This window comes from Epinephelus lanceolatus, chromosome 3 (genome assembly GCF_041903045.1).
Source record: "Epinephelus lanceolatus isolate andai-2023 chromosome 3, ASM4190304v1, whole genome shotgun sequence".
Lineage (NCBI taxonomy): Eukaryota > Metazoa > Chordata > Actinopteri > Perciformes > Serranidae > Epinephelus > Epinephelus lanceolatus.
The window spans coordinates 47,360,074-47,504,252 of NC_135736.1; the positions used below are offsets into that span (position 1 = coordinate 47,360,074).

At 41.9% G+C, this 144,179-nt stretch overlaps 4 protein-coding genes and 3 long non-coding RNA genes across 14 annotated transcripts; 6 read left to right on the forward strand and 1 right to left on the reverse strand.

The window, feature by feature from the left end:
* Positions 1-2,571: 2,571 nt before the first annotated feature.
* LOC144462522 (uncharacterized) lies at positions 2,572-6,942 on the forward strand. The gene is made up of 4 exons (XR_013490798.1): positions 2,572-2,711; positions 3,040-3,085; positions 4,724-4,833; positions 5,503-6,942. It is a non-coding gene; the product is annotated as an uncharacterized LOC144462522 (long non-coding RNA).
* A 2,890-nt stretch (positions 6,943-9,832) lies between these two features.
* Positions 9,833-15,174, forward strand: LOC117255086 (uncharacterized). Its single transcript, XR_004501536.2, has 4 exons — positions 9,833-9,978; positions 10,307-10,352; positions 11,991-12,100; positions 13,750-15,174. It is a non-coding gene; the product is annotated as an uncharacterized LOC117255086 (long non-coding RNA).
* Positions 15,175-26,106: 10,932 nt separating this feature from the next.
* On the forward strand, positions 26,107-33,899 carry LOC117255076 (uncharacterized). Of its 3 annotated transcripts, XM_078166509.1 has the most exons (5): positions 26,107-26,207; positions 26,804-26,846; positions 27,071-27,186; positions 29,301-31,012; positions 31,082-33,899. In XM_078166509.1, the coding sequence occupies exons 3-5, from the start codon at positions 27,071-27,073 to the stop codon at positions 32,299-32,301; spliced, it is 3,048 nt and encodes a 1,015-aa protein (XP_078022635.1). In that variant the 5' UTR covers positions 26,107-26,207; positions 26,804-26,846; the 3' UTR covers positions 32,302-33,899. The 3 variants fall into 3 exon arrangements, with proteins under 3 accessions (XP_078022635.1, XP_078022634.1, XP_033479526.2); XM_078166508.1 differs by having other exon boundaries at positions 29,301-33,899; XM_033623635.2 differs by lacking the exon at positions 26,804-26,846 and having other exon boundaries at positions 26,114-26,207; positions 29,301-33,899.
* A 2,541-nt stretch (positions 33,900-36,440) lies between these two features.
* Positions 36,441-39,713, reverse strand: LOC144462593 (uncharacterized). The gene is made up of 3 exons (XR_013490847.1): positions 39,603-39,713; positions 37,902-38,037; positions 36,441-37,009 (listed from the first exon to the last, which is right to left on the reverse strand). It is a non-coding gene; the product is annotated as an uncharacterized LOC144462593 (long non-coding RNA).
* Positions 39,714-41,261: 1,548 nt separating this feature from the next.
* Positions 41,262-56,284, forward strand: commd1 (copper metabolism (Murr1) domain containing 1). The gene is made up of 3 exons (XM_033623232.2): positions 41,262-41,459; positions 43,158-43,448; positions 55,056-56,284. The coding sequence occupies exons 1-3, from the start codon at positions 41,286-41,288 to the stop codon at positions 55,161-55,163; spliced, it is 573 nt and encodes a 190-aa protein (XP_033479123.1). The 5' UTR covers positions 41,262-41,285; the 3' UTR covers positions 55,164-56,284.
* Positions 56,285-59,094: 2,810 nt separating this feature from the next.
* b3gnt2a (UDP-GlcNAc:betaGal beta-1,3-N-acetylglucosaminyltransferase 2a) lies at positions 59,095-68,072 on the forward strand. Of its 4 annotated transcripts, none has more exons than XM_033623627.2 (3): positions 59,095-59,405; positions 61,770-61,887; positions 63,423-68,072. In XM_033623627.2, the coding sequence occupies exon 3, from the start codon at positions 63,441-63,443 to the stop codon at positions 64,641-64,643; it is 1,203 nt and encodes a 400-aa protein (XP_033479518.1). In that variant the 5' UTR covers positions 59,095-59,405; positions 61,770-61,887; positions 63,423-63,440; the 3' UTR covers positions 64,644-68,072. The 4 variants fall into 4 exon arrangements, with proteins under 4 accessions (XP_033479518.1, XP_033479517.1, XP_033479519.1 ...); XM_033623626.2 differs by having other exon boundaries at positions 61,812-61,887; XM_033623628.2 differs by having other exon boundaries at positions 59,095-59,330.
* Positions 68,073-68,755: 683 nt separating this feature from the next.
* On the forward strand, positions 68,756-80,694 carry LOC117255855 (uncharacterized). Of its 3 annotated transcripts, none has more exons than XR_013490848.1 (10): positions 68,756-68,945; positions 69,078-69,108; positions 72,922-73,529; positions 73,704-74,175; positions 76,557-76,598; positions 76,889-76,989; positions 77,116-77,177; positions 77,585-77,751; positions 79,949-80,165; positions 80,263-80,391. XR_013490848.1 is itself a non-coding variant. In XM_033625075.2 (10 exons), the coding sequence occupies exons 1-10, from the start codon at positions 68,856-68,858 to the stop codon at positions 80,585-80,587; spliced, it is 2,115 nt and encodes a 704-aa protein (XP_033480966.2). In that variant the 5' UTR covers positions 68,756-68,855; the 3' UTR covers positions 80,588-80,694. The 3 variants fall into 3 exon arrangements, 2 of the variants coding, with proteins under 2 accessions (XP_033480966.2, XP_078022881.1); XM_033625075.2 differs by having other exon boundaries at positions 79,949-80,104; positions 80,202-80,694; XM_078166755.1 differs by having other exon boundaries at positions 79,949-80,104; positions 80,263-80,428.
* Positions 80,695-144,179: the final 63,485 nt, after the last annotated feature.

Sequence of the window (144,179 nt, forward strand, 5' to 3'; positions counted from 1 at the left end):
TTTTTAGAAACAAACACATTTCCTTCTTACATTTCTACTGCACTGACATTTGATAAATACCTTTTAAAAAGGTGTTTGTCTGTTCTTCTTCACAGGCAATGAAAACCACACTGCCCTTTGTTCTCCATTTTGTCAAAAATTACCATCTTCAATCTGCAAGTCACGATGAAGCAACAGACTTGGTTTTAATCTCTAACATGCAGGACACTTCCTGACAAAGGCAGCACAAGCTCTCTAAGGGCCTTTTTTCAAATGTTCCTACTCAATGCCAGGGCATTATTAGTTACACGCAGGGCATTATTAGTTACACAACCTACTGTATCTGCAGCCTTTTATCCTTCCATACCAGCAACTATTGCACTCATTCTACAAAACAGGTTCATTTAACTGTCCCCTGTGTACGCACAGATATAAAACTGCTTTCTCTTCTCATCCACCCTGGGCATGAAATGAGCTCCAAAATGTTGTCACCTTACAAGCACTCCCAGCCTTAAGCACTTTTTGAAGCTTTTTAAAAACTGTCCTGACAGAAACATGTTGCCGCTTTATATAGTCCTTGACCTAGGTGGTTTGTGTATGAACGTCACTGGCATGACCTGTTTACCTCTCTTCTCTCATTATTTCCCCTTGTTTTGCTTTTCTGTAGTGTGTGTGTTTTACTGTGTAACATAGTTAATGTTTTTAAATGAAACTGATTATTCTGATTGTGCTGCCGTCTTGACTAGGACCCCCTGGAAGAAGAGATCTTGTGTATCAATGGGACTTCCCTTCAAAAAGACATTTACTAAAATAGTCAAAATAAATAACGACAAAATACATTTTAAAGTAAATGTGTGCCTTTAAAAATGTCTTTCTCAGTCAGTGGTAAGACCTACTTGTCAGTTGGGGTCGACAACTATTGGGCAGATAACCATCAATTTTGCTGTGTGTAACACGTCTGAAGAGGATGATCCTTCTGATTTTGATTTCTCTTCTAGCGCCACCTTCAGGGCAAAAGTCTCCTTGTGTACAAGAAAGGAGAAATTACACACTCAAACATCTCATGGTGGTTCTCAAAGTCGAGGATGCTTCGTGTCATACGGGGGGGTCATTCGCCATTCCGGAGGGTCGACATTCTGAAAATTCATTTCCATTATTCGGAGTGGCGGCCCTTCCTCTTTTTTTTTCAAAGGGTCTGCCATTCCGAATTCTGTTCCTTGAGTCCGGACAGTAGCCGTATTTCCCATGCATTTCAGCGATTTTCACTGGGGACGCACGCCAGTAATTCAGGCTGACATTAGACTACTTGTTTTTCAGCAAACTCCGGGGACGCTCGTGAGTAATTCAGGCAGACAATCATGAAAAGGAATAGGCACTCGACTGTGTAGACATGTGCCAAATGAAATGGACACTCCAAAATCATATATAGCCTACCGTTGCACGTCTGACCACTGTATATCTATATAATATATCTAGTGTGTGTAAATATTAACTCATTCATCAAACCTTTGCATTGACTGAATTCATCTAGTTAAAGGCTATCAGAACTGTTGTGAAAGCTACATCTGTTCCACATCAAATATATATATATAATATATATATAATATATAAGTGTGTAAAGCGCGCACAATTGCGTGTCCTCTCACCGCGGATGCTGTGATTTGATGGTCCAGTACTCATTGTTGCCCACTCTTATAAGACCCAATAATAATAATAATAACAATAATAACTTACTGTGGGCATATATGCTATATGCTTTTTAATAAAATTACCAGAGGAGTTCGCTGAAAAACAGGTAATGTCAGCCTGAATTACTCGCGTGCGTCCCCGGTGAAAATCGCTGACATGCATGGGAAATACGGCTTCTACAGGCTCGCCATAGCTTACTGTCAGGAATCAGGGACCAGAATTCAGAATGGCGGACCGTCGTAATGGCGACATTTCGGAGTGACGGCCTGTAACCGTCATACAGAGGTTATGCCAGACTCTTTCCCTGCATTCAATGCACACATTAAAACTGGCTAGCGAGTTTTAAAGAAAAGAATTGCGGGTACTTCATGCGGAGGATACACACATGCATCCTTGAAAATTCTCTGAAGGAAGGACTCTGTTCTTGGTAGAATTTGAAAGATCCTTGACATTAGAACAGTTCTTCAGTGGATTCAATGATGTAGCCACCTTGAAATTCAGCCGTTTAAAGATCCTTCCTTGACTTTGAGAAGCACCATCAGAATCCACAGGGGAGAAGAAAGATTTAAGGTACGATTGCAGCCACACTGTTGACAAGACACACAGCAGGTGTACACGACTAGGTAAGTATGTTTTTATAGTTTTGGTAATAAGAGGCATAAACACATTCTTTTTACACTGCCTGGTGTGCCTATAGTGAAGAAAGAAGCTGGAAGCAAAATGAATATATGAATACAGTTATACAAGATCAACAGGTGGAGTTTGGTTACACCTCAGTCATTTTGAAATGTCTTTTGTCATACACATTCTCAGATTTTACTGATAACCTCTTAACCTTCCTCATTTCTAACAGGATGCAAAAAGGGAAATATTTGTGTCGAAATAAGGTAACAGTACGTTTCTGAGGGCGCTGCAACGTTGTTATGCTCCACTATATAAAAGTTCATCCCTTCTGACTGTATTCCCTGCAGCAACAGCTTGCATCCTGAAACAGGAGAAGACGTCAGCTACAGAGGTTCAATCAAACATCTCCACCAAGAGAGGTAAAAGTTACACCATAAAGGACACCAGAGATTTTTGTTAAATGTATGCAATCTTTATATGAGATATGATTTTATCAGATATGTTTCAATGTGCATACTGTAGTGCAAAGAATGGCAAACAATAAAATACTATTAATCCTAGATTTGTTAAATCTGCAAAGCATCTATGAACATATACAGTATACATTCAGTACATGAATGTTATATTAGGGGTTGAAATTAGTCAGTGGTGCTCATTAATAAAAAATATATTTTCCTCTGTAACTTCCACGTGATGTAAATAAGGTGTATATTTATTTTTGCTCTTTTTGTGTCTTTTCTGTTGAAGTTTTTTTTTATCAGGCAGTCCGACCCTGTGAGCAACAAGAGTGAAGGTAAGAACTCTGCAACTTTTGTCTGCCATAAAACTCTTCAATAAGCAGAACCTCAACTTCTAATTGTCTGTCCCCTCCTTAACAGTGGAGTCAAGGCTTTGTAGAGTTACTCTAATAGTTTCTGTAGCCTATACAGGCTTGACAAAAGAGGATCATCAGGCAGTAGATGGCCCACAAATACACTAAGGTCGTGAATGTATGGTTAAAGTTCTCTAAATACTGTTGTTGTATCAGGAAAATAAACTTGTTGATCCAAAAATTAATTATTGTCCTTTTGACATTTTTGCATTTGTAAGATTAATAATATAGGTTATCGTTAGAGTTGTACCGATACTGCCTAAAATGCAGTATCAGCCTATGACCAATCCGATACCACGTCATGCCTCACGTCATTACGCATACGCACGCTACAGGCAAACGAAACGGAAATAGAGCAGAGTTTAAAAAGCATTCTACTGTAGCCTTTAAAGTGACTTTATTACCAAATTGTGTGGCTGCACTTTAACCAGTGTCTTGATCTGTGTCAACACTGGATAATAATAATTAAAAAAAAGTTTTATGGCATTCGTTCTACTATTATGTATTTATTTCTTAATATTTTAGTTTTTAGTTTTAGGAGTTGAGACATACAACAATTCATATCCCATCCATGTTTTTTTTTACGCGCTGGTATCGGATCGGTACTTGGTATCAGGAAGGAAAAAGTGGTATCGGTACATCTCTAGTTATCGTGTTGGTATCGGTGAAAACACACAGATCATTTTCAGCTATTGTTATCTGACCTGAAATTCTATATCCATTAGAGATGCACGGATGGCGTTGAGTGCTCCCGAATCCTCGTGCACTCACCAATCATCCACCCTCCACCCACCCGACGTAATTATCTTCTGAAATTTAGAGACCTGTACCCAAACATTAAGTTATTGTATTTACATTTCCTGATTTTAATTTCTCTCTCACTGTTTTGGCATCCATGGCAAGGAGGTCTGGTGCTGGTTTGATTCAGGATTCAGCACGTGGGGCGTTGCCATGGAGGTATTATACAGGGCGTTGCCGACAGTCTGACATCTACAGTAGTTGGTCATTTTGTGCCTGACGGAAAAAACATATAAATACTTTTTTTTTTTGGAAAAGTGCTATATCAATATAGGTTATTAAATACGAATATAACTGACAAATCCACCCGCAATCCACCTGACATTAATTACAATGTTTTATTGGCCCACCCATCCGCGGATTGTGGATATCCGCAAGATTTGCATCTCTAATATTCATGCAGATCTACATAGAACTGCAGCTTTTTCTGTTGTTTCATGATTGTTGATAATTTAAGGTTCAGACAGACATGCTTATAAGAGGCAGGCAGGATTGGGTGTTATCGTGAACTCTTATCAGACTGCTTTTCAGTGAGCAACAATTTTATGTTTTGCAGGTAATAAAAATATCCAAATGAAAATAAAGTCACAGTTTCAACAGCATTGCGGGGACTTCCACAACGTCCCCATTCTCATTTCATTTCATGCGCTATGAACTTTATATGATATTTATTAAAGGGAATGATGTGTCAAGGACAAGAATTTAGGGACAAATGTTTTCCCTTTTATGTTAAAATCTCTTAATAACTTGATTTGTGTGCAGATGGCTGGTCTGTGTGGGATGGCTGTGATGCTGGCCTTCAGCATGTCCATTGGAAACAGCTTGGCTGTGGATGTGACTTGGGTTCAAAATCATGCACACATCCTGGACAAGTGAGTCAATATGCTGCTAGTTGTTGGAGGTACAAAAGAAAGTTCAGCATTCCTTAACTTTTGTGTGAATATAGATGATGAGACTGTTGTTCTTAGCAACAACCATTCAGTTTTTGCATGCAGTAAATGTGTTATTTTCACCTCGTCTAAAAATGGTGTATGTGAATATTACTGTGGTCCCAGACAGTCTTGGAATTGCATAAAGTGGGTATGTCTGGAAAACTGAGTCTCCAGAGGATCCAGTGAGCCCAACTGTATTCATGTATGATGATGTTCAGATATGTCTAGGATAATCAAAGCTTCATAAAACTTTACAACCATAAACTACAGACCTAGTTTAGGGCATTCAGAGGATGTTTGGCTTCAGGTAAACACTGTTCCTATACCACACCCTCTGCAAAGCACTTGTGCATTTTTTTGGTCACTCAATAGTCATGAGCTAAGACCACAGCAGCGGCCAACACCCGACACCGAGCGTCTTAACAGTCCTAACAAACTCAAACAGACACAGAAACACCTCGACTGTGTTAAACATGTTTATAACCCTAAGTTAACATAAGCCATTCCATGCTAACAGTTATCTCCATCCATCATCTCCATCCATCAAACTCGGTAACTATAATTATACTCTGACACAAAGTAACACTGTGTGTGTGTTTTCTTTGGCAGGCTCCTCACAGAAAACAAGCAGGTCTGTTTGGCTGTAAACTTCCCAGTGGACGACAACAAGCTCGAGGAGGAAATGAAAGAGACTCCCAAGGTGATAACAGAGTATATGAAAAATGGTATCTACAAAGGGACCAATGTGATTGCAGCAATACCTCAGGAAAAAACATCACTATCTGGAAAGACATACACTGAACATGCAGAGGCACGTGTTCTGAACAATATACAACCTTTAGTTGACAACAGTAAGGATCATATTCTGGTCCTCTATTCTTACCTTTCTCCATGTGGTCAAAAGTGTACCAGCACAGATCGTAAACACAAACACACCAATATCTTGGACAAGATTAATAACACCTTTCAGAATTCTATATGGGCAGACCATGCCTTTGTGTTTACTAAAGTATTCGATGGGTACGGTAGAACTCAATTTTCCGTAGATGATATTAAAGAGACCTTTAATAGGCTCGCAGGGACTCAAATTGGTCAGAACATATTCCGTTGTTACTTCTCACATAAAGGTCCCAGTTGCATCAACTGCTTCAACAATGGAGTACTTTCAGACGAGTGTGTTCATAACTAGGCCTAGATGTGTCAAAGCCACAACAGGGACTGTGGTAGAGTTTCCATGGAGGAGAGGAGATCTGGGGACCACAGTGATTCAGGTTCAAGTGGAATTTTAAACAAGTTATTTGCTTAAAAATGCACTTTCCTCTATAAAACTACAAGCTATGTCACTGCTGCTGAGGACCCACACACACTTCAGATGTGTTCTTTGGTCCAAACCATTCACCAGCAGAGCTTACATTTCCTTGCACACATACTGTTGAGGTGTATGGTCATTGTTTACCTGAGTGTTGACTGATCTGGGGTTGTTTCATGGAACTGATGTGAATCATGTTCTGTACTCATGGCAGTTTGGTCTGAAGAGGACAGAGACTCATATTTTCAGGAGTCTCAGTGTGGTTTTAGGTTCAGAGGCATTTTCTGCCCTGTCCAAATTAATCGAAACTGAACTAACTGAAATACAGTAGACTGTGCTTCAGAGTTTAAACAGCCACACAATAAAATGACTAACTGTATTCAATTTAAGTTTTGCTGATATAAACAAAACAACTTGACAAGATAAAAAGGGAAAATTGAGATTTGGTAGAAAAGTAGTCTGACTCCATGAAACCTTAACAGTTACTGTAACTCTGAGAATAAAGCAAAAACATATTGTACCCTATTTCAAAAGTCAAAAGTAATATTTTGCGTTGACTTGATTACATGTTAAATAATAATAACAATAATAATAATAATAATAATAGTGAATATGGATGTTTAATGTATATCAACCTCAGGATTTTCAGGACGCATGTCATTGTACTCAATACTTGTGTAAAGCATTACCAAACCCTCTGATGTTCTGCTCTTTCTGATTAAAGCCTGGCTCAGCATTGATCTGTCTGTGTGTCAGTCATTTAGAAACTCCTGCATCACAAAACTGTTTCTGATAACAGTACTAGTTTATAGCTTATGTGCTCACACCTAAAGGGAGGTGTGCTACTACAGTATGAGACTTTTCAGGGGTAAAAAGAAGCAACAAAGAAACAGGTGTAGTTGATTTAACAAGATTATTTTGAAGGTTGTAGGTTGTGGTGCTGTTGTTTCACTGCATTATACAGAGAGCTGTCTCTGTTATTTATGCTACCCTCACTGTATAATTATAGAGAGTAGTGATCAGCTTTCACAGTCATGCATTTTATAATGAAGATAACTTGATGAATTTTTAGAAACAAACACATTTCCTTCTTACATTTCTACTGCACTGACATTTGATAAATACCTTTTAAAAAGGTGTTTGTCTGTTCTTCTTCACAGGCAATGAAAACCACACTGCCCTTTGTTCTCCATTTTGTCAAAAATTACCATCTTCAATCTGCAAGTCACGATGAAGCAACAGACTTGGTTTTAATCTCTAACATGCAGGACACTTCCTGACAAAGGCAGCACAAGCTCTCTAAGGGCCTTTTTTCAAATGTTCCTACTCAATGCCAGGGCATTATTAGTTACACGCAGGGCATTATTAGTTACACAACCTACTGTATCTGCAGCCTTTTATCCTTCCATACCAGCAACTATTGCACTCATTCTACAAAACAGGTTCATTTAACTGTCCCCTGTGTACGCACAGATATAAAACTGCTTTCTCTTCTCATCCACCCTGGGCATGAAATGAGCTCCAAAATGTTGTCACCTTACAAGCACTCCCAGCCTTAAGCACTTTTTGAAGCTTTTTAAAAACTGTCCTGACAGAAACATGTTGCCGCTTTATATAGTCCTTGACCTAGGTGGTTTGTGTATGAACGTCACTGGCATGACCTGTTTACCTCTCTTCTCTCATTATTTCCCCTTGTTTTGCTTTTCTGTAGTGTGTGTGTTTTACTGTGTAACATAGTTAATGTTTTTAAATGAAACTGATTATTCTGATTGTGCTGCCGTCTTGACTAGGACCCCCTGGAAGAAGAGATCTTGTGTATCAATGGGACTTCCCTTCAAAAAGACATTTACTAAAATAGTCAAAATAAATAACGACAAAATACATTTTAAAGTAAATGTGTGCCTTTAAAAATGTCTTTCTCAGTCAGTGGTAAGACCTACTTGTCAGTTGGGGTCGACAACTATTGGGCAGATAACCATCAATTTTGCTGTGTGTAACACGTCTGAAGAGGATGATCCTTCTGATTTTGATTTCTCTTCTAGCGCCACCTTCAGGGCAAAAGTCTCCTTGTGTACAAGAAAGGAGAAATTACACACTCAAACATCTCATGGTGGTTCTCAAAGTCGAGGATGCTTCGTGTCATACGGGGGGGTCATTCGCCATTCCGGAGGGTCGACATTCTGAAAATTCATTTCCATTATTCGGAGTGGCGGCCCTTCCTCTTTTTTTTTCAAAGGGTCTGCCATTCCGAATTCTGTTCCTTGAGTCCGGACAGTAGCCGTATTTCCCATGCATTTCAGCGATTTTCACTGGGGACGCACGCCAGTAATTCAGGCTGACATTAGACTACTTGTTTTTCAGCAAACTCCGGGGACGCTCGTGAGTAATTCAGGCAGACAATCATGAAAAGGAATAGGCACTCGACTGTGTAGACATGTGCCAAATGAAATGGACACTCCAAAATCATATATAGCCTACCGTTGCACGTCTGACCACTGTATATCTATATAATATATCTAGTGTGTGTAAATATTAACTCATTCATCAAACCTTTGCATTGACTGAATTCATCTAGTTAAAGGCTATCAGAACTGTTGTGAAAGCTACATCTGTTCCACATCAAATATATATATATAATATATATATAATATATAAGTGTGTAAAGCGCGCACAATTGCGTGTCCTCTCACCGCGGATGCTGTGATTTGATGGTCCAGTACTCATTGTTGCCCACTCTTATAAGACCCAATAATAATAATAATAACAATAATAACTTACTGTGGGCATATATGCTATATGCTTTTTAATAAAATTACCAGAGGAGTTCGCTGAAAAACAGGTAATGTCAGCCTGAATTACTCGCGTGCGTCCCCGGTGAAAATCGCTGACATGCATGGGAAATACGGCTTCTACAGGCTCGCCATAGCTTACTGTCAGGAATCAGGGACCAGAATTCAGAATGGTGGACCGTCGTAATGGCGACATTTCGGAGTGACGGCCTGTAACCGTCATACAGAGGTTATGCCAGACTCTTTCCTTGCATTCAATGCACACATTAAAACTGGCTAGCGAGTTTTAAAGAAAAGAATTGTGGGTACTTCATGCGGAGGATACACACATGCATCCTTGAAAATTCTCTGAAGGAAGGACTCTGTTCTTGGTAGAATTTGAAAGATCCTTGACATTAGAACAGTTCTTCAGTGGATTCAATGATGTAGCCACCTTGAAATTCAGCCGTTTAAAGATCCTTCCTTGACTTTGAGAAGCACCATCAGAATCCACAGGGGAGAAGAAAGATTTAAGGTACGATTGCAGCCACACTGTTGACAAGACACACAGCAGGTGTACACGACTAGGTAAGTATGTTTTTATAGTTTTGGTAATAAGAGGCATAAACACATTCTTTTTACACTGCCTGGTGTGCCTATAGTGAAGAAAGAAGCTGGAAGCAAAATGAATATATGAATACAGTTATACAAGATCAACAGGTGGAGTTTGGTTACACCTCAGTCATTTTGAAATGTCTTTTGTCATACACATTCTCAGATTTTACTGATAACCTCTTAACCTTCCTCATTTCTAACAGGATGCAAAAAGGGAAATATTTGTGTTGAAATAAGGTAACAGTACGTTTCTGAGGGCGCTGCAACGTTGTTATGCTCCACTATAAAAAAGTTCATCCCTTCTGACTGTATTCCCTGCAGCAACAGCTTGCATCCTGAAACAGGAGAAGACGTCAGCTACAGAGGTTCAATCAAACATCTCCACCAAGAGAGGTAAAAGTTACACCATAAAGGACACCAGAGATTTTTGTTAAATGTATGCAATCTTTATATGAGATATGATTTTATCAGATATGTTTCAATGTGCATACTGTAGTGCAAAGAATGGCAAACAATAAAATACTATTAATCCTAGATTTGTTAAATCTGCAAAGCATCTATGAACATATACAGTATACATTCAGTACATGAATGTTATATTAGGGGTTGAAATTAGTCAGTGGTGCTCATTAATAAAAAATATATTTTCCTCTGTAACTTCCACGTGATGTAAATAAGGTGTATATTTATTTTTGCTCTTTTTGTGTCTTTTCTGTTGAAGTTTTTTTTTATCAGGCAGTCCGACCCTGTGAGCAACAAGAGTGAAGGTAAGAACTCTGCAACTTTTGTCTGCCATAAAACTCTTCAATAAGCAGAACCTCAACTTCTAATTGTCTGTCCCCTCCTTAACAGTGGAGTCAAGGCTTTGTAGAGTTACTCTAATAGTTTCTGTAGCCTATACAGGCTTGACAAAAGAGGATCATCAGGCAGTAGATGGCCCACAAATACACTACGGTCGTGAATGTATGGTTAAAGTTCTCTGAATACTGTTGTTGTATCAGGAAAATAAACTTGTTGATCCAAAAATTAATTATTGTCCTTTTGACATTTTTGCATTTGTAAGATTAATAATATAGGTTATCGTTAGAGTTGTACCGATACTGCCTAAAATGCAGTATCAGCCTATGACCAATCCGATACCACGTCATGCCTCACGTCATTACGCATACGCACGCTACAGGCAAACGAAACGGAAATAGAGCAGAGTTTAAAAAGCATTCTACTGTAGCCTTTAAAGTGACTTTATTACCAAATTGTGTGGCTGCACTTTAACCAGTGTCTTGATCTGTGTCAACACTGGATAATAATAATTAAAAAAAAGTTTTATGGCATTCGTTCTACTATTATGTATTTATTTCTTAATATTTTAGTTTTTAGTTTTAGGAGTTGAGACATACAACAATTCATATCCCATCCATGTTTTTTTTTACGCGCTGGTATCGGATCGGTACTTGGTATCAGGAAGGAAAAAGTGGTATCGGTACATCTCTAGTTATCGTGTTGGTATCGGTGAAAACACACAGATCATTTTCAGCTATTGTTATCTGACCTGAAATTCTATATCCATTAGAGATGCACGGATGGCGTTGAGTGCTCCCGAATCCTCGTGCACTCACCAATCATCCACCCTCCACCCACCCGACGTAATTATCTTCTGAAATTTAGAGACCTGTACCCAAACATTAAGTTATTGTATTTACATTTCCTGATTTTAATTTCTCTCTCACTGTTTTGGCATCCATGGCAAGGAGGTCTGGTGCTGGTTTGATTCAGGATTCAGCACGTGGGGCGTTGCCATGGAGGTATTATACAGGGCGTTGCCGACAGTCTGACATCTACAGTAGTTGGTCATTTTGTGCCTGACGGAAAAAACATATAAATACTTTTTTTTTTTGGAAAAGTGCTATATCAATATAGGTTATTAAATACGAATATAACTGACAAATCCACCCGCAATCCACCTGACATTAATTACAATGTTTTATTGGCCCACCCATCCGCGGATTGTGGATATCCGCAAGATTTGCATCTCTAATATTCATGCAGATCTACATAGAACTGCAGCTTTTTCTGTTGTTTCATGATTGTTGATAATTTAAGGTTCAGACAGACATGCTTATAAGAGGCAGGCAGGATTGGGTGTTATCGTGAACTCTTATCAGACTGCTTTTCAGTGAGCAACAATTTTATGTTTTGCAGGTAATAAAAATATCCAAATGAAAATAAAGTCACAGTTTCAACAGCATTGCGGGGACTTCCACAACGTCCCCATTCTCATTTCATTTCATGCGCTATGAACTTTATATGGTATTTATTAAAGGGAATGATGTGTCAAGGACAAGAATTTAGGGACAAATGTTTTCCCTTTTATGTTAAAATCTCTTAATAACTTGATCTGTGTGCAGATGGCTGGTCTGTGTGGGATGGCTGTGATGCTGGCCTTCAGCATGTCCATTGGAAACAGCTTGGCTGTGGATGTGACTTGGGTCACAAATCATGCAGGCATCCTGAACCAGTGAGTCAATATGCTGCTAGTTGTTGGAGGTACAAAAGAAAGTTCAGCATTCCTTAACTTTTGTGTGAATATAAATGATGAGACTGTTGTTCTTAGCAACAACCATTCAGTTTTTGCATGCAGTAAATGTGTTATTTTCACCTCATCTAAAAATGGTGTATGTGAATATTACTGTGGTCCCAGACAGTCTTGGAATTACATAAAGTGGGTATGTCTGGAAAACTGAGTCTCCCGAGGATCCAGTGAGCCCAACTGTATTCATGTATGATGATGTTCAGATATGTCTAGGATAATCAAAGCTTCATAAAACTTTACAACCATAAACTACAGACCTAGTTTAGGGCATTCAGAGGATGTTTGGCTTCAGGTAACACTGTTCCTATACCACACCCTCTGCAAAGCACTTCTGCATTTTTTTTGGTCACTCAATAGTCACTGACTGTTGAGTCACGAGCTAAGACCACAGCAGCAGCTAACACCCGACACCGAGCGTCTTAACAGTCCTAACAAACTCAAACAGACACAGAAACAGCTCGACTGTGTTAAACATGTTTATTACCCTAAGTTAACATAAGCCATTCCATGCTAACAGTTAGCCCCGTCACTGTGTGTTTATTTGCGTGCAGGCAGACTCTCACCAACTGTTGCCGGCCGCTGTGGAGCTCACACGACCGCAGCAGTAGTCTCATGATAAACACAGAGAGAGAGAAAAGAAAGAAAGAGCAACAGCAGGGCAAGGGAGCACTAATATGCTACATGCAGCCCTGACATAAGATAAGATTTTACCAATTCATATATAGTACACAGATGCATGCAAAAGTTTGGGTACTCCTGGTCAAAATTGTGTGTACTGTGAACAGCTAAGCAAGTAAAAGATGATTTCAAGAAGGCAAAATGTTAAAGATGACACATTTGTTCAATATTTTAAGCAACATTAAAAAAAATCAATTTTTTACAGTTTCAAAATAACAAAAAATGAAAAGGGCCTGAAGCAAAAGCTTGGGCACCTTGTATGGTCAGTAATTAATTAATCTTCACTTAACTCTTCACAATACAGAAATTTTGACCAGGGGTGCCCAAACATTTGCATACCACTATATATATGAACAGTGATTAAAAAAAAATAATAATAATGATATTCACATGTGGGATGGGCGGTGGCAAATTCTCTATAAACTGAATGTCAAAATGAGTACTCAAGTACTCATACCCATCCCTCACATAAAGTGCATTGATGTATCTACTTTGGGTCAATTTTTAAGGTTCTTAACTCTTATAGTAAATGTTTTACATATTTTAATATGGATATTTTTTAATAATGGTCCGTGTTTGAGGGTTCCTTGTATAATTCACAACAATGGTCTCTCAGAATCTTTTTCATATCTTGTATCCCTGCTGTACACGAGTGTTTTATCTAAGTCTGCTGACTTTAGTGAAGTCTCTGCTATCTTTGATTCTACATCTCTTTGGCTGACTGAGAGATAAAGCAGTTGCTACTCATAATTCTGAATTTTTAAAATCAACCACATCCATTCATCCATTTATTTATTCTTTTACTATCCATATGAACCCATCTCCATCCATCAAACTTTGTATCTATAATCATACTCTGACACAAGGTAACACTGTGTGTGTGTTTTCTTTGGCAGGATCCGCATGGAAAACGTGCAGGTCTGTTTGGCTGTAAACTTCCCAGTGGACGACAAAAAGCTCGAGGAGGTCACGAGAGAGACTCCCTATGTGATAACAGGGTATGGAGGAGGGGATGTGTACAAAGGGACCAATGTGGTTGCAGCAATGCCTCAAGAAAATACATCACCATCTGGAAACCCATACACTGATCATGCAGAGGCACGTGTTCTGGACAATATAAAACCTTTAGTTGACAACAGTAAGGATCATATTCTGGTCCTCTATTCTTACCTTTCTCCATGTGGTCAAAAGTGTACCAGCACAGATCCTAAACACAAACGCACCAATATCTTGGACAAGATTAATAACGCCTTTCGGAATTCCAAATGGACAGACCGTGCCTTTGTGTTTACTAAAGTATTCGATGGGTACGGTAGAACTCAATTTTCCATAGATGATATTAGAGGGACCTTTAATAGGCTCGCAGGGACTCAAATTGGTCAGAACATATTCCGTTGTTACTTCTCACATAAAGGTCTCAGTTGCATCAAGTGCTTCAACAATGGAGTACTTTCAGACGAGTGTGTTCATAACTAGGCCTAGATGTGTCAAAGCCACAACAGGGACTGTGGTAGAGTTTCCATGGAGGAGAGGAGATCTGGGGACCACAGTGATTCAGGTTCAAGTGGAATTTTAAACAAGTTATTTGCTTAAAAATGCACTTTCCTCTATAAAACTACAAGCTATGTCACTGCTGCTGAGGACCCACACACACTTCAGATGTGTTCTTTGGTCCAAACCAGTAACCAGCAGAGCTCACATTTCCTTGCACACATACTGTTGAGGTGTATGGTCATTGTTTACCTGAGTGTTGACTGATCTGGGGGTTGTTTCATGGAACTGATGGGAATCATGTTATGTACTCATGGCAGTTTGGTCTGAAGAGGACAGAGACTCATATTTTCAGGAGTCTCAGTGTGGTTTTAGGTTCAGAGGCATTTTCTGCCCTGTCCAAATTAATCGAAACTGAACTAACTGAAATACAGTAGACTGTGCTTCAGAGTTTAAACAGCCACACAATAAAATGACTAACTGTATTCAGTTTGAGTTTTGCTGATATAAACAAAACAACTTGACAAGATAAAAAGGGAAAATTGAGATTTGGTAGAAAAGTAGTCTGACTCCATGAAACCTTAACAGTTACTGTAACTCTGAGAATAAAGCAAAAACATATTGTACCCTATTTCAAAAGTCAAAAGTAATATTTTGCGTACTTGATTACATGTTAAATAATAATAATAATAATAATAATAGTGAATGTGGATGTTTAATGTATATCAACCTCAGGATTTTCAGGACGCATGTCATTGTACTCAAGACTTGGGTAAAGCATTACCAAACTCTCTGATGTTCTGCTCTTTCTGATTAAAGCCTGGCTCAGCATTGATCTGTCTGTGTGTCAGTCATTTGGGAACTCCTGCATCACAAAACTGTTTCTGATAACAGTACTAGTTTATAGCTTATGTGCTCACACCTGTAAGTAAAGTTTATCAGTTTGAACTGAATTTGACTGAATATAGGTAAAAAACTTGATGATTTTATTTACCATCTACACAGTGTCCCACCTTTTTTGGTATTGGGGTTGTACCAGATTGCATTAGTTTTACCTATGTATGCCTATAAATAAAATAAATGTAATAAGAGTGTCGTTCAACTTACAACTTACATTAATATATTTTAAAATGAAGAAAACTTCAATTCAATTGTTTTTCTTTTAAAACACATTTTAGTAACAAACACATCTCATTTGTGTATTGCCACTGCACTAATATTTGAAAGTAAAGTAAGTAAGTAAGTAAAAAGGTGTCTTTGCATTTAGCCAATGTTTCTATGCTCTAGAAAATTCTTCCTCTTTTACACAGACAGTAGAAAGCACACTGCCCTTTCTTCCTTATTTTGGCCAAAACCAAAATCTTGAATGTGCAAGTCACAATGAAGCAGCAAACTTGGCTTTACACCTTCTGAAAGAGGCAGCACAAGCTGTCTGAGGGTCTCTTTACAAGGTTTAAAGAAAAGCTATTTTAACTGCAAATTTACAGTTTCAGAGAAAAGTCAAAATGAATAATTACAAAATACTTTCTTTTTTAAAAAAGAAATGAGACGAATTTTGGTGTACAGAGATGAATCTGTGCTTCTTTTGGGCTCACTGGTATGATCTACTTGTCAGTTGGTCTCGATAAATTCTGGGCAGATTACCATAAACTCTGCTGTAAAAAAAAAAATGGTCTGATGAATCCTAATGATTTCCATGACCACCAACCTCTCCTCTAGCACCACTATCAGGACAAAAGTTTCCTTGTGCACAAGAAAAGAGAAATGACAAGCTCAGGCATCTCAGTGTCTGCAGCAGAGCAGGTAGACTGAGGGTACAATTGCAGCCACATTGGTAATCTGGTTAAAAGACTGTAGCTGTAGCTGGTGTAGACAACTAGGGGGCACAGAGACTAAATACAAATCCAGGGTGAAAGCACACATATAGTCCTGAAGCCACAGCTTGTGGGAAGTGCACCAAGCACAATAATACTGACCTCACCAGCCAGGGAGATGTGCAGGTACACAGTGATTCTAAAGTTTGTAATCTCCTGTCACAAAAGCTTGACTAGGTCCAGTCAGATGTGGTGGGAGGACTACTCTGTCTATGTTTGAATGGTCTTTGATGCTTTTAGGTTGGAAAAAGTCCTCTTTAAGCTGCTTTCACACCACCAGTCATTTCAGTGAGGGGATGGCGGCAGAGGGGAAGTGGTTTCCAACATGGCAGTAGGGGTATAAAGTGGCTGCCGCCCACGTGCACATTCACTGAGTTTGCTCTGAGTTCACTGTGTTGAACTTGGGCTGCTGCCTGGCTTTGGCCAATCAAATAGTGGGCATCATGATAGCAGAAAAAAGACAAGATGGAGGAGCTGATAACATTGGTGTCTGAATACCCGGAGTTACGCTGCTGGCAACTCATAAAGACAACCAGAAGAAAAACTGGGCCTGTGATGACATTTCCAGATGACTGGGAAATTGTCCAAATATCTAGAAATCTTTGGTAATAGGGGTGTGCCACAATATCTCGGTCATGGACCTTTATATGATGACATGAAATGATCTGAAAAATTCCTATCGTGATACTCGCAATATTTCGACTTGTTGATATAGTGACGTCATACTGTTACCCCCGGCGACAACAAGCATGGCTGAAAGTGAAATTATTACCGACTCTGCGGTGGTTTTAGAAAGAGGAGCAGCTTCAGTAGTGTGGAATAAACTGTGGCATCCTGAATGTTTTACTTCTCACTCTTTTAGCAACTTACCGCTCAGAGGGAACTCATTCAGCGGGTCCTCAGGCAGCAGCACAGCATCTCTCCCTCTCCTCTCTCACCATGGGTACACGGGAGTCGGTGTCATCGAGAAATTTTGTCATAAACCTTTGGTAATGTAAACCTACGTGTGGGCACTGGAATGACCTATTTCACATTTTATACCACTTCCTGTGTCCACTATGTGGCGCTGGAGAAGACGCTAATTATACGTCATGTTGCTGTGAATCAATTGTAGACCCCACCACATAAATTTCAGTTAAACTGAAAGAGAAGCATCTGAACAGACGTACTTCATGTTGCCAGAAGGCAGCACAATCACTATGACACCTAATGTGCATGTAGTTGGCTGCAGGCCTGGAGCGTCACAAAACAGGTGAAGTTTGGTGCAGAATGAACAAGGTACACAGAAGTCACAACAACTTCCTGTCTGGTGGCGACACATGGAAATTTGACGGCTAGCCACGGTCACTTGGTTCGACAAAAACTCAAGCTTTAAGCAACTTTTGATGTTCAGTGTCTTAAGATGGTACAGACAAAATTTGAAGTCAATCAGATTAAATCTGTAGGATGAGTTAGTTAAAGTACAACCTTATAAAGTTACACATAACATTCAAAATGGCTGACTTCCTGTTGGGTTTACGGTATTGCCCCAAAGAGACATTTTTGCGCGTCTTGGGATGTTACATGTGCCTACCAAGTTTCGTACATGTAGGTGAAGCCAGCTTTGGTGGCTGCTTTGTAGAAATTTTGTAGGGGGCACTACTGAGCCATTTTTTGGAACCCAGGTGCAAGACCCCTAAAATATCATTTTTTTTACTAGATGTGATATGTTTGCAAAGTTTCTTGAGTTTTTCAGTATGTTAAGCCTCTCAAAAATTAGATTAATTTGGAGGAACAATAAAAATCCCTTGGATTTCAATATGGGCCTTGCACTGCGTGGTGCTCAGGCCCTAAAAATCAAGGTAATTTTTTCTGGCATTTCTACTTTTTTGCAGTATTAAAAACGTACTGAACCTTAACACCACTGTATCATACTGAACTGTAAATTTCCTGAACAGTAACACCCCTAGTAGATGGGTAGGAAAACACTATGTTTACTCCATTGTGAATATTGATTACATCTTTTACAATGTGGTACAACAATTGCATGCCTACAATGTAGAAGTGAAACATCAGCCTTCAGCTCCTGCATCACGCAGTAACAGAGACAGTCATTTCCCTCCTTTGATATAACCTCTGCCCTTTCACAGAGAACATTACATGATCCCATGAATGCAAATGACTACCTGAGAACTTTCTAAAGCTATGGCGAGAGTTGAACACTCCCACTGGTAGATTTCATTACTGAAAATGGAGACATGACTTGAGTTTGAGTAAATTGAATGAATCATTCTCAGAGTTCCCCTTTACCTTTTCTAAACGTTTATCTCCAAGGTAATCAAGTCTAATATGTTCTTTAAAAAAATCGCTCCTACTCAAAACTTCTGCTTCGAGGGTGACTGTTGTTCCTGCTGTCTTTGTGCTGAAATCTTCATTACACAAGTCAGAACCAAGAGTTACAAATTCTTTCATACTGTACAACAGCTTTCTCTGACTGGCCTCAAGAAGCTAACAAAATACGATATAAAACAACACTGCATATTGTACAAAAGGTATTTAGGTTTTCTGCTGAAATGTGAGCTAGAGTCAGAGAAACGGGCCAGTGCAAGTAACAACTGAGTGAAGTTTACAAAAATTTAGGTCCAAATAACTGCTAACCATGTAGTGTCAGTGTGTCACTGTTTGTGCTGTGTGTACAAACAACTGATCAAATACATTTTTCAGTCATAAGATATTAAAGGTCAACAGAAGACAAATGGGAGACAGCCCTAGAACAGATTCATAAAGTGTGTGCAAGACATGGCCTTCTGCAGTTCAAGGTAATACATCGCTTACACTGGTCTAAACAAATACTCAGTCGGACATTTCCTGAAGTAGATCCTTCATGTGTAAGCCGTGGGTTTGCACCAGCATCATTGGCTCGTGTCTCCTTGTGTTGCCCGAGGAAGTAAAAATGCTGGAGCCATATTTCAATGACTTCATCGAGAATTATAAAAAGACCTACGGACTTAGATCCTTTGATGGCGGTTTTAGGAGTTTCAGACTCAAACATAGTTAAGAACAGTGTGGAACACATCATGGTGTCATTTGTCAGCCTTCTAGCATGCAGACTGATTTCACTCAACTGGACACAGAGAACTGCACCAACACATTCTACGAAGGAGGATGAGGGCCACGCTAAAGACAAAAAAAAAAAAGAAAAAATTGATTTTGAGAATAAAGTCTTAGATCTACAAGTGTGGATGAATGAAAAATGAAAACAATAAACATTATTTCGGGTGATTGGCTGCCTGGGGTTCCTTCTCTTTAAAAAAGTTCTGTTGGGTCCCACCTTCTGCCACCGGTCGTGGGGAAGGTGGGAAGTTTGGGAGAAATGCAGCCGCCTTCCTCTCTCTAGGGAGCAAGACCCAGGCGAAGCAGGAGTTGGCCTCTTCTAGATGACAAAGACCCAGGTAGAGGAAGCACAACTCGGGGGCATCTGACGGGGGCATGGGCACAGTACAGGTGAGGCCCAGCTTGTTGTCAGTCATATTCTTGAGATAAGTCACATAGAGAGAAAAATATGCGACACCAGAGGGTAACAAAACTCACGGAAGATCCGCTTCAAGGTGGCTGAATGAAAAAGAGTCGAGCTGCGGAGGTGAGGGGTTTACATAGAGGGAAGATGCTCATCGCCCACTACCTCCTAATTGGATGGTGCGATAAAAAGATTCTTCTTCAGGGCCCGTTAGAGGACTACACACATACTCATTGAACTGGAGTTTCATCCAGGTAACTACTATTTTTCTACTATTTTTTTTTTTTTTTTTGCTGTGGTGTCCATTTGTCCATAACGTTATCAAAGCATCATACATTCAAAAGTATTGCTGCTTGACATAGTGGGAAAATGACACAGTTTGCAACCAATGCCTTGGACCTTGGCACATAAAGTAGAGTACCACATGTCACTGTACACAAAGCACACTAATGTGTGGGTATTTTCCACTGCATTAGCAAATGCCCAGACACTACAAAATATATCACTACATGGTGTCAGTGTGAGTCACATATGGTCCGATACAGACTGATTTGCAGTTTGGTCTGGATCCTGTCCCTGGTCTGGGCTTTGAGGAGTTCTGTTTTGTTTAAGCTACAGTCTGTTGCAAAAATAAATCTTGTGAGAATTTTGTGAGAACTGTAACGGCTTTCGCCCTGTGACATAAGGCTTTCTTATCTTTGTTTCAAGTTTCTCATGAACAGATGAAGAGGCAAGATGAAAAGAGGAAGATCTTGGTTTAGGGTTGAGCCTTCTAGTCATCCACCAAGCAGAAGTCTTCATCTTATCTAAACCTCTTCATGACTAAGCTATCAGCGAGCTCACACAACAGCGTGGGATCGCTGCTACAGTTTGTTCCCACTGAAGGAGTTGTGGGCTGTTGCTCAAAGGCACATCTAGGCAAAACTCACAGAAAAACTCGTCTGCCAGACTTTATACTAATTAAAAAAGATAAAACCATGAAACTCCCATCCTTGCAACACTACACTGGCTACCTGTGAAGTGTTGAATTGATTTGAAACTTTTACTTATAACTTTTGAAGCTCTACATGGCCTTGCTCTAACATACATTATGAGCCTGGGTGCTGCCTGCACTCCTCAGGTAGCACCCTGGAAATTTTCCGTTAGAGCCCCACAGCTGTGGAACTCCTTACGTGAGGAACTTAGGTTGGCACATTCAGTGTCTTCATTTAAAACACTTGTCAAAACATACTTTTACAGGAAGGCTTTTTTTGTGTGTCTAGTTTCTATCCTTCATCCTGTGGGGGGTGCTCCGGGATTATGGGGTTGGTGGCCCCTTGCTAAGGGCCATCCAGTCCCTGTACCGAAGGAGCGTGAGTCTGGTTCGCGTGGCCGGCAGTAAGTCGGACCTGTTCCCGGTGAGGGTTGGACTCCGCCAGGGCTGCCCTTTGTCACCGGTTCTGTTCATAACTTTCATGGACAGAATTTCTAGGCGCAGCCGAGTGGTGGAGGGTGTCAGGTTCAGTGACGGGAGGATCTCGTCCCTGCTTTTTGCGGATGACGTGGTCCTCCTAGCCCCATTGAACAGTGACCTCCAGCTTTTGCTAGGATGGTTCGCAACCGAGTGTGAAGCGGCTGGGATGAGAATCAGCACCTCCAAGCCTGAGGCCATGGTCCTCAGCTGGAAAAGGGTTGATTTCCCACTCCAGGTTGGGGGGGGGGGGGTCCTGCCTCAGGTGGAGGAGTTTAAGTATCTCAGGATCTTGTTCACGAGTGAGGGTAGGATGGAGTGGGAGATTGACAGGTGGATTGGGGTGGCGCTTAACCGATGCATTGTGGTGAAAAGGGAGCTTAGCCAGAAAGTGAAGCTCTCGATTTACTGGTCGATCTACCTTCCAACCCTCACCTATGGTCACGAGCTCTGGGTAGTGACCGAAAGAATGAGATTGCGAGCACAAGCGGCCGAAATAAGTTTCCTCCGCAGGGTGGCTGGGCTCAGCCTTAGAGATAGGGTGAGGTGCTCGGACATCCGGGAGGGACTCAGAGTAGAGCCGCTACTCCTCCATATAGAGAGGAGCCAGTTGAGGTGGTTCGGGCATCTGGTAAGGATGCCTTCCGGATGCCTCCCTTGGGAGGTGTTTCGTGTATGTCCAACCGGGAGGAGACCTCGGGGCCGCCGCAGGACACGCTGGAGGGATTACATCGCCCGGCTGGCCTGGGAACACCTTAGGGTTCCCTGGAAGAGCTGACGGAAGTGGCTGGGGAGAGGACTGTCTGGGCTTCTTTGCTGAGGCTGCTGCCGCGACCTGGACCCGGATAAGCAGAGGACGACGAGTACGAGTAGTTTTTATCCTTCTTTTATCAATTGTATCATTTATTTATTTTTTTTAATTACACTGATTTATCTGGTCTTAGCCTATAATGTTCTTATTTCTGTTTTTATCTTGATGGTGTGTACTATTTTATTCGTCTCATAAAGCACTTTGTAACTGTGTTTCAAAAGATGCCATACAAATAAAGTTTATCATTATTATTATTATCTTCTTTGGCATAAAGGTCACATCCAGTTTAATAACCATTTACATCTTAATGAACGTCTCCGGGGATAGATGACAACACATAAAGCACTGTTTTGTACATACCATCCTCTCTGGATATTGAGCTACAGCATGACTGTGCTCACACACTGAGGTCACGTAAAGTGCTGTGAGTTTTGCTTTTTGTGCTGAATCACAGGGAAGAAAAAATATAGCGTCAAAAATGTCAATCTCAATATCCCAGAGCAACAGGTGACGTCCTGCTTGTTTTGTCAGACCTACAGTCACAAAGCCAAAGGCATTCAGTTTGCTTTCACATAACACAAAGAAATGCAGCAATATTTAGCATTTTTGTTTGAAAAATTATAAATAAACGTATTCATAAGTGTTTGCTTGATTAATTAAATGTAACAGATTTTCTGTCAATCAAGAAATAGTTTGATGTTTTTTTACATGAACTCTCAGGAGAGGAGTTTTCCTGCATTTTGTTTTGCTTCCAGCACTGATGTCTAAAATCTGACCTGCATATAGATAGTTTGTTGTTTGGCTCACTCATCCTCAGTTTACTGTAGGGCTGCACAATTATGGTTAAAAATTAAAATCACGATTATTTCTGATAAATACTGAGATCACCATTATTTATCACATTAATTCTTTATTTTTAGTGACAAAATATTTTACTACACTGTCACATTTGAATTAACAAAGCACTGCTTTTACCTCCATGTTGTACTGCATTCCTGTCAATGTACAAATCTTGGCATCAAAATAAGACTAGTTTTTATTAATAGTTAATAGTGCATCTTCTAGAAACTGAATATGAATAAAATTGTACCAAAACAATTTACCCAAGATATAACCAACAGAGGACTGCTTTTACTTTATATTGTGCTACATTCCTGCTAAATAACAAATCTTGGCATCAAAATAAAGACTTACAATAAGATTCTTCTTCACCTGGAGTCAGTGCATCTTCCAGAGATATGTATCCGCTGCATACATTTTTTACAGTGGTCACAGCACTGTGACACACCGCAGTGTTGCTGTTATGACTGTCTGAGTTGACACTGGGCAAGGTCGGGGTTTAATGGTTATGGCACAGCAACATTAGTGACGTTATTCTACTTTGCCTTCATGCGTTCTTCATGCTATAGCAGATTGTGGTGTTTTATCAGGTGGTTTAACAAGTGAGTTGTGTTGCTTTGCGGCACAGACAAATCTCATTCACTCTTTGCGCATGATTTGTTTTCTCCTGTGTCCAAACAACAGATGATAACGGTTGATAGCAAATGATTTTTGCTCATCTACTGTTGAAACATTCAGAAAAGTTTCTCACAAGCTGCAGGGTGCGTGTGCAGCAGACAGCTCTTAAAAAGTGGAGACTGCTGTTAGTTAAGGAAGTGCTTGATTTGACATGCAGCAGAGTTTTCTGTGAACCAAGCTTGCATTTTTAACATCAATATCACAGTCAATCACGTTCATTTAACTGTGGGAAGACAAAATTGTGATCGTGATTATTATTTGACTAATTGTGCAGCCTAAGCTAACTTTGTATCTTTATCTCCAAAGTCCAAGCAGCAACCTCCGAGGTTGAAAGATGAAGCCAATGCTGACTGCTGAAAATTGCAGTTCTCTTGATGGCCACTTGAGGCTGGCTCCAGAAGCAAGTCAATTAAAAATTAACATGTTTATAGCCTGGAACAAAAAACAGGTTTGGACTCTATAGCTAATTTCACCCCTTCATGACAACTGTACAGGGCTGAATTTTTATAGCCAAATACGGTCTCTTCTGGTTTAAAAAAAAAAAAAAAAAAATCTATACAGGTTTTAGAACATGGCACTCTTAAATACTTGATTGTGATTGGTCAATCAACAAAATTCTGTGGTGTTTATTTCTTGAGGTATCACCGCTGCTCTGCTACTCCGTTGCTAAGGACGCCATAGCAACAGCCTTAGGGCTCATTTATGCTCAACGTCAAATACGGATCCGGATACGGACGGAGCCTTCTGTCCGTGCTCCGCGTTCATTTCGTCCATATTTCTGCACGTTTCCATAAAGCTTACGGATACGGGCCAAACGGAGCAGTACCACCGGGAACCATGGGGGCAGTGTTGCTGTCACTACCCGATACGTAGCTCTAGTGAGACACGAAGAAGAAATAACAATTCAATTTCTCTCATCGGCAGTACTAGAGAAAAGAATTCTCTGTCCTCCAGTCGCGATGTATTTAACGGCCTCACCAACCACCACCTCCTACAACGCTGCCTCTGTTTTTGTCTTTTATGCAAGAGGTACATTATCAATATCTCCTCCACAGTCGCCATGTTTGTTTTTGAGTTTGTTGTTGTCATAAACTTTTGACGGTGGGCTGCCTCCTGGTGGATATATTGGTTAACATCCATGCCAACGTAAAGGGCGCATGGAAGTATGTGGGCAGTGACGGTAACATCGTTTGAAACGGACGTATACATTTTCGTACGTAAAGGGAGCATAAATGAGCCCTAAGACTGAGGAGCATCAAAATCAGTTAACGTTCATCCACACAGGCCAAATAGGATCGAAGTGAAAACGGAAATGTCCAATTGACCCTTCGCTATGTCCCGTCCCGGGATGCAGACTGGCCAATCATAACGTAGCATCGGGTCGGCTCAGACCACGGTCTGACAACAACACATGTGCTCCATTGACTCTAATGCAGTCGTTTCAGATTTCCTTCATTTTCAGGCTGGTTTCGTGGATTTGGAGTTAAGTATTGTGCCTGGGGCACGTCGTGTATTAATGATACTCGTTACCTGGAGAGGTTGGAAAAAGATATACGTTTCTTCCCTGTTCCAAAACCAAAATCAAACCCTGTAAAGTGTAGGGTTAGCTAGCTAGCTACTGAAGATATAGCCTACTGAATGTATACACATGCTGCTTTTGCTTTTTAATGATTATAATAGTGAAACAAAGGGTGACCCTGCTGTACAGGAACCAGTGAAGGGGGGCAGGGAAACTTTGCTCATATTCAACCAGCTGTGTGTTAACGCCTTGTGCGCAGATGAACATTGTTTGATTTCTTCTGCAGCCCCCTGACAGTCCAGCTGCCAGTCTGGGTGCTGGGAGCGGCACGGGGGTGAAGCTAAACACTGTTCATCTGCACACACTGTGTTACCTTGATTTCGTTGCTGTGTCAGTCTGACATCCTGAATATATCCTTCAAACGCATATTGTAGAAATTTGAAAGTATTTCTCCAGGGAGTGCAGTTAGCGACAGTGGGAGCGGCATGCCAGCCTAGCTCCGAAACCGAAAGTTTGTCGGACTTAGCAACCGTAACTAAGGGGGGCGGGCCTTAGCGAAGGGTGAATTCAATATTAATTATCATTAGGCTGCCGTTGCCATGGATACAGAGTACAGACACATTTCTTTTTGCAAATTTTAAATCAATAAAACATGCTTTTATCATTATTTTGTGTCACATCACTGGATGTTTTAGTAGTAAGCCATGTTCTAAGTGGGATAATGTATAGTGAGCCGGTGACAGTTTAAATAACTCCCTTCAGGGGAATGGAACCCCTCCGCTGCGCAGTCATCGGCTCACTATACATTATCCCTTACATGTTGTGGTCCTGTAAATTTGTTCTCTGCACTGTGTTATGTATGTTGAAAGCAACTGAGAAGAGCCTGACAGTTAATTCTTGAACAGAGGAACTGTAGTCAGACAACAGACGAATCTTGATGCAAAGTTGAATTATCTCATCCTCTTTTAAACCTCTCAAACCACATTGTAGTCATACCATACCCCTTTCTCTGATCTTCCTCTTCCTACATTTTGACAGACATGTATAAATTAGGATATAATAAGGGGTGTGGGGTTTGGCTATGTTCTCTATAAAGAAAATATGCATTCCCTCTGACTTCACTGCAGCAGCACCTTCCCTTCCAACACAGGAAAACTTCAGAACATCTGTCAGACATCTCTCTCCACCAAAGAAGGTACATGCAAAAAAGGGTGTACATTTTCATTCTGTCTGCAACTGATGATTATGTTCATTATTGATTAATCTCCTGATATTTTTTTATGATTTTTAATTCAATTTATATTGAAAATATCAGAGAATAGTGGACAAAGACCAAACACTATTTCCTACAGCACCAGGTTACAGCTTCAACATGATTTTTTTGCTGACTAACAGTCAGAGACTTAATAAGACGGTTTAATGTAAGAAAACAAAAAGTATCAAGTCCTCAAATTTGAGAAGAACTGGGTAGCATATGGGGGCAGACTAGAGAGGCGTACAGGTGAGCTCACCAGGACAGGTGGCAGGTGACTGGGAGGGACTGGAGACCAAGATGAGCACAAAGTTTTGATCATGCACATGCTATTGTTTGTTGTATTGTTGGTCGTAGAATAAACTGTCTTGCAAGCTAGAAGTTGTCTGTATTGAGTTCATACGTTCAAACTAGTTTTACCCTACCTAGCAATGAGATGCACAAGTCACCAGGATTCAGTAGGATTTCCAAAAAGCTTGTTAACAGATTATCGACATTTCTAGAAATACACATATCAATGCCTATTCGTGTAATTTCAGTGGGTGTTAGAACCAGCACATCCTGCTGGCAACAGCGATAAAGGTGAGTTATTTATGTTTATATGAGCTAGTTCTCTTAATATAATTGAACACTGTGTTCAATGGGCTAAGAAGAGCAGCAGCGGACTCGTCTGCCCGACTGCTGGCTGTAAATTATTTCTTTAGAATCCACATTTTAAGTTTGTTGGTTTAGTTCTTTCTATTGTCATTGCTTATAATCAGCTACGTGACAAACCCGCTCTGCTATTTAACCTGACGTGTGTGCAGATGGCTGGCCTGTGCTGGACGGCCATGGTGCTGGCCTTGTTTCTGTCTACTGGACGAAGTTCGGCTGCTGTGGACCAGAACTGGCTCACCAGTGTCATAGAAGGCATCAAGAATGAGTGAGTCCACAAAGACTGTCACTCTCTGCCTTTAGTGATGACTTTTCTACTACTACTTCTGCTACCACTGGTAGTAATTGGTGCTAAACGATAAGTCATATTTTCATCATCACAATAGGAACATGCACAATCGACACATCGCAAAAGATTGAAATGCAATGAATAAGAAAAATAATAATAGTAAATAGTAAATCTCACGACAATGTTCGTACCAAAATAGCTGTGTAATAAAAACTATACAGAGTATATGACGTTTTGGTGTCATTTACGGACACACTGCGTCTGTCCTCTGCTGCCCTCACACAGGAACAGGGACTTCATGGTGCATTCAGGTGCACCTTGCACACTCGGTGATCTATACTGAAATGGCCACGAAGGTTGATTAAAACAGGAATATTTCTATTTGTTTTCTTGTTTTCCCTGTTGAAATACATGGGTCTGCTTCAGTTAATACTTTCTAATTCTTTCATTGGATCATTTTGAATAATTATATGCAAAAATCATTACAGTATCCCATTCATGTCTACACAGGCAAATTTTAAAAAATTATGTTAAAAAAATCAAACTGTTATTGGCAAACTCCACACTGTTCTTGTACAGCAGGTCCCCAAGTGTCTCTGTGAACATTTTCAAGTTGTTTTACAGCAGTATTTTCAATAATTTAAAACTAAAGTCATACCCAGTGTGACTATAAGCCCCTCAATGGTATCCCGGATTCTGTGTGCAGTCACTAAACTTCCTCTCTGACCATGTGAACGTTCTGTGAGACAAAAATGTTGAGGACTACATCAGATCAGTTTTTTAAATTTCATCAATGTACGAGAACTCTGAATTCATCATCATTTTTCCTGTGTATTAGCACTTCAACTATTGAAACTTTCCATCTATACTGCCATCTACAGTATTTTCTTTTTATCACATGAACCATTATATGGTCACTTCACCGTTATGCGCTTTTATTACAGTTTTACTACTTGTTGCTTTCATCACCGCAGAACTTCTCATTACCGATATGCATCATCAGATTTCTTGATTTCATACAGTTTATTTCGTTTGCAATTACCTCTCTTAACAGTGTACTATTTTATATCTTGAATTCTATTTTTATTTACTTGCCTGATTTTCTGTCTTACACTTACTTAATGAGCATTGTTAAAGGGAGCCTGAGACTTAAAGGGATAGTTTGGATATTTTGAAGTGGGGTTGTTTAAGGCACTTATCCATAGTCAAGTGTACAACCTAAAGTACTGTAGATGACAGTCAGCATGCCCCCAGTTTAGAGAAGCGGGCATGTAAGACACGGAAGTTAAGCAATGTATTGCTGTGAATGGGGGCAGCGCCAAAATATTTTTTAGCCACCTAAAGGAAAATCAACATAAGTTTAAGTGTATGCTATATTGAGAGTATTTTCCCAGCTTCACCTTTCCGCTAGACAGCTCTTTTCAAGGGGTAAGCCGTGAATGACTTTATTTCTCCATCTATGCTCTCTTCAGAAAAACAGTCATTTTAGCTTGCTGAACACAGGAGCTGCTGGTCTACTGCTGCTTCAATCAGTTAGTTTGTATTATTGTGTGACTTTGGTGAATCTGAACTAACCATTTTAAACACCAAAGTCACACAACAGTACAAACAAGCTTACTGATCGAGGCAGCAGTAGACCAGCAGCTCCTGTGTTCAGCAATATAAAATCACTGTTTTTCTCAATGGAGTCTGGCTTTGAAGAGAGCAACAGAACGGCTTCATATTCCCGTTAGAAATCACAGTCTGACATTACACATAGCATACACTTAAACTGATAATGATTATTTCAGATGGGACTTTTTTAGGTGGTTAAAATACGTTTTGTTGCTGACCCCACCACAGCAGTAGATTGCTTAACTTCAGTTTGGGTCCCCAGCCTGCTCCTCCATACTGCGGAGGTGCCGACTGACATCTACTGTTTATAATATACTGTCTGTGGAGTACCCAGTACAACCCTACTGTCAGATCCAAACTATCCCTTTAAGATTTTTACTGCCAACAATTGCTTCTCTGTAATTGTTGTGAATATTATATAAATATTTTGACACATTAACTTGAAAGTGCAATATTCATTCAATGTTTTCCCTTGGCAGGTATGACCTAGGTGACACCTTCAGTCTGGCAGTGAACATCCCACAGGACCAAGACATAAATAATCTTCAGCAGGTCTTTCAGGGTGACCCTGCAAACACAGTGAAACAAACTGTTTCAAAGGGTGAAGTGTACCAAGGCACCAGGGTATTGGCAGCAGCAGATTCAAAGGCACTATCACGTGTTCTAGAAAACATGCAACCCCTCATTAAGAGCAGTCAGGGTAATTTCCTCGTCATCTACTCTGAAGAGTCCCCAAGTGCCAATGAGGACAACATCACTGGCAAGATAAACGACGTCATTCAGAACTGGAAAGGTTATGCATTTGTGTTTTCTAAAGTAGTTGATGTTCCTACCGTAGACAAGTCTCAACTGGCTGAATCCTTTAAACAACTTGGGATAGCTAAACTTGGGCTTGACAACATCTTCCGTTGTTATAAACCTGGAAATGATCCTTTTCAGTGCACAAGCTGCTCCTCAGGTGGAGATGTTACGCCCTCATGTGTTGCAAACGATGCCCCATCAAATCAAGAACAGGGCGTAGGTGAGGAACAAACTACGACCCCACCAACAGGCACAGATGTGGGCAAAGAAATAGCACCAGGTGAAGGAACAGCACCAGGTGAAGGAACAGCCCCAGGTGAAGGTATAGCACCAGGTGAAGGAACAGCCCCAGGTGAAGGTATAGCACCAGGTGAAGGAACAGCCCCAGGTGAAGGTATAGCACCAGGTGAAGGAACAGCACCAGGTGAAGGTATAGCACCAGGTGAAGGAACAGCACCAGGTGAAGGCACAGCACCAGGTGAAGGAACAGCACCAGGTGAAGGAACAGCACCAGGTGAAGGTATAGCACCAGGCGAAGGAACAGCACCAGGTGAAGGTATAGCACCAGGTGAAGGAACAGCCCCAGGTGAAGGTATAGCACCAGGTGAAGGAACAGCCCCAGGTGAAGGTATAGCACCAGGTGAAGGAACAGCACCAGGTGAAGGAACAGCACCAGGTGAAGGTATAGCACCAGGTGAAGGAACAGCACCAGGTGAAGGCACAGCACCAGGTGAAGGAACAGCCCCAGGTAAAGGAACAGCCCCAGGTGAAGGTATAGCACCAGGTGAAGGAACAGCACCAGGTGAAGGAACAGCACCAGGTGAAGGTATAGCACCAGGCGAAGGAACAGCACCAGGTGAAGGTATAGCACCAGGTGAAGGAACAGCACCAGGTGAAGGTATAGCACCAGGTGAAGGAACAGCCCCAGGTGAAGGTATAGCACCAGGTGAAGGTATAGCACCAGGTGAAGGAACAGCACCAGGTGAAGGAACAGCACCAGGTGAAGGAACAGCACCAGGTGAAGGTACAGCACCAGGTGAAGGTATAGCACCAGGTGAAGGAACAGCACCAGGTGAAGGTATAGCACCAGGTGAAAGAACAGCACCAGGTGAACAGCACCAGGTGAGACAATGCAAGCGTGCAGGAGGCTGCAAACGCAGAGGAGGTGGCAGGCGTGGCAAAGGTGGCAAGATTAGGAGACAACGCAAGCGTAAAGGCGGCAAGCGCAGAGGAGTCAGAAGGCGTGGAAGAGGTGGCAAGGTTAGGAGACAACGCAAGCGTAAAGGCGGCAAGCGCAGAGGAGTCAGAAGGCGTGGAAGAGGTGGCAAGGTTAGGAGACAACGCAAGCGTAAAGGCGGCAAGCGCAGAGGAGTCAGAAGGCGTGGAAGAGGTGGCAAGGTTAGGAGACAACGCAAGCGTAAAGGCGGCAAGCGCAGAGGAGTCAGAAAGCGTGGAAGAGGTGGCAAGGTTAGGAGACAACGCAAGCGTAAAGGCGGCAAGCGCAGAGGAGTCAGAAGGCGTGGAAGAGGTGGCAAGGTTAGGAGACAACGCAAGCGTAAAGGCGGCAAGCGCAGAGGAGTCAGAAGGCGTGGAAGAGGTGGCAAGGTTAGGAGACAACGCAAGCGTAAAGGCGGCAAGCGCAGAGGAGTCAGAAGGCGTGGAAGAGGTGGCAAGGTTAGGAGACAACGCAAGCGTAAAGGCGGCAAGCGCAGAGGAGTCAGAAGGCGTGGAAGAGGTGGCAAGGTTAGGAGACAACGCAAGCGTAAAGGCGGCAAGCGCAGAGGAGTCAGAAGGCGTGGAAGAGGTGGCAAGGTTAGGAGACAACGCAAGCGTAAAGGCGGCAAGCGCAGAGGAGTCAGAAGGCGTGGAAGAGGTGGCAAGGTTAGGAGACAACGCAAGCGTAAAGGCGGCAAGCGCAGAGGAGTCAGAAAGCGTGGAAGAGGTGGCAAGGTTAGGAGACAACGCAAGCGTAAAGGCGGCAAGCGCAGAGGAGTCAGAAGGCGTGGAAGAGGTGGCAAGGTTAGGAGACAACGCAAGCGTAAAGGCGGCAAGCGCAGAGGAGTCAGAAGGCGTGGAAGAGGTGGCAAGGTTAGGAGACAACGCAAGCGTAAAGGCGGCAAGCGCAGAGGAGTCAGAAGGCGTGGAAGAGGTGGCAAGGTTAGGAGACAACGCAAGCGTAAAGGCGGCAAGCGCAGAGGAGTCAGAAGGCGTGGAAGAGGTGGCAAGGTTAGGAGACAACGCAAGCGTAAAGGCGGCAAGCGCAGAGGAGTCAGAAGGCGTGGAAGAGGTGGCAAGGTTAGGAGACAACGCAAGCGTAAAGGCGGCAAGCGCAGAGGAGTCAGAAGGCGTGGAAGAGGTGGCAAGATTAGGAGACAACGCAAGCGTAAAGGTGGCAAGCACAGAGGAGTCAGAAGGCGTGGAAAAGCTGGCAAGGTTAGGAGACGAAGTATGCTTAAAAGAGGCAAGCGCAGGCGAGGCGGCAGGCGTGGAAAAGCTGGCAGGGTTAGGACAGGGCGCAAACAAAAAAGAGGAGGCAGAGGTAGAGGATGGGGTAAGCCTAGAGGAGGACGCAGAAGCAAAGGTAAAGGATGGGGAATGGGTAGAAGCCGCGGTAAACGCAGAGGAGGTGGTAGAAGCTGGAGTAAGCGTCGAGGCAGGCGTAGTTGGGGACTGCAATGATACAGGTAACATAACTTTGTAAGAACCTGAGAATCTAAGCAGCAGCCCAATGAAGCTGACTGAGACAAAACAATACATTACACTCAATAAAATTTTGCTTCTTTTTTTTTTTTTTTTATCTCTCATAGATTTCATGACTCCGTTCTGATATTTTATACTGCCTATGCATCTATATTACACCTGAGTTTTGGCACCGATACTGAAGAGGGTCCTTTTTTTTTCTAACTTTAAAAAAGATTAACCTGGTCGTATCCAATATTTTTCTTATTGTCAGACCAAAAGAAGCAATGTATGAATCTACTAACAAGTGTGCTAGATCTTCTTTCTCTGTGCCACAGCGGAGCTCCATTGTTGCTAAAAACACATCAGTGAGCCACACTGTTGCACTGGGGGACATGCTCCTCAATTACCATGAACACACACACTGTTGCTTATTTTGACTAAATCCCACAAAAACCATCAAGCTGCCACAAATACTAACGAGAGCACCAAATGTAGATTTAAAGCACCAGGGCTGCGGCCAGAGTCAGGTTAAGGAAGTCAGAAAATATTTAGAGTAGGGATGGGCATTTTCAGTAATGTCAATGTTAAAGAATTTGTACTTGAGTATTTGCAAAAAAATAAAATAAATAAATTTTAAAAAGCCATTTATTTAACTAACCATGGATTCAACGATAACATAAACAAATGAGTTTACTGATACTGTCATGCTGACCTTTATTTCATCAAAATTCAACATGGATCTTTTTTTTTCACTAGATGCTTCTGCCACTAGTGTACATGATTGCCAAAACATTGTTTAGATTTTTTTTTGGGCTTCTGAAGGGGGGCATGACAGAAACAATTTACAAACTACTTGGTTAGATGCAGCACTGAAGGACCATCTCCGAGCCACTCTCCTCCTGGTCAGTTCAAAGACTGTCCGGTTAGCATGAGATAACACTGCAGCAGCAGCTGCTAACATCTGTAACCAAGCCATTTAACACTCCCAACAAACTCATACCAACACCGAACAGTTGGATTAGAACAAGTCGTTTTCAAAAATATTCATCCACTGATTTAAAGATGTCTTTTTTACAATGTAAGTAATTCCACTTTTGACCACTATGTAAAATTGGCTTCAATTCCCAGGTTGACATTAATCCAAGTAAGTCCCAGCCCATTTGCTGGTACTATGGAGTTATTTGAAATAGTTAAACATGTAAAACAAAAGTAGCTCATTCGCAGTGTCACAATCAAGAAAAAAAAATGCAAAGTGTATTTCTTTGGTTTGTTTTATCTGCAAAGTAGGCCCTTGGTCTCAATGTGTTAAAGCCTGAGTTGCAACCAGTTCACCTGACCAACCACAGAGAATATGTGACCTCAGTGTCTTTATATTAGTGACACAGAGCATTGACCGCTTACGCCATTTAGCTGATGAGGAAACATTCACTGAAGGTGAATGGGAGTAATGACTGAGACAAAGAAGAAGAAAGGGAGGGTAAATGTAAATTAAGCTCAGTATCTTTAGTACTTACAAACTTGTACTTTGTACTTCTGTAAAACCAAGCCTGCTGATGTTCTGTTCTTTCTGATTAAAGCTTGGCTCAGCATCCGTCTGCTCTGTCTGTGTGTCAGTCATTTGGGAATATTACAGTACTGTGTGCCCTTAAGCCTAGTAGTAAGTTAACTGGTATTGTAGAGTTAAGTACCAGTATTATTGCTATGGTTACCTGCAGTTTAACATACTTTAAGAATGCTGGTTGAACTGTTTGACACATCCTGTTCTGTGGCTGGAATCAACACTTCATGTGCAGCGCACTACTGCAGACAATATTACAAACTATAAATTTAAGCTGTAGTGGGTAATAGTAGTAATTTCAAGTAGTGAATGAGTATTGGGTGTGAGAGATGTTGGTGCTTTGGATCCACAGTGAAACCCACACACAAAGCAGGTGCAGATTTTATAGGTGTATTCCACTCCTACAATCAGGAGTCTTCTCCTCTTCCCTCAAGCATGTCATTATTGCACCGTTACTGAAAAAGAACAATTTAGACTCATCTCCAAAATCCCTTTTTTGGTAAAATGCTTGAAAAGGTTTTCTACAAACAGCTGAATAGTTACCTATCACTGCATAATTTGTGTGATGCTCATCAGTCTGGCTTCAGAACAAAATGCAGCACTAAAACAGCTCTAATAAAAGTAGTTAATCATCTAAAGACCAACAGTGCTGCTAACAAACCTTCCATCCTATTATTACTAGACCTAACAGCAGCATCTGACTCCGTCAACCACAACATTTTACTCAGCAGACTGACAGATTTAGTTGGCTTACCCGGCCATGTCCTCTGTTCTCCATTTTCTGTATCTCTGGACAACTTCCAATCTAGCAATGTTAACAATTGCTGTGGGGTCCCACAAGGCTCAGTTTTAGGCCCATTATTATTTAACCTACATATGTAGGGCTGTACCCAAATATTTGGGTATTCGAATATTCGTTTCTATGGGTAGGTATTCCTTATGAAAATTTGGTATTCCAATATTCGTTTTTTTTATTTACTTATTTTTTTTATTATTATTTTTTACATTTTTTTGGTGCTAAATGTAGTCTTTTTGTTGTTGGTAAATGTAGGTTATCAATAAAAATCAAAACTTTTAAATTGCATTGTTAAAAATGTGAAAATATAGTATCGCCTACCAACGGAGCTTGTGCGCACGGCACGCTTGAGCGCATCCGTCTGAGGCTGTGGATCAGTGCCAAGTTTTACCATTTCATCACTATTCCCTCTAACTTGTAGCTGTTTTTTTAAACGTTATCTTTTGAATTTAATATGAATTATGGAGCCATTTTTGTCAACATTTGTTTCCCCCGTTTTGTACAATAAATTATTGTTTAAAGTTTCAACAAGTTTCTTTTGGAGTGTGTGACACAAGTGTGTTTTGAAAACGACCGCGGACTGTCACCTGCTCAACGCATCAGTACCTTCGGATGCCATGACAGTAATAGCCAATAATGTCAAAATATCATTTACAGACCGATTTAACAGACGATCACTGCTGCCCGACCCGCAGGTCCATTTGCGGGTCCCGTGGGTTACAGGTCGACCCGCGCATCACTACTCAGCTCAGTCTATAAGGCTGTACACAACAGTAAGGCTATAGACATTATATTCTATTCAGGCCGGCAGCACTGCTGATTAACCATTTTATTGCAGCACAGAGTGTCTACCAGCAACCAATTACTTGCAGAGGCTTCCTACAACTTGTTTCAACGGTTCCAATTTAATCAGAAGACAAATTAAACAGGATGACTAGCCAATGTGAAAATCAAAAGAAAGCATAGAATAATGTACTGAAGGAGACTGTTGTGCCATCACATTTTTTTGTGGTTTGAGAGCAAAGATCAGGTCGCCGTTGTGCAAAACTCCGCAATACAATTAGGTCCGAAAAAACCCCGGAGTCCCCCAGCTTTCTGTCTAATGAACGCCAATGGCGCATTTCTAATTTCTTTCTCCGGTGCCTCCATCTTTGTCTTGATGAACTTCTTGCCAAACGCTGCTGACTGAGACCACTCCTGACTTCACCAGAAAAAAACCCATCAGCACCATCTAGTGGACTGAAAAAACAATTTATTTTATTATTCTAGTACCAAAAGTTGTATTAAAATGTGTATTTGCCAAAATTAATAATGTTATGTATAATAAACAATCGACACTTGGCGTCCGTGTATTGACACAATATTACCACGCAAAATGTCGCAATGCTATGCTGCACTGATTTTTTCCCCTACCCCTACTATCTGTACCCATGATAAGTTGTGCGAAAGTTAAGGCAACAGAGTTATAACTTGAAGGGAAAAAATATATCAGAATAAGTCTGGGAGAATTAATTATTGTACAGATTTATACTGATGGGGAGCTACATAATTGACTATTATCATTTACGGAGAAGGGGTGGGAATAAATAAGTTTGTACTTCCTCCCACTGCTTTTTGGACATGTAAGCCAAATCCTTATGCTGTCTCCAGTTTTCATGCTTCTTTTAGTAAACTGTTTCTTTATGTCTGTCTACCACTGTATGATTATTTTGTTTATTTGCTACTTACATGTTTGAAAAAAAAACTGCTACTAACTAACTAACTAGCTGTAAATCAGGTGGAGGTGCATTCAGTTATTATGGGCCCGCTCTCTGGGACAAAGTATCATGATTGATGATGTCCCACAACTGTGTTGTCTTTTAAAAGCAAGCTTAAGACCTACCTGTTCTCTCAGGCCTGTTGTTAGCTAGTGCTTTAATTTCTCTGTCTGTGTCTTGTTCCTTCTCTCTTTCTTGGTATGTGTGGGTGGGTATGTTACGTTGGTGAGTGGGCAGGGATTGAGCAATTAATATTTGAGTCTTCTAATTATTTTTTATTTTTTCTCTTTTTAAAATGTGTATTCATGCCTTATTTTATTTTGTTCATATTTGCTGTATGTGAAGCACATTGGGCTTAAATTGTAAGAAATGTGCTATACAAATAAAGATGATTTCACCTGATTTGCAGAGTGAGTGAATACAAACTAAAACTAAGTAAAACATTTAGTCAGACACTCACAGTGCAGCTCTCCTTTGTCTGCTCAGTCACTGCTTCAAGCAGAGATCCCTCAGTTGAACCCCATGACCTCACAGCAAACACCAATTCGTCAACAGGCTGAAGACAAGGCAAACAGTCCAGTGGAAGATCTTCATCTACATAAAAGACAAAAAAATAAGTGAAATATGTACATATCTATACTTTGGAAATCCAGGAACATAATTGCATTTTCTAAAGGTTGCAGTGTAACAAAAGAATTACGTGATAAAATCCTATATATATTAGGCAAAATAGTAGTAATAATCATACACACGTAAACTACTGGATTAGAACAATAAGTCTCTCTGCCGAAAAATGAACATTACCTTCAAATGCTTTTACAATGAGCATTAATCATTCAGTTCTGAACTAGCTTAAACCTTTCATTATGTTTGAAAAACACTTCATATGTTAGCTAGTTTCTGCCATAATGATAAAAGTATGTTTAAAAGTTCAGAGTGTAGGACTTAAGGGGATATATTGGCAGAAATTAAATACAACACAGTTTGCCTTCCCAAATACAAAAAAATGATCTATATATGTGAAGAGCGTCACGTAGGTTTACATTTCCAAAGGTTTATGACAAAATCACTCGACGACGACTCCCATGTGCACGTGCCGAGACAGTAGAGGGAGAGACACTGTGCTGCTGCCAGAGGAGCCGCTGAATGAGTTCCCTCTGAGCAGTAAGTCTCTAAAAGAGTCTGAGAAGTAAAACATTCAGGACGGCACAGTTTACTCCACACTACTGAAGCTGCTCCTCTTTTGGTAATAATTTCGCTTTCAGCCATGCTTGTAATCACTGCGCGTAACAGTATGAAGTCAATATGTTAACAAGTCCAAATATTGCAGGTAATATCAGGGATTTCCCTGCCTATCTAAGACAAAAGCGGGCCGCCTGGGTGATTTTGGCCGCCACCTTGGTTAAAACGTGTGTGTGTGCATAGGGGGCGTTCAGGTGTAGCGTCTTTTGCGTGCACAAACCCATTACTTGCAATGCGCACTCACAACCCAAAGCGATGCTGTAGCGGCGCATTCGGTGCGGTGCACAGCTCCACGGACCTGCTTCTCCCTCTGGTGTTGCGTCAGATCCAGGTTCCCCCTCGGGCTGTGTCTCTCCTACTGTTTCCCATGGAGCTCTGTCCTGTTTCAAAGGTGAAGGAAGCCCATACGTGAAAAGACGTTGCCTCCAAGATTTAGAATGTGTATTATAGAAGAGAAACACACATTTTAGGACCGCTGACTTGTATCATCAGAACAGACATGTCCTGTGATTTTCAGCCTCCTTTCATATTTAATAGAGAGGGGACAATACCTGACAGTAATATTCTCAGCTGTCAGGATGTGCCTGCTGTAAAGGGTAAATATAATCATAGAAGGCTGAAAATCACAGGACATGTCTGTTGTGATTATACAAGTCAGCAGTGTGAAGCTCAAGCATGTCGGGGCCTCCTTTCGTATTTAATTAGACCATATCTAAAAGTGCAGCTGTCAAGATGCCCCCCGTAAAGTAACTATTAGCAGCAAAATGTACTTGATAGGGATGCATGATATTGGATTTTCTGACGATATCTGATATGCTGTTATACAACAACTTATCTGGCTGATAACTAGGGGTGTTAATCACCAGAGGCTGCGCGATACAATATTATCACAATACTTAAGTCATGATACAATATTATTGTGATTTTAAGCATATTGCAAGCTGAGTATTATGAGAAAATATATTGTGATATATTGTGATATATTGCGACTTATTACTACTTCTTTTAACTGCATATTATGTCCCCAAAGGAATACTCTACCAACATCTGTATCATTAAATACAATTAAGATTTCAGTCTGTTCATCTCACTTCAGTCACTTTTATTGCAGCAAAATGTATCCAGTGGACTGAAAAGGCAATCGATTATCAAATATTATTCTAGTAGGCTACCACATTTTATTTGTAACGTGAATCATTTACATAATAAAAACCTCTACACTTGGCGGCCATCCGTGTAACAATACGATATTGCCACACAAAAATATCGTGATACTATGCTGTATCAATTATTTACCCCACCCTTACATCATCGAGTCTCTTCTGCAGTGGGATTAACATATTATGCATGGTACTGTTATCGTAATGGCCCACCAGCAGATGGAGGCATGAAATAAAACGCTTTGTGAATGCATGTAATATTCATTTTTTTGTGCAAAATAAAAAGGATGTTTTCTGATTCTGATGGTTCATTTTAAAGCCAACATCAGCCGATGTTGATGACATGCCAATATTACAGTGCATCCCTGGTACTTAACATACGAAAATAAAAGTATTAACTGTGCAGCAAAGTGTTCCCTGTCCTTTTTTAAAAAAATATTTTTCTATCTGATGTTTTTTGGATTAATATTTCTGCTGTAGATGTGCTAGCTGTGCTGATTTTAGCTACTTTATATACTGTTGGGTAGTTTGATGTACCTCAAATATGTGTTTACGTGGTATTTGAGTAAGCTAACTAGCAACATACCACCACTGGTGATGATAAACGGTCCTAACTTTGACCTGAGGCCAGCAGACACAGGTGCCTCTCTCTTGGTGTTAGCTGACGTCGTTTAAAAAATGAGCTCAAAGTTAAGCTACTTTAAACATCACAATAAACCAGCACTTCTCTTAAATACAAAAACAAGACAAACAAAAACAGTCGCAGGTCGCTTGAGAACACTCACCGCTGTTTTGACAAACTCCTTGTTCCCCACAAAAACCGTTATCCACCGGGAACAAAGATAAAACGCAGAGGGCTTCCTGTCACCGTCTCCACCGTCACGTTCCAAACAAACATGGCAGCCGGAAGTGTTCACCTAAAGTCCGTCTTCTTCGTCGTTTTGTTCTATGCAAGCAAACAGGAATACGTTATTATTTATTACATGAAAATAACATTGAAACATTAGATAAATTAGAGTTTCTAGCTTTTAAATGTAATATAATAATATATAAATAAATTAAACTGGATGTTAATTAAATTTTGGTGGAAAATAGTTTAAAAAAATAAAATAAAATAAGAAAGGTAATTAAATTTGGAAATATCTTCAAAAGAGAAGTATTGTCAAATAGGTTATTTTTTTTTAATTTGTCTTCATAAAAGACAGATGCTATGAATAATTATGAACAAATTCTTGAATAAAAGAACAGATTTCCCGTTATTAAGCAATATGATTTTTTTAAAATTGACATATTAGATTAATAAATAACAAATCTGGACTTGTCTTTAAAAAACAGACCGTATGATATTGTATCTGACTGCAATACTACACAAATGATGAAATTATTTAATAGAATAGTGAATATTACATAATATGAGTTTGTTTGTTTTTAATTGACATATTAGATTAATATAAACAAATTAACCTAGCTGTAAATTAAATCTTGATGGACATTTAGTGAAACTTCATAAAAACAGTATTAAAAAAAAATCAAGCTTTTAAAAAAAAGTTAATTAAATTTGGAAATATCTGCAAAACAGAGGTACGCGTTGTCAAAGGATCTGTGAAGGTTTTTTTTTAGGTTAAATTTGGATTTGTCTTTTAAAAAAAAAACAGACACGATGATACTGTATCTGACTGCAGTAAAATACTAATTATCAAATTCCTAAATAAAGAAGCAGATTTTACATTATAATATACTTTTCTATTGAAATATTAGAGTAACATAAATAGATTAACCATGATGTGAAATCAATTTTGATGGGCATTTAGGGGAACTTGTTAAAAACAGGTTGGAAAATCTAGCTTGTCAAAAAGCTTACATTTGGAAATATCTTTAAAACAGAAGAAAGTGTTGTCAGATGAAAGTTTACGTTTAAATTTGGATTTGTCTATTGAAACATCGCATACTATGGTACTTTATCTGAGTACAATACAATACTAATAATTGAATTCTAAATAAAATAGCGGACATTACATTATTATATAACATACCAGGCCTATATAATTGTTATTGTTAATTATAATAATACTGATACTACTACTACTAATAATAATAATAATTTATTTACTTGTTATGTTTTAAAAGCTTGGCTTGGCTTTGTCTTTCGGAAAAAAGCAGTAATTAAATTCTTAAATAAAATTGCTGATCACATGAGAGTAGACGTATGAGAGTAGATTTTACAAACCCTATGAAATAATAAATTATTAAAGTTTCGATTACAACACAGCCTCGCCTTACTGAACCCAACCATTAACTAATAACTCATCTTCGGTTTTAATAAAGTGACATTTGTTGGGAAAAAATCCGATCAACGAAAGAATAAACGCGCCTGGCTTTATACAACTACAACTCCCACAATGCCGTGTCGGGCCGGACTTCACGTGATTAGCTCCATCCGCTTCATGTGACCGTGCTGAGAGGAAAACATGGCGGACGTAGATGTAGCGAAGTCTCTGAGCGGACTGTTGAATGGAATAGCTCAGAAAGTGTATTATAACAAGAGTGAGATCACAGAGGAGCTGCTGAAGAACGAGCTGTACCCGGATGTGTCTCAGGAGGAGTTCAAGGCTCTGCATGAGAAGATGAAAGGACTCCTAAAGGTAATGAAGCACCTTCATCCTGGAAGTAACACAGCAGAAATACTAGCCACAATAAAGTATTTAAAATGTAATTGATAGTGTTTTCTCTGCAGTTTTACAGAAGCTGTAAAGTGTAGTTGAGAAATGTAAGTGCAGCACTTGGAGCAGTATACCTCTACTCTTTTTACTGCACTACATGGGCCTGGCAGCTTTAGTTACTTTACAGCCACGTTACAAACATTTGATGATCTTATAGAACATGATGCATCGCTGTAGATTAAACTACCCAACAGGATATAAAGTATTTAAATGAGCACGACCTGAAACATCTGCAGCAGGAAAATGACACATTAATGCAGCAGTGATATTAATCCAAAAACATCAGATAGAATTAAACACTGACTCTGTGTGTGTGTGTGTGTGTGTGTGTGTGTGAGACCTGTGGTCAGCAGGGGGCAGCACTGCCATTCATACCTGTCAGCGCTGCTCACATTTTAGGTGCACTATAATGTCAACAACAGAATATCAATTATTTTTCTCTTAAAAATAATAAAAATAATAGTGTGTTTATTTTTATCGCACAGTTCATAGAGCAAGTGCAACTCAAGTGCTTTACATTAATCAAATGAGAAAATACAGATAAAAGACAATAAGATAAAGTAGATAAGATACAAATACACAATCACACAAATACACACACACACACACACACACACACAGACATAAAAAATAAAAATCACTTTGGTGCCAATTAATTAATTAAAAGCTACATGCAGGTCTTATGTTATGTGTTGCTGAAGTCTATATAAGCAATGCATGTTTAGTGTTCCTTTATTCATCTGAGTAAAAGTATCATTTATACTCAATAAAATAAATAAAACGAAATACATTTTTTGTTAATTTTTGATTTTTAACAAAACAACTTTCACAATTCCCTGTCTAAACATTGTTTGACTGATAGATCTTCCCCTCCTCCCACCCATGATAACATTCAGAGGCTGTAAAACAAACTATGAAAGTAAAATATATAAACATGAATATTCACATTTAGTTAAAGAAAATAAATTGAAAAAATAATGCAAAAATGTAGTTAAATATTAGATAAATTGAATCAAAAAGGAGAACACCTGCACACTGTTTGCACTTGCAGAAAAAGGTTAAATTTATTAGACTACAACGTTTCGGTCTCGGACCTTCATCTACCTGCCGAAATGTTGTAATCTAATAAATTTAACCTTTTTCTGCAAGGGCAAACAGTGTGTGGGTGTTCTCCTTTTTGATTTATTGTTTGCCCCACCTACGCATGAATAATAGATAAATTACAAATAGTGACTTGTTGGGGGTCTGAAGCGGTACAGCGTGTCCTCTGAGGCACTGATATGCATAAAAACAGGCACAAGTGGGAGACAGAAAAATGTGACGACCAAGACATGTCAGGAATCTGTCCAACACCTCATTTGCAGAGCTCCTAGTTACATACCTAAATACTGTAGGTCAAAAAGAATTTGCAAATCTCACACAGCGTCCCAACTTTTTTGGGAATTTGAGGTTAATTATTTCTGTGGGATTTGGTCAGAATGGTTGTGTCTGACACTGATGTAGTTGATGGACAACTGTGACAAACCTGTGTTTATTTCTAAGGATAAATGCTGACAGTGGTGTCTGATAGGGCTGCTGGTCTTTGTGGTGCACCTAAGCTGATCCTCCTCCGTCTCTCAGTCTATCGCCACAGCAGACATGGACCATGCCCAGCTGGAGGCCTTCCTCACAGCGCAGACCAAGAGGCAGGGCAGCGGTGGGGTGACCGCCGAGCAGGCCGCTGCCCTCTCTCGCTTCTGGAAGAGCCAGCGAGTGCGGGTGAGGGAGAGCTTGCTGGCTCAGAGCCGCTGGGAGCCCGGACTCAGGGGCCTCTCCTGGAGGGTGGACCTCCAGACTGCAGCCAGCCGGGGGGATGCAGCCCACAGCGGCCCGGTCGCCCTGATGGAGCTGGAGCTGGGCAGAGCCGGACAGGTGAGACTGACATCCAGTGTTTCTACCAGTGCTCATTCACTCTCACATTTACACTGGGAACAGACCAGTACAACCTCTACTGCTGCCGTGTTTTCAGGGATCAGTGCCTTGCTCGAGAGAACAATGACCATATGTTAATCAGTCAGTCATGCTGTGTTACCTTGAATTCATGAAGACAACATTTTCTTCTCTCATGCCTCCATGGAAAACTGCAAAGATATTGATTTTTTTGATTGATTGAGGATCGTGTTTAACAACAGCAAAACTATATCACAACATCAGTTTATCCATTGAGCTCTCTCTAACACAACTCATGTCTGGCAACATGCCATTTCTACAGTTCAGTAAGTGCTGCACAAATTAGAAAGTAGTGCAGTAAACTTTATATTCAGTGTTAGTAGATCGTATGCAGTAGGGACACATCTTCAGTCTACACACGATAAACCTTTTATTGTTGCATCAAATAAAATATTTATAATGTACACATGAATTAAAACCATATAAACTTTAACAGTTAATGGACTCGCTGTAATGTAGATGCAACTGCATCAACTTAACATTAACCTTACGTCCCTGTTTATGAGTGTGTTGACATTTGTACGGCTGTGACCAACTGTAGAGCCTGTGGGGTGAGAGGAGGGGAACGTTCTTGAACAAACATGTACTTTCATGCTGTTTAAATACCAGTAAACACTGCCGACAGCGCAGGCGTGAGCTGGTTTGGGTCTAGAAGCCTGGCTGTGGATGCAGCCGGATTATTGGTGTGTTTTAATAAGCCTCGGTCCCATGGGAAGGCTAAATTTACTCAATCTGGGTCCTGGACTGAAAACAGTATTAGAGCCCCTCCCGGGGGCAACACTGCTGAGATGTTGCAACTCTCGATGTGGTGACCTGCATTTCAAAACAAAATCCATTTTGGTGGGAAAAATGTTGGAAGGTGTGTCACTGGCATCTTAAAGTCGTTATTGAATTGACACAGTTGGCAAACAGAGTAGAAAAACTTGTTAGCCACAAACAAGCCCAACCATTGTGTCTGTGCAGCTCCGCCCCTTTTAGTTTGTCTGAGTTGATGATACTGGAAGCGCCTGTTCTGAATGAGTGTGCTGGAAATGATACCAGGTAAAAAGAATTATAGGTAAAATATACCTTGTAGTGTAATCACATCTGTAGATAAGTCAGGGAATGTGTCATACAACATCGATGCAACATCACCGGAGACATATTTGAAGGCAGTGGTTCCAAACCGGTGCAGTCACAGGGTCCAGATTTCTCCTCAGTGATTCAGAGGTCCACACAGTTTTATACATTAAGCATTACACTTGAGTTTGAACATGTCGTCAACCTAGTTTGCAGTCCCTGTCAGGTAGCCATCTGTTAGTCACTCACTCTACAGCAGGAAACAGGACTTCAAAATAAAAGCCCGGTGCTGAAAATTCACTGAACATAAAAATAAAGTGTTTTTTTTTTACAAACTTTTGGAGAGTCTCTGGCGGTGGACCTGCAACCCACCTTTGGACCATGACCCACCAGTTGGGAACCACTGCTTTAAAGGACAGTTCAGTCAAAGATACTGTATTTCCTCTTACTTTTACTGCTGTTTATCAGTCTGTGTTGTCTTGGTGTGAGTTGCAGAATGTTGGAGATATCGGCCGTAGAGATGTCTGTCTTCTATCCAGTATAATGGAACTAGATGACACTCGCCTTGTGGAGCTCAAAGTGCCAAAAAAATACATTTGAAAAACTCAATGTCTCTTTCCAGAAATCATGACCTGGTTACTCAAGATAATCCACAGACTTTGTTGTGAGCAGTTTCATGTAGGAACTATTTTCCCTTTACCAAGCTACACCTTCCAACTGTATCACCGCGCAGACAGAAGTGTGCATCTACTGCCAGCTCACCTAGCACCACTGGGCTAGCTAAAGTTACAGCTCAACCGAGGAGGAAGCCATTAATGTTTACATCTCACGATGTCATGAGCACAAGCCTCTTATCCATGAGTAGACGTACGCTTCCTTCTGCGCAATGAAACGGTCGTTGGGTGAAGTTTGGTAGAAGGAAAATAGTTCCTGCATGAAACTGCTCACAACAAGGTCTGTGGATTATCTTGAGTAACCAGGTCATGATTTCTGGAAAGAGACATTGATGTTGAGTTTTTAAAATGTATTTTGGTGCTTTGAGCTCCAAAGTGGTGAGTGTCATCTAGTTCCATTATACTGGAGAGAAGGCAGACATCTCTATGGCTGATATCTCCAACACTCTGCAACTCACACCAAAACAACACAGACTGATAAATAACTCTACAGGCGGGAGGAAAAATATGTTGTTTTTGATTTTGATGTGAAGTGTCCCTTTACAAAAAGAACCAAAGCAGCAGAGGCAGAGATATCCTGACTTTCAGTCCCTTATGTGGCCCCAAAAAGCTTCCTACGTTTCCCACAGTGCAACTCACTGGCATCTTATATTACTTTTATCAAACCTTCCTCTTACTTGATGTGCAGCGTTCCACATCCACTGTAATTTTTGGGCTTCTGTTGACCATTTGTTGCTGCATTAATCCTGTTTAGAAGAAAATACCCAAATCCATACTGAAGCCTTTACCTGCTACAGTCCTGCTGCTGCACTCTGACGCCATAAACAGTTTAAGACCTGGATTATGCTGATGGATTTTATTATCCAACTACACTGTGGATGATTGATAGGTCTAAGAATGGTTTACCTTGTGTGCTCCTGTTTCAGTGTTTATGATTGAGCTGAATGTTGCAGTTTCATTGGCCAGGAAAAATCAGGGAAAATTACATTTTATTGTTTGGTTTGTTAGATGGGATAGACGCTACAGTGTGTGCCCAGATGTCCACAGTAGATTATCCATTGTTGTTCGAGGGAACGTAAGCGCGTGTGTGGCCACCAGCAGACCTCCACCACAGGGCTCAGTCCAGTGCAGGTCAGGAATCAGCTTTCCTCTCTCCTGCTGTCGATTTAATCAGCAACGCCCAAATCACCAGGCTGTCTGGAGGCTTTCCTGTCTGCATCCTGTTTGTCACTGGACTGATTTTTACATCTTCCACTGTGGCCACAATTCTTCTACCTGTAGCAATATCAAGACCACCTGAAGCAATGACACAAAAATGTGCCTCTACCTGCTGCCATGACCTTTCTTCTCGTGGCAGTGATGCTTCTGTCCAGAGGGTCGACCCTATAAAGATATGAAACGTAGCCATCATGACGTCACACATTGGTTTGTAGACTCCTGTTTTTGGAGCGTTTAAGCTGGCAGCTTCAAAACAGACTGTAATGTAATCAGATTACATCCGTTAAGATCCGAAAAGTTGTGGATGATACCAATGGAGCTGTCCCGTACCGTCCCCATGTTTGGTCCCCCCTCTGTTGGGGTACCTAGCACACAGATCTGGTACTAAAAGGTGGAGCTGTGAACACTGCAGTCTGATTGGTCAGTAGAGGACGGTCACTCTGCTCAGGGCTGAGTTGTGTCTGGTTTTGAGGCTCATGTAACCACTGTTCATACTGTGGAGAGTTTTATTAGTAAACTGTAACTACAAAATGAAAGGATGTTTTGCTGCCTCTCACAGCAGCTGGAGTCTGAGAAAAAATAACTTCATTCACTGGGCCGACTGCCGGCAACTTTTAAGGTGGAACGTTAACTTGTAATGTTACTCAATGCATGAGTTGATGACGTGAATCCATCAGCACACCTTAAATTTCACTGTGACAACTTTGACCATCACTTTAGTTTTTATATGACACACACTTTTAGTAATGACTTTAAAAATATATATTAATTTGGAGCGGATTATGTGAAGGTCATATATTCTAATCCTCACTTCCTGTGGGCTACAGCAACACTAAACCCCTGAGCTTGCCTGAGAAGGACTAAATGCACAAAGCTGCTATTTTTAAATATCCCATGGAGAGAGACTCTCACTGCAGCCTGTTCTATTTTGTTCTGAAAATGTGGGCGTGCAGCCTCGTTCTGTGGACGATAAACCAGGTGCAGACTTCCATCTGTGTCACCGCTGATGAGGAAATACAGCGAGTGCTGGAGCCCGCCCACATTTAAGAGGACTGTTTGTGATGGAAATGCTAAGCGGACCGAGGGTCTAGGTACCATGTCTGAAGGGTCACTGCTGGTTCCAAAGGTACTGGACTGAAAGAGTTTGGTGGGAACAGGGCTTTAGTGTTATCTCTAAGGTTTCTAATATCATGGCTGTATATTTAGCAGATTTCAACAATGTGGAAAAGTTTGCAAGATTTCAGAACGAGACTTCTCCTTGAGCGTGACCTGGTCACAGTGACAAACAGACGAGATCAGTGAAGGGAAGGAGGAAGTAAAAATGCTTCCTTTCTCTGTAGGGTCTTTTCCATAATGTTGGCAGACACTTGAGTATTTTAACATGCAGGTTTTGGCACTTTGGCATTGGCTTCTTTTTCAACTCTTCACATTTGTCAAATCTACAATATTAGGGCACTAATTAGGGAAGGGTTAATGCTGCTTGTGAATATTTTAGTACGTTAAACTAGAAGATGGACCGTAACGTTTATGTGGTTCCAAACTGTTGTGTGATTGTGAGGGTTTTTCACTCTGAAAGTTTAAGTGTTGTCCTGGAGAGGAGTTGACATTGTGTGTGATGTTGATGACAGTTTGCGCTTCAGCAGTCTGTCTCGTGCCCGTTCTCTATGAATCTGACCCAATCTGCAGGTCCCACAGCTCAGAGAAAGTGGGTCAGCAGACTGGAGCAGCATGCTGTCACTGACTCTGCTGTGCGACTGCAGGATATACGCACATTATTATCTGTCCATTCAATTCATGTCTATTTATAGCCAGCAGAAGTAGGTGGAGGAGGTAACGTGTAACACTAAACATCAAGGTGTCCTTAAACTGCTGAATCCCAGAGGAGGATGAGACAATGCCCTTCATCAGCATGGAGGAAACTTCAGACTGGAAATTAGGCCAAAGTGTTTCCATTTACTCCTGCATGAATTATGTTCTCTGATGAAATGAGTAGGTGATTATTATTGTTATCATTTATCGAGGAACACATGCCAAACTCTCTGTTTCCAGTGTCTCAAATTATGATTTGCTATTATTTTATATTTAAGTAAAGTGCAGTCAGAGCTACAGTGAATAACTTTGGGTTGCAGATTATTTTAAATAATGAATGGGTCTCAAATCGTATACTTGTGTTTGAACACTTCACTGTGGTATGTAGTACACTTTGTACCCTGCATACTTCTAGCGTGGTGCACTAATTTCAACGGGGCAGTGTTGTGTTAAGTTGCGTAATGCCATTTTGCATTTACCGGAAGTGATGACGGCTTGGTTTGTTTGTTTTTCAACCGCCTCCTCTTCTCCTTCATCTTCTTTTCAAACAGCAAATTGCAAACAGACAGTGGAGCATTATCGCCAACATTTGACCGCTGATTAAAATGTGCTGCTGTAGCTAAGAGCAAGTAGCTAGCTAGCGCACTCGCATTATTGTTATTACAGACCTAGTCTTGCTCACCAGACCTTTCTCAAGAAAAGAAAGGTCTGGCTGGGCCGACTCTCACTTTAAGATTGGAGAAAAAAAACGCCCCAGCTGCTTGTATTTCTTTCAACCAATCACAGTCGTTCTGGGCGGTGCCACAGCAACGGTGCGCTTGCAAAAATATTGCCGGGGGGAAACAGGTTTTGGTGTAACACGCCCACAAAAATATCGCTTACAGGACGCGAACCATGGCAGAAAAATGGCTACATCCCCGCAAGATCAAACACCGCAAAAGTTAGTCAAGGACGTGTTAAATGGTTGAAAACTGCTACACAACTGAAGGTGGTAGGGCGGGACTTCAGCAGGTGGCTCGTTCCGCCCAATGAGAGGCTGATCTATGCAGCGAACTTCCGCCCACTCAGACCCAACAAACATTACTGACAGCTTCGATTCGACAACAGTATTCGTACTCAGTGCAAAAAACATGTGGAGCTAAGAGGCTCCTTGTTGTTCCCAGCTGCCATGTCAAAAGTTGAAGCTGAAGTGAGAAGTTTGCAACGTCACAAATATGGCGACCATTGAGGGTGAGAAGTGTCCATCATTCCTCACTCAACTTGAAGAACGTTTTGAGTGCGCCAGTAGTACACTGCATTTTCCCATACTATGCAGTGTGGACGCAATTGACCTATGGCTAAGTCCCGCCCTCAAACGCGATGAGCCAATCACAGTGCGTATAGCCATTCCTATAGAGTGTGTCAGGGCTGACGTCATCGCGCTGGTTCCCGGAAGAGAAAGTGAATGGGATTTTTGCATTGCGTTTTGGATTATGTCAGAAAATAAGCTCTGTGGCTAAGCTGCCAGCACTCTCGCCTGTTCGGGGGTGATGACGTTTAATGTCCCCGACAGGGTTTGTAGTCGTACTGAGCAACTTGTTAGCAACCGCCTTTTTTACGACACATAAAAGCTTCAAAATTCAAAAGTAGGGTATTTACTGACGTGTTTTATGTCGTCTAACAAAACCTGAAATTTGCTTAAGCTTTTGTTAACCACAGACCTTATTTGAGGCATTTTACCAAAATCCCATTCAAAAAACGTATTTACTTTTAGACGAGAGAACCCGAAGTGCTAAAAGCGCTAACGGAGTTCCAGGTTTACTGGCACACTCTATACACTCAGACATTCTCTGCCTGGACGTTCGGTTTTATGAGCTTTGTCTGAGATTTTAAGTTTAAAAATGGTCAAACGGTGTGCATGGGGTACATGCAACTCTGGCACAAAGTAACCTGAGAGGCTGGGCGATGAGGTGTATTTTTTACACTTTAAACCACATCTCAACCGAGAAAAGTGTCTCCTTTGGATAAAGTTGTGTGGTAACGTTAGACCACAACATCAACTCAACGTGAATAAGATTAACAATGATGTCTACATCTGTTCTAAGGTAAGTCAACATTGTGTTTGAGGCAACATATTGTCACTTTGCTGGAAAGAAATATAAAGTTATCTTTAACATCTCTAGCTAACGTTAGCTAAAGTTAGCCTAACGTTAGCTCCTAGCTGTGTTGTTCATCATGTCACCTTGTTTGCTGGGAGTTCATTAGCCTATTTTGTTCTAGTTTTGTACTTTGGTGATCGTACATCATTGTTAGCTGTTGTCCAAAGGGCTCTAGTTAAGCTAACGTTAACTTCTGGAGCTTAGCTTCATTAACTTATCTGTAATGGCAGAGATAACAAAGGTTGGCAAACGTTATGCTGAATGATTCAGTGTAAATACTGTAGCACCAAACTAACGGAGAGACACTCTTGGTAAAGATGGTAAAAAGGCCGTTATCCTTTTCTCATATTCTGAGCCAAAAACCTTAACTTCAGTGGCACTTTAACTTGTTGTCTTTGATGGCAACGGCAATGAGATGCAGTTCACAAGCGTACACTGTGACCTGTAAATTTTGGCTTGTAATTTAAGCTTTTCATCGACCTTCTCAACAATAAAATGATGAATATATCCCTCCAATGCGTAGTTTAGGCCCTTTTGGTTACTTCTCAATGACATCTGATCGTTATGTCTCCAAAAATCATCAGTTGCCTCCTGTGAAATGCCGTGTACTGTGACACCTGCCATAGCGCCGCTCACTGAATGTTGATAGTTTGAGTGAGTGGAGGGGGGCGTGGCTTAGCCATAGGTCAGTTAGTGGCCTTGTGCACTCAAAATATAAACTGTTTACTACGGAAGTATGCGATTTGAGACACTGTGTGTACTGTGATCACGATGGTTAGTATTGTCGTCTCGCAGCAAGAGGGTTCCCGGTTCAGATCCATAGTGGGGCGTTCAAACATCAGGGTGGGGGAGCACCTCTGTGAGTTTTCTCCAGGTGCTCCGGCTTCCTCCCACAGTCCAAAGACATGCAGGTTAATTGGTGACTCTAAAAAGTCCATTTACCATTTAAATACAGAAATGCACTGCAAACACAGTCGTGCACATTGTCTTTTCTACTTGCACCGTGTTTCTGTATTTAGTTGTGTTTTCTCATTTTTTTCTGAAGGCATGTGTTGTCATATTGGTGAAGATGTTTTCTATATTTGCTTGTGTTTTGTCTCTAGGCATGTGTTTTCTTATGTTGCAGTGCGGTGAGATCTTGTTGCCACCGTAGTGTTGGAATCCAAAACCAAAGATACTCTGTGATATCACTAAATGGGTGCACAGGTGGCACATAAAAAGCCCTGTAGCATGGTTTCCATTTCTTACGGTTACTGGCAGCTTCTCACCTCCTGATTCAGCCTGTCAGGAGAACATGCCACTGTACAGGTTTCTACAACTGTTTTTATATTACCGCCTGATCACAGCGTTTCAAGCTCTAACTGAACAATAGACGACAGAGACAATAGCTGTATCCATGGAAACCAGGAGAGGGATCATCACGGTGTGACGTCCATTCTTGAGGACAATTGGAGGACACAATGATGGGGGCAGATGGGATAGTATACCCTGGTATTATAGCTGAAGAAGGCTTCATTAAATTTTAAGTAGCATGTAATGAGCACAGTGCAGGTCAGAGAGAAGAGTTCATGTTACTGTTTCAAACTATCCACAGACTTTCTGGTCTGTATGTCCACAGGTTTACAACACAGACAACAGTGTCAGTGTTCCAGGAATAAAGTACGTGTTCTCCCTGTGTCAGCGTGGGTTTCCTCCAGGTGCTCCAGCTTCCTCCCACAGTCTAAAGACATGCAGGTTAATTGGTGACTCTAAATTGTCCGTAGGTGTGAATGTGAGTGTGAATGGTTGTCTGTCTCTATGTGTCAGCCCTGTGATAGTCTGGTGACCTGACCTTACACATATCTATAATTTAGTTTTGAAGTGTTATAATTCCAAGGTAGCATATCTATGATGGAGTATTAGGGCCACATTGAAGAAAAAAAATTCGGAGATTTCGAGAATAAAGTCATAACTGAGAAAAAGTCATAATATTACGAGAATAAAGTCGTAGTTTTTAAGGAAATAACCAACAACAAACAGAATGGGTTAGAGGATGAACCTGCTTGTGGCAGCTGCTCTTTGTCTCAGGTGTGTTACCTCGACACACACATTTGGAGGCAGGGCCGGAGTGGGACTCATTTTCAGCCCTGGAGTTTCACGGCTCAGACCGGCCCACTTTAGATCACGACCTATTAGTTGGAGATGTATGTGTAGTCAGACGCAGCTGCTGAGCTCTGTGGAGCCGTTGTCTCAACCTCGGGTGCCACAGGGACTTCGGCGTTCTCCGTCCACTCTTCTGATGAGGAGGCTTGTCGGTGGTCGATTCCACAAATCGTTGGAGCTGTGCGCGTAATCAGACCACCACCGCAGAGCACCGCAAAGCCGGTGTCTCCACCTCACCAATTCAGCTGCTGCAGAGACTTCACCTTCATACGTGCACTTTGTTAATGAAGAGGCGTGTCGGTAAACGACACAAAATTCATCGCCGGAGATGCGCGCGTAATTGGAGCGCAACTCACACAGCCACGCGGAGCCGCCAGTGAAGGTGGCCCAGGTATAGCGGTAGCAGCATATGTGATACCCAGTGCCATGACTGAACACCGGCCCAATAAAAAAAAATAACTCAAGACCGGCCCTCGCGGCCCAAACGTCAGACCGGCCCACCGGGAATTGTCCCGGTCCTCCCGATTAGCCACTCCAGGCCTGCGTAATATTCCGAGTTCTTTCTCGTAATATTATGACTTTTTCTCAGTTACGACTTTATTTTCGTAATATTATGACTTTTTTCTCATTAAATTACAACTTTATTAGCGTAATATTATGACTTTTTCTCATTAAATTACAACTTTATTAGTGTAATATTATGACTTTCTCAGTTACGACTTTATTCTCGTAATATTATGACTTTTTCTGTTACGATTTTATTCTTGTAATATTATGACTTTTTTCTCATTAAATTACAACTTTATTGGCATAATATTATGACTTTTTCTCAGTTACGACTTTATTCTCGTAATATTATGACTTTTTTCTCATTAAATTACAACTTTATTAGCGTAATATTATGACTTTTTTCTCATTAAATTACAACTTTATTCACGTAATATGACTTTTTCTCAGTTATGACTTTATTCTCGTAATATTATGACTTTTTTCTCATTAAATTACAACTTTATTAGCGTAATATTATGACTTTTTCTCAGTTACGACTTTATTCGCGTAATATTATGACTTTTTTCTCATTAAATTACAAGTTTATTCGCATAATATTATGACTTCTCAGTTACGACTTTATTCTCGTAATATGACTTTTTCTTGGGACGACTTTATTCGCATAATAATTTTATGAGTTTTTTTCTTGTAATATTACCACTTTATTCTCGAAATCTCCGATTATTTTTTTCTTCAATATGGACCTAATACTCCATCGTACATATCCATTATGTAATTCTGGCTGCAATTCTAATTAATGATATCTACAACTCAGATCTTACTAGTTAAAATGTTAATTCTAACTGATGGAAATGTATATTGTAGATATCTACAGTTGTTCTTACATTACAGTTATCATAAATGGAATTCTAGATATCTCAAATTCAACTCTGACTAGTCAAAATGAAATTATTGATATGTCACCTAGGTACTGTAACTAGTAAGAATGTAATTTCAGATATTGAAAACACAGTTGTAACTAGTGGAAATAATATTTGTACTAGTCACAGTTGTGTTTGAGTTAACATATCCAAGTTACATAATGGATATGTAACTTGGAATTATAACACTTGAAAACTGAAGGAAACTTAAAAACAGGATGGTCCTCAGACAAGTTCTGTAGCTCTAAGGATGTGGAGCGTCTTTTTTGTCGATGATTTGAAGAGGCTGTATGGGCGTTCACGTTCTGTGTGTTCAGACTTGACTCAGTTATGACTCAGAAGAAGTACTATGTGTGGGAACCTTTGAGCTCTTTGGGTTTTAAAGTACCTTAATATCCCCCAGCAACTGTGTGTCACAGCCACTGCTGCATTTCCAACACACAAGTGAAAAAGTAAATACATTTTAGAACACTGGCATGTTCCTGTCCCTCTCACGTCACACACCTCTGTTCCCTACCTTTATTTGTCCAGGTTTGTCGTCCTTGTTCTTAACTGTTGCGTCTTTGTTTTGTGTAAGTACATTGAGAGCAATGCAAGTCAAATTCCTTTTGTGTGCACACAGACTTGGCTAATAAAGATTATTCTCATTCTGATATATATAAAAAATAAAATAAGTTTTGCAGGTTTACCCAAATGAAATATCGCAGATGTTTTACAGCACTACATTCAAAGATTTCCAACTTTAAAGTACTAACAAAAAGGTTATTTAGTTGTAATCGATACCCCAAATCTACAGTTTGAGAGTTTAGATTTGGTAGTTTAGTGTTTCACAGAGAAGGCTGCTGTGTATGAAGACAGTTTAATATGGCGCAGAAGAACCACAGTGCTGCATCAAAAAGCGTGGACGAGAGTGTGACGACACTGACGTCAAAATAAAGCAATCAAAGCTAACAAGTTATGAAATCTCACCTGTTTACCGAAGCACTCTGAATGTCTGTGGTATAAATCAGAGTGTGTAATGTGTCGTAATATCATGTCCTCCTTCTGTCTCTCTCTCAGGACTCAGAGTTTGTGTGTCTGGAGTTTGACGAAGCTAAAGTCAACCAGGTGCTGAAGAAGATGTCCGATATCCAGGAGAGCATTGACAGAATCGTTCAGCGCACCTGAAGCTGTGTGCCAGAGTTTTTTCTTCAGACAGCAGAGAGACAGTGAGGTGGGGAGACGACGTCTGAAGAACTGTTTGTTCCTTGCAGATCTGTGTTTGTCAGAAGGGATCCATCGTGGCTTTTGCAGCTGCCTTCAACTGATCAACACACCCACCCCAAGTTTTGTTTACTTTCGTAACCTACTGTAACTCAAAGTGCTGTTTTATTGTTGTGTTTCTTACATCATATTTACAGCCTCCTCTGATAGGACGATGGTTCCTTTATGGTTCCCCTGCAGCACTGTCCTTTTTTAACCACCAGTTTGAAGCAGTGAATAATTTTGGATGATGCAGTGAAGCTGTAAGCGGAGTATACAGTACCCCACTGAAGCAGGGTACTGTATACTCTAGGTATGAAAAACAGATACCGCCCAAGCCTAATACCTACCTGTATTATTAAAATGCTAGCACGTTAACAAAGTTACATCAACATTAATCTCAAAGCACAGCTGACAAAGTCCAGGTCAGACTGATGAAAGTTGGCCTGTTGTTGTCATTAACATTGTCAGGCAGCTGAAAAGAGTTCAGAGCGTCCTGGTCCTTTAAGACAGTGGTGTCACCGTCTGGTCCTAAGCCCTGATGTCAGGAGGATACAGGTACAGAGCACGTGTGGCTCATCGGGACATCAGGACAGGATTTAACACCACAGCTTTGAGAATCATTACACAATCGATCCACCAGTTCAGTTACAGAGTTTCAATCTAAATACAGGTCGTAAACTCTCCACACAGATCCAGCGGGATACACGACTCCCTTTAATTTAAACGTTAATGAGCAAGTTTTATTTTTTCATCTTGTTTTTCTGTTGCTGTGTTCAGGCGGCAGGCTAAATCACTTCACAGGTGGATGACACTGAGAGTAGCATGCAATAAAAGGCCGATGTCAGCTTCACAGTAAACTCAAGTCAGTAAAATTTAAACCATATAAACCTGCTTCAGGTCACAGCTCTACTTTAGATCCACAGGATTGCACTTTCAACCCAACTCAACGTTATGCTCCGACAGTATTGTGACACACTGTATATAAAATGTTCTTATGCAGGTTTGTGCCAATGAAGATTAAAACTTGAAAAAGTTTCCCTTGACTTTTTTATTGATGTGTTTTCATTCAGTTCTTTATCGTGTGTCAGATACTGAAACAAATGTCAGATTTATTGTTTGATGGCCTTCAATACAACAATGATATAACCTATCTAACAGGGAAGCTGTTACAGGTTCAGTTCCCCGTCTATGCTTTCCTCACAGTCACCAGACTCCACTGAGAAAAGCAGTAATTTCAGCTCGGTGAACACGGGAGCTGCTGGTCTACCACTGCCTCAGTTGGTTAGCTAGTTTGTGTTATTGGGTGACTTTGGTGAATCCGAACTAACCCTTCACAGTGCCAGAGTCATGCAATAAGACAAAGTAAGTGTTAAAGCCAGCACCAGACCAGCAGCTCCTGCTTTAGGTACTGTTAAATCAGTTGGCCCGTTTCCACCACAGGAACTTTGGGGTAATTTTACGGGACTAGGGCTGTTGGTGCGTGTCTCCACCGCAGGAACCACCCTTGAAGGACAGAGTTCCGCAACTTTTACAGGGGCTAAACAAGTCCCTGCCTCGGAGTAGGTACTCAGAACGGCCCGATAAACTCCTGGGTGGGGCTTGGAGTTTACTTGGTGCTGATTGGATATACTCAAGGCGGGATGTGACGTCAATAGAAAGCGACAAAATAGCCGGCATTTTTAAAACTCAGTAGACGAGGAGTCGCATTTTTATAGCTTCCACTGCCATGTAAACGAAGAGACACGCCAGAAACTCAGCAACCACCTCAGCTCCTTCCATGTTGATAATCGTCTTTCTTATGTCTGCTTTCTTCTTCTTGCTTCTGCTTCGTACGTTCTTCTTTGTTTGTTTCTTTGCCGTGTCGCCCCAGTCAAAATGGTCGTGCAACGATTACATCACATCCACAGCCCGGTAACTTTACAGGAACCTTCCTCCTACTCTGCCCTCTCAGTGGAGACACAGCGGTTGAGAGGGCCGAGCGAGAGGACGTTCCTGTAAAGTTCCCGCCCCCCAAATAGTACCAGGAACTTCTTCAGTGGAAACGGGCCTAGTGTTTTTCTCAGTGGAGTCTGGCTTTGAAGAGAGCGATACAACAGCTTCATTTCCCTTTTGGAAATGGCTGCCTGACAGCAAAATAAAGCAGTGAAAATATTCTAAATAAAGCATACGCTGAAAGCGTTCATGATTTTTCTTAGGTGCTTAAAGTGTGTTTTGTTGCTGACCCGGTCCACCACAGTAGATCGCTTCCATATTGGACTCTGCCTGCTTCTCCAAACTGGAGCTGATTGACATCTACTGTTTGTGATATACTGTCTGTGGATTAGTATGTGACTCAGCTTCAAAAGATCTGAACTTTGCCTTTAATCCTCACGATGTAGGAAGGTTTTTGAAGTACTTGCAGGGTGGAGTTCAGAGATGTTTTTTGTCTGATGCTTCATTAATGTGTAGAAAAACAGCTCAGTGTAAATATTTCTTTGTCATAATTGCTTTGTAATAAACCTCAGTGACATCATGTTGGAGCATCTCATCACTTTCATTACTGCTCATCAGCTTGTGGCGTCTGTTAACCTTTGACCAGCGCGGTGAGATCTGGGATGATAAGACAGCAGAGTTTCCACCATGAACCAAACTCCTCGTGATTCATGAACAAAGTTCACACTTTGTTTTTCTGTTAGTTTCAGTTGTATTGTACTTTTTACTGCACTACATTTATCTGACAGCTTTACTAAGTCAGTTTTTCTTCCCCCTCCTGTCCAGTAAAAAACACACATCTCCAGATGCGTTGATGTTGAATGTTTGTGATAAACTGAAGATCATGGATTTAGAAAACTCTCCTACTTCTTTCCTCTCGGATCATCTCGAAAATGCATCGTCACAAAGCTGAAAACGGCTGTTTTTCTGACACTGTGTATAGTTGACTTTTTAGAGGTGGGTGGTTCTCACAGGACAGCCACACTACAAACATGATGATCTTATAGAATATGATGCATTGCTGTAGATTAAACTAACCAACAGGATATAAAGGAGTTAGAATGAGCACAACCTGAAACATCTACAGCAGGAAAATGACACATTAGTGCCGCAGTCATACACTGCTCAAAAGGATTAAGCCAACACTTACATCACACATCAGATCTTGATGACTAAATAATTCAAGTTGAAAATCTTTACTGATGTACATCATATAATTTGTTGAGAAAACCAAAGATAAACATTAAAATCACAGGCTGATCATCCTGGTGTCTCCTCCATGCTCTTGAGACTGTGCTGGGAGCTGGACTACCTGTGCAACCTGATTGGGCTGCAGGTACTGCCTCATGCTACCAGTAGTGACAAGGACACTAGCAGAAGACCAAACTAGAGAAGAATCAGTCAGGAAGGATAAGGAGAGAGCAGCTGTCTGTGGACACCACATGTAAAACAATTTCCTTGTGCTCACTTGTGCTTCCTGAATGGTCACATTGAGATCCCTGAAGCTGAACAGACTTCCTGTTAGACTGTGATGAATAAGTGATCCCTTACTTTTGTTTGAGCAGTGTATTAATCCAAAAGCATCAGATAGAGTAGAAGAACAGTGAGATTTCACTGCACAATGAGTACTTTTACTTTTCAAACTTAAAGCATTATTTACTGACACATACTCTAGCTAAAGTAAGGCTGGACTTTTTGGAGTGTTTTCACAGTGTGGTGTTAGTACTTTATTAGAGGATGTGAACGCTTGTTTCACTGCACGTCAGACCAGACGAAGATGTTAAATGTTGAGGATGGAGTGAAGAGGGTGGGTGGCACTCAGGCTGTTCAGCCCCACAGTATCGCAGCAGCTCAGCTGAGACTGCTGTCAGCTCCCATTCAACCTGAGGGAGGAGTCACAGCGCGTGCAAGGCGCAGGAGGGACGCACGCTTGTACACTACCTTTCTACCTTTCTCCACTGAGTGAACGGTGGATGTGACCTTTGTGTGCATGTCGGACATTTGAGGATCAGCGTGGAGTCTGGTTTTTATTTTTAATTCATACTTTAATGAGGATCAGTGCGCGTCCACATCTCCAAAACGCGCCGCCTAAAGGATGAGGAAGGAGCTTCAGTTCAGGTGACACAAGCTGCAGCCTGTTGATCAGACTTGTCTTTTATTTCACAACGAGGGCGTGAGGAGCCAGTCTGAAAGGTTTGTTTGTCTGGGAATTAACTGACTTCATATGGAATGTTGTAACAGCGCTGAAGAAATGGAAAAACCCACGTCTCATCTGAAATTACTCAGCATTAGTTTGACTTTGCGCTCGTGGACACCGTGCATTATAACCTGAATGACAGCTGTTCAATAGTTTAAGTGTTTATTCATAATTAACCTTTAATACACTGTACAGTGCTCTCACTTAGAGGGACATCACAGAAACACCCTGTGCTTCTTCTACTTCTGTTTTTTCAACCTGGACCCTATTTTCCCATGTTTTTGTGTCTAAGGGACTAATGTGAACATCAAGTTTTGAAACTGGTCCAGTATTGAGTGAGAGTGCTGCAGACAGCAGCGGCAAAAAAAGCTGCAATGTAGTCAATTGGGGCAATTGTGCACCATCAATTTACATCCACTTAAAGTGCTTAAACCACTCTACCAGCTGCCTGACAACATTATAGAAAGGATCAGTACAAGGATTAAGATCTTTTTTGTTCAACCAGATACAGCACCCAAATTGCAATGGTCGAACCAACCAGACTCCATTTAAAAAACTGCAATTTTATTATCGAAAAATAAAAAGCTTCATCCAAATTTGACAGGAGCAAAATAAACTTGCAAAAGCCACATTGGTGTGTCTGTTCCACTGTTTCAAAAATCACCAACTCTGGTTTGGTAGAAATAAACCATTGATTCACCCAGTTAGGTGTGAAAATATGCTGGCTCTATACATGCTAAAATTTATGTTTATTTAAATGGAGTCTGGTGGGTTTGGCGATAGTGATTCTGGGGCTGTTTCTGGTTAAACAAATAGGATCTTACTGTCTTACAAACAGGTCTACCTCTGTAGGGATCTTTTCTATGATGTTGTCAGACACTCAAAATCACAATCTGAGCCTGTCAGTGGCAAAAACATTAAGTTTTATTGGACATAAATTGATGGTGCTCATTTGCCCCAAGTGGTGACACTGTGAGCCTGTTTCGCTGCTGCCGTCTGCAGCAATGTTCCCATTTGTCACTCAGACACAAAAATGTGGGGAAAATAGGCTCCATGTTTAAAAATACTAAAGTTACCCATTAAATTTTATGTATTTTTATTTAACCCATATTTTAGCAGGTAAGTCTCGTTGAGATGAACAATCTCTTTGACAAGGGAGACCTGGCTAAGACAGCAGCACACAAGAAGTTACAGCCAAACAAATACACAATAAAAACATAAAAGATCTACAGTAACACGTAGAAATATTAAAACACCTACGCACAATGACAAGTACCAACCCACTCATTCATCCTTGTACTAATGAGAGCTTTAAAATCAGGCAGAGAGACCAGTTCACATAGTTTCAGGGAGAAGAGAGCCAGTGTTTGGTTTGTCCATTTCTGTAGACACATGGTGGTGCAACGTGGCGATCTCTGTAGATGAGGACCAACTCCTTGTGTAGATATAAACAGCTCATTCTAAGGTAAAGAAAACGCAACAATTCTTATTTTCAGGTGATTATACACAAAGAAAACACACTTATTACAGTATATTCCGTTCCTGCCAGTATATCCTCCTAAATCCAACACTCTGGAGCTTTAACTTACCAGATAATTAAAACACATTTGGAGCAATATAACTTTTCATTTGGTAGAATATGAAGCCACAGGTTCAACTGAAACACTTCTGTCTCTTCCAAACAAGTTGTCACAAGGCTGCAGTGGAAACAGAAGTAGCTAGCAGTAGTGCTCCATTCATCTATTACCTGTAACCAGTTATCCTATTCAGGGTCGCAGAGGGGTGGTGGGGCTAGAGCCTATCCCAGCTGACATTGGTGAGGTCACAGGTCACCAGACTATCACAGGGCTGACACATAGAGACAGACAACCATTCACACCTACGTGCAGTTAAAGTCACCAATTAACCTGCATGTCTTTGGACTGTGGGAGGAAGCTGGAGCACCTGGAGGAAACTCATGCCGACACAGGGAGAACATGCAGACAATACACTGCTATAAAAGCTATAGAATCATGGGGCGTCTGTAGCGCTTCATATACAGAGGTATATGGAGGTTTAAAAGCAAAAGCCTGAAAAAATAATCTAAAAAAACTCATAATCTGTCTGCACACAGGGTCGGACAGTGTATTACATTTGCCCTGAAATTAAGTTGAATTGTCCCTTTGACATTTTGCATGTGTTACTCCACCTCTGTGTGATTAGATCGCATTAGTGTATCAGTCTAACAGCATGTCAAGTAATCATCATCATCATCATCATCATCACCAGCTTTGGACACGTAATCATAACGTACAGCCCAAATAGTTCCAGCACCTCAGTGAGTTTCCTCCTGGTTAACCTGTCTTTGTGTTAAACTGCAGATGACTTGGTTCTTCTTGCTGACGTCCTTCTCCACCCTGCAGCTCATCCACACGAGGCCAGCAGAGACCTGGCTCTCCACCAGACCCAACTGACCAACCATCTCCACACCTGTCACAGGTAATATACGAGTGAGAACACATGACAAGGTGTCACTGAATAAGAGAACAGTAAGTAAAAAACTGTACCTGATTTTGTCCATGTTTTTATATCAGTGAGGGGTTAAATTTTAGAAACGCTGCGATAAAGTTTTCCAGCACAACAAACTACCAGCAGTGGAGGAAGTGCTCAGATCTTTTACCCAAGTTAAAATAACAGAACCACAGTGTAGAAATACTGTGTTACTAATGAGTCACGCATTCTTAATTTTATTTTGGTAAAAGTACAAAAGCACTGGAATCAATATATCTATGTTATATTACTGAATTATAGGGGTGGAAGGAAAATTTGATACAGCATAGTATCATGATATTTTTGTGTGGCAACATCGCATCATCACACAATGCCAAGTATAATTTTTTTAATTATATAAATTATTAATATGACAAATACAAATTAAACTTCACATAGCCTACTAGAATAATATAATCAGTCGCTTTTTCAGCCCACTAGATATAGTTTTTTCCTGAAAAAAAAAATGGCTTAAGTGAGATGGACAGACTGAAAATTTTATCTTTTTAGATAAAACGTTTTCCTTCGGGGCATAATACAGTTGAAAAAAGTAATGCATTGCAGTATATTTTATGACAGTCCTCAGCATATCGAAACATATAAAATCGCGATAATATTGTATTGTGGATCCTCCACTGATTCCCACCCATACTGAATTATATATACTATTAATGCCCCACAATTAAAGAAGATACAAAACGACCTCAAAAAGACACAAACAACAAAAAACCCAACATAAAGTCTAAGAGTTGGTGGGGTCTTTTGCATATCTGCGCCCAGGGGCCCATTGTCCCTTAGTTCAGTCATGGATAACAGTTAGAATAAAAAAAATACACACACAAAAAAAATTCTCTCTGCCAGTTCTTTTTACTATATTTTTACTACCTCAGTGAAAATGGCAGTAACGCTGGAAATTTATCTCAACCAAAAAGTAGGTGCGTTACTCAGTAGTGCCAACAGTGACATCAGGTGGTAAATCTGTTGATGTCAACAGTGTAAAGTTTCTGCATGTGTTTGAGTAACTGAAAAACATCGTCAACGTCATGTCTAAAAACAGTGTTACTCATATGTGTGTGCTCGTCCTCTGTGTGCAGTCAGCACGCTGTGACAAAGACTGCTGCCAGTTAACTGGCGTCATGTGCACGGCTGAATTGGAAACGTGTGATTCCTGTCTGAAGGAAGAGGAGGAGGGAGGAAGGAGGGGATGAGGGAAACAATGTTCATGGGTCCGTTCTTGCAGGATTAGAGATAAAAATGTGGGCTTGTTTGCAGCCGGTCTGAGCTCTGAAATCCAGCTTCTTATTGAACTGCTGTACCAGGTTCTGGCAGGCTTGTTCTTGCTGAAGGCTTCAGGGTCGACTGAGCTGTCTCTATGTTTCCAAATGTCCCGTTATATCCCGGCTTTGTTGTAAGTCCTGACTCTGCAGATTGATGGTTGCTTGTTGATTTTCAGTGATTTATCTTTGTTTGTGTCCTTTGTGTAGACACAGAGGGGAGGCAACATGCCGGTGGCCCGCAAGAAGAGGGTGCTCTGCGTGATGATGATGCTCAACATCTTCATCTGCGTCCTGGTGGGCGTGTCATGGAACCTTGGGCATGACAAAAGTGGCCGTCAGAGGGTTCGAATCCCACTCAAGAGGTTCTGGCACCAGCCGGTTCTGAGCAAATCCTTCTGGAACAGGGAGCAGCAGCGTCTGGACTTTATTTACAACCCTATCGTCAACTTTTTGCTCTCCAGCGACCCTCTCATCGAGCTCCCTGATTGGCTGAACGACACCAGGCCGCTCAACCCCTGTGAACCAGACCACAGAGTCTCCACACAAATCTCTGACTACAACACTCTGCCGCAGCCCTTCCAGGATTTTCTTTTGCACATGCGCTGCAGGACGTACCCCATGCTGATAAATCAGCCCCATATTTGTGATGAGAAACCCTTCCTGCTGCTGGCGGTCAAGTCACTGATCCCACATTTTGACCGGCGACAAGCTATCCGAGAAACGTGGGGTCGAGCAGGCATAGTAACCAATCGGACCGTGGTGACGGTGTTCCTGCTGGGCAACACCTTGTCAGTAGACCACTTCCCAGACATGCTGGGGATGCTGGGCCACGAGGCAAAGCTTCACAATGACATCCTCCAATGGGACTACAGGGACACCTTCTACAACCTTACCCTGAAAGAGGTCCTCTTCCTGGAGTGGTTCAGCCAAAACTGTCCCCACGCCCAGTACATCCTCAAGGGTGACGATGATGTCTTCGTCAACACCTTACGAATTATTGACCTCCTGGAAGGTCTGTCAGACAAGAAGGCCAAGGATTTGTTCATAGGGGATGTTATCAGTAACGCAGGTCCACACCGAGACAAAAAACTCAAGTACTTTGTCCCAGAGAGTGTGTTTGTGGGGCAGTACCCACCTTACGCAGGAGGCGGAGGATATCTGTACTCTGGAGAGTTAGCGCTACATCTTTACAATGTATCCCAGCAGGTAGTTTTATATCCCATTGATGATGTTTACACAGGGATGTGTCTGGAAAAGCTGGGCCTGGTTCCTGAGGATCACAGCGGCTTCAGGACTTTTGACATTGAGGAGAAGCAAAGGACCAACCCCTGCGTCCACAGGGGCCTGATCCTGGTTCACAGCCGGACACCACAGGAGATGTTAACGATCTGGCCGTGGATCATCCATCCTGAGCTCAACTGCCAATGAACACGTTCATCTTTGTTTCATCTTTTTATTATGTGAAATCCTCACGTCCTCTGAGTTTTATTCTAAAGTCACCAAAGTAATTTACTGACTGTTTTCAAGGCGACTTTGTCTGCTGTTTTCTTTTCCACCAGCTGAATTATATTCATGTTAAAGAAAACATTTGATGAATGAGCTCTCTGACACAAATTTTGCATGCATGCTAACTGCACACAAACAAATGCAATGTGATCACATAGAAATACCTGACGAGCCGTGAACACAGGAGAGGTCAGGGATACAGGGAACTAGCATCATCAGAGGGGTGACAGAGCAGTTTGGGCCATCTTATCTAGTCATGATCTTGGTCATCAAGTAAAGCACTCGCAGCCTGTCACACACTGACAGAGAGTAAACGTTGTGTAGGGCACTTGTGCTTGTGATATCCTGACAAGACATAAAAGAGTACTTCACATTCTTTCTGCTTAGTGGCACATAGAACAGGGGCCGAAAAGTTTGTTGATAAAATAAATAAAATCAACCTGTATTAAAACCCAATTTAAAAAGATAGGTCTTTAATTTATTTTTAAAAAAAGGCTAGGGAGACTGCCATTCTCAGATCCGAAGGGAGAGTGTTCCATAGTTCAGGGCCATAAAAACAAAAAGCAGCTTCACCAGTTCTCTTGTGGGACACCTTAGGAACAGCGAAGATGGAAGATCTGAGAGTTCTTGTTGGGGCATAAGAAGAAAGGCAATCGCTGATATAAGATGGATGGATGCTAGATTATTTAAGGCTTTATAAATGAGTAAAAGATCTTTAAAATCAATTCCAAAAGAAACAGGCAACCAGTGTAATGATGCAAGCTGAGGGCTAATGTGATCTCTATTTTTTCATATTTGTTAAAATCCTGGCTGCAGCGTTCTGAATAACTTGTAGTTTCTTCAAAGACTTTTTAGGGAGACCAGTAAAAAGGAAGTTGCAGATAAAAGCATGTATAAGTGTTCCAGCATCGTTCTGAGTTTAAAAAAAAAAGGTCTAATTTTGGCAATGTTTCTGAGGTGAAAAAAATATGTTTTTGCAACTCTGTTAAAATGGCTACTAAAATTAAGATCAGAGTCTAAAATCACACCCAGGTTTGTGACATGTGATTTAATCTGCTGGGACAGACTACCAAACTTTAACTGAAGTTTCTGCCTTTCTTCTAGTGGACCAACAAGTAGAATCTCTATTTTCTGCTTGTTTAGTTTAAAAAAAAAATGTATTCATCCAAATGTTAAAAGGTGCGGACACACCAAACTGACATCAAAGAACTAGCGGCGACGAAAGCCAACTGTTGTGTCGTCTACGTCGCCTCACGTCGCCCTGTGTCAGTTGCATTTGAACACACTACACGGACTACATCCGACGGCCAAGTAGCACGTACGTTCTGCGCCTGCGTGAGAGAGAGCGGAGTGAGAGAGTGGTACATCCTGTCAGCCGAGGGGTTTCCTATCTGTGCACCGAGCACCGCAGCACCTCCACGGACTATTACATCCAGACGGTCCCGGTGTTTCCTCCGCAGGCTCCACTTCACTCAGCTGCCCGATAAACCCGCTGCTTCTTCCCACTTTAACCTGAATAACAAGCCAGGGCTCGGTGCTCCGGTTGGATCCAAACGGAGAGCCGGGGCTAGCTCAGAGACTAGCGGAGGCTAACTGGCTGTGCTTCCCTCCGGTCATGCTGCGGCTAACGCTCCACTAGCCTCCCAGCTAGCCCCGGCTCTCCGTTTGAATCCAAATGGAGAGCCAGGGCTAGCTGGGAGGCTAGCGGAGGCTGACTGGCTGTGCTTCCCTCTGGTCATGCTGTGGCTAACACTCCGCTAGCTGCTCCCGGCTAGTTCCGGTTTGTTATTCAGGTTAAAGTGGGAAGAAGCAGCGGGTCTGTCGGGCAGCTGAGTGAAGTGGAGCCTGAGGAGGAAGCACCGGTTAGATGATCTCTCTCACCGACATGCTCCGCCGCCGATTAACATGCTCAATCGGCTGACACCGAAGTGCCGACGGTGCGGGACACACCACAAAAACTAGGGCAACAGACGCTCACCAACGGCCCAAGTTTGGTTGACGGCCGACCGTCGGCTTGGTGTGTCAGGGCCTTAAGACAGGAAAAAAGAGCGTTTAAAGAACTGGGGTCTCCTGATGAAATGGAGATATATAATTGCATATCATCCGTATAACAATGATAATGGACATTATGATGGCTAATTATTTTACCTAGAGGGAGCATATATAAAGAAAAGAGAATAGGACCAAGGATGCTCCCCTGAGGTACACCATACTCAACATCAGATGTCTGTGATACAGAATCACCGAGGCTAACAAAGAATTTCCTGTCAGACAAGTAAGAACAAAACCAGTCAAGCACAATGGTAAATAAGAATCAGTAAGATATGATCAAGTGGTGGTTTTATTTAAGCATATGTGAAAGGAGAGAGAAAACAGAGAGGGAAAAAGGGTAGGGAAAAAAAGAACTGAAAGAGAACTAATACTTGGACAATATCATTATCATAAAATGGTGGAATCCACTCTGGAGGTGTAAAAAGGTGTCAGGAAGTCTTTTTGTTCTGTTTCTGGATTCAGGGATGTGGCTGGAGTCCAGACCGCTGTTGTGTTGAGCTTGACCATGCCAAGACCTCTCATGTCGCGGTAATAGTGGCAGGACAACAATGACAGCAAGCAGCATAACTAAAAACAGTCTGGCAGATTAAAAAAATTACAGAAGTTTCAAAAGTTTACAAAGGTGCTGGAGATTTAAAAACGTGAATAAAATGTGATGAATTGACTATTCAGGTCTCAACTCTGAGGTTTAAAAAAAGGCACAACCGACCCCGCTCTCCCCTATAGTATAATATATAATAGCAATGGAAGTATTGTTTAATGATAAAAGTATTTGGTATGTATTTAAATTTTGATCCAAACTGTAGCAAGAGAGACAGAAGACAATTGGAGCTGTAAAGTAAAACAACTATCTCAGTACTACGACGACCAAAAATACACAAAACAAAGAGATAACGTCTAAACTGAAGATCCCACACACAGTTTTGTGTTCAGCCAACATAAAGACTTTCTTAATTACAGTTATTAAATTTCTACATTAATTATGAAACACTCAGTGTTCATTGTTTTAAAAATCCCAGCTGTGATGTTGCAGCTGTTTCTGGGCACTCACCCTGTGTATTTGGATATGTATTTACAGCCTGTTTGGGTTTATATAAGCAATAAATTGACTGATTCACATGAAACAGATTCGTCAGGGTCCATCGTATCCTCTGCTCTGCTGTTTGGAAATCATTGTGGTCATTACAAGTCTTTCCCCATTTGTAAGAATAAAATAAATATCCCCTGTGTTTGTGTTTTGAATGTATTTTTGTCTTTTATAAATAAAGTTTTGATAAAGATTAAATAGATTTGATCCTATTTTCTTATTCTTGTGTTTTTAATACAAATGACAAGTAAGCATTTATGTAATTTTTATTTTAATGTTAATAAACTTTAGTTGTATTTCTTGCATGAAATGTCTTCTTCTTCTTCTTCTTCTTCTTCTTCTTAGCATTCTTCTTCTTAGCATTCTTATTATTAACTCATCTGGCCTGGGAACACCTTGGGGTCCCCAGGAGGAGCTGGAAAGTGTTGCTGGGGACAGAGACGTCTGGGGTGCTTTGCTTGACCTGCTGGCCCCGTGACCTGGCCCAGGATTAGCAGATGAAAATGGATGAATGGTTATGGATTACTATTATTATTATAATTATTATGAGTAGCAGTAGAAGTAGTATTTTGATTAGCAGTGCTAGATAGAGACTTTTGATATAATACTTTTTGATATCCGTCATCTTATCCATGCCCCTCTCTACAACACTGGATATTTTTCTTTCTGTGGACAGTTGCTGAAACAAACAGCTGGTGCATCTGTGTGTTTTATAAGTGTAAAGTGCATTTTCTGCTGCTGCATGAACTGTATCGTAAGCTTGAAGCTTTTACCTGAGGTGCACATGGAAACACTGGCTGTAAAACACATCAGGGACCTCTGGTGGACGAATCTGATACTAACATCCACTGACAGGAAACTCAATCAGCTAACTGATGAATTTCAGCTGCTCACACAGGAAAAGAAAACAGCAGTTTAACAGAAGCTGTGACGCTCAACTTCATCTTTTCACACGTTTAAGAAGTTTAACAGACAAAGCTGTAGTTGGTGGTAAAATGCCACAAAAGAATAGCTTCAGCTTTAAAAGTGTGCTGCTCATATTTCTGCTGATATTTGGCATATTGTGGAAACACTGTGACTCACAGGTAAGGCTGTGAAATCAGCTTGTTGTGTGTCAAGACTTTGAAACTGGTGCAACATAAGTGTGTGTGTGTGTGTGTGTGTGTGTGTGTGTGTGTGTGTGTGTGTGTGTGTGTTTTGCTTTCTTGTGTTTGTAGGTGAACAGAGAAGACGCCAACAAGCCTCCAGGTGAGAATTAAGCATCAGGTGTTTTTCTTGTGATTTTAAATGTGAATGTCTTTACTCTTCTTCTCCGTGCATTTAAAAAAAGCTCAGGATTATTAGCAGACCTGTGAAGGTAAAATAAACAGACTCTGTAAAAAAGGATCTGTAGAGACTATGTTAATACAACTTGTTTATTTTTTAAAAAGCATCAACTAAAGTTAAAAGTCCCCAACCCTAGTGCAGATTTCAGTATATACCCTGCTCATGTTAACCATAAACTGACACTGTTGGTCTCTTTCCTTTGTATATTTGTCACCTGTTTTTAAAATGAACATTTAAAAAACACAATGAACGTGTGAAAATATTGACTATAGAAGAATAAAGGATAACAGCAGCCTCAACTCTTAATAAATAAAACTGCTTTTCCTAACTTTAGAGGCCAAACTCATTAACACCAAAGCATTATTGACAAGTAAACGACAGGAACACCTACAAGCATTCCTTTAAGTTTCAACTTTTCCTCTTGTTTCTACACACACCTGTAAACCTGTACTTTGACTTTTACATTCACTTGCTGTCCTCACATTCAAAAACTAGTTCCTCTTTTGTTGCATCGAGTTAGATCAGGGGTGTTCGATCAAGGCCCATCAAAGGGTCCAGTCCAGCCCACTGGATGACTTTACACACCTTGTATTGACGCACCTGTGACGGCTAAAAGGATTCAGGTTTCAAGAAAGGGTTAAACAGTGCCTGTGTTTACATGCACCAAATATTCTGTTTTTTGCCCTTATTCCGAAAAAGACAATTTTCCTACTAAGCTGTTTACACGGCTAACAAAAATGATTACTCCACTAATATTCCTGTTCACATGCAGCCGTGCGTACTCTGATTAACATGTCGTTTATTATGTGAAAACAGAGAAAGGTGCACAGCCTCCGTCTTTCATTCCTTCAACCACTTTCTTGACATGTGGGCCTTTCTTCCTTTGGGCACGTATCTTGACCCACAGCCTTGCAAACTGTTAGTGAGTTGGTGTGTGCACAACACATCCATGACAATGCACAGCACCAACCGGAAACAGACGAGAAACTGCAGTAAAAACCCACAGGTGAGACGCATATTCTGTGTGGGCTGTATAAATAATGCAGCTATAACCCGAATAATAGCGGCATGTCCCACGTCTCTTTATCAGAAAATGCTAAATTCAGAATATCTAAATGGAACACGCTGCTAACATGACCCGTGTCATATTCAGAATAAGAGTGATATTTAGTGTGCAACTTCATGTGAAATGTATTTACTTTCTCAGGAGGCTGAGGTCATTCAAAGCAAACAAACTGATCCTGCTGTTGTGTTTTCCAATCTCTGATGTGCAGCATGGAGTCAGTGCATGGTTCAGCTGTCTCTCTGTTCATCTTGGCGTATTTGCTCAAAGACTGTGGCTCAAGAGCTTGAGTCAAGTTTCCAAGCTGCGTATACTAAAAGAACGTTGTCTCTGGCTGGTAATATTACGTCTGACCTCTGAACAGGTTGAGGAGCTCATTTGTTCCTCAGTCTGTCAACTTGTTAAATCAGTGTGTGGCTTCAAAGTAGCCCGGGTCAAACACTGAATGTAATGAGCAATATGTTTGCACTGCATTCACTTTTTGTAATGTCTTTGATGATTTGTAGTGTTTGTTGTAGGATTTTTTTAAATTTTGTTTTGTATTTATGTGCGTCCTGGGACACAAGACAAATTTCTGATTTTTTTTCTGACAGTATAGCGGAGTTTTTCCACCCTGACCACAATGCAGTTCTCCAAAAAAACAAAACAATGAATACTTAATGTGGTTATGTTTCAAACTGTTGAAAATTGTGCGAAATATTAGTTTTAAATATTTACATTTTCAGTAGGAACCAATGGCTTTGGAGCTGAACAGAAAGTGCTGAGAGACAGACAGACATGTTGTTGGTTTTGTTGTTTTCTTTTTGGGATTTGTTGACAATGAGAATGTTGTCTTATAAAAGCGCTATATTTTACATGATTCAGAAACTTAAAGAACAAAAGACTGAGCAGAAATCATGAGGAGAATGTGAATTTGGACATTTCCTGCATATAATATGTTGCTATTCATGCAACTTTCACACTTGGGAATTTCCTTTTGCAAAAGATTTTTTAAACCAGTCCTCCACATGTTGACTGTCCATGAACACTAAAAAACAAAACTCTCCAAGTTTTTAATCAGAATCAAAAATACTTTCGCTCCGATGTAAAAAGATAGAGAATAAGAAAGTTAAATAATAGTATGACATTAAGAAGTATATGATTAGGAAAATAAAATAAAAATAAAAATGTGCATTATGCTACAATACAGTGTGTAAACTAGTATGTTACGTTTCAGAAATATAAAGCTATGTATTATGGTACAATCAACTCATTTCAGTTCATGGGCCACGCGCAGCCCAATTTGATCTCCAGTGCGCCGGACCAGTAAAACCATTGCAAAATAAACTAAAAATAACAACGGCTAGAATTTTTTCCTTTTCGAGCACATTCTGTAAGCATCAATCCATTTACAAAACAGATAATGAACAGTCTGAGATGTCTTAAGAAAAACAGGTGCAATTTCAATAATATGTCTCATTTTTCCACATTCAGACAGTCAACTACTCGCTGTCATTACATGTGCATTTTTCCATACATTTCCCTCCTGTGTTTTACTGCTGGCATCGCCACACCAAACTAAAGTGGAAGCTGTTGAGGAAGCAGGTTCAGTTATCTCCTGCCTTACAAACCATTTATAAATCTAAAGCTTTAGCAGTGCCTTAGCAACAGGTTCTACCAATATTGTTTTAGGTTTAAAGTCAGACACAGATTTTTTTTGTACTAAAGCTGCTGATTTACGATATGTTGCACAATGCTTAATATCTTAACATGTGACCACAACAAATATTCGTTGTTCTTTCAGGGTGCTGTATTCTGGTCGGTGTGAAAAGCCTCTGAAGCAGCATTTTAAACTGTTTAAAGGGATAGTGCCCCAAAAATGAAAATTCAGTCATTATCTACTCACCCATATGCCGAGGGAGGCTCAGGTGAAGTTTTAGAGTCCTCACATCCCTTGCGGAGATCCAAGGGGAGAGGAGGTAGCAACACAACTCCACCTAATGCAGGCTGACGGTGCCCTAGATTCAAACGTCCAAAAACACATCATTGAAACCACAAAATATCTCCATACTGCTCGTCTGTAGTGATCCAAGTGTCCTGAAGCCCCGACATAAAAAGTTGTTTGGAAAAAACGTCATTTGAACTCTGTTTTTAGCCTCATTATAGCCTGTAGCTCTGACTGCCTCTCTGGGCACCGCGCTTGTGCAAGACTGTGAGACATTGGCACCGCATTCATGTGTGTTCACATGCTTTCACTGGTCTCATGTGAACGTGGTGCCCATGTCTCACGGTCTCCTCTTGGATCTCTGCAAGTGTTGTGAGGACTCTAAAACTTCACCTGAGCCTCCCTCGGCATATGGGTGAGTAGATAATGGCTGAATTTTCATTTTTGGGTGCACTATCCTTTAACATTGCTCCTAAAACCTGACACCTCTCAGCCTTTACAAGTGCATCAGTATCAGATGTACAAAGTCATCCAGTGGATCAGATTGGACCCTTTGGAGGGCCGATGCTGGCCTGTGGGCCAAATGTTTGACACCCCTGCTGTAAACTATAAGATAAAGTGAAACCAGTGACCTTGAGGGTTTACTGAACCTGAACATTAGAGATGATGTATAACACAACTTGTGTTTGTATTGAGACACGTGGAACCACTGGTGTGTTTGTCTACAGTTGCTCTGTCTCTTCCTCAGATGGACACGGAGGTGACGGCAGCGCCTTCTTCGCCCTGCGGAGCTGCCACCAGCTGCTGCACGGCGACACCGGCGAGTTCTTCTCCCCGGACTACCTGTGCTCCAACCCGCCTCTGTGGTGCAACTGGACCATCCAGGTGGATCCTGGAAAGAGAGTCCATCTCCACCTGGAGGACCTGACCCCTGACGACACCTGCCACCTCAAAGAGGACCAGGTCCACGTGGACGAACCTTTCGGACACCTCAGGGGTCACAAGGTCCTGCAGAAGTGCTGGCGGGAGGCCAAGTACACCTCCTCCTCCAACACTCTGTATGTGGTGCTGCTGATCGGCGGCTGGCCCAGTCCGCCCTACAGGGGCTTCTACGGCCGCTACCAGGCCTTTGGACCGCCGGTGGTTTACAACCCACAGGAGGGATTGACAGAGACAAACAGCAAGTCAGAGCCATCTGCTGGACTCGTGGACTTCAATGAACTTGTTATGAATGAACAGATGGAGTCAGAGCATTCATCACCTGCAGATCTCATGTATGATTATTATGGTCAATCGTCAACCAGGATGGCAGAGCGGCCCTGGGAGTCCGAGGAGGCTGCAGACACAGACTCTGAGGTGGGAGTAAGGACGCTGTTTATGCTGCACTAATCAATATTAACAACACATAACAACAAGTCAAGTGATGTGTGACGTGAAAGTTCTTTTTAATATTTATCTGTACTTTGTTTTGGTCTGCTCGTAAACACCAGAGAGCATTTAGAAATTCTTCCATCCTCTGTCTTCTCTCAGGTGGGTGAAAGCCACCAGGAGAACCACAGCCACGTCTACCCATCCACAGCCACGCCCACAGAGCCAGCATCCACACAGGGAACCTCTCGATCAGGAAGAGGTGCCACTCAATCCCCTTCAGGCCGGTCTGACTCAGCCGTCCCTCCAGAGTCTCTACAGCAGCAACACGATGGTCAGAACCAGCAGCTCGAACCCACCACAGGCAGCCCAACGGCTAATGTAGAGGAAGCTTCAACACATCCAGAGGAAGCTGCTGTTACAGAGGAGGAGAGCCTGTCAGAGGAGGAGAGCCTGTCAGAGGAGGAGCGCCTGTCAGAGGAGGAGAGGTCTGCAGATGGTGAGGACAGGACAGAGGTCGGCGAGGCCTCCAACGAGCTTCCTGCCCCCTCTGAAGCACCAGAACCAGACGAGACTGAGCAGACTCATCCTCACCCCAACATGGTGGAGCCACTGTCGGACCACAGAGGGAACTGTGAGTACATTTGTGTTTGTGAATTCACTCTGTCATCTAGATGTTTCACATGAGCTTCTGATGGACGCTCAAACTTACCGTCACACTTTTGATTCAACACTTCAAAATGTCATTTTGAGTCTCAGCTGTGAGGTCAGGTGGATTCTCTCTAACCAACTTGGTCTCACTCCCAACTTGTCAAACACAGCTGATGCTTGGTCGGTGGCCCTTGGTGTTGGAGACGTACAGAGGCACCCTGTAGTGCCTACTATCAGACACATCGGGTGGCTACATTTTTTGATGCTCTGTGAAACTACTGTGGAGTAAAGAGTGAGAAAGTCTGCATAGGATGGGCAGAGAGGGAGGTTGATGGGTCAAACAAACCACCATAAAATCCCAGTGTGAATCAACTTATTTTCATTGCAAACTGGAAAATGGTCGCTGTGTCACCAAACTTTGCACAAAGGTCCAGTCTCATGCCAGATTGCCTCAGCTGTAAACTCAAGCCAATAGTCCTAATGGTGGCGCTACAGCAAGTGTCTAAAGTTCAAAACTTTGAAAATTCATAACAAATCAACCATACATGCTACAACTTCACAACTTTCATCAAACTGTAGCCCCAATACTGAAGAAACTTTTGTACATTTAAACCTTTTAAAAATTAAGAAGTTCATCACTCTGTTTTTTTCAAAAACTGTAAAACTTCTTAAACCTATCTCCTCCCACAATTTTTTGCTCAACTGACACCAAACTTGCTACAGAGCATCTTCAGACTGTCCTACAAAAACTACATTTCTCAGATTTTTGATTTATCAAAAATTGAGCCTACAGTGCATCAAAATGTTTGACTGTAAACGGTACTGTAAACATATACATGCATAAATAAATAAATAAATCTTCAATGTTCATGAAAAAAAATGACAAAATTCTAGAGTCATGGTAGATGATGTGTGGCAAATTTCAGAATTTTATCTCAAAAACTGAATTTTTGATAGCAATGTAAAAATGGTAATTTCAACATCAGTTTTTCACTTATGAAGTAAATCAATCATTGTTACAAACAAATAACCAACATCTCCATGCTGTCTAGATGCAATATGTGTATTTTCAGATTTTTGTTTCGATAACTGAATTTTTTACAGTGGTTTGAAATCTGCTTTTCCATGCATGGACGGCTGCTAAACCTGCACGTCTGGCTTAGTCAGTTTGTGAAGCTACACATGAATTGTCACTGACTAATTAGCTCAGTGAGATAGAAATTGATTCTTAGTCTCAGAGGTTGTGAGTTCAAGCCTCAGCTGATGCAAAAGGCAGATTGTGTTGCTAAATTCGTAAACGTCTTCCAATTCTTCTGCTTGATGCTCAGAACTGCTTAAAAATGCCCGGCAGCTATAATTATTATTTTTAATTTCCATTTGTCATTGTTGAAGGCCTAAAGTGATTCTCACCTCCTCCAACTGTAAAAATACGTGGCCCGATGACTAAATTAAAAAAATGTTTGAACATTTCGTCAACTGAAATGTGCGTCATGCGTCTACAGCCTGGCGCCTTTTCCTCTAAAGCTATCTGATGATTCCAAATCTACGATGGAAAAAGTCTTGGAGAAAAAATGAGCATTTAAAGGTGCATGAACAAATTTGTTTGCTTTCAACCCCCAATGCTGCAAAGTTAAAGTACCAAATATTCATAAATGGTCCACTGCAGAGTAGCCACCTTGTAGTAACACATATTTATTAATGCTCATTTAGACCTGTTATTGATGTTAATAGGCTGATTTAGACTTAAAGACACAAAACCTTTTGAGTCTCTGGACAAATTACTATTTTTTTGGCCAAAAATGACTCTTTTGATCGTGAAGGTTGGCGACCCCTGCCCTAGGCATCACTGTGTCACAATTTTGCAGCAGCAACACATCATTTCCTAAAGTTAAAGGGGTAGTTTGGATGTTTTGAAGTAGGGTTGTATAAGGTACTCATTCAAAGTCAACGTGTTACACACAGTGGGCAGTCTGCACCGCCCCAGTTTGGAGAAGCAGCAGGAGTACCACCAAAATGTGCTTTAGCCACCGAACATAATCAATATCAGTTTCAGTGTACGCTACATTAAAAAAAATTTCGCTGCTTTACTTTGCTGTCAGAAAGCATTTTCACACAGGGTACTGAAGCTGTTGTATCGCTCTCTTGAAAGCAGACTGCATCAAGAAAAACAGTCATTTAACACTGCTGAACACAGGAGCTGCTGGTCGACCGCTGCCTCCATCAGTTAGTCTGTTTTTCCTGATGGAGTCTGGTGGCCTTGACGAGAGCGTAGTTGGACAACTGAAGCCTTTGCAAAAACATATTGCACATGTCATGTATCATTTACATCTTAAATCTGTTTGACTGTGTGTCTCTTTCTTGTAGTCAACATTCGAAATCACTCTGAAATTCCACATCGTCCTGGCGGTGAGTATCAGACTGATAATGTTCAACCTCACAAGCATGTTTATCCATAAAAATGTCTTCTATTTCCAGGACAGTGCATGATATTCAACATATTCTGTGCTAAACTGACAAAATCTGTGGTATCCGAATTAGACTGATGATGCTCAGATGTTCAGATGAATTTACCTGCGCAGTGTCGAGGTGTTCGTCAGACTGTATTGAAACACTGTGCAGCGTGCTTTAGCATTATTGTGCTGTTGCTGCTTTGTTTTGGTACTTTGACACACAGTCATGATTTCGGTCTCTTACAGATCACCTGTTTGAAGTGACTGTTGAAGTGAACTTCAGTCCGGATTTGAAGGAGTCCTGGGACAACCAGGCCTGGTCACTGCTGCTCTCAGTGCAGGCTTTGGTATGTTGATGACAGCAAAGCAAAGACACTGAACCTACTTAATGTAGAGGAGAATTAAGATTATTATAAAGAACTGAGGGCGTCACTGATGCCTGAAGATGCAGTGAAGCTGTTGTGTTTCTGCAGATCAGTAAGCAGCTGGAGGCTCTGCAGACGCCGCTGTTCATGACCCCAAAAAGAATAAAAAGGTAACAGACCCACAGCACTGCTGGAACTTAAATTCATTTGAATCAGAGAGAGAAGCACACAGAGTTTAAGCTGTGCAGTGAAAAGAAATCAAAGTCCACCAAAACAAATATCAGTCAGGTTGTACAACTCTGCTCACGTTTAATTCCCTGAATGTTTTCATTCTCACTGTTTGCCTTGTTTCCTTCACTTGCATCCTCTCCTTGCATCTTAGTATCTCAAAGATGTGATGAGAGGAGCAAGAAAAGAGGAATCAAGGAAACATGTTATGAAATGAAGCTCCATCATCTCTCGGGAATTACTTCACATCTAAAGCAGTGTGCAAAGCAACCTGAACTCGAGGTCTGGTCTAATGTTTGTGTTGACATGTGAGCTGTTCTGAGCTCATCCTGGATCTGTGTGTGTGCAGGCTGAGTGCAGGAGTGCTGTACATCATCTGGCTGCAGATTGGACAGGGGCCCGGAGGTCTGCAGGTCCACAAGAGCGTCCACTACGCCCTGAAGGGCCTCACTGCCACAGGCGTTGGCACCCGAGGAAACAACAGGGAAGCTTTCATCATGTCCCTGTCGACTGCAGGTACAGCAGGGCTCAAACCTTCAGTCTGAAACAGAGTGGAAGTGTGGCAGTTAATTTGAGGACACTGAGTATTAATCTTGTACCTGTTTTAGAGTGAATGAGTGAAAATTTACAAACACCATGAATCAGTTTTTCCTCAGCACACAGTAAACTTTCCTCCCAATTTTATCAAAATCCATTGAGTAATTCTGAGAAAGCACTAATGAACAGACAGAAAGACAGAGCAGGTTAAAACATGATCTGCACTAGAGGAGCGTGCTCAGTCGAGTTGTCTCATTTATGAAACAATGCGTGGCGTCCATGCTAAAAATATTCAACAGTTTCTACAATCAGTCTTCTACATCACCACTTGTGTCGCCAATTTCCCGTCTCCTACCTCATAAGCATGGGTCAAAGTTTCTCTCAAGAAGTCTGTTTTTATGAAGTGGCGTACGCCTCTTTCAGGCCTTGTTTTGTGTGTTCGCAGTGTTTATAAATGAGATCGCAGATCTCTGCCAGGAGGTCACCTGAGTCGATCGTGGCCACTTTAGATGATTCCAGCAGATGCGCAACGCATTTCAAAAGCGTCCCAGAAAAATACACATCTCATCTATTTTTGACGTAGTCACAGTCCGTTGCACAAAGCAGATCAAGTTCTGGACGGAGCAAAAGGTCGCAGACATGGCAGCTAGATTGTGAGCTGGGTGGCGAAGATAAAAACAGGGACTCATTCTTTTCATATTATGCCTAACTTTGTTAGTGGAAAGTAACTCAGGTATGGAAATAATCTGTAGATGCTCCAGTTTAGAAACTTTACTATGAACGTCAGTTTCTGAGCCACGATGAAGGCCAAAATGTGTCCGACAACAGACAGTAAGGCTCGTTGTTTTTAGCTGAGACTATATCTGGAAAACGTGCACCTCTAGTGACCAGTTAAGAGGAGGGAGGATTCAGCAGTCAATAGCCCCTTTTACACTGCCAGATTTTCAGTGAATGTTGTTACATTTTGCCGGCGAGCTGTGAGCGTTTAGACACACAGAGCTGGATTGGTGAGTTGATCCAAGGCGCCCAATTTTCTGCCGCTTAGGGGTAAATATATTGGCGGAACCTTTTTGGTTTAAAAAGACCAAGGTGGCCTTCCACCATGGGAGGGGCTGTTGATGACTTGTGGGAGGAGCTGTTGATGACGCCGCACGTGCGAGCCACTGGCGGTGGATAAACAGGAAACAGCTGATAGCAGGAATTAGTGAGCAGCTAGTAGCAAGAGGGAAACACAAACCTGACAGACACTGTAAAGTTTAGCAACTGGGGAGACAAGGAATTGCGCGCCCTTCTTGTCCTCGCAAACGAAGAGGCCATTAACCGTCAGATGACGGGGACAGAGAAGAACGGGCCCACCGTGGCTTCCCTTGGAGCAAGGCGCAAGTCAGTTAAAGAATGTGAAGAAAAAGTGAACGACCACAACAGCAGGAGCGGCAGGGGACTGCTCGACTGGCCGTATTTCGATTTGTGTCAGAGCATTTGGGGCTCAACAGCCAGAACAGCGACGTACGTCACTGTTTACGTCACACGCTGAGCTACACGTTTTGTTACTTGCTCACGCCCCCCATTGCCCCGAAAAAGGCACATTCTGTATAAACAAAAGTAGGTAGGCGGCATTTTGCTGCACTCCCCGATTTTGTTTTTATACTGCCAATGCTGAAAAAAGACTGACTGGGCTTTCCTGCAAATTTGCACAACTCCTGATTAAAAAGGGCTAGTGACATATAAAACAGGTTTTTCAACAATTGTGAATGTCCGGTAGTTTGTGAGATCAGCTGTGGACAGACAGATTCACACACAGGTGGTTGGGGGTTCGAACCCCGGGGTGGGGGAGCCCTTCTGCGCGGAGTTTGCAAGTTCTCCTTGTGTCAGCGTGGGTTTACTGTGGGTACTCTGGCTTCCTCCCACAGTCCAAAGACATGCAGGTTAATTGGTGACTCTAAACTGTCTGTAGGTGTGAATGTGAGTGTGAATGGTTGTCTGTCTCTATGTGTCAGCCCTGTGATAGTCTGGTGACCTGTCCAGGGTGAACCCTGCCTCTCACCCAGTGTCAGCTGGGATAGGCTCCACCCCCCTGGGAGCCCTAACAGGATAAGCGGTTGGATGTGAATATTAACTAACAAACTGTCATCAACTGTTATCAGGAGTCATCTCTGTCTCTGTCTGTGTGTTTCAGATGTAAACGAGTGTGGGACTCAGCTGGTGCTGTGTGACGTTAACGCAGACTGTGTGAACTGGTTCGGTTCGTACTCGTGTCGCTGCAGGCCGGGCTTCCAGGATAAGTCGCGCCTGGGGTCAGGAGGGACTGTGTGTGTGGACGTGAAGCCTGCAGGTTATTGAACTCTCAGCCGCACTGCTTTATTTAAGCTCAACACATTTAAAGGAGTCCAGAGGTGAACAGCTGCTCACTTCCTGTTGTTTGCCTGCAGGTTGCAGCTCAGGCCTGTCTGCTGAGACTAAAGGCGTCTACGTGCTTTTCTTCCTGCTCAGCTCCCTCATCCTGATGCTGCTGGCGGCGGCCGGCCTGCTGTACCACCGTCACCACCGGGGGGCCTTCTTGGTTCGGTGCCACAGCAGCGACAGCATGTCTCCTTCGGACGGCAACAACAACAGCAACCATCATCATGATGATGACGGCTACTCCAACCCCGCTGACCCTGACCTGCCCCCCCCACCTCCACCTGCCCGCGGCTTCAGGGAACGCTGGCCTCAGGTGAAGGAGCGCTGCCCAGCCGTGGAGCTGCCACTGCTGCGCTTCAGCTCGCTGCTGCCGCTGGACAGCTACATGCAGCCGCAGGAGGGCGGGAAGGTGTGAACAGCTGACACATTAACTCATTAAAACCTCTTTTCATTTAGTTTACTTTCTCTTTGTCTGACACTGTCGTTTGGAATCTGTTGAATTAAAGTCACAACTAAACTGCATGTCTTCTGCTGTCTTGGCTTTCTGTTTTTGCCCTTTACTGTACCAGAAGACAAAAGTTTCTTTTACACTGCCAGATTTTCAGCGAATGTTGGGCCGTTTTGCCGGCAAGCTGCGAGCGTTTAGACACACAGAGCCAGATTGGTGAGTTGATCCGAGGTGCCCAATTTTCGCCGCTTGGGGGAAAATATATTGGTGGAACCTTTTTGGTTTAAAAAGAACGAGGTGCCCTTCTGCCACGGGAGGGGCTGGTGATGACTTGTGGGAGGAGCTGTTGATGACACCGCACATGCGAGCCACTGGCGGTGGATAAACAGGAAACAGCTGATAGCAGGAATTAGCAAGCAGCTAGTAGCAAGAGGGAAACACAAACCTGACAAACACTGTAAAGATGAGCAACTGAGGAGACAAGGAATTGCACGTCCTCCTTGTCCTCGCAAACAAAGAGGCCATTAACCGTCAGATGACGGGGACGGTGAAGAACGGGCCAACTTACGAGAGAATCGCCGAAGGACTGACCAGCTGCGGCTTCCCTCCCACGTCACTATTTACGTCACATGCTGAGCTACACGTTTTGTTACTTGCTCACGCCCCCCATTGCCCCGAAAAAGATGCATTCTGTATAAACAAAAGTAGGTAGGCGGCATTTTGCTGCTCAGTACTCAGGTAGGCTGTGGTGTTTAAACCATGCTCAGCTGGTACCACACCATTACACCAGCAGCAGCAGCCTGAAGCGTTGATACAAGAGGTATCACATACAAGCGGTGAAAGATATTACACAGATAGAGTGAGTCTATCAAATCAATCACAAGGGTCTGTTCTTTGCCTAGTGCATTGTTGGGGCACCTGCCCAATCCCATGGGCCCCGGTGCAACTGCACGGCCCACACTGTCTATATTTACGCCCCTGGCTCCAGCTACATTTTTCTAATGAGGCGTCCTGTGGAGCTTCTCTCTCTCTTTCGGTGAAGTGAGCTCCACGTAGCTCTCTGTATTTCCAACTCTGATCAGTGGATCAAATGATTTTGCGTACAGCCTCTCGTGGTGTTGATGAACCAACAGAGAATTTTCACCTCACAAAGACACAATTAAAAACCTGGACCATTTTAGACTTATGTACAACCTTCTGTTCTTAGTACATGTCCCATATATGATGAAGGCCGTTGGAGACAGCAGTGTGGGTGTTGAAAAATGGGGAAAAATAAGTTTTGTCTGTTGTTGCACTTTTACTTCTGTTTGAATATCCGGCTCCATGATGTCACATTTAAATTCAGGAGTGTCTCTGATTACACAGTGTGTCTCTCTGGCTCAAGGACACTCCAGCAGGACACACAGCCTGTTGTGGACCTGTGACCTCCCAGTTTCAAACTGGCCACCCTGCATGGCTGTGTGCAGAGAGTGAAGTGTAGTGTGTGCTGGCCCACCTAGTCCAAACCACTTTAATAGGCTTACAGCAGCTAATCCAGGGCGCTGTGCTGTCACATGGGGAGTCTGCTGACCTTACTCTGCTTTATTACAGGGTGCTTGTTCCTTCAGCCGCTCTCTGCTCAAAAAAAAAAAGGCTTTCTCTTTACCACCTTTGGTTCCTTAATGCTGCCACCCGTGAGCGTTTTATAGCTCAGAGAATTAACCACACATTAATGGATAGTCAGAAACATGTTTTGTTTTTTATGTTAAGTTAAAGTTCATTTTCTGATGAACTTTGACGACCTGCTCAATCATTCAGGAGAGACTCGTTCTGAGAGAAAGAATATTTATTTACATGTGCACATAAGCATGAGAAATGTGAAAAGTCTTTGGCGATTAGACCCCATCGTGATGGGTGCAACAAACACCGACTTTCACCTGAGAGAGCAGTGTTCACGTCCCGTAAGATTCTAAAACCAAACCCTCTGTTCTATTGTTCTGTCCCTAAACCCAACCATGAGTGTTTGTTGTTGAAGGAACCGACATAGTGCTTTTATTTTGAAAGAGACTGCATGTACACATTAACTTTCCTGTGCAAATGGAAGTGTATTTTGAAAGAAGACAATGCATGTAACAGGCTGAACTTGGCACGGTGTCCCAGAACGTCAACAACCAACACATCCAGGGTACCTTGGACGTCGTATGTGGACGTGGAAAGTCCGTGAGCAAACATTGTGTGATGAGTGAGAATGTGTTGGCCATTTTAGGCGGCAATCGTTGCGCCCTCCTCCACCGCATTCACCTCCAGTCACCTTATCCAGAGCCCAGGACGAGTTCATCAAAAGCCCGCTCCTCTTCACATCCAGATCCTCAGCTCCCTCTTCATCTCATCGACACCAGCGTCTGGACTCCATTCTGCAAACCGTGCATACATTACATATGCACGTTAGCGGATACATTGAGACCTAGGTTTAGGCACAAAAACTACTTGCTCATGGTTAGGAAAAGACCGTGTTTTGGGGGCACAGTCCCTGCTGGAAACGCAGAAATGTCTCAATAAAAACAGAGCTCCTCTTCGTGGAACAATCCCGGCTGAAAAGACTGTGACGGGTCACTAAAAAAACACGTGTTTAGTGACTAAAAAGCGTCTGGAAACACAGCCATGATTCGCTAAATCACAGCTGTTTTGTTTTTAGTCTTGAACAGTGGTCTGCAGCTTGGCAGGTGTCTCCTCTTTGTGTCAGGCTGTCCACCAACCTCTTCACCTCCAAAGGACAGAGTCAGCTCGTAATATATTACGTCACCTTAGAAACATTAATATGATAAATATGACATATGACGTGCAAATGTAAGCTTGTTACATGTGTATGTATTCTGTGCTGCTGTCCCTTTTCCCTCTGTTGTAGTGTAGATCTGCCCAGGTGTGCTGCATTACGTAACGAGGTGCAGCACACCTGGCATGGAGGAGGTGCCTTGGAGCTCCTGGTCCTGCTGCCTCTCAGCCTCTTTGTCATCTTCTTTACTTGTTTTATTTGTTAATAAATTCCATGGATCTGAGTGCTTCAAGGTGTCTTATTTATGTGGTTATTATGGGGCGAGTGGTCTGATGGTTATGGTGTAGTAATGCTGATTTTTCCTGCCCCCACTTACTTGTGCCTTAACACTCTTATTACCATACACAGTGGTGTGTATGTCACGTCTCTGGACCAGATGTTTTCTCAGCATCTGCTCGGCTGCCTGGTGCCCCCCCCCCCCGATGACAGAAGCTGCTGCTCTTAGCTGATCTTTGTCTGAATGTTCTTCATGTCTTGCAGGAAGAATCACAAATCATGGGATGGACTGAGGAGGAGGAGGAGGAGGAGGAGAAGGAGCTGCATCAGTAATAATAAAAATATGATAGTGATGACAGTTGATGCTTTAGGCAACATTTTTAATGTAGTGTGGCGTCTTTACTTTTTTAAGGAAAATAATTATAATATTTCTGTCTCCACTGCACCTGTCTGCATTAATCAGAATAAAATAAAACAAAATAAAATAAAAACATTAATATAAAGTTTTAAGACCTCAATGAGGCAACATAAAATCCAGCGGTGACAATAATACAAAAATAAAGTTGAATAAAATACCAATAATATATAACAATAAAACACTATAAGATAAATCATCAATAATAATGACAATAATCATATAAAATTTGGATTACAAAAATAAAATGGAATACAATAGTGTGCTACAGTAAATAAAAAACTTTAAAGATGTGTGATGCATGAGGAGGAGGTGGTGTTGGTGTTGGGGAACCACCCTCCACCCTCCACGCTCCGCCTCTGCTGGCAGCCTGAGGTCGAGGAGGGCGCTCCTCCTTCGATGCTCCCCATGCTGAGCTTCACCTGCCAGGCAGAATCCTCCACCCATAATCCCCTGCTCCCCCCAGCTCTTGTTACTGTAATCACAGGATGATGTGTGTGTGTGAGTGTGTGTGTGTGTGTGTGTGTGTAGTGGAGTCACCTGGAGCATCCTGTCTTATTAATTAAAAACAGTGATGAAACTTAGAGTCACAGAATAAAAACAGTAATTAAATCCATAAGGAGCGATAATGAGCAGACTAACACGGACACTTCAGTGTTGTGTGTATTCATCACCAGTCAAGCTGATGTATCTGGATTAAATAAAAGAACACACAGAATTGTTTGTTTGACATTTGTGAAGGAAATTAAAACAATGTTCCTGTTTTCTAATGATTTTGTTCTTCCTGTATGACAAGCCAACGTTAATTTCAAAAGGACCTCTTTTTGAATATATTGAGTACTTAGTGTTCACTGTTCAGATTTTAGATCAATGGATAATTTGCAGCCAAAATCAGTTCAAACAGACTGATGTGGCATCCAGAGAATTCGCAGAATAAAACACAAACTTCATCACAAAATCTTTTTCACAACATCACCAAAAAGTTTACAAGAGTTTCCGAGGTTTTCCCTTTGTTCCTTTGTGGAAGCCTAAAGGCCGCAGTATTGTCAGACAAAGGTCTCTAAGATATTCATAGTGTTACATCTGTTGTACCGACCAACACATTCTCACTCCGACCTCGTCACATACTAACGTTTGGTCATGGACTTTCCACGTCCACATACGACGTCCAAGGTACCCTGGGTGTGTTGGTTGTTGACGATCTGGGACGCTGTGTCAAGTTCAGCCTGTTACATGCATTGTCTGTTTTCAAAATACACTTCTGTTTTCACAGGAAATTTAACATTGACATACACCCTCTTTCAAAATAGGTACAACACCACACATTGACGTTTTTTTCCTTCAACAACAAAAACATGTGCTTAGGTTTAGAAACAAAGAACTGGGCTTGGCTTTAGAATCTTACGGGACACAAACACCGCTCTCTCAGGTGAAAGTCAGTGACTGTTGGACCTATCCACCACCCCTCCTGCCCAACACAGTCGGACTTTCGCCACCGTAACTTTCGTCCTTGTCCCGCCGCGTTTCCCCTTGATGCCACCGTTAAACTATAACAGCAACCATCATGCCGACGTTAAAGGATGCCTCCGACCAAAGTGCCGGATTTCCAAGACATCGGAGTGAGACCAGGCTCCACAGATAAGAGGTGGCAAAAAGAGAAGAGTTTGAACCCCACCTTCAGTTACTGCCAGATTGTCTGTTCTGTAATTTACATACATTTTGGATGCAGCTCTTTCGATTCCCCATCGAACACATTGTTTCACACGCTGTTCAACAAAATAACAAACACTTAATTTTAAGTCTACCTTAGGAATGCTTCAAGAGCTACGGGTCAGATTTCCATAAACTAGTGTTATTATTCATGGTTCCCAGAGGATGTGTTTTTGAATTATCTTTGGTCTTGTGCACCTGTCAGGCCAAATAATGTCAACTTTGCCCACAGGATATGTGTAAAGAAAGATTACCATTAAATTTGCAGAACACAGTTTTAGATTTAAATGATCCTACGAGTGTTTTCTTCCTGTGAAAAACTGGAGCGTCTAATTGCAAAACACTTAATTATTATATGTGATATAATGGAAACTCAAAGTGGCATCCAGAGACATGATGGTTGTTGTGTTTGTCCCGTGTGTCGCTCTCTGCGTGCAGTCTGAGGCCACCAGGCAGCGTGTTGTGGACCACAGTGGCAGAGAGCAGTGATCTGCTCCGTTAGAGCCACATGAAGGAGCGTTCCTCACAGTGTCAGAGCCTAATGAGGAGCTGCTGAACCTGCAGCAGCAGCAGCAGCAGCAGTGTGGGTGGCCTACAGGCCCCTGCTCAGGTTTACATTAGCCACTTAACAGGCACTCTTATTCAACAGCTGAATATGTAATCCAACATCACAGGCAGGGATGTGGCACATCTGGGTGGTCACATATAAATATTCACTATCAGAAAGAACCCTCTGATTAAAGACCCTGAAAATATGTTCTCTCAGTCAGCGTGTTACTGACGGAGTTTGACATGAACTCTTTATTTGCTGCCAAACAGTTCATTCTTATTTCACATGCAAGTTTTTTGTACTTGTGTTTGGTGGTTTGAAGTGGACTGCAGGAACACGGGGAACCAGGGTCGCTGCTATGAGTCATCCAGGCCTTGATAACCAAGGTGAGAGCTGTGTCCACATACTTGGCACAAAGTCAAACATGTTCCCAGTGGACGTTGGCCTCTGCCAGGGTTGTTCTTTGTTACTGATTCTGTTAGTGATATTCGACAGGATCTGAAGGTGCAGCCGGGGGGAGGAAGGGGTTCGGTTTGGTGACCTCAGAATTTCATCTCTGCTTTTTGCAGATGATGTGGTTCTGTTGGCTTCATCACACGATGACTTCCAGCATGCACTGAGACGGTTTCTGACCACATCCAACTGAAGGCCCCGGGGCAGACCCAGAACACACTGGAGGGATTACATATCTCATCTGGCCTGGGAACACCTTGAGATCCCCCAGGAGGAGCTGGAAGGTGTTGCTGGGAGAGGTGTGCTGGAAATACTTCGCACAGCCTGCTGCACCTGTAACTCGACCTCAGATAAGCAGTTGAAAATGGATGAATGGGTGAAATCAGATTGTTATTGATGGTGTTAGACATGAACTCTCTATTTTCAGCCCCACAGTTCAATCTTATTTCACGTGAGTTCTTGTACTTGTGTTTGGTGGTTTAAAGTGGGCCGTGATGCCTGATGAAGCAGATTAGTTGAGTATTTAACCTCATAATAAATAAATAATATTTAAATATGTTTTTAAGTCATTAATATTAAGCGTTATAAGAAAACAACGCAAAGATTTAAAACCAAGTTTTCAGGAGCTTTCTCCTGAAATGTAACAGGACTAAAGGTTGTCGCCCTGAAGTACAGTTGCATTTCTGTGTAGCTGCACTTCAGCTGTCGTGTCGCGCGCAGCATCCTCACACATCTCTGTTTGTGTGAAGATGAGAGGCCAAAACGTAGGAGGAAAACATTTGTTTAAAAAGATTATCTGTATACATGTGGACAAGGCCTGAGATCTGTGATGAAACTTAGAAACGTATTCAGCTTTTAAGTTGGATAAAAGTTTATTTCACAGCATTAAATTTGTTTTGTTTTTTAAAGGAATTACATGTCACCCATCACTGGTGGTTTTCACTGGTAAACTGATTTGAGGAGTCGAGGGTCAGAGGTCAACTTGGAAATATATTATTTTATTTTATTTTGTTTTAAAGAATAAGGACTTTTTAATGTTTTTAGTTCTGATGCCCTGATTCAAGAAACGACATGGCTATTCACAGGTGGCTTACAGTGTGTTACCACTGTATGTGTGTGTGTGTGTGTGTGTGTGTGTCTACATTTGGCCTGTTCTGACCAAACAGCTGAGGAACGCTGACCTTGCATCTCCCATCAGGATGAGCTGCCGGTCAGTAATCCCATCAGTGTTTAATAACCTGATCCGAGTGTTATGGGCTTCATTATATCAGAAGAATCGGCCTCCCGTTTTTCTTCTCATGGCACACCGTGTTGGAATTGGCTCCCCGGCAATTTATTTTTCTATTAGCGGGGCCGTGTGAAGTGTGATTGGTGGAGGAGCTGCTCGGCCTGATAAGAGGACAGTCAGAGATCCCGCTCAGCTCACCGACTCTGATTGGGTGAAGATATGAAGCAGAGGACTGACCGGTGCACCAACCTGCAGCTGCTCACAGCCCCTCAGACAGGCTGACGCCCAGCATGAAAATGTGAACACAAATAAAAAAGAAAACAATTATTTTAAGATACATGCTCTGATTTTTGTCACAAAACCTGTAATTAAATCAAAACCATTTATGCAGGCGTTTTGATAAATGTGGAGATTTGGGGGCGCTGTAACAAACTTTGGGATGATGTCAAGTAACACTGGCTGCACCTGCAGCTAATTAATCCAGCTGAATGTGATCAACCTAATGCTCTTACACTCATTAGTTCACACATGGACATACACATACAGGAGCAGGCATATAACAGACAATCTGTGTTTAAACTTCAAACTCAAAGTTTCATTTTTCTGTTTGAAGTGGCTGTGTGTAATGTGACTACGACCCTTACGACTTAAATTCATCACAAATTTTCTCAGTTTTGGATTCTTCGTTCACCATGGAGGCATGCCAGAAATACATTTCAACACAACGCAGGGTGAGTAATTGATGTACAAATGTTTATTTATGAGTCCTAAAATCCAGAAATGACTTAGCATTTTTTTACTCCCAGTTCCCTCGTCTCAGAGTCAGTGGGTTTTTGGTTAGATGTCTGAAATAAGGTGTGTGGTTCACACAAGCTGAACAGACTCTCATGTTTTGTACTACAGCATAAACTACATCAGTAAATACACCACTCATGAAATTTAAAGCTTCTGTGTGTCTTATAAAAGGTGGCTGCTGACGAGTGGCCAGATGAGACCGCTTATTGCCCATAAGTTAAGCCTTGCCATAATAGCTTATCACAGGGCTTAGGAGGTTATTCACTGAGTGCTGATCCTTTCTCTACTTCTTGTGTTTATTTGAATTTGCGGTAACGAGTAATCTAGACTCACAAGTCAGTCTTTAGACGCTTTGCTTAACTAAAGACTGATGACTTTCTCCCTGATTTTGTGTTTAGATGGGTGGATACATTTTCAGAGTTTAAAAAAACTCCCTACGTTGCAGAACCAATAGTAAATCCGCAGGGCGGTCCTTCGGTGGCTCGCTGAACTCTTGTGCTCGTAAACATAGTCTGACTAGAAACACGTGCAGCGGTACAAAATGGCTCAAGTCGCTGTAAGTCCTTCATTTCCACAATCTTGTGGACTGAGCACACGTTTGATAAAACGGAGTTAAATCTCTCTGCATCCATTTTCAAGCTCTCTGTGTGTTTGTGTCCTTGCGGACGAGAAAAGGAGGAGCGCACATTTCCGGGAGGGCGTGTCCTTTTCAAAAATGCAAGAGGCGTTGCTTTGTTGCCGGCCGTTTTCGCCGGTGTGTTAAACACACTTTAGAAAGGAGTGTCCCCAGACTATCAGAAGACGGAGATCTCTGATTGTCTGGTGGCGAGACTACGAGTAACCTAATGCGTTAGTTTGCTGTTTGAGTAATCAGATACTTGAGTATATTTTCAAACAAGCCATCAGTTACTTCCGTTACTTTTAGAACGCTGGTCCTTCAGCTCCAAAACAGCAACGACTGTCTTTTGGTTCTAATAATGGAGATAACGTTAAACCTATCAGTCAGAAAGAAGTCACAAAGCTTGTGGGGGAACTGCCCATTGGTCCGACAGCCCATTGTTCCGACCATATTAAACCCATTGTTCCGAAGTCCCGTTGTTCCGAAATCATCATGATGCTCTGTGGTTAAGGTCTGGTTAGGTTTAGGCACAAAAACCACTTGGTTAGGGTCAGGAAAAGATCATGGTGTGGGTTAAAATGAAAAAGAAAGTGACAAACACATAAACTGTGAGCCTGCTCCGCCTCAAGCCTTTCCCAGCTGACCCAGAGCCGGTCGCGGCGCACCATCAAGGCAGAAATACGCCCGCCAGGAGCCGTTCAACACCGCGGAAAGCTCCCCACACAACCCCGACCCCAGAGTTAATAACAGGAGGTTATGGTGTTTCATTCTCTCCTCTCTATGACACTTGTATCTCGACCAGTAGCCTAATTTTGTTGCATTCGCTGATCCTCTATGGTACACAAATACAGTATAGCCTAGTATAATCACATATCGGAACAACGGGACGTCGGACTAACGGGCTGTCGGACCAGTGACATGGACCTGCTTGTGGTTCGCTCTGTGGTAGAAGAAATGCTGCCGTTGTCTACGGTGGAGTCTAAAAAACGGTGGAGGAGGACTCGCTGACAGACAGGTCAGACTCAAGACTTGCATTATGCCTGGTACACGCTACACGACTTTTCTGCCCATTCTGGAGTCATAAAGTCGTGCCGTGACTTGGCCGAAAGACATGACACCACACGATGGTACTGACCAATTATCCCCGGTTGTCTTTCACGGCGTGTGTGATGTCATCGGGTTATTCTTGTCCTATTTTTATTACTCTTACTAATATTTCAGTCACTGTGTGTGTGTTCATGTGCCAGCCGACATGTTGTTATAGTCACCTAAAAGCATCAGCAGATGGCAGGAGCTACATTTGAAGCGGCATACGTAAACATTCAAGCTACTGTATCTTCCACAGGAAGTTCCTACAAACGTTTCACAATAAAAGCCTATTTAGAAAATGGAGGGATTCTCTCAGCTGAGGTTATGAGGGGCTTTTAATTTGAAAGAAATTCAGGAAGTGTTGAGTTTGAAATGACAGCGCTATGTGTTAACTTGATAAAGACAACGGAGTGGATAAAAAGTAAATCTATAAACACACAGAGGGATTAATAAATAACGGAGCATCTATAATGTAGTTTGTTTCAAATGAAGCTGGGAGCCTCTGCAGTTGTGGTGAGTAAAAGCCCCGCCGCTATTTGTTAATGTTATTACTTTATGTCCGACCGTGAGGATGTACCATTGTTTGCTAGCTTGATGCTAATGACAGTAACGTTAACTCAGCGGGTTGACAAAGTGCCTCTGCTGTTTCACACCATCATTTCCCCCTTTTACTCTGTGTGGTAACATCCCTAGAGGAAATATTAAAAACGCTGGGGTGTTGTTGTCATACAGTTGTCTACGGCAGCAGATCGTTGTGTGTTTCTACTGGTCAAAGTGACGGCTGTGATGGGAGAACTGGATCTCAGTGAAGGGCAAGTGGTCCATAACTTTAATTTTGGAGACAAAAATGTGTAGGCAAACACTGATTGATTGACTGATTGTATGATCGATTGGAATCTGTGAGCTTGTGTTTGGTTTCATCACAGTCACAGTGACAATAGCCTGAGCTCAAACCTCGACACGATGCAGAGAACAGTAAACCCATTCAGCTCAGTAGTCGTCCTTCACTTCATCACATAAAGCATGTCATAGTGAGCAGCACTACCACTCAGAGACGCTGCCAAAAAGAAAGAAAGAGCCGAGCTGCAGTGAGCGGGATTATCCTACAGGGGGCAGTGCGTAGCCTCTGCCTCCCTCTCTCTGCATCTCTCAGGCTTTAATCATTCGTCAGACATAATAAGAGCAGCATTTATAGTCATATCCCTGTAATAAAGGAGGTGTCTCTTTGTCCTTTTTCATTCAACACATTGTCACAACCCAGAGCCTTAATCCTGCAAACTGACGGACAGTTGCATCCTGGGAAAAGAGCCGCGTGCCATTGTTTGAGTGAGTCAAATCTGTTAAGCCCTAATTCTTTTGTGGGCATTTGCATACTCGGAAGTATTCTTTTACTGAGGGGCCAAATCCTCCTTGTGTGTGATGCGAGGCATTTTTAGTATCATTTGTGAAGTATCTACATGCACTATTAGCGCTGCATAATACCCACATATAATACGGAGGCATAATCTTGCAGATAAGAAGGGTTTTTCTAAAGTGTAGCATTACGTCGGGATGAAACGCTGCAATTTCAAGCAGATTCAAACGGGCTCAAATGTCATCAGAAATGTCAAGTGGCTCTGCAGTGGCAGGATACCAGAATGCCTTTTTTTATCGTTTTCATCACCCGCCTGATTCCTCAAATTTACCTCCCAGTTGAAAGGCCCGGCTCGGCTCAGACCGCTGCGATGTAATGGGTCTGGTGCTGTAATAAAGACGGTTACCTCTGACTCACCTGGCCTCTCTCTTCCTGCCTCTTTTCGTCTTGCTCTTTCCATTTCTTCCCCCTCTTCACCTCCACCTCCGTCTCTCCCACTCATCGTCCTCTGATTATTGTTGGATGGCCTTCCTACTTCCAACAGAGTTTCTCCGGCTCACTGATAAACTGTTTATCTGTCCGTGGCGTTCGGCACAGTGTGGTTCACACGTTCACATCCTCTGCAGGCCTTTTCTCTGCTGCTCTCTGGAGTCCCTTCTGCAAAAGCTCTGATAAGATTGTTGGGCTGAGATGGCAGATGGAGAATCGAGGAGTGATGGTGTATTCTGTTAAAACAAAAACTGTGACAAACCTTTAGTTTTTAAAAAATTACTACCAAACATATTGCATTGACTTTTATTATCAGACGTTGTACAGAAAGTGATAAAAATCTACATGATGGTTCAAGTTTAATCATCAGAAATCAGACACAAAAATAAGGTTTATTGCCAAGTAGGTTTTTACAAAGACTTCGTCTTGGTATTTTGGTGCTCAAGAACAAGTACGGGGTTTGATTTTCTGTAAAATAGCATGTGACTAAATCAGTACCTTTACATGCACAGTGAAGTGGAGCTTCAGTTCCAGCTGGACGAGGACATTTAACTGGCCTACTGTCCTTGTCCCAGTATACAAGCACGGGAGGGGAATCCATTTATTGAGCCAAGTATGTGCGACTCCTCTACGATAGCTTGTTAGTATTGGACCTTTTTCCTGTTGACCTATTACGTCACAGACCAAACAATGGACAAACAAGTTAGCTACGGTTAGCTAGCAGCTAACTGGTACCATGGTGGACAACTTTACAGCTCTGTACATTTGGTGCGTCCAAAAAGTCACAGCTCTGGATGTAGATTTCTCCATGTTGTTACCGGCTTCTTCTTCTCTTACACATTTAATGCTATTGGACTTCCGGGTCAAAGCCCGGGGCGGAAACTGTGGAGCATGCTCAGAGCGCCTCGGCCAGTTTGGGTCTGATTGACTGTATACATGCAGGAGTCACATGATCTGGGTGTGTTATTCTTTGAGAAATTCAATTTTGTACAATTTCAGTCAACATGTTTACATGTATTTTAAAAGTTCGGCCCCTGGCCTTTAGAAAGAACACAGGCTGCATCGGCTTCTCTGTCCAGACCTGGAGGCTACGCCCACTCCTTTTATACAGTCTACGCTTCAAACAAAGTGCCTGTTGGAATAAAAAAAGGCGATGTGCAGAACATGTGTAATATTTTAACATCTAAATCACTATTATCAAGCTGCAGTTCCTTTTATTTTGAAAGTCAATGACACAAGTGTAACCTTTGACCCCGTGGTCACATTGGTCACCGACGTGGAGGACTTCAGTGGTGAAACTTTGCAGCCCGAGGATGAGGTGGCAGCCTACATGGAGTTCAAGACACCCAAGGAGGATCGTTCTGAGGTCTGATGGTGGTGGAAGGAGCATGCTAACATGTTTCCTAACCTGGCAGAGATTGTGCAAAATGTTTCCGTGGCATCGAACGCAACCAGTGAAAGAGACTTTTCCTCCGCTGGATTTGTAACTCAAGAACAGAGAACCCAGCTTAATGTGAGAGACTGTAGCCTGTGTGTGTTTAATCAGTGGACTTTTATTAACGAGTGTGGGTTGGTGCGGTCTTCACTTAGACATAATGACGGGCAGCAGGTCGGCAGTCGGCTTTTCACTCCACCTTTGAGTGTAGCTGTGTGGAACACTTTTGCCTGTGGATGGGGTTGGATGACACATCTTACAACCTAGTTTATTTGAAGCATACTGAAGCCTTTCCTTTACTGACCAAGTTGAATTCCAGCAGCCCAACAAACACAAGCAGCACCTTCCAAACAAAACCCCAGTTAGCCAAACTTATTTGGAAGAGAAAGCCAAAAAATTGTCACCCAAATGTTCTGTTGTGAAAACGGCTAACGCTGTAACAATATGACCTAAGCTGTAATAAACTGGAATTATCCTTCAGGATTTAAAAGCAGGGTGTGAGAGAGCCTTTATCCATCTCTCATGTAAAACTCATGTAGAGTATGTATGCAGCCTTGGCTCTGCCTTCAGAGTCAGAGTCTTTGTTGTTTGGATGTTTCATCGTGTTGCACCATCACTTTCCTCTCCCGTTCTTTCCAATGTCACACAGTTAGAGAGAGAGACGCAGCCGCTCTGCATCTGTTCTCTGGCTGCTGTTTGTCTGTTTGTTTTGTTCTCTCCTCCTGTGTATTTAAGCGTCAATTTCTGCCGGCGAGGGACACATGAAAAGAGCCATGGCACGAACAGAAAACAAGCCCTCAGAGACGGGGAGGAGGAGGAGGATGAAATGACAACACGAGGAAGGAAACAAGGCTCGGGAATAAGCTGTGATTAAACCGAAAAACAATCAAACTGCAGAGATGAGAGGAAGAAGAGAGAAAAAAACCACACACACAACAATGAAAGCAAATAAAACAGGCAAACAGGGAATGCGGTGTGTTTGTGAAAAGACCCTGGCGAGGGCAAATTACACCGAGTGCCAGTTCTGGATGCCTGGCATCAAAGGAAGGCAGAAGAGTTTTGTTGGAAGTGTTTTTCTGTCTAAATGACACCATTGGATATCACTGTATGAGACGGAAACTGGGAGCAGGGGAAGCAGCAGTGACGTTAATGCTCAATATCACATTCAGCCCAGTTGCCAGAAGAAAACATTGGCAGTGTAGGTTTCTGCAAAGCACAGATACGTTACATTTGTACGTTTCATACAACCAGCTATGTTTTTTAACAACACGCTGTGACATTTCCAGCAGTGATTGTGGCGACAATAGCGGCTATTTTAAGCCCAAATATAACCTTTCCCTAACCCAAGCAGTTTTTGTGCCTAAACCTAAACACACGTTAACCACAGCGCTGGCACAACTTCAAGTTAAAATTAAAGGATGGAAAAGTTTGTACATATTTGCTACATATAAAATGTACAAATGTCAGATATCCCTGGATTGCAGAAACATACAATGCAAACATTTATTAGGGAACATGGGCTGTCACATTGGAGGTGAGAATGAAGGCTGTGTCTGCAGTGATGCAAAGGACAGAGTTTTATAGTTCCCCTAACATGGGCCTAAAGGTCCAGTGTGTGGGATCCAGGGGGGTTAGTGATATCTAGCTGAGAGGATTGCAGATTGCAACCAGCTGAAACTTCTCCCAATTGAAATTCTGCCAGTTTTCATTGTTCAGACGGTTTTTACCAGGAGCTGAAATACCCGCATACTCCGAAACAAACAGACCAGCTGATTACAACCAGCTGACTAAAGCAGTTTCACGTTAAAAAAATCTGTTTGTCTGACGCTGTATACCAGGACTTCTGATTATGTTGGTCGACACAAAATGCAAATGGTCGTTTCTGTCCAACTGGGGCTACTGTAGAATCATGGTGGTGCAACATGACGATCTCTGTAGACCAGGGGCCTGTATCACGAAGCAGGATTAATGTCTTAGCGAGGTAACTTCAGGGTTTTTGGTCTCACGCTTCTCTCATGATTGTGATTGGTCCGCTGCATGCGCGTTCACGGCTCTTGATAAAGCAACCCTGGGTTGAGTTACCGAGTTGATATCCAGCGTCGTGATACCGATTATCCTGATTGCCATTGTTAGGGTTAGTCAACCCAGGATAGGTCTGGGTAACCCAGGAAAGGTTGATCTTGCTTAGTGATACAGGCCCCAGGACCAGGGATCTCATTTATAAACACAGTGTAGACACTTTCAGATGGTGGTAAAAGCCTGATTGTAGAATTTGTCGAATATTTTGTGGTGCACACCATTTTTGTTTTTGTCTTATGTCCATTTATAGTATGGATCCTATGCATTGTTTTATAAATGAGACCCCCGCTGCCTATGTAGATATAAGTGGCTCATTCTAAAGGCCCATTTATGCTCCCTTTACATACGAAAATGTACACGTCCGTTTCAAACGATGTTACCGTCACTGCCCACATACTTCCATGCGTCCTTTACGTTGGCATGGATGTTAACCAATATATCCACCAGGGGGCAGCCCACCGTCAAAAGTTTATGACAACAACAAACTCAAAAACAAACATGGCGACTGTGGAGGAGATATTGATAATGTAGCTCTTGCATAAAAGACAAAAACAGAGGCAGTGTTGTAGGAGGCGGTGGTTGGTGAGGCCGTTAAATACATCGTGACTGGAGGACGGGGAATTCTTTTCTCTAGTACTGCCGATGAGAGAAATTGAATTGTTAATTCTTCTTCGTGTCTCACTAGAGCTACGTATCGGGTAGTGACAGCAACACTGCCCCCACAGTTCCCGGTGGTACTGCTCCGTTTGGCCCGTATCCGTAAGCTTTATGGAAACGTGCAGAAATACGGACGAAATGAACGCGGAGCACGGACAGAAGGCTCCGTCCGTATCCGGATCCATATTTAACGTTGAGCATAAATGAGCCCTAAGGCAACAAAAACACAACGATTCTTATTTTCAGGTGATTATACACTGCCAATATATTCTCCACACACTTAACCTTTAAGACGCCTGTATTAGTTAGTTTTGCCTTTGTTTTCACTCTGTTGGTTTATTATTTAGAAGACTGTGTTTTTACCTTTCTGTTTACTGTGTTCTTCCTCACCGGTGTTTCTGTGCTGCCCTTCCCTCATTAACCCATCTACACACCTGCTCTGCATCAGTCTCATTACTCCTTCTCTGCTCCTGCTTTCCCCAGTCAGTCAGCTCCCTGCACGTTCTTCAGCCTCATCACCTCTTTCCCCTCACCTGAGTTTGTCCTCCTCTCCACCTGCCCTTCATCCCCTCGTCAGACTAGTTTGTTTTTAAGTCCTGGTTTTCAGTCTGTATATGGTTCCTTGATTTTGTTATGTGATCTTTAGTTTTGTTTTTATTTTCCTGAGGTCCTGTTGCCTCCTGCGTTTGGGTCTGAGTGCTTCACACCACATCATAATATTTAAACAATAAACTTTATTTATAAAGAGCTTTTCAAAACATTGTTTCAAAGGGTTGTACATGGTTGATCCCACATTTGAAACAATGCAGCATTCAAGCAAATCAAATGAAGCAATTTCAAGAAATACAAACAAAATATATAAATAAAATGAAGATAAAATGCCATCACTTAAGTAGATAAGCAAAGTTGGCAACTAATTGCCCTGTAGATTGCACTGAGGAATATCACATCAAACAAAACAATACAAAAACAAAAGAATACAATAACTCATGACAATACATAATAATAATAACAATAAAATAAGACATATATAGAGTAAACAGTGTGCTAAAATCAATAAAAGGCTTTTTTGAACATATACATTTTAAGAAGTGATTTATAAGATATCACTGATTCTGCAAGCCTCAGATCCTCAAGCATAGTCTCACTCCAAAGTCGCGGAAATCCGGCACTTGGGCAGTGACTTGCGGCGTCAGAAACCAACAAAAATAAGGCATCCTTCAACGTCAGCATGATACGTAACTAGGTGCTGTTATAGTTTAACAGCGCCCAGTGGTGTCAGGGGGAAACGCAGTGGGACAAGGATGAAAGTTAAGGCGGCACAAGTGCGAGTAGGTTGGGCAGGAGTGGTGGTGGATGGGTCAAACAAACACAGACTTTTACCAGAGAGAGTGGTGTTCCTGTCCTGTGAAATTCTGAAGGCAAACCCTGTTCTTTTTTCCTAAACCTAACCATGTGTGTTTGCTGTTGAAAAGAAAAGTTGAAAGAGACTGTATGTAGATGTTAAATTTGCTGTAAAAAACAGAAGTGGATTTTGAAAGAAGACAATGCATGTAGCCGGCAGAACTTGAAATGGCGTCCCAGAACGTCAACAACCAACACACCCAGGGTACCTTGGACGTCATATGTGGACGTGGAAAGTCCATGACCAAACGTTTGGATCTTAAGTTATCAGAGACAAAGGGTGAGCACACATTAGCAGGTGCTGGGCTAGCGGCCCGTCTCTGACGTGCCAAACAGCATCAGAGAGACACCAATTTATCATGACACTGTTTTATTCAGTGTTTTTACTGGTTTTAATCGCCTGGTCTGTTTGTTTTCCAGAGGAAGAGACCTCTGTGGATAATTCAGCTCCTGGTAAAAACCTCCTGAACAACAAACACTGAAGGAATTCTAACCAGGAGAAGTCTCAGCTGGATGCATTCTGCAATCCTCACCACTAGGTGCCACTAAATCCCCCTAAATCTCACACACTGGACCTTTAAATTGCTATTTTCAATGTAATGGTTTTCTTCTGGCTGCTTGAACTACTATCAAATTTAACATTATTTTACATTTAACGCAAAGAGCACCAACTGTGGGTTTGAAGAAAGACATTTTTAGGTTGGAAAAAAAACCTAGAGGGAATGTCGAAACCTCAAGGTTCATGAGCTGTAGTTCTCCTACATGGGTTATGCTTTCTACAAGTTCTATAAAGTTCAGCGATTGGGTAAAGTTCTGCAGTTACAGCATTTTTGTTCATCTTGGAGGAAAGTTACCTAATAAGCTCGTTACATTAGCTTAAAATGAACTAATGTTATTAAAGGCCATGCTAGAGCAGTGAAAAGGCCGTGATTTATCTACATGTGTAGCTTATGAATAAATTTGACAGCAGTGTGTCGCCTCTCTCGTACCTCGCCTGTCCCTGCGGCGCAGCAGCTCTGTGGTTTTTGTGTTGTTCCAGTTCAGCGGCTCTCTGACGTCCCGACACCGAGGCTTTTATGACAGATGAAGACTTTTTAACCGCCTCTGTGTGGAGGCAGTGGACTGGCTCCTCTTAATTAGCACTTTGTCTCTGCTCAGAAGTGACCTTTTCTCTTTTGCACTTTGGTTAAATTGACTCCCACTTCTCTTGCTGTGTGTTTCCTCTGCTTTACATGGCTGCTGGTGCGTGGCTCTCTGGGTGCCGCACGACTTCATGCAGTTAAGGGTTCAACTGATGTATTGGCACAGAGGGAGAGCCAGAGGATGTCAGGATTGTTTTTCCCTTTTATTCAATATTACATAGTGACCAATCAGTTGTGTCCACAGCTAATCTCCGTCCTACCCTCTTTACCTTGATAGCAACAGAAAACAAAGTGATAGAAACTTACCTTTTATATGTTTTTTAAACGACTGAACCAACTAAATTATTATTAAAGACGGTGAAAAAGTTTGCCCTTCACCAATTTGACAAAACATGACTGCAAATTAAGACAATGCAAAAAGCACCACACAACAGACACTGTTTCCAGGGGACACTTAAAAGTGATGCACAAGGCTTGGACACGCTCTTTTATTGCCTGAAAAAAATGTTGGCATTGTATATCTGTGCAATCCAGATATATTACATTTGCACGTTTCATATGAATCAACGTCAAGTGTTAGAGGGGATGGTGGATGGCGAGACGCCTGCCAAGATGCAGACCACCGTTTGAGACACAACAAAATACTTTTTTAGTCATCCCTGCATTTCCAGGGTCATTGAAGCCACCAAATGTGGATGTTTTCTTGCACCCTGACGCTGTGTTTTCACCAGAGATTATGCCACGAAATGCAGTTATTTTACCACTGAGACATCCCTACGTTTCCTGCCAGGAAAGAGCCATAAAAACTGTAGTTTTTTACTGAAACATTGCTTCCTTTACGGCGGGGATTGTGCAACGCAAAGCATTTGTTTTTTTACTGAAACATTGCAGAGTTCCTGCGAGTATAGTGCCAGGAAAAATGGTAGTTTTTTACTGAAACACTGCTACGTTATCTGCGGGGATTTTACCAGGAAAAGCAGTTGTTTTTTACCAGAATATATCGCTGCCTTGCAAGTCAGGATGGTGCCACCAAAACCGAGTATATTAGGCCAAAACATGATCTTTTCCAAACCATTACTAAGTGTTTTTGATGCCTAAACATAACCACACGTTAGCCACAACATTAAGAAACGGAAAGTCTCAACATATAATATCTGCTACGTAACAACATACAAATGTAATCTACTGGTGGTTTGCAAAACATACGCTGCCAGCATTTCTTCATTTACTGCATTTTGTTGCCATGGTTTTTGTTTTATGAAGTTATTAATGTCAGCTCTCCATCAGTGGTGTTGGGAAATGAACTAAAAAGTTGATTTTCTTTTATTTTAACTTTGTGATTCTGTGATTCAGATATTACTAGTCCATACCCACTGAGTGCACAGTTGCCCACGTACAGTTTCACATGGTGTGTGTTTGGGATACAGGTCATAGGAAATTGCAGATTGGAGTCGACTGAACCCATTAAGAAGAGCAATGTATTCAGACAGAGTGTTTGTGAATTTGATAGTACGATTGCTTTATTGAAAGTACAGTAGTACCATTGCCAATAGTGGGATAATTAGTGGGCTCAAACTGTACATTAGTAGTTGAGATAGCACGTTGAAAGGCAGATAGTTAAAGCCATTGCCTTATAGAAGCTCAGTTTTAGTACGTTTTCCAACTTTTGCCAAGAGGGAACTTTAGATATTGGTCCCTAGATTATGTTCACCCAGTTTCATGCAGATCGCTCAAACTTCCTAGGAAGAGATCCATTTGAAGTGTTTTTCAAAAAATTCAAAATGGCGGAAAATCTATATAAGCAGAAGTTATGGGTTCTTGAGGCAAATGTGTTCCTCATGAGGAGAGGCATCTCTGTGCAAAGTTTCATGTCTCTACGACATACGGGGCATGAGATATGCCCATTCAAAATTTGACATTTCAATGGGTTGCTATAGCGCCCCCCTTTGGCCAATTGATGTAATATTGCTTCATTGGCATCCTCCCATGACCCTCTACCACTGTGCCAAATTTCACATGGATTGACCAAGTCAGTGAGGAGAAAAACGTGGAACAGACACACACAGAGTTTTCGTCATTACATAGTAAGATAGCAGATATCTGCTGTTAACCCAGCGTTAGCCTTTTGCTTGTTATTAGGCTGCCAATTGAAATAATATGATGAAATACACACGAGTAATTGTGAAACAGGCTAGTGTTCTGTACGCTGGCTGTAATTACTTTCAATACTGTCACCAAGTAATATTCACTAATGAACATACATTTTAAAATAAAGTTGCTATTTGGTTGCATGACTAATTTACTAATTAAATACACACAATTAAATGTGTTGTCAAATTGATGAAGATGTTTTTTTAATATGCGACATGTTGAGCTCTCATGGCCACTGTGTATTTGCACCTTTTACTCCTCTCTCATAACTGTATGCAAATCGTTGCTCTTTCGTGAATCAGTTTCTACTTTGACAGTGGAGGTTTAATTAAGATGGATGTTGCCGCTAATAAAACAGCTTCCTCTGTTTTGGACTGAAAAACTATGCTGGAAATAAAGATTAACAAACAAGTAAACAATCAAACCAACAGCCAGAGCAGGGTTTACCTGGGCTGGACGTTGCTGTGTTAAACAACACTCTTTCTCCCTGAAGTTAAATGTGTTATTTAATGAAAGTGTATGAGTCTCTTTGTCAGTGGCAGCGTTCTTTGCGCCCGGTGAGGCGGCCCTCCCATGTTTTAAAACACCGCAGCCCAAACTCCAAGGTGTGTTTCATTTGTCCACAGTGACAGCAGCATGTTGACAGGGGGGAAACAGGTGCGCTTCAGGTGCACTGAATTCCCTCTCTGATGTGGGGTTTGTGCCCCAAGGCATCAGCAGACTGTCAGTCAGATCAGCTGTTAATAAAGCAATCACAAAATGATCAGGACACGAGGTGACACTTTCCTCCTGACAGGTTTTGGGGAAACACAGTGACAGCGGTAACTTTCCAGGAAGAGGCAGCGATCTCTGAGGCCACATGCTTCATCGGTGAGTAATGATCCTGCACCACTGACTAATGCATCCAAACACACACACACACACACACACACACACACAATGGCCCTACCATTGCTCTCCAGCTCAGAGACCCTCCACCACCATAGCTCCTCCATTCCCAGAATCAGAGATGACCTTTGCATGAATAAAGTCAAAGAGGATTAAGGCAGAAGAGACCTTCGCAATGTCGGCCGAGGGGAGAAGTGGGTGCATCCCCCTTTGAACGTGGCTTGAGTGTCGATGTCTCCACCTGCCTGAAGGCCACGCTGTGTTGCTGTGCGATGCATTTGCATGGAAGCTGCAGAAAAACAAAAGAAAACACACCTCTAGGAAATGGGAGGTAACATGGCATGAAGAATGTTTCTAATCACATTAAACATTAAGTTACTGTCAAAGTCATTCATCCGCTTCACTGGAGGTGATAATATCTCTGGTTTATATTCTTATCTGATTTATACTGAGCCTAATCCATACATTACAAGATGTATAAACACAGAATCTATTTGCTTAAGTGTCCATCAAACCTCCAGGATTACAACAATTTAGATTAGCCGCCCTTCTTTACTGCCTCAGTTCAGCGTGATGTCAGCTGTGCGCACCTCCCATCAGGATTACTGGAATCCCATTTTGTCATTATGATCTGTATAATACCTGTCACAATCATCTGCAGCTGAGTACACATTTAAAGAAATATCAAAAGTGTTGTAATGTCGTGTCCTCTAAATCCAGCCAAGATGTTGCCAAACTCAGACTGCATAGCTCGTCTGTGTTTAGAGGAGCACTGAAATGTGGATTCTTTCAGTGCCTACAAGCAGAGGTGTGGACTCGAGTCACATGACTTGGACTTGTCACAAATTTAATGACTTTGAACTCAACTTGACAAAATCAAGAGCTGCAAATCGACTTGGACTTTAACGCCACTGACTCGTAACTTCCCTTGGACTCAAGCCTTTTGACTTGAAAGAATTTGATACTTTCCCGAAACCCAATGATTAAAAATTACATCAGGTCAGTGAGCTGAAATTCGCAACACGTTCTCACTGCGCCCTCGTCACATATCACTGTTTGGTCATGGACTTTCCACGTTGAGATATGACGTCCAAGGTACCCTGGGTGTGTTGGTTGTTGACGTTCTGGGACGCTGTGTCAACTTCAGCCTGTTACATGCATTGTCTGTTTTCAAAGTACACTTCTGTTTTCACAGGAAATGTACAGTTTGCATACAGTCTCTTTCAAAATAAAAGCACTACGTTAGTACAACACTGTAAATTGACTTTTTTCCCTCAACAACAAACGTGGTTACGTTTAGGCAACAAAAGCATGTGGCTGGGTTTTGGACAAAGGAACAGGGTTTGGCTTTACAATCACACAGGAAGTGAACACTGGCCTCCTGAGGCAAAGTCGGTGGTTGTTGGACCCATCCAACACCCGTCCCACCTACCCCATTAAGGCTTTTCACCCCCCTAATTTACGTTGTAGTCCCACCGCATTACCCCCTGACGCTGCTGGGGGGCGTTACACAACAACAGCAACTAGCCACGTATAATGCCGAGGTAAGGGATAGTTTTTCCATCTGTGTCTGACGCCATAAGTCACTGCCCAAGTGTTGGTATTCGATGACTTTAATGTGAGACCAGGTTGAAATTCATTACATTTGGCAAAGAGGGCATGACGACCTGGTTAGGACTCGAAACTCAAAGTTTAAAGCCCAGTTCAGACCAAAGATTCACGATGAGATGAAACCATTTTAGAACGTTGCAGAGAAAAGTTGCAGCAGTGTGAACTGGCCGGTCTCAGCTCGACTCAACTCGGCTGATAATGTCACCTGCAACTCTGCTGGTCACATCGCCAGCGGCTGGTTTCAACAGCCAATCGGCTTGGAGTGCTGTCTGCAGTTCAAGTCAAAATGACCACTCACGGTGCGGCAGGTGCTCCGTCTCCACCTTCTGTGTCCGTCCTCTCGTGACGGATGGTGGGTCACTGCTGCTGCTGGCTGTATGTGCTTATGCCCCGCCCACATACACACATTCTCATTGACTGATGAATTGACGCTGGTTATTTATATTATTGTGGCGTATTGATTATGAATACAGTCCATGTGATGCTGGTTTTGTTTCATCACTGCAGCCAGTATCTCACTATCACTATCCTCATTCAGATTTTAAGAAGCTACAAATTATATTCAGCCACAAAATAAGTCTGAAAAGCTGCAAATCAGAACGGAAGCACAGAGAGTTGTTGACTAGAGATGATGCGCCGTCTCATGGTGGTCACTTCCTGTCGACGTTACAGATCAGAAGTACAGAGAGTTGTTGACTAGAGATGATACGCCGTCTCATGGCGGTCACTTCCTGTCAACGTTACAGATCAGAAGTACAGAGAGTTGTTGACTAGAGATGATGCGCGGTCTCATGGCGGTCACTTCCTGTCGACGTTACAGATCAGAAGCACAGAGAGTTGTTGACTAGAGATGATGCGCCGTCTCATGGCGGTCACTTCCTGTCGACGTTACAGATCAGAAGTACAGAGAGTTGTTGACTAGAGATGATGCGCCGTCTCATGGTGGTGACTTCCTGTCGACGTTACAGATCAGAAGCACAGAGAGTTGTTGACTACAGATGATACGCCGTCTCATGGTGGTCACTTCCTGTCGACGTTACAGAACAGAAGCACAGAGAGTTGTTGACTAGAGATGATACGCCGTCTCATGGTGGTCACTTCCTGTCGACGTCACAGATCAGAAGCACAGAGAGTTGTTGGCTAGAGATGATACACCGTCTCATGGCGGTCACTTCCTGTCAACGTTACAGATCAGAAGCACAGAGAGTCGTTGACTAGAGATGATACGCCGTCTCATGGTGGTCACTTCCTGTTGACGTTACAGATCAGAAGCACAGAGAGTCGTTGACTAGAGATGATGCGCCGTCTCATGGTGGTCACTTGGTATGAACTGGCAGGTTTTTAGAACGTTGCAGAACGGGGCATTGTAAGTAGCTGCCTTTTTAAACTTGTCTTGCTGAGAGTCTTTGGTCTGAACTGGGCCTAAGACTTGGGACTTGACATGAGACTTGCTTGTGACTTCCAAAAGAATGACTTGATCCCAGCCCTGCCTCCAAGATATCTGAAAACATTTTGAATAAAGCACGGTGGATCAAGTGTGCGACATGTTCAGTCTTTAATGGACTTCATTGAAAGGCTGGTCTGCACCTCACTGTGTGTTTGTATGTTTTCAAAATAAGATAATGTTGAAAATCACCAAAGCCACGCTGGCTGGGAACAGAGAGGAAAGTAGGACTGATCCATTTTTCCTTCCTTCACGAGCTCTCTGTGTTTCCTTGATGTTAACTGAACCACTGGTGCTGCCTGAGGAAAAAACAACACAAGCCACAAATTAGTAAAAAACACAATTGTCTTCGGACCCCCGCTCCTCTCTCTCTGCAGACTGGGGGCCATCGCTGAAACATTTTCCAAGATCACTTACCAGAAAAACAAAAGGGGGAAAAGAAAGCTGTAGAGCGGGCAGGCCACAGCCCCGAGGATTATTCTCCTAGTGTTACATGGATTAGCTGCAGCCCAACCTTTGACTCCTGTTAGGGACGACTTGACTTATGGCTCTGTTCAGGTGGGGAGGGGACCCCACTCATTATCATAGTATGTGCACTTGATTCTGTTCAGAGCAGGAAAATAAACTATAGGTGACCTCATGGTGTCTGTTTGGGCCCTAAAGCTGACGCCATATAGGGAGATATAGTAGAAGAGCTCTTGTTATTTGGGAATTTACATTAACGTGAAAAGTCTCCAAAATGTTCTTCTAAAATGTTGGAACGTCCATCCTGTGTCAAGAAGTAGTCTGGCACATAATCATAACAGTAGAACCTCAATGTTTTTGCTCTTTGGTTTTTATAAGATTAAACTGGCAAAATATAAAGTTAATTAGTGATTTATACGGATGTTTTCGGTGCATTTGTTACCTTTGGGTTCGTTGTTTCTCCCTGTTTTCAGTCTTTGTGCTAAGCTAAGCTAAGCTAAGCTAAGCTAAGCTAGGCACATCAGTCTTCTTATCTCAGACAATTTGCATAATTCCACAAATGTTTAACTCTGTCTTTAAAGAGGTACTTCACCCACAAAATGACCATTTGTAAATCAGTGACAAAGTGACAAAAACCTTTTCTCGCAGACCTCCACAGAAAACAGTGAACATATTGTTTTATTGATTGATTGGGGATCATGTTTAAAGATATACTATGCGGGATTTTCCCCAAACCAGCTCTCCATCATCACATATAACCTGCTCTTAGTGTGGTCAAACGCCAAATGAGAGTGATTCCAGATTGGTTTTCACTTTCTCTGGCGAGCATGTTGACAAACAGTAACTGACAGTCCTGCACAGTGTACCTTTAACAACAGTTAAACTACCAAAACATCTGTTGACAAACTCTCACACAACTTGTCCAGTATAATCCATGTCTCATTTATCCAGTCGTATGATCAGCACTTCCAAACACCTAATTATTTAAAACTGAGCTGACAGTGAGAAAAAAACAAACAAAAAACATATTATTGGAGTCTTTGAAGAGAGCATAGAAAAGTTTCAGTTTTAAATAATTAGGTGTTTGGAAGTGCTGATCATATGACTGGATAAATGAGACTTGGATTTTACTGCATGAGTTTGTAAATGAATAATTTAGTAGTTTTGCTGTTTTAAATGCAGTCCCAAATATTTTTGCTGTTTTCCGTGGATGCATGTGAGGAAAACAGTTTTCTTCACAAATTTAAGGTAACACCACATAACATAGATAAATAGATAAAAATAAAATTATTAAAATAAATCCTCAATTTTAATAAAGTGATTAATTGGATTAAATTGAAAAATAGGCATCAACTTTTTATTAAGAATGAATGTAATTTATGGTGCTGTTAGTTTGCTGCCAGACTGCCCTGAAAATAATGTTTTTGAAAGGTGTAACACCAACGAATATGGATTGAAGCAGAATATTCTGTTAATTAAAAACATGAGCATTTCAGAAATGATTACACCTATTACATCTGTCTTTGCAAGAAGTTTTGACTTTTGGACTTTACAACGCTCTGGAGTTACTGTAAATGTTTGGATCAAACGAGTCTATGCAGCCACCACTGGAATCTAATTCTACAAATAGTGTAATACTAATAATATTAGTGAGACCTAATCTTGGGAAATAAATATTGGGTTTAAACAAAGGGAAGAGACATGAAAATATTTATATTTATTATGTTTTATCATGCAAATATGTTAACTACATGCTTGTTCACAGTTTACTCCCTTTGTAATTACTGTATACCTGTCTACCACAAATATGTATTCTTTTTTTATTCTATATATTTTATATTTCATGCCTATATTTTTTAATTGCTGCACCATTCTTCATCTGAGATACTCATTTTTTGTCTTGCTCAGTTTTCTTTTGTTTGACATATTTAATGAGCACTGTTAAACCTGACAACTACTTCACTGTAACTGCTGTGTGCATGACAACAAAGAATAAAATATGAAAAACAATAATTTAAATGTTGCATGTAGACATCTACATAAACGTAAAGTTTCTCCCCGACCTACAAATAATCAGTCAGCCACATTAATGTTCACTGGATCTCCTCAGCACAGTTCTGGTTTCTCCCGGTTCAGAAAAGCAGCAGACGTCACTCATCACACTTCTTTGTTTCTGGTTTCCTTTTTTTTTTTTTTTTTAATCCACTTCTTGACTTCAGTTTCTGTGGGGCTGAACTCCTTCATGGTTTCTGTCAACAGAAGAACAGCACACAGAAATGATGCCCAACTTGTGTGTGTGTGTGTGTGTGTGTGTGTGTTCAGTTCTCGTGTTAAGTCTCCACAGATCTCCCAAATACCCATGCACATGTGTATAGAAACAATTTACAAAGCCCTGTGTAATCTTCCTTTTTACTGCGCTCTTAGTTTCATCTGCAGGGGATTACTGTACCACTTTTTTTTGTGTGGAATCTGCAAGAGGAGGAGGGACACACAAAATGGCGGAAAAAGGAAAACAAATTGTAGCGTAATCTCTGCAGAGAAAGGACGGCTGAGCGAGGGAGTCCCCCAGACCCTCCATCTTTTTTCGGGCCAGAAAATCCCATAATCCTCCATGTTTGATGTCTCAAAGCTAATGGCGTTTATTAGGACAGCCCAAAAGGCGCTTTGTCCACGGCGCGGCTGCCGTTGAGGTTTTGAATGACATTGCAGGGAGAGAGCTGGTAACTTTAGCTTAATCTGGGCTTATCCGGCCCCGATGCATGCACAGGTGTGTGGCCCTTAAGCCCAGAGGAGGCTGGGCTCTCCTGTGCGAGCCAAAGATCAATCCTGCTCCAGGGGCCGAAGACGTCCACAGGAACACACACTGCACCTTTAACCCACCGGGCTTTAGCCTCCTCATGAACCGAACTGCCTATTATCACATTTTAATTAAACGACTGCACCCCCCCAAGATATGGAACGACCTTTTCCTGTTGAATCAGTTTACATTTCATGAAGCGACTCATGCAGGTTGAGTTGCATATGTTCATCTGGAGGATTTTAGTTTCGGCCTCCCGCTCTGGGTTGAACACCGATTTATGTGCAGCTGAATTATTCAGCACATATGGGAGAATAAAAATCACTTAACTTTTAAAGCTGCATTCTTAGATTTATGGCAAACCTAAAAAAAAGCCGAAACAAACACAACCTTGACACAGAAGTTGTCGAAATCCGGCGCTTGGGCAGTGACTTGTGGCGTCCTTTAACATCTACATGATACGCAGCCGGTTGCCCTTTATAGTTTAATGCCGCCCGGCGGCGTCACGGAAAACGCGGCAAGACAGGGACGAAAGTTAAGTCAGCAAAAGTCCGACTGGGGCGGCTGTGATGGGTGGTGGATGTGTCCAACAAACACTGACCTTCACCTGAGAGAGCGGTGTTTGTGTCCTGTAAGATTCTAAAGCCAAACCCTGTTTTTTTTTCGAAACCTAACCGTGTGTGGGTCAATTCGCAGTGTTGTACCGAAGTAGTGCTTTTATTTTGAAAGAGACTGTATGTAAACATTTAATTTCCTTGTGAAAACTGAAGTGTATTTTTCAAACAGACAATGCATGTAACAGGCTGAAGTTGACACGGCGTCCCAGAACATCAACAACCAACACACCCAGGCAGGGCATAAAATGAACACCCGCCAAGCGCCAATGGCGGGTAAAAAATGAGTTTGCCGTATAAAACAAAAACAAACACCCGCCAGTGGCTGATCGAAAATTTTGAATTGCAGATGGGTGTTTTATGCGCTTCAACCATTTCTGCCAACTGTGTCAGACTATTTTGACCCTCGTGGCTTATTGTATGTGTGCCGGGAACGCATGACGTCAGCTACCGGAACCCCGGGCATCCTATGGTAACTTCTGAGCAAGATGTGGCGACACATTCCTGCCGTGAAGCCATCCCAGAAAAGAGGAAAAACGAAGATGAAGATGTTGGACTTGGAAAAGAAGAACAGACCGTCAAACGGAGTACAAATGTCGCATGGCGTTTTATTGAAAAATGGAAACTAGACGAGGCTGGCCAACTGCGGTCATGGCTGACCTGCGACTCCTACATGAACACGATGAGCTGCAGCCTTTGCCGCAAGCACGCCAAAGAAACACAGAGGACAGGGTTGGATTTTCCTAAAGTTGGATTTTCATACTAAAAACGTAAGGTAATTATTTTTAGTCAAACAAGGCATGATTTTTTTATTTGGCTGGTGAAAAATATGTTTGGCCGCTAAATTTTTGGAGGTTGCTAGCCAATGGCAGATGAGGTAAAATGTTAATTTTACGCCCTGCACCCAGGGTACTGTGGACGTCACATGTGGACGTGGAAATTAAATGACCAAACGTTATACAAAGTCTTTCTAGCTAACATGTTAGCAAGTATTTACACATCCAGCAGACACAGAGCGACATCATAAACACAATAGAGTCTTGTATTTACTCTCCTTTTAGCTCTGGTTTGGTCTCCACCAACTCCAACGCCAGAAATGTCTGGCTCTTTAGCTGCTAAATGTTCCACTTTCCTCACCAGCTGGAGTTTCTATAGGCTTGGGTACACACTAACCCAACGTCATCCCAGGTCATCACATACCGACCCTTTCCCGTACCATCAGTGTTTGATACCAATGGAACCTCTGTGACACCCACCTAAGACTGTAAAATAATAGACGTAGCTACTGTGACGTCACTGCTGTTGTGCAGTTAGGTTAGGCAAAAATAATTACTGGTTCAGGTGTAGAGAGAAGATCACATTCTGGGTTAAAATAAGTTCGTAACATCTTGTAAATACATCACAACATACATGACAGGCAGACAATAGAGTCTTTTTCAAAATAAAAGCACTACGTCTGTACAACACTGCAATTTTTTTTTTTCCTTCAACAACAAACACACATGGTTATGTTTAGCCAACATACTCACGTGGTTGGGTTTTGAAAAAAATAACAGGGTTTGACTTTACATGTGAACCCGGCCTCCCTGGTGAAAGTTGGTGGTTTGGAGCGATCCACATTGCCTCCAGCTCACCCTACTTTTACTCCCTTAACTTATGATATTGTCCGGCCGTGTGTCCCCCTGATGATGCCGAATACTTTTAAACAACAACAGTGATCGGCCGCGTATCACGCCGACCTGAAAGTACAGCTATTTTCATCTGTGTCTGATGCCGGAAGTCACTGACCAGGCACATAAAAAGTAACTAGCGTCATGAAAGCGTGCACTGCGACCCGCTGTAACTACCTTACACCTTTTTTAATGGTGATATGCATTTTTGAAGGCACTGTCGAACAGTGTTTCCCTGCCAGTAGTCATTACATCAGAATATTCTTTTATTTCTTTGTTTTGGTCAAATTAGATGTCTTACAGAGGTAGATCCCTGCAGCGCGTTTGCCTCGTCTGCAACACTTAATTTTCTGTCTGGTTATTAAAGTTGGAAGTTGGAGGCAGATGAGCCTCTGTAGGTGGTTCAATAGGAACATGAAACATGTCTGACAAGGAAAACATAAAACCAGGCATCATCACACTTCAATCAAAACAACACTGATGTTGTCAGTATTTAATATTTAGTTTTATTATACATTAATGTGTGAGATAAGGTTGGATACTGGCTGACAGGTTGTAGTAGTGGAAACCCCTGAGAAAGAGTCTGTGACCAAGCAGTTGTGAAATCCCAGAAAAATCAGCTTCTAATCTCAGATCTTTTTTTTGTTGTTGTCAATTTTTAGTACCAAACGTCGCCTCCTTCACATCTCCTCCACACCTCCTCCACGCCTCCTCCATGCCTCCTCCATGCCTCGGACCAACATAATCGCAGGAGAATGACATTGCTGCTGCTTCTGAATGGTGAGGGCTTCCTGACCAAGGACTGCTGACTGTCTTATTGGATTTGGAAGCCACTCCTTCAATAAAAAGAATGAATTTCCCATAATTCAATAACAGAAATCAAGGCCAGCGGCCCAGTGATCCATAAACACTACGATGATGAGGTCATCTCCCCCCGCACGCCAGCACATGATGCAATATCATCATCATCGGCATCAAAGCGGCTGCTGTGTGAGTACAGAGACAAAATCTCATCATGTGTTTGATTTTCAGATTTAAATACAGTGTGTTGGAGTAATGTGAGATTTGTGGACACCTGAGGGCGATCAAAGACGTTCAGTTACAGGTTGTTGTTTTTTTTTTTATCTCTGTTTAGTCCAAGGCCACTGAGATGTTCTCTCGTTTTCACACCTTTGGACGTCCCCTGCCTTTTCACCAAAACCCATCATGATGTGTCCAAACCCTGCATTTCTTCAATTGCTACCATCATCCTTCAAATAACATGCTTCATGGTTTTATTTTCCTGCCGGGGGGGGATTGTGCCCCCTCGGCCCCGCGGTCACACTCCCTGCGGATTTACACAACCCTCATTTTCTTCTTCTTTTCCCACAGAAGGAGCCGTCTGCACGGACTGAAACCCCACGCATCACTTCCTGTCAGGTAGAGAAATGTATCAGCATCATCAGTGTTTCACTGTTGATGTTTAAACTGTCACACCTTTCGCCTCTTGGAAACCAGTCTCTTGACTCAAAGCACCATTTTTGGGCAAAGCAGGACGATTTCCCACCCGTTCATCACACCCACAGTTCTTAACACAGTGTGGGGACGACCAACAGGGGGCGTCAGCCGGCAGCTTAACTGCTGTCAGAGCTGCTGCTTTAACCCTTACTTCACTGAGGAAGCTCAAACAGTGCTGCTCAGTTCAGACACAGTCTCTCAGTGTCACCAAACTGAAACAGTCAGACGGTGATCATGATGCTCTGCAGCAGATTCAAACCAGCGCCCCTCCACAGGCCAGATGTTATATACATATACATAGACTTGACTCCACACAGTTGGATTCACACACATACACAGACATAATGCAAATGAAATATAACCAAACTGATGTGAAACACGACACAGGGAAAAACCTCAGAGCCCAGTATGTGTTGAGGTTAAACTTTCTGGAAAGAAATTGTGTAAACCTTGCTATGAAGCCTGTGTCTAAACATATGATGCAATATAATCCTGTTGTTCTGTTTAAATAAGCAATATAGCCGATACCAATGGTTGTTTTGTTGTTTATTTTGTTTTTGTTATTTATTCCCCCTTTTGTGCCAGGGAAAACAAAGAAATTTACATTATATTATAAAACAAATAAATCATTCAGTCCTTCATTATACTACCTTTGAATGAGCACTAATGTAATTATACAACCTTTTAAAATAACCTTCTTTCACATGAAAAACATTTTAAAAAATAACTGCTTCAAACACTCTTTACTACAGTATATATATATAAAATTATTCCCTCTCTAATATCTACTTTATATTGCTGTGAAAACATCAACAAATTTGTCTATCAAACAGCTGCATTTTTTAAAGTTTAAAGGAATAGCCTGCCTTACTCTGCCTCTAACTGGCTTACCGTCACATTCTTACCCAAACCGCAACCAATCCCACTCCTCTAGCCTAAACCAAAACAATCCAACCAAGGCAATGAGTACTAACCAGTCACAGGGAGCGTGGGACAGGTCATTCCTTCGCTATCGTAGGATTCACAAATTTGCTCCTGGTGAAGATCTCTGTTCGTCCCAAACACGTTTTCTATTGTCCTCAAGATACTGAGGACGCCATCAGTCTCGAGCCCTGCTGCTTTTTAGCCTGTGCAACATTGATGTGACACAACAGAAAACCATCAGCCACCACCGTCTGTGAACGTCATCTTATTTGCCAACAGCTGATGGCAGTCAAGGAGGAGAATATGGGCTGATACCAACGTTCAGCCGATTAATCGGTGCATCTCTAATTACAATGTGACTATAAGTTAAGCCTAGTTCACATTACATGATTTTCACCGCGATTTTGACGTCACAGAGGATCTTGAGAGCCACCTCGATAGTCTGCCATGGCGAGTCCTCATGTGTGAACAAGCCTACGAGCAAGTCGCCCCCTCGTCTGTGACTGGGACTGGATATCTGGCATGCTAGAAAACTGGAGAAGTGTGACACGACTGACAAAGAGCATCAGCCAATGAGAGGCAGGATACGTCCCACGTTGCAACTTGCCAGGTCTGCTTATTAACTGCGACTTTGGGATTGTTTCTAAAGTGGAGTTGCTTATTCGGGCTCTCTAAACGTCACCTTCCTCTATATATATCCGTCTAATAAGTTATTTAAATGCATGATAGTTGCTTCTTTTGGGTTTGTTTCCATAGCCCTGGTTGCTTGTTTCTCTCAAGCAACAACAACAATGGCGGCGTCCACAGGATCACGGGGAGCGCGTTGTGTTTGGACCCAGGCCCTGGAGGCAGATCTCATTCAACACTGGGAAGAATATCCATGCCTTTACGATGTGTCGTCTCCAAGTTTGGTGACATCACCGCGTTATCTGGGGCTCTGTCGGCGAGGGCTCGGTGGAGAAATCTTGTGGTGTGCACACACAGGTCGTAACGCAGTTGGCGAGACTCCCGCTGACAGAAACACACGTCGCCAGGTATGAACACTCAAAAGATTACGATACAATCGTGTAATGTGAACTAGGCTTTCTCAGTGGTCACTGTTTGGATGTTAGAGTAATGTTTCCGCAAAAATCTCACTTTAAAGACTCAACTGACTCCAATTAAGGATGATATCTGAAATAATCTCCTCTTGAAGCAAAATGAAACTTGACCTTAGAAGCCATTATAAAATGATTTATCATGTGTTGTGATTTTTGTATAGTATTCTATATATTATAAATATTTACAGTGCTGTAAGCAGATTATAACACATTATAAATGTGTTTTTAACAGACACTTGGCCTCATAGAAGCAAACTGACCACAGAAATTATCAGTCAGTAGTAGTATTCTCAAATTGGCACATTTTGCACAGGAAAATACAGTTTTCCTGTAATTTTGAAGGGATACCAAAATTAAAAAATACTGTGTTAAATAAAGAAATCCTTAGAGGGGAACTAATGTTTTTTTTTCAACCTGGGCCCTATTTTCCGATCTGCTTTTGTCTAAATGAGTTATAGGATGTTCAATATGTGACATTTCTCCAGTACGAAGCTAGGGCTGACCTGCCTGCAGCCTGTGAGCATGCGCTATATTAAATAATAGGGCACTCAGACAGCGTCAAACAGTGTCAAAATACGTCCACTAAAAGTGCATTTTTTTCACACAGATAGGCTCGGATTGTTAATATAATTATCTGACAACATAACGGAAAGGAGAAATGAACGTCTGTGTTTACCTTTAGCTGGATTCAGACATGTTCCTCTGCCTGTTGCTGCTCCCTCTCTCTCCTCGTCCGCTCTTCAGTTTCAATGAGCTCTGCGTCCGTGTACGTCCGTGTACTCCGTGTTCCAATAAATACGGGCAGTCATCAAATTCAAATGGCTCATCCAGATTCAGTTGGTCAAAATCGGATAAAAATTCAGACATGTTTGTTGTGGCAAGTCAAAACACTCAGAGTGAAAGTCTGGCTCTGAAATCTCACATCTCGCAAGATTTAAGTTGTTGCAGGAAGTTACCGCTGGAGTTACTCTGTTTGGAGTAGTCATCATGGCTGAATTTTTACGCTGAATTTTTACATGTCAGTGTGTGGTCACCTTGTTTTCTCCAATATCATGAGAACCAGATGTTCAGAAGGTTTTCACCAGAGAACGCATTATCCACATTATTGAAAACAAACAGGCCAGGTCATTTAAACTGGTAAAACACTGAATAAAACAGTTTCACGTAACATATCAGTGTAACTCCAACACTGCACATTACAGTCAGGCTTCTTATAAAGTAACTGACGTGAAAATGCAAAAATGCCAATGGCCATTTCTGGAGCCAGTTTTTTTGTTTGTCTGTTCTGGGCTACTGTAAAAACATGGCGGTGCAACATGGTGTTAAACAAAGACCTGCTCCTGCTGTGTAGATGTAAACAGCTCATTCTAAGGTAAGGAGAACACAACGTTTCAAATTTTCAGGTTATCATAAAGCAAAAACACTTATATTGAATTTCTGCCAATATGTGTCCCTAAATCCGACACACTGGTCCTTTAAAATTAATATTCTTGTTAAGCTGAAGGTGAAAAACACGGCACAGCCTTCAGCAGTGGGAAAGAAGTTCAAACAGTTCTGTTATTTCATATATCGACAAAAATATTACTAAAAAAGTTAGACATTTCTGCTAAACACTTCCTAGTGTGTGTGTGTGTGTGTGTGTGTGTGTGTGTGTGTGTGTGTGTGTTTCCTTAGAGAAGAACAAAATGAGCGGGAGCATCATAGATGTTTCTCCATCATAACCAGATTACTCTCCTGAATCCCGACGTCCTCGAACCAGCTGATACGTTCTCTAATCCAGCACTCGATAAGGCTTCAAAGCAACATGCCATTTATGATGTCGATGGCATTATCCACGGTGACGAGCAAATGACCCGTTATTACAAGAGTCATTACTCTACTCAACATTCTGCTCTTCAGACTGAGCATGCCTGCAGGGCTTTACTGTTTCATTAAGAAGAACAGAACCAGCTCTGCCTCACACGGACAGAGATGTTGGCGTCTAATCCGACGTAACACACTGCAGTGATGTTACTTTGATGTTCAGTTACACCTGAGAGGAGGTTTGTTACTGCTGTTTAGAGGTGATGTAATGAAGTACTGAGGCTGGTGACATTATCAGAGTCCCTGTAATCTCCGAGGACAGTGTCCTCTTACTGTATACAGACGGGACACTTTGGTCCTAGTGCACGGAGACAAGAATTTAAAGAGCCTCGTCTGTATATTTACATGATTTAATCCCTTTCAGTGTGTATACTTATACTACTGTCCCTACTGTATATACTGAACTATAGAGTACTTATATTCTAACTACTGTCTATTGTACATATTGGATCTAAAGTGCACACTCAACACATTCTCAGTCCCAACTTGTCAAATACCGACACTTGGTCAGCGGTCCCACACGTGACAGTCTTGGTACCCTCCCAGCATAGTGTTAATTCTGACAGCTACTTTAGATTTATTCGTAGTCTTGGGACAAAAATGCTTATTAATTTTTGTCGCAATGTTGTCATATTTTTCCTTCATAGTTTTAGTGTAGTTTTTACGACGTATTGGGGCCACATTGAAGAAAAAATATGATTTCGAGAATAAAGTCGTAATATTACAAGAAAAAAGTCGTAATATTATGAGAATAAAGTCGTAATATTACGAGAATAAAGTCGCAGTTTTTAAGGAAATAACCAACAACAAACAGAACAAACTTGTCACACACGGTAATATTACGACTTTTTTCTCGTAATATTATGACTTTTTCTCAGTTACGACTTTATTCTCGTAATATTACGAGTTTTTTCTCGTAATATTACGACTTTATTCTTGAAATCTCCGGGGTTTTTTTCTTCAATAAAGTAAGAATAAGAATAAAGTTGTAATATTATGACTTTTTCTCGGGATGACTTTTCCTGTAATATTACGTATTTATTCTCAAAATCTCTGAATTTATTTTTCTTCAATGTGGCATTAATACTCCGTCGTAAGTTTCTAAACGTTTTTGTCAACTTTTAGTCATTATGTTTTCTATAGGTTTTTTATCTTCAAATTAATCCAGCGAGGCTAATTTATGCATCGGACTGTCATGTCTCCAGCAGTGTGTGACAGGTTTAAGGGCTGATTTTCAAGCACACACTTACTGATCGTCATTTGAAAAGCTCAACATCTCTCTATTTATGCTCTCAACAAATAACTAATGTGAGACAACTAGGATTTGTCCCCAGGTTCATTGCAAACTCTGACTTATCCATGTGACTGTTAAGAAGCAAAAACATAACTTCTTTCTTCATCTGCAACATGTTAGTTTATGTCAGAACATCAACGAACACCACTGACCACTCGGTGAGTTTCATGGCTTTGAAAACGAACATTTGGGGTGGTTTTAGGACAGGTTCACACATGGCCATAGGCAGCAGTGTTAAGCCGGGCAGGGGAAAGCCAAATTCTCCAAAAAGGAGCAATCGTCACTATTTTGGTCTTAGCCACTCTATTTCATCATGAGCAACCCAGAAATGGGACTCAAAGTGCAAAATACAGGACTTCTCCTTTAACTTGCTGTAATTTAGACCTTTTTTTTACGTCTTCTTATATTGTTCGCTGCTGCTTTATACCTGTCCATGTTTCCAGATGATTCTGGTAATCCATGGTGTCTGATGTGGAATGATTTAACTGTCCACACATCCCGACCTCACCAAGAGGGCCACAGCCACCTTTGACGGGCCTGAAGCAGCGATCTACACCAGGAGCAGGAAAACACCTCTCATTCCCATCTTCACACCAGTCCTTATTTACCATATACTGTAGCACACGCCTCCTGGATGTAGTGCCATTACATTTTTTTACAGACATTCTTGGTGCCTAGAGAACGAAGCCTACTGACTTTTCATCTTGAGGTTTCTATTTGAAGTTTTCAGTGAAACCTGTGCGTCTCAGTCTTGATGATGTCAGTTGTAAATAACAGCTCATTGGAAATCCAGGAGTCAACTGAGCCGGCTTCATGATACTGGTCATCCAGGATGCACATATCCAAAGAACGCATTTTTGATCCAGGCCCTCAGACGATGACGCTGATGATGTTTTTGTCCATATGTGGAGCATCAGGCGGACTCAGGTCTTGTGTGTCCCATACAGGCGCAGTGAGGGAGTCGCCCCGCCATGTGCTCCTAATGTGCCGTACTAATTGTAGCCCTTTGTACTAAATCAGACTCCTGCTCCGCTGCTTTTTGATGTGACTACACTCATTTCTGTCTCCGTCAAGCTCTCGCTCCAGCCATGCGTGGCTCACTGTTTTCTCTGCGAGCCTTTGATAGCGGCGCAGTAGCGTTAATTGTTTTGTACTGTTTGGCGGCCACTCCCTGTAGGTGGGCTCCATAATCTATACCGACACCAGAGATAGACTCCTATGTGATGTCAGGCCCCCCGCTCTGAGAAAATTGGTAATTAGGGGACTGACGTTTGGAGCAAAAGATGACTCTTATTTGTGTTTCTGTTTGATGGAATGAAGGAATTTCAGAGACGTTTGATTCATCAATAACTGGTGCATCTCCTGTCAGAGCTCTGCTCCTCATTGTGTTGGTGAGAGACAGACTTTATTGATATTAGAATTTCAAAATGATTGAAATACTTTCTTTTGTCTTTTTCCTTTGGGTTTCTTCATGATGCAGTTTGAGTTTCTTTAGGTGGCCCTTTCTTTGATCTGCTCAGTTCTTTTCATTGATGTATTGGGTCCCACTCTGGCTCCTTCCTGCTGACACACGACTTGCACAAAAATAAATGACTAACAACCATCTTTTAAAATCTTTATAGCGTTTATAGGACCTAATGTCTCAAATTGAGATAATACAAAGAGTCATGCTGAACTGTCTGTGCCAATCTGAAATGTTTTACAGGAAACTGTGTGTTAAGGTCACTGTTTGTCATGTGGCCTGCAGCACCGAGCATGGCCGCTGCATCAACATCTCGTCACAGCCGCACACTGTTTCTGGTGGCTCCAATTTTCCTCTATAGTGTTTAAAAAAAGGTTCCCTGCAGTCTTCTACCGCCAGTAGCGCTGTGAAGCAGGGCTGCAACTACACTGATTATTTTTAATTATTTATTCTGATGATTATTTTCTCAATAAATTATTTGTTTAATCAATAAAATGTCAGAAAACAAGGGAAAAATGCTTATTAAATTTCCCTAAATTCTGCCGACAGCTTCCCAGTATTCCACCAGTCAGCAGGTGTGAGTAGTAACGCACATTGGGGATGTATTAAGAGACCTTGGAGGTGGGACCCCATTCATTCCAAGGAAAGTTGTTAAGTGGCACATGAAGCAAAGAAAGCTTTTATTTCTGTGGTATGAAATTACCCAGATGATCAGCTCTGCTTCCTCATCACTGGGCCCATAGAGCAGGTGCACTAGAGACTTCCCTGGCAGAGCTGCCTACTTCTGGTTTAGCTCTCCACTTACTTGACTGGAGATAAAAAGATTTGATCCAGCAGCTTTTCTGGACTTTCCAAATCTTATCAGACCGAACTGATCAAATCCTGATGGCTGAATGAATCATTGCGTGGGGGCTGCGAGTAGTGATGCATGCTGTATATCAGTCTGATACATTACTGGCCGGTAATGGGACGTTTTATAATTATGCATTATTCCCATGATTAAAATTGTAGCCGATAAACAGCGCAGATAATATGAAGCCATACTGCTTTCATTGACTTAACAAGGTCAGCACCTATACACCCGACACAGTGGATGGTGGTACATGTACCTTTAAACTTGGTTTGCCAACTGCCAATACACACAGAGAAGAAGAAGAGCAACAACAACTGCAGCACGCTGTCTAGAGAGCAAAACATGTCGCGGTGTGGACGTCTTTCGCAGGTCCAGAGGAACGAAGGCTCTGATCTCCGACCGCCCGACAAACGTTAGACACAGTGCTGAAGGACCGTCTCCAGAGTGTTAGCATGATTATTAGCAGCAGCGGCTAACATCCAACACCAAGCTTTTTTATTGATACTGGCTGAAAAAAATCCATATTGGTGCATCCCTAGATGTGAGGCTCAAACCATTTATAAGGTACTTCATCACCATGTTTCCTCTCCTAAACCTAACCACAGTAACTTCTATTGCCTAAACCTAACCTCCATAAATGTACATTATTTATGTAACTGTACGTTAAGGACGTAATGTCATTTGTGTGGCGCAAATTCATAGGATGTCATACAAACTGTTCTGAGAATATGCTGAAAATGTAGTTAGCTAGCTTTTAAAAATTCTAACTTGAATAGGTTTGTTAGATGGAAATTTTCACTTTAACTTGAGTCAGGCTGCTCTCATGCACTGAAAAGTTACGTACAGGAATGTGTATTTAGCCTACGTAACTAGCATGGCTGCGATCATGTGACCAGTGTGCTGGTAGGATTAAAGTCCGCATAAGAAGGCAGGTTGAAATGATGGATGGGTCAAACAAACACAAGACTTTCCCCCAGGAGACCGGTGTTTGTGTCCCGTGTGAAACCAAGTGAACTTTGAGTTATTTCATGGAACATAGTCACATATTGTTAAGTACATAACAACGATGGGTTTTTTTCCTAAACCCAACCTACACGACTTTACATTAAGTATGTAACGTGATGACACCATTTGTGACCCACTGTGTGAGGATACACTGACCACTTCCTGTCAGAATGTAAAATTTGCAGGTTTACAAGTGTTTCAAATATAAATTTTGCAAATGAATTCAACATAGTGAGGAACACTGACTGTAAACACAACACTGTTTCACAATAAAACTCCACAGGGTCCCTTACATTACTGTTGGTAGCTCTGGAGGAAAGTATAATATCTACAAAGTCTCACTTTGTACTCCTCCCTCAATTAAATGCTAAATAGTGAAATAAGTTTTGTTTTTTGAGCAGTCACTGAAACAGGAATTTGTCCTCAACAGGCCGTTAGCACATCGGAGCGGCAGATTCCCAAGCCTTCGTGGTCGGGGCAATTAGCGTCCCAGGAGTCACGGAGGCAGAGGCATGTCTTCGAACAGAGGAGAGTCCAGGTGAGCCTCCTCCTCGTGATCACTGGCATGTTAGAATCAGTTTAATTGGGCTCTGTTTGATTTTCACCGACGACAGCCACAGCGCCCCTCCACCACCTCCAAACACTCCCACACACCAGCAGACAGAAGAAACACTCCTCCTCCTCCTCCTCCCCCCGCCCCTGAACTTAATGGCAGAGCAGTGACTCGTCAGAGTTGACAGTGACCTCGCTGTCGGAGGGAGGCGAACAGCTCAGAAACTCCTTTGAAGTGTCAGCGACTCCCCTTCAGTCTGCTTCTTTAGAGAGCCACATTTTTGTCTTTCTGGATGAGCAGCTTCAAAACAGATTGACACCTGCAGGCCTCGCTCTGCTTTAAACACCACAAGGTGCTTTACGGGTGCCTTCAGTGGGATTATTATTCTCTCCTAACAGAACAGGAACATGTTCATCATCTCATTGCTCTTTCCTGCTTTTATTTGAGACATGGACAGGGTCATGAAGAAGAGCAGAAAATGTTAAACTCCTGGAGTTTAGCTGATTGTCAATCAAAGACTCTTTAGATTTAAGCAGAGGTGGAAGAAGTACTCAGAGCTTTTACATGAATAAAGTCCTGCATTTCAGAATCATCTCTTTTATATTACTGGATTATAGTAATTGATGCATTAATGCGTTCATTACTTGATTGCTGCAGCTGGTACAAGTGGAGCTGATTCCTACTTTATGCTGCTGAGTAGATTAATCTATAAATATACAACATCATTCGTTGAGTTAAGAGTGGAGATGTGCTGCTCAATATTATGAGAAGAAGCAAAAAAGATTTATTTAAATTGTATTTCTTCAGTTGTCATCATTTTGAAATGTAACATCTTAGATTTACATGTATGAAATGTCCCAGAATGATCTCAAGTGCTAAATCACAGGCGACTGAACTTGCTTGAGTTTCTTGAAGATGTTTCACCTCTCATCCAAGATGCTTCTTTAGTTGGATGCGGATGAGACCTGGATGAGAATCTTCACCAATATGTACCAAAAATGATATCTTTAAAAGAGCGGGTGGTTATTATAGGAGTTATGGTTTCGGGTTGGGCTACAGATCTTTTGTTGGCAGTGCGGGTCAGGTTTTGGAACTAATTGGTCACGTGCAGGTGGCGGGGCGGGAGCAGTACTGCACATCACTGTTCTGGTTCAGAGGCGGGTCTTAACAATCAGGACTCTGGGACAGATGAGGCTGGTAAATGTTACAGTGTTCCGTGCTGCAGTCATGGCGGTTTTTGGTTGGCGCCTTTTGTCATGTTGCAAGTGATGCAAAAAACATACTTTGAGATCTAATTTCAAACCTTCACCTCCAAATGTGGTTTAGATCCAATTTGCAAAAACTGCATTTTATGTGTTTTTGTGCTCTCACATTTTTTAGAATACAACAGAAAGCCTTTATTGTCATTGTACAACAATATACAATGACATTAGGAGTGCTACATCTGATCAGGTGCCAACTAATAAATAAAACAAGCAAAGAAAAAAACAGACAATATAATCATTTATAAAATCAGAAATAAACTGTGTAAAAAATAGGCCGTATCAAGCTGTTCTTAATAAACTGAGTAAGAAGAAGTGGACTGCACTGAAATCAATCTGGATACAATCTGGATGTGCCATAAAACAGATCTGGGCTGGCAGTCAACAAGACCAAAGTGTCAGCTGTGAAAAAGGCCCATGTGAGGGAATTTCATCAGGCAAATTCATCAGGACTGCAGCTCCACACACCTCACAAGTGTTTTCACTTGTCTAATCAGACCTTTGTCTCAGGACCATGTGAAGACTTTGTTTGTTTGACGTTTCCCTCACTGTCCTGTTAGTGTCACAGCACCCGTGTGACAACTTTAACCTTTATCGTTCTTATTGATGCGTGAACTTATGACTTCACACAATAATTCCAGCACAGCCAGAACAGGTGAAATTACCTGTGTGAGAGCACAGGACCTTTAAATCTAAAGTATTAAAAAGTATTAAAGACAGTGAACAATGAGCAGTACGAACTTTTTAAATGTAAGATCACTGATGTTTTTTATTTTATAAAAATCTCTCATTTCATTTCTCTCATTTCTTGCACAGATACTTCTGTGTATCTTCTGATCCATCGTGTATTGACTCATTTCTTTCACAAGATTTTAAAGTTCTTATTACGTTACTGAAACGCCGCAGCAACAAAGTGCAAAGCTCCGGAGATTTAAATTACTTTTAAAGTACATCACATACTTTGACTTCAACTTTTTAAATCCATCCAATGACCATCCAATTTATGGTCATTATTATTTCCATGGCTGCTCTGCCGCTAATTGGAGTGGTTTGTTTCCATAAAGCGATGATAAAAAAGAGCTGGAGGTTGTGGCGGGGTGCTACCAGCTCATCGATGCGTCATGCTCGCTGGACATTTTTCCATTTAAAGAGGCCAATTAGGCCGGCAGACCTTCCCCGCTCATCACATGCCGATCAGGTCGAGGGCACAAACAAACACACCCAGGACCCTATTATCCTCCTGCACTCTCCAAAGGCAGTCAAGCAGTTTCTTTTCTTAAAGTGAGACTCCACCCAAAATCTATCTATTCAGTTTCACTTGGAAGGTGGCTATAAAAGGCTGCTATGCAGCTCGATATAGAATTGCAACTATGGGGACAGTTTGGAGTTTTAACTCTGGAGAGGCATGAAGAAACTTCTCAGGGAACTCATGCTATATAATCCACTTCTCTGCAGTCTCCTGCTCACAAAAATATTGCGAACTCCACCTCTCTCTAGCAGACGCCTTTTGCTTTAGACAGAACTGTTCTTTCTCTTGCTCGCTCACAGAGAATAAATCCTAAAGCCCCAAAATGAGTGAGCATATTAGCAATCCCTGTCCGCTCCACAGACTGTGAAAATAATGCACGTAGCTGTCATGATGTCACCCTCTCCTGTGTTGATGCCTGGAGTTTGGTATTTTGACCAGTCGTCACCGTATTTGGGTGAGAAGCTGGAATTGTGAAGAAGCGAGGGGTGGATCTGCGTAGTATTGTTATTACTTATACGAACTTTATGAGTTCTGCAAAATTCACCCCTGCACAGTTGTTGTGAACAGGGAAATTAGAGACCAAAACTCTTTGTTGTACCAGGCTGTAAACAAGTTTATTTCTGTTGTAAAGTTAGACATTTTAACATCAGGGTTTTGACTGGCTTCTGTAGCCAGCCTCAGGTAGCCATTCCAAGAACTGCAGTTTTTGGAACGTCCGTGTTGGCTTCAGATTTCAGCCACGGAGGTTGGCGCTTCGTTCCCTCGTCTCAGAGTCAGTGGGGATTTGGTTAGATGCCTGAAATGAGGTCAGTAGTTAACACAAGCCAGAGAGACTCTGACATTTTGTCCTCCAACATAAAATGCTTCAGTAAATATCCCACTTGTAAAATATTTGAGGCCTTTTGGTGTCTTCAAAAAGTGGCTTCAAGTGGCTACGTGACAGCTTTATTGTGGTGGCCATGTTAAGTCATGTGACCGTGGTGTAGTTCATTTCTGGCCTAATAATAGCATTTTTTTTCATCAAGTTTTGTTTGTCACAAAGTTTATTTTCTGCAATAATCCAAAGGAAAAATCCCACAGGCTTTTTGTTGGGGGAAACCAGGGCGATGCTTACTTCTGCATCAGCCTATAAAAACTGTAATCCTTGCAGCACTCTATTGGCTAACCTGACAAACAAATAAATGATCAGACTCAAGCCCCTCTTCTCACATCTCAGTTTGTACATCCTTACGTTCTGCCCTCGCCACCTCTCCTTGCATTTATGTAACTTCATTTAACATAAAGTTAGTTAGTTAGTTGCTTACATAGCGTGAAGTTACGGAGGTTAGGTTCAGGAATAGAAGACAGCTGTCGTCTTGTTATGTACCCAGCGTAATGTGACAACGAGATGTCTTACCTTAAATAACTCAAGTTCATTTGCATTCACGTGGTTCTGAACATCGGTCTCCCGGGGCAGAGTCCTTGCAGAGTCCTTGGTGTCTTGAACTCCATGTAGGCTGCCACCTCATCCTCGCGCTGCAAAGTTTCGTGGCTGGAGTCACGTCGGTGACCGATGTGACCACGGGGTCAAAGGTTACACTTGTGTCACAGTGATGTTGTGATGACAATGACAATGATGTACATGTTCTGGTGCATTATCTTTCACAAGTATGTATGAACAGTGTATGAGAACAGCTTTGCATGCAGACACTGCTCTAATTATGATCAGAACAAGGCTGAGGTGCTCGTGTGATAATAAAGACATGGCTGGTTACAACACATTTGTGCTACCTTCATTATCACAGATGGATGTTGCTGTAAATGTAGAGAATTCAGAGAAAAGACAACAGTGTTGTGATGAAATGCAAAATGTAATGTGGTGGAATGACTGCGAAGGAATGCCAAAAAAATTCACTGGGCACAAGACCGATGCAGAAAACCAGAGACAGGCGCAAAGTTATGTTGATGGAATTTCAGGCTTTAACCCCCCTTCTTCTCTCCTCCTCTCTGTCTTTCTGTTGTGGAATCTGCACTAAATGAAAGCACATAGTTTAGGCGGGGACCTACGGGGCCGTGCAGGCTGCATCGGGGTGTTTCGTGCCGCCCCATCAGTTGGTGTTCATGAATCAGTTTGAAGGCAGATCAAAGGGGTTTCTCTCCCAGAGCTGGAGTCCGGTCAGTCGGGCTCCTTCGCCTCAGCTGATGATCGAACCGTCAGGCGGAGCTGAGCGTCCTGTCTGTCCGCTACACCGCAGGGATAACTGCTGGACGTGGACATGGGAACGATTTCTCACTTTGACCTTTTCCTCATGGTGGGTGATGGCTGCGTGGCTGGACACAACACATTTGGACAAATTATATTGTTTGAAGGAGTAACCCTTGAGATGCAGCAACAGGGTTCTGACAAGACTTTGTTTTTCAATGCAAAGAAACAAGCTGAGAATAAAAAAGGGAAAAAACAAACAGAAAACAAAAACATGCAAAAAGGATGCAAGAGAAACTTGATTTTATAGATAAAAAGGGTCTTTTAATACACATTTTACAGCTATTTTTTGAGTCTCACTTTGACTTTACTTTGATTGGTCAGAGACCTGGGCTTAGACTTGTTTCAATTTATTTTGGACTTGGACTTGTCTCATAATAATATTCACTTAATTTGTGCCCTTTGAGTAAATTCATTTTTTTCATTCTGTTGTTATTTTTCTTGATTTACACAAACATGCATCAACAACACGTTCTCATACACACGTCAAATACCGCCACTTTGTCAGTGGACCTGCACGTCAAAATGTGACGCGCTAGGTTCCCTTCTGCGTCAGTTTTGGACATTGAGGCATGGCGTGTAAATTCACACTCATTACATTCATTGTGTCCTTTCAAAATACACCTACAGTACAGGCCAAAAGTTTGGACACACCTTCTCATTCAATGCGTTTTCTTTATTTTCATGACTATTTACATTGTAGATTCTCACTGAAGGCATCAAAACTATGAATGAACACATGTGGAGTTATGTACTTAACAAAAAAAGGTGAAATAACTGAAAACATGTTTTATATTCTAGTTTCTTCAAAATAGCCACCCTTTGCTCTGATTACTGCTTTGCACACTCTTGGCATTCTCTCCATGAGCTTCAAGAGGTAGTCACCTGAAATGGTTTCCACTTCACAGGTGTGCCTTATCAGGGTTAATTAGTGGAATTTCTTGCTTTATCAATGGGGTTGGGACCATCAGTTGTGTTGTGCAGAAGTCAGGTTAATACACAGCCAACAGCCCTATTGGACAACTGTTAAAATTCATATTATGGCAAGAACCAATCAGCTAACTAAAGAAAAACGAGTGGCCATCATTACTTTAAGAAATGAAGGTCAGTCAGTCCGGAAAATTGCAAAAACTTTAAATGTGTCCCCAAGTGGAGTCGCAAAAACCATCAAGCGCTACAACCAAACTGGCACACATGAGGACCGACCCAGGAAAGGAAGACCAAGAGTCACCTCTGCTTCTGAGGATAAGTTCATCCGAGTCACCAGCCTCAGAAATGGCAAGTTAACAGCAGCTCAGATCAGAGACCAGATGAATGCCACACAGAGTTCTAGCAGCAGACCCATCTCTAGAACAACTGTTAAGAGGAGACTGCGCCAATCAGGCCTTCATGGTCAAATAGCTGCTAGGAAACCACTGCTAAGGAGAGGCAACAAGCAGAAGAGATTTGTTTGGGCCAAGAAATACAAGGAATGGACATTAGACCAGTGGAAATCTGTGCTTTGGTCTGATGAGTCCAAATTTGAGATCTTTGGTTCCAACCGCCGTGTCTTTGTGAGACGCAGAAAAGGTGAACGGATGGATTCCACATGCCTGGTTCCCACTGTGAAGCATGGAGGAGGAGGTGTGATGGTGTGGGGGTGTTTTGCTGGTGACACTGTTGGGGATTTATTCAAAATTGAAGGCACACTGAACCAGCATGGCTACCACAGCATCCTGCAGCGACATGCCATCCCATCCGGTTTGCGTTTAGTTGGACCATCATTTATTTTTCAACAGGACAATGACCCCAAACACACCTCCAGGCTGTGTAAGGGCTATTTGACCAAGAAGGAGAGTGATGGAGTGCTGCGGCAGATGACCTGGCCTCCACAGTCACCGGACCTGAACCCAATCGAGATGGTTTGGGGTGAGCTGGACCGCAGAGTGAAGGCAAAGGGGCCAACAAGTGCTAAACACCTCTGGGAACTCCTTCAAGACTGTTGGAAAACCATTTCAGGTGACTACCTCTTGAAGCTCATGGAGAGAATGCCAAGAGTGTGCAAAGCAGTAATCAGAGCAAAGGGTGGCTATTTTGAAGAAACTAGAATATAAAACATGTTTTCAGTTATTTCACCTTTTTTGTTAAGTACATAACTCCACATGTGTTCATTCATAGTTTTGATGCCTTCAGTGAGAATCTACAATGTAAATAATCATGAAAATAAAGAAAACGCATTGAATGAGAAGGTGTGTCCAAACTTTTGGCCTGTACTGTACATTTTCACAAGACATGTACAGTTTCTGCTCATTGGGTGCATGCAGTGTTTTTCAAAAATAAATTTATAATGTTGATAAATCTTTGTTTTTCAGTTAACCTTTTAGGTTTGGGCAACAAAAGCTTGTGATTCGATTTAGAAAGAAACATCATGGTTTGGCTTAAAATAACTGCAGTTTTTTATACTTGGTTGACTTTTAAAAGTCTGGACTTTGACTGATCCGCGTCCCCTCTCGCCTGCCCATACGGACTTTCTTGCTGTTTATACTACGATAGTTGCTGGCCCCCGGTGTGTTCATACCGCCATGAAGGGTGCCTCTGGGTGAAGTCCACTGATAAAACGGCAGTATTTGACGAGCTGGGAGTGACAGGGGCTAGCATCAATGTGGAGAGATGTACGAATGATGGGTCGTAACCACAATGCACCCCGAGCAGTTGAGAGGTTCCTTACCTGGTTCGTGCAGCACTTGAAGTGACAACCCTCTGGTTCCCAAACCAAGACCCTTCGGACTGAGCTACTGCTGACCCTTGAGACCTGGACTTGGACTGGGACTTGGAATGACTTCAGATGCTGCCTGGTTTAAAATGGACTTGGACTTCACAACAATCACTTGAGACTTGGACTTGTTTAAAACATTTTAATGATTTGAGACTTGACTTGGCTTTTCTGACTTTAATAAGACTCTATTTTTGGACTTTCCAAATAACTCTGATGTTACATGTGAGTTAATATTTGCTGTTACACACTGAATAAAAACACACGTCACACTTTTGTTTTTCCTCCCATTTTTCACAGGTTTAAGTTAAAGGTATGAGATTTTTTTAATGTGCAAAAACATTTTTCTCAAATTTGTGTCTCAAATTTGTTAAATCCTGTGTTAGTGAGCACTTCTCCTTTTCCAAGATAATCCATCCACCTGACAGGTGCGGCTTATCAAGATGCTGATGAAGCAGCATCGTTACTACACAGGTGTGCAGTTTGATCACACAACACAATGCCACAGATGTCACAAGTGTAGAGGGAACATGCCATTGGCACGCTGACTCCGGGGGACGTCGGCAACAGCTGTTGCCAATTAATATAACTTTCATTAGAATACCATTTGGCAGTACATCCAACCAGCCTCACAGCCGCAGACCACATGTAACCACACCAGCTCAGGACTTCCACAGACAGCATCTTTGCCTACAAGATTGTCTGAGACCAGGCACCTGAAGAGCTGATGAAGAACCAAAAGAGTATTTTGTTTTTGCTCCCTGTTCAACACAGGTTTAGAGAACTAAGACTTTTTTGTGCACACAGAGGTGTCGCGTTTAAATTTTTGTTCAGTGTAAGTTAAACACTTGACATAGACTTATTTCTAATGATTTCAAACTTGACTTGAACTTGTGTTTTTTTGTGACTTGATTCTTTGATTTTTAAATGACTTTAGATTTGGACCGGCCCAAAACAAAACCCCAGAACAGCTGTGGATACACTTGCAGATACAATGCAGCTTCCTTTGTGTTCATCTCTGTTGTCCTTTGTTGTAAATGATCACATCACTCGTCAATCATGAACATGCTGTGTGCAGTTTCCTGACATCAGCATTCAGGAATCCTGGGTATTGTAGTTCACATTTTCTCCCTCTTACTGCCATTACGGGCCACCAGGATGCAAACCACCCCTGTTCAGATTTAACATGAACCCCCTCCCTCCCTTCTGCAGCCTCGCACCACTCCAGTCCCGCCGTATCATCCTCTCACACACACGCCGCATCATAATTAGGCCATGTACCGAGTTCCCCGATAACGCGTACAGTTTATTTTCTGTCTTAATTCCTTATCAGATGCATCGATCGCGCAGTGCGTTGACTGATCTGGGGCGGCTGTCTGGAGAGCAGCGATAAGCCACGTTATGTGTGTGTCTCTCTGCAGCTCGCCCTGTGTGTTCAGCCTCTGTAGGGTGGAGGAGGGTGTGTGTGTGTGTGAGTGTGTGTGTGCGCAGCAGCAGCAGCTTGGGATTAGCACCTTATTAGCTCCGCAGCCTCGGCCTTTTTTAACAAGGCTGACACCTCAATGGCTGACAGACTAAAAACCAACAAATACTCCAAAAGAAGAGCTGAAGAGGTGAAACCTACCCGCTAACATTTGGACAGGACATTTGGACGAGCTCTGCACAGAACTGGATTTTTTTAATTATTATTATCAGTATTCTAGTACTGATACGATAGCCCAGTTTGGTACCAAAGTTATGCTTTTTTTGACATCTTACTTTTAAAAATGTAAAGTCATTCTGCTACAAAACCCTCTTTAAATTTAACACAAGTTTAGTTCAGTAGCTGTGTTGTGGCTTTTATCACGTCTCACGTTCTTCAGTAGCAGATGGAGTTTGCTTCACAGAATTTAGTCTGAGCACTTTGAAGTTTTCTCGTCCACGTTGGCTTAAAAGTTGAGTTCCAATATTTATTGTTGATCTTCATTTGCTGATGAAGATCCTGTGATGTCATCAAAAGCTACAAAAAAAGGCCTTGAAATGAGATTTGTTTTGTCAACTGCTGTTTCAAAGTAGAGTTGCCACCCGTCCCGTTTTTCCCAGAATTGTTCTCTTTTTTCATCAGCTGTCCCGGGAAAAAAAAAAATCTCTCCCGGGACACAATTTGTCCCGTTTTTGGGGGAAAATGCAGCAGCAGCAGGCCAAGGAGTCCATCCAGAATCAGTGCAACAGGCTCAAGAACATCTGTGTCAGAGAGACAGCAAAGAGGTAAGAGGAGCTATGGGAAGTCCTAACAGTTCACTTAGCCTAGTATATTTGCACATCCAATCATGTTTTAATTTGTATTTTTTCCATTTATATTTAACCCTATGGGCCCGAATGACGCATAGTGCGTCCAAATTCACACCTGTTCTTCTCTATGGTTTTTCTCTGCGACCATGCATCATAGCGAGAAGCCATGCATATCACGTGAAACAGCGGAATCGTAGCTTTCCGAATGTTTTCACAGCGAAAAAAAAGATAAAGTTACACTAAAATGATGTATAACAGAGCTTTCATACAGCTTTGCACACACAATACTCTTGGATGGATTACTCTCGAATGCAGCCTCGCACAGAAATGCCACACATATCATATGAAAACGCAGGAGCAGAGCTTTCCAATGATACCACACACATCATTGTGCTGTCATCCCATCACGCTATAAATACAGATCAATTGTCTACCAAATAAAAACCTGACGAATTTTTTTACAATCCATTATACAGATCTTGTTATCAGTCACTTCATATAGTGAGGAATATCATATCTTAACACGTCTTAGGCTTGTGTGTGTTTCTCCCTGTCTATCCACATTTGTAGTCCGGCTTTCAAGATGCAAATATCTCCATATTGTCCAGTTGACACTCCATCAAACTTTGTATGACAAGACCAGCCACTTCACCTTTGCGCACCCAGACAACTGTAGCCTAGTTATGCATGCTGACAGGGCCGTAGTCACCATATACATTGAGGGGGACATGTGTTCCCCCCAATGCCCACATTTTTTTTTAACTGCAATCAAAGTGGCAAATATTATCTTGGAGGACATCATTGCACTTGGTTGACTATTTTTCTATGATCTTAGATGTAAATATTGCATGTTTCTTTCAGATAAAACACATTTTTGACTTGTGAATGAGTCAATGGAATTTCTTGCAATAATGAAAAAATACTGGCAATCATGTCCGCCTGGCACAAACCACATGTTTTGGACAGCTGTGAAGTGACAGAATGTCCCACCATCATGGTTCTTATAATGCCTTTCAACTTGCTATGGTGAGATACATGTAAAAATGTACAAATTTAGTCACACAGATTTGTTTTTTTCATTGATATAAAAATTAATATAAAATACAGGCACATAGAAGAACATGAAATGATGGCAAATCTGGTCTCCTATGTCCGAATTTCATGTTCACTGGTCAGTCTGAACTGGTAATAATGGCCGAGCCCTCCGCCTCAAACATTTGGTCGAGTGTCCCTTTTTTTCACAAATCCAAGGTGGCAACCCTATTTCAAAGGTCAAGGATGAACCTTAAACTTAAAATCAGGACTTTTCACAGAATTACAGAATGTTGGCACTGTACATGTCTGCAAACTACTAATATGTTACATTTGCACGTTTCATACGTATCATATCAACATCCTTAAGTGACTTACGCAGTATATGAGCTTACTTTGTCATCTGGAGGTTGAGGGGATGGTGGATGCCGTCATACCTGGGCAAGATGCCTGCCAAACTGCAGAGCACTGTTCAAGACCAACAAACAAAACCATTTGTTTTTGGGGAAGTCATCGCCGCACTTCCAGCTGCTTTTTAAGCATCATATATGGGTGTTTTGTAACACATGCTTTTTCACTCGAACATTACAATATGAAACACTTACACCTGTGAGTAGCACGCCCTGCGAGCGCACCTGATCACTCACCTGATCACTCACCTGATCACACACCTGATCACTCACCTGATCACGCACCTGATCACTCACCTGATCACTCACCTGATCACACACCTGATCACTCACCTGATCACGCACCTGATCACGCACGTACACATGAGCTCCACTTGAGCAGAGTTTAAGTGCAAGCACATCCCCAGGCCATGCATGAGACTGTTTCTACTGACAAATATGCATGTGTTTGGGAAGTGCTGAGAATAAGACTGGATGGATGAGACTTGGAATATACTGCACAAGTTGTGTGAGAGTTTGTAAACAGATGTTTTGATAAAGTTTTGCTGCTGTTTCTTTCCAGATTCAAGGTAACACAAGTAGTTGATATACAAATGGTCATTTTACTGGTGAAGTGTTCCTTCAGTGTTTAAAATCATTCTTAAAATGTGCATGACTTGCAATTTCGACCAGTTACTGCAACTTTACTGCAAATTTGACTGTTTAAAAAAGGTAAAATCTCATTTCAATAGAGCTGCATGCAGCTCCTTGATCCGCTCAGTGCCTCCTTACCCTGCTCTCTCTCTCTCTCTCTATCATACTGCTGCATCTGAGACGAAGTTACACACAGTGACAGGGATAACTGTTAGCATCAAATGGTTAATATTACCCAATGTTCATTAACAGGTTTAATGATTGGGTCCAGCCATTTCGGTGTCTGTGTGAGCAGCACTATAATGCAAACATGTGAACCCCCCTGCTGCTAACCCGGAGAGGAGCCCTTTCCTGCAGCAACATCTTTCATAGTGAGGACAATTATAACTTCAAATTCTATTTTACTGCTTCTTGACCTTAGTGCTGCATTTTACACTGTTGATCATAACATTCTTATCAATAGACTTAATCAGTGTGTAGGTTTGTCTGGAACTGATTTTAAACAGTTTGAATCATATCTCCCTGATAGAGAATTTTCTGTCAATTGGTAATCTTGTTTCATCTACACTGACATGTGGGGTGCCACAGGGATCTATTCTTGGTCCTACTTTGTTTTCACTTTACATGCTTCCATAAGGACGCATTATCAGTCATTTCAATGGAGTTCTACCACTACCACTGTTAAGCCTAGTTCACATTACACGATTTTCACCCTGATTTTATGTCGCGGAGACTATCATAATCTCGCCAACTGCGTTCTGACCTGTGTGTGCACACCACAAGATTTCTCCACTGAGCCCTCGCCGACAGAGCCCCAGATAATGCGGTGACGTCACCAAACTTGGAGACGACACATCGTAAAGGCATGGATATTCTTTATTATCCTGGGTCCAAACACAACGCGCTCCCCATGATCCTGTGGACACTGTCATTGTTGTTGTTGCTTGCCGGCTGGCTTGTCAGTGTTGCCAGATCTTGGGAGAGAAACAAGCAACCAGGGCTATGGAAACAAGCCCAAAAGAAGCGACTATCATGCATTTAAATAACTTATTAGACAGATATATAAAGAGGAAGGTGATGTTTAAGGAGCAAGCCCAAATAAGCAACTCCACTTTAGAAACAAGCCCAAAGTCTGAAGTTCAGGTTTTAAATGAAGCTCACATGCACAGGCGCAGCTAACCGTGGGACCCTGCTGCTCACCTGCAGCTTTAACTTTATCCTTATCCTAATGACAAAAACAAACAGCATCTGTAAATACAAGCCTAGACCTGTTGGCGCCCTGTTGTTTGTATACAGTATGTACTATGGTAATGACTTTACTTTTAAAATAACAAGGTAATGATGATTGAAATGTTCAGGTGGATATTTATCAGTTCCTTTCTTTGTGTTTTGCAAAAAAGCAGACGAGTGTTTGAGTAACTGATCATCACAAAAAATACTTATATACAGAAACACAAAAGCCAGAATTACACTAGTATATGAACTGAGACCAACTTCATTAAAGTTAGAGGACTGTTGTCATGGTTACAATAATGGGGAGGATGATGAGAAACCAATGTTAACTGTCAGTAGAAAACAGGAGGCGAACATCCGCCACGGCCGAAACCCTCTGTGTGCAGAGGAAAGAGCCTCACACTGAAAGAAGTCTTCAGATCCTTTATTTACTTCAGTAAAAGTACTAATGCCACTTGTTCCAAAGTTGTATAATTGCCTAGAGTTGGTTTGTGTTCTCACGGCAGCATTTACAAGCAGACCAGATAAAACACCTTGTGTGAGAAAGCTGCTCTTGATTGGTCAGAATTTCCATGTGGGAAAAATCCAGGAAGTAAACAAGATTTTTCCAGCTGATCCAAGAGGGGTTTTAAAAAGTTTATTTAGCTCAAGAAGGAGGAGAATTTGCTCGACACATAAAGAAACACTTCATCCTTCAGTTTATCACACACATGTGGAGATAAATGGTTTTCATAGGACAGGAGTGGGAGGAAAAGTAACTAAAGCTGTCAGAGAAATATAGAGCAGTAACAAGTACAATATTCACCTGTGAGATGGAGGTGGAGAAGTATAATGTTGCATAAAATGGAAATACTTGCGTATGTACTGACTCATTTTCCACCACTGTTTGTGGCTCCATATTAACGTCACCTCACAGAGACGAGGTAACTACTCTGCTCACTCATGGGCTTTGTAAAGGCTCATTTATATTTCCTTTATGTACGTAAATAGATGCATCTGTTTCAAACGCTGTAATCGTCACTGCCCTCATGAATCCATGCATCCTCATGTTGACATAGATACAGCCAATAGATGGCGCTAGATGGTGGAGTTAAAGTTTCACACAACGACAAACCTGATAACAGTGGACGAGGCAGTAATAATATACCTTTTATCAGAGGCAGCAGCATACTGTAGATGGCGTTGGTCTGTGAGGTCACTACAGCCCTGTTGGATGTGCTTTTTTTCCCGTTCCCACAGAGAAAAGTTGTGGAAGGTACCAATGGACGCGTTCCTTAGCGTCCCCATGTTTGGTCCCCCCTCTGTTGGGGTACCTAGCACACAGATCTGGTACTAAAAGGTGGAGCTGTGAACACTGCAGTCTGATTGGTCAGTAGAGGACGGTCACTCTGTTCAGGGCTGAGTTGTGTCTGGTTTTGAGGCTCATGTAACCACTGTTCATACTGTGGAGAGTTTTATTAGTAAACTGTAACTATAAAATGAAAGGATGTTTTGCTGCCTCTCACAGCAGCTGGAGTCTGAGAAAAAATAACTTCATTCACTGGGCCGACTGCCGGCGACTTTTAAGGTGGAACGTTAACTTGTAATGTTACTCAATGCATGAGTTGATGACGTGAATCCATCAGCACACCTTAAATTTCACTGTGACAACTTTGACCATCACTTTAGTTTTTATATGACACACACTTTTAGTAATGACTTTAAAAATATAGATGAATTTGGAGCGGATTATGTGAAGGTCATATATTCTAATCCTCACTTCCTGTGGGCTACAGCAACACTAAACCCCTGAGCTTGCCTGAGAAGGACTAAATGCACAAAGCTGCTATTTTTAAATATCCCATGGAGAGATGAGGTAATACAGCAAGTGCTGTTTGCAACACTAAATGGACCGAGGATCTCGGTACCATGTCTGAAGGGTTACTGTTGGTTCTGGTATAGCACCGAAAGTGTTTGGTGGATACAGGGCTTAACATCATAACACATGAACAGAGATTTCTTTTCACTATATCACCATTATGTTCCTTTCAACCATTATTTAAATGTCTTCATTGTCTCCTATAGTCATACCTCGCTTGAACTACGCTAAACCGCCTCCATGATCTCCACTGGCACTGTTTCATTTTGCTGGTATCAATAAGGTTTTAGAAAACATGCACAAATACAGACGTAATGGACGCAGTGTACCGACAGAAGGCTTCGTCTGTCTTTGTGTCTGTATTGAAATCTGAGTTAGCCTTTACTGGAACATATTAACATTACTGAAATGACGAAGATGCTCTTGTTCCTCTCGGGAGGACAGTCCTGAAATCTGATGCTGAACTATAATTAAAACTTGTATATCAGCATGGGAGGAACTGTTTTAATCTCAAGTACGAATCTATTTTATAAGTGCACACACATGCACTGAAACCGAAATGCACAGTCAGCCCTGTGTGACGTAGAAAAGCTAAATCTTCTGTGAGGCTGAAGCTGTGTTTACTCACTGAGTCTTCATGTGTTGTAACCTGCCTTTTTACAGGCCTCAGAATCCCTCCATCCCTGAGGGAGAGGGGGGAGGTGGGGGAGGTGAGGGGTGAATCACCGCGGCCTCTGGGCTAACAGCTGTGAATGGACTCCCATTAGGACACTGTTATTGGGACTCCTTCATTAGCATCTCTGCCTATTGTCCCGTTAAACAATGGCAACAAACAAAACATTAACATGGAAATGGGTGAAATGTACCTAATTAGTTTTCTCTGCTGGTATTGTTAAGCAGAATAAAGATGGGGTTAGATTGCTTTCAGGATCCGCCTGTGTGAGCTCTGCAGTGGCTTCTGGGAATTCAGCTGGAAAAAAAACAATTTATTGTCATGTGTCCACGTTGACATCTCAATCAGGGAAACAACAACAAGAGTCGTCCAGATGCTGAAGTGTCTCAGGACCCTGAAGAAAGAGTTAGAGTTGAGAAAGGTAAAGGACAGAGCCACAGCGTCTGGGATTAAGATAAATTATTTGTTTTAATATTTTTAACCTCAGTGTGTCATTTCCTGTCCGATCCTACCTATGACTGACAGATTGCTGCTCGGCTCTGCAGAATGTTAGCAATATGATCAAACCCAGTCACCAGAATTTCTGCAAACCACGGATTTTACATTTGTTCACTAGCATATTTATGTAGTTGTTACAATTCAATGTTGTAACATTGCTGTGGAGAATGTGGAGTTAGGACTAGTTTTAGTTTAGTTTAGTCATTTTCCAATTAATAAAACGCAAACACACTGGCAGACAGACAATAGGTAAACATTAAGATATTTTAACATTAAAAAAAAAACAAACAAAAAAAGTAAACTAAAAAACAGGCCTCAGCTAATTACACCTACCATTTAATATATTTTTGTCAGCTCCCTTTAAACTATACAGAGCAATAAAAAAAGTAACAGAAACACATACATATATATATATATACATATATATATACATATATATGTATATATATATCAGTCCCTCCAGAATCTCGTGGCAAAAAATCTTGAGTTTGCGGCCATTTTGTCAAAAATTGCAACAAAAATTGCAGCAATGACAAAATGAGAAGAAAAAAGTGATGTCTTTAAACTACTACCCCCCAAAAAAACAAGTCATGTAATCACTTGCTATAATAATCATACTGAATATTACAAAAATAGCTGCAAATGTTTTTTTATAGTTCTCTTTTTTAGTTTTGTTTAATTAGTTCCAAAACATGGACTCCAATAATGTTACAAAAAATCCTGAGTGAATATCGTAGCTCTCGAACCAGACAATGTGGCTGTGAAACAACATGTAAGCTACATCTTCTGTAAACATAACATTTTAATACATTCAACACATATTGTATGTAGTTAAACAGTGCAAGTTCTTATGTCAATACAGAGTGTTTCTCCGTACTGCAGTGCCATTAGCGCATTTGATGATGCGTCTGATGATGTTTCAAATGACTTCCGGTCAGTCGCAAAATACAGAAAAAAAAAAAAACGCGGAAAAATTGCAGGACTTTTGAAAAATTAAAAAAAATCCAAACAACACTCTGGTGTTCATACTTAAGTTTTATATTAATCATCTTGTGTTCAAATATTTTTTTAAATCAGTTGTGTATGTTACACTATTTCATTTCCATTAACTAGGCGTAAAAAATGACACGACTCGGAATTATTCTCATGCGAATCAAATATGGCTGCTCGATATGAATATTCAACTGTTGGGTCTTTTTTTCCATGTGTAGTTTGACAGTTTGAACGGGATCTGGCGGGACATTCAGGGTCACAGTGACGTTCACGTAATACAGAAAACAAGACAAGTTAGCCCTCTGAGCTAATGCGGGCTAACTATGCTCATGACATATTGGAAGTACGCAACAATTTTTGCTGACACTAGACACCAAACAAAAGACAGAGTCTGTGTCTTTGGAGTTGCTGAGAGCTGTAAGTTCACCACCTCCAAGGAGAAAGCAGAAAATAATGTTATCTCAGAGCCTCTCTTCCTTCCGTGCAGCTGCCTCCGCCTTAATCAGGGGTCTCACTCCGAAGATGTCAAACACCAGCGCTTGGTCAGTGACTTCCGGCATCAGACACTGACGAAAACAGCCGTCCTTTCACATCGGCGTGATACGCAGCCGGTCACCATTATCGTGTAACGGCACCTGGCAGTGTCAGAGGGAAACGCGGCGAACAACAATGTAAGTTAAGGGGCTAAAAGTGACTGTTAAGCCAAACCTTGTTCTTTTTTCCAAATGTAACCACGTGCCTTTGCTGCCTAAACCACGCGCATGAACTGACACATAAAATATATATTTTACAAAAGCTGTTCAACTTAAAGAATCTCAGTCGATTGAGGGGTCTCCGACTGATGAGTCATATATTTGACCTTCAGAGGGCAGCCCCACAAAAAACACTTGGTTACGGTTAGGAAAAGGTCATGTTTGGGTTTTAAATACTCGTACTGTCGACACAACTCCTGCTGGAAATGTTGTGATGTGTCACTAAAAAATATGGCTGGTCTCGAATGGTGGCGTGCTGCTTAGCCTCTTGGCAGCTGCCACAGCTCGGTGTCACACCATCCACAATCCACGCTGTACTGTATGCACACAAAGTTGTACATATCCCACAGATTTTGAAAAGGTGGCAATCACGTGACCAATGCGCTGACAGCAGTAAACGAGGCTGTCCAGAGAGTAAGGACGCAGGTTGAGATGGTGGATGGACACAAAAACACAGACTTTTGTCTGAGACTTTCCCCTGGAGCTGCGTGTTCGGAACCGTGTGAACTCTGAGTGAACTTTGAGTCATTTTAAGGTATGTCCGCACCAGGGGCGACTGCTCTGAGACAACAAGCTGAACTTCCTAAAATTTCATAGAAGAAATGGTCAAATATGCACTATTGAATTTACATTAAAATAAGAATCTACATTGCATTAAACGTGCGCTAGGATGCGTTTAACATCAAGACTATGATGTTCAGACGTCAGCTGTTTATCACCAGTTTTCAAACGTGACCTCCCTGTCATACATTCTCATGTCAGCATGGTGGACGCAGAGCCTCCAAGCATTCCTATGAGACAGCGCTGAGCAGGTTGTTTCATGCAGCAAAGCGAGACGCTCATTGGATAAATGCGGCAAAATCGTCACTTCCAGGGAGGCTCAGCTTCCCTGGGACCTGATGGAGCGGTAGGCGGGAGAGGACGCTTGGTGTCTGCATGATGATCGGAGGAATTGTCTAAAAGGCTGAACCCCTTTGTGACTGACAGCGCTTTGGAAATACACACCGGCATCATCGCATTTCGAGCTCAGTCCCAATGCAGATATTTGCAAGTGGAGTCTTCTGACAGAGTGCCGTCTGGAGATCCTTATTTCCATAAGTGATATAGCTCATTTTGAAACCCATCTGAAAATCGTTGAGGTGTGTGTTGCTATGGTTCTATGGCATGAGTGTGCTTTGATTAAATGTTCCTTTTTTAAGACAAATCTTATGATGTAAACTTAAAGTGAGCTTCCCCTGTTTGAAAGACCAGCAGCTGCCACTGGTCTGCACCAGGTTTCTTTTTTAAACCTACCACAGTAACTTTAATTGCCTAACCCTAACCTCTGTAACTCTGTGGTAACTGACACCATTCATTGGGTCCAATCTGGCAGGATATCATACGAACTGTTGTGCATGCATGTTTCACAGGACATCATATGAACCAGTCTATGAGAATATGTTGCACAGTGAGAAGTTCTGCTCATACATGTAATCAGATCTACATCACATTAGAAATGTTGATACGCTATGCAGAAAATAATTTAGCATGTCTGTGCTTTGCAGAAACGTACGATATCAACATTTCCTCCTGGCAACTAGGCTTCGAGATCAATACAGTGCGACACAGCGAGCTAACGTCATAAACAGATTATTGGACCTTTTTTTTTAAACCCATACATTTCTCTACTGCAGGTGAGGAGGTGTGTACTTCAGGGAACTCGCACCACTAAATGTTTTTACAGTGTGGTTTCTGTGGTTGCCATGGTTATGTGGCAGGCAGTGGAAAAAGTTGAAGCATCGTCAACTCAAAATGTCCCAATGAAACGATTTGAAGGTAACTTTTGGAGTTGTTGACCACCATGAGCACTTATGGAGCAACATGTTTATGAGCGTTTTGTTTGTAATGTGCATGAGCTCGGGCACATGGGCGTTAACACACCAAAAAACAACGTGGCAAGATAGCAAACATGGATGTATACAATGCTTTGCAAATATTTTATGAGGAAGTAAATGCATTCAATACAGCCTTGAGGATACGCACAATGTTATTTGGTGAAAAACATTGAGAGTAAACAACTGTTTGTTTACAAGGAAACCCCACAGGGCAGCTTTTGTTTATTGTCCAAGTCCCAACGTAAATGATGAAGTTGTGCTTTAAAAATAGAGTCCTTCAAATGTCCAGAATTTGACTCCTGATCCCAAATATGAAAAACTGAAAAATATGATCCTCGCATTGTTGACATTCATTCGTTTAATTTCTCTTTAAAGGAGAGAGTGACCTGAGGACGGTCAAAAATGATTTCAATAATAAAAATGAAATCAGAGGTAGTCCAAGAGATTGAGATCTGGATTTCCAGTTTACTGGGTTTGTACAGTGTTTTAACATTTTACTTTAAATCTATCAGTGTTGTTAACTGAGACCCTGCGCTATTTGTGACCTCAACACTCCTCAACAGACATTCAGTTAAATAATGCTCCCAACGCAAACCTCTGTATCTCTGCAGCAGATTGCCCATATTATTATTATTAATATTGGATTTAAATGCTGGTTTTGCAGCTTGCAAACGTTTTGGAACTGTGGGCAGAGAGTGGACATGTGTGGCATCAAAATAATACATGTGAAGATAAAATCAGGGGGACGCTTTGTGACTAAATCACAGCCCTTCCTCTGAATATGTAACTTTTATTTATAGTTATCCTGTTTATACGTCTATATGGAGCTCTGCAACAGGTTTTTTTTTTGCTCCTGATGTTGAACATTAGAAAGTAAGCTGATCGTGGATCAGCGCCTGCGGGTGCCTGCTGCTGAGCTGCACTGAAGAGCAGGATTAGGCCTGTTCATAGGCTTTACTGGGCTTTAATCTTTAATCCAAAACCATAATATAGACCGCACCTTCAGTGGCTGTCGCTCATTGCAACATAAGATAAAACCATCGCACAAACACTTGAGTGTCAGAGGCCACTCAAACAAAAGCTGTTTGTTTTAAGTCCCCAGAGCCCGGCGGAGGTTTGATTGTGTGAAGTGACCACACAGATATGAAGCCTGCAGGGATCTGAGGGGTTAAGTTTAAACAAATGTTGGAAACTGGTTTCTGCAGGACAGAGACTCACATTCGTTTCTAATGAAGTCATTCAGAAATACAACTGAAGATTTCATTTCTGCTCTGTGAGGTGATGTCAGCACTTCAGGACCAAACTTTCACCATTTTATCTCAGATTCACGGTGGCTCTCACTCATATGCTGGCCTTGTCATTTACAAAATATATTCATGTATTTATTACCTGTTTTGCCGGTTTTGTTTTGGAGGAAATGTATCATCAGCAGGACCAGTCTGTTCCTCACCCAGGAGGCAGTGCAGGCTCTTGTCCTGCTGCAACTCCCTCGTTAGCCGGTTAACTTCTGCAGTCCACACCACACCGCTCCTTTGCACCTTGCACTGGCTGATTCAAGACACTGGATCTTTCCTCTTGTGTTGTAAATTGTTCAGACCCTCTGACATCCAAGACATAGTCAAACCGTACACTCCAGCCCATCCATCACACTCTGCCACTGCCAATCAGATTGCCAATCCCCTCACTGCAAATGGGGCCCAGCTACCACTCCACTCAGGCTACATCCACAGTAACACATTGTTGTTTTAAAATGCATAACTATTGCTACGTTTGCTAGATATCAGGGAAGCTAGCTCGCTAAATATTTCTGATATGTGACCTGAGACAGAGCACGGCTACATAAAACTGGATGGTGTGGTTCAGCTAATTTTAAAGGTTATGTTATGTTTCTTATGTAACATATTTGCTCATGTTAATTAATCGTATATGTACATAATATTTAAAACACTATGTTGTATATGTAGATGATTCTGTTTTCTGCTGGTTTTGCTCCAGTTGTGTGTAATAATGATGTGTGCTTTAACATGTTCATGATTTTATTATGACTAGATTTGTTTATGTAATATTCACCAAGCAGAGATCAGTGGATACTAACTGATAAAGTGTTCAAAATATATGAGGAACTGCAGCTTTTTTATCACATAAATGCATTGATTTTGTGATTTGTGTTTCCAAACTATAACTTGTCTGCTACAAAAACACAAAGTCAACTGGTTTACAGTATTTGGTTTTATTTTTTTTTTACTTCATACATCAAACTGGACGTATGACCTCATAAAGTAGATGAGGAAGTGAAGCTGCAGCTCCACAATCAGCCGCTCAAACATCATCAAAAGTTAACATACAGCGTGGAAACGAGCCAAACTGCCTCTGGTAAATAAAGTCATCAAACTCAAGTGGAGTCCTTCCTTCACTCTCTTGCTGTTTTTCGACTTCACATTTACAATAGTAACAATCACAGAGTGAAAGAAGCTGTGAAGAGCCACACAGGACAGATAAAGGAGACTGATGGGAAGTTAACGACGAGCGTCCGCCACGTTGAAGTCACTGTGTAACAATGGAGGGAGGTGACAGAGGTGACAGGCCGGTGTTTCCCTGTCAGAGTTTATTGTGAGGGGACAACTCAGCGCCTAATTAGCAGCCTGATAGCATCAACGATGAACTGTCAGCTGGATAAAAAACAAAAACAGCTGCTGGTCTCAGGACAGCAGTGATGGTGGACATTACTGTCAACACACAGTTTCACAATTACACATGGTCTGGACGTGAAAAAGAAATGTTATGTCTCTGTTGTCTCTTTCCCTCTGGACAAAAAACTCCACCAACACCTGCGAACATCTGGCCTTTGTATTTAATGGGAAAGGTTACAATCAGCATTCACTCCTGGGACAAACTGCCGTCGGGCTGAGGTAGCGGATTCAGGCTGAAAGACTCAAAGGTCTGTTCGTGACGGCTATTTTGTGTTTGATTGTGGCATTTTAAAAAGATGTTTATTCGTGTATTTATTAGACTGAAAGAGCTCAGAGAACTTTTTGGAGGTAGCGAACTTGTCGGGGCCGAACGTTAATATGTTAATAGTAACAAAGCTTTTTTATAGTAGGAGAGGGGTTATGTAGAAGATGGCCCCAGTGCGTCGTAGAGCCATGATTTGTCACGTGACTTTCATCATGTCTTCCTCCCTGCTAAAGA

What these genes read in the sequence shown, in the direction of transcription:
- LOC117255855 (XM_033625075.2), top strand. Translation starts at nt 68,856, where the DNA reads ATGCCACAAAAGAATAGCTTCAGCTTTAAAAGTGTGCTGCTCATATTT. An exon ending in AGACGCCAACAAGCCTCCAG is followed by an intron (nt 69,109 to 72,921) that starts GTGAGAATTAAG and finishes TCTCTTCCTCAG; the next exon opens with ATGGACACGGAGGTGACGGC. An exon ending in CATGTCCCTGTCGACTGCAG is followed by an intron (nt 77,752 to 79,948) that starts GTACAGCAGGGC and finishes TGTGTGTTTCAG; the next exon opens with ATGTAAACGAGTGTGGGACT.
- LOC117255076 (XM_078166508.1), top strand. Translation starts at nt 27,071, where the DNA reads ATGGCTGGCCTGTGCTGGACGGCCATGGTGCTGGCCTTGTTTCTGTCT. An exon ending in ATAGAAGGCATCAAGAATGA is followed by an intron (nt 27,187 to 29,300) that starts GTGAGTCCACAA and finishes TTCCCTTGGCAG; the next exon opens with GTATGACCTAGGTGACACCT.
- b3gnt2a (XM_078166510.1), top strand. Translation starts at nt 59,308, where the DNA reads ATGAGGAAGGAGCTTCAGTTCAG. An exon ending in AGGAAGGAGCTTCAGTTCAG is followed by an intron (nt 59,331 to 61,811) that starts GTGACACAAGCT and finishes TCCACCCTGCAG; the next exon opens with CTCATCCACACGAGGCCAGC. An exon ending in CATCTCCACACCTGTCACAG is followed by an intron (nt 61,888 to 63,422) that starts GTAATATACGAG and finishes TCCTTTGTGTAG; the next exon opens with ACACAGAGGGGAGGCAACAT.
- commd1 (XM_033623232.2), top strand. Translation starts at nt 41,286, where the DNA reads ATGGCGGACGTAGATGTAGCGAAGTCTCTGAGCGGACTGTTGAATGGA. An exon ending in AGATGAAAGGACTCCTAAAG is followed by an intron (nt 41,460 to 43,157) that starts GTAATGAAGCAC and finishes TCCGTCTCTCAG; the next exon opens with TCTATCGCCACAGCAGACAT. An exon ending in AGCTGGGCAGAGCCGGACAG is followed by an intron (nt 43,449 to 55,055) that starts GTGAGACTGACA and finishes TCTCTCTCTCAG; the next exon opens with GACTCAGAGTTTGTGTGTCT.